The sequence below is a fragment of the Chenopodium album genome, chromosome 13 (assembly GCF_948465745.1).
Source record: "Chenopodium album chromosome 13, dcCheAlbu1.1, whole genome shotgun sequence".
Lineage (NCBI taxonomy): Eukaryota > Viridiplantae > Streptophyta > Magnoliopsida > Caryophyllales > Amaranthaceae > Chenopodium > Chenopodium album.
The window spans coordinates 23,889,222-24,033,400 of record NC_137846.1 but is presented as its reverse complement, the minus strand read 5'-3'; the positions used below and the strand labels follow the sequence as shown (position 1 = coordinate 24,033,400).

General features: G+C 36.6%; 4 protein-coding genes, 1 long non-coding RNA gene and 1 other non-coding gene across 7 annotated transcripts; 2 read left to right on the top strand and 4 right to left on the bottom strand.

Moving 5' to 3' along the window:
- Positions 1–1,352: 1,352 nt before the first annotated feature.
- On the bottom strand, positions 1,353–1,458 carry LOC145577308 (small nucleolar RNA R71). Its single transcript, XR_014098754.1, has one exon. It is a non-coding gene; the product is annotated as a small nucleolar RNA R71 (small nucleolar RNA).
- Positions 1,459–54,230: 52,772 nt separating this feature from the next.
- On the top strand, positions 54,231–63,036 carry LOC145576530 (uncharacterized). The gene is made up of 8 exons (XM_081634275.1): positions 54,231–54,658; positions 54,756–54,888; positions 55,971–56,094; positions 56,654–56,710; positions 56,788–56,884; positions 57,112–57,319; positions 61,710–61,770; positions 62,692–63,036. The coding sequence occupies exons 2-8, from the start codon at positions 54,878–54,880 to the stop codon at positions 62,749–62,751; spliced, it is 618 nt and encodes a 205-aa protein (XP_081490401.1). The 5' UTR covers positions 54,231–54,658; positions 54,756–54,877; the 3' UTR covers positions 62,752–63,036.
- Positions 63,037–64,749: 1,713 nt separating this feature from the next.
- Positions 64,750–69,209, bottom strand: LOC145574704 (uncharacterized). The gene is made up of 4 exons (XM_081632554.1): positions 68,643–69,209; positions 67,217–67,375; positions 66,454–67,113; positions 64,750–66,142 (listed from the first exon to the last, which is right to left on the bottom strand). Exons 1-4 carry the CDS (start codon positions 68,997–68,999, stop codon positions 64,967–64,969), a joined length of 2,352 nt encoding a protein of 783 aa, XP_081488680.1. The 5' UTR covers positions 69,000–69,209; the 3' UTR covers positions 64,750–64,966.
- Positions 69,210–96,134: 26,925 nt separating this feature from the next.
- Positions 96,135–118,337, top strand: LOC145574705 (uncharacterized). 2 transcript variants are annotated; one of them, XM_081632555.1, is made up of 8 exons: positions 96,145–96,389; positions 98,304–98,383; positions 99,300–99,341; positions 102,104–102,145; positions 102,349–102,432; positions 117,395–117,482; positions 117,774–117,871; positions 117,979–118,337. In XM_081632555.1, exons 1-8 carry the CDS (start codon positions 96,209–96,211, stop codon positions 118,003–118,005), a joined length of 642 nt encoding a protein of 213 aa, XP_081488681.1. In that variant the 5' UTR covers positions 96,145–96,208; the 3' UTR covers positions 118,006–118,337. The 2 variants fall into 2 exon arrangements, with proteins under 2 accessions (XP_081488682.1, XP_081488681.1); XM_081632556.1 differs by lacking the exons at positions 102,104–102,145; positions 102,349–102,432; positions 117,395–117,482; positions 117,774–117,871; positions 117,979–118,337 and adding an exon at positions 99,746–100,220 and having other exon boundaries at positions 96,135–96,389.
- Positions 118,338–122,924: 4,587 nt separating this feature from the next.
- Positions 122,925–129,021, bottom strand: LOC145574703 (calcium-dependent protein kinase 1-like). The gene is made up of 7 exons (XM_081632553.1): positions 127,424–129,021; positions 126,939–127,082; positions 126,697–126,849; positions 125,463–125,578; positions 125,151–125,318; positions 124,294–124,518; positions 122,925–123,307 (listed from the first exon to the last, which is right to left on the bottom strand). Exons 1-7 carry the CDS (start codon positions 128,286–128,288, stop codon positions 123,182–123,184), a joined length of 1,797 nt encoding a protein of 598 aa, XP_081488679.1. The 5' UTR covers positions 128,289–129,021; the 3' UTR covers positions 122,925–123,181.
- Positions 129,022–131,101: 2,080 nt separating this feature from the next.
- LOC145576529 (uncharacterized) lies at positions 131,102–133,247 on the bottom strand. Its single transcript, XR_014098422.1, has 3 exons — positions 133,025–133,247; positions 132,465–132,521; positions 131,102–131,384 (listed from the first exon to the last, which is right to left on the bottom strand). It is a non-coding gene; the product is annotated as an uncharacterized LOC145576529 (long non-coding RNA).
- Between the last annotated feature and the right edge of the window lie 10,932 nt (positions 133,248–144,179).

The window sequence follows — 144,179 nt, the reverse complement described above, 5'->3', positions numbered from 1 at the left end:
GTTGTAAGGATTCTTTACTCTTTAATGCAATTCAAAGTTTGATTTCATTAGTATTGTTGTTTGATTTGATTAATTGATAGTTGATTGATTTTGCTTGTTTCAATTTGATTTCAATTGATGAATTTGGGAATGATGATTAGTTTAGCTTTGATTTTGTTGTTCTTTATGGATTGTGAGTAGTTTATTTGCTAGGGTAGTGGTGAAGCATGTATTGATGATGAATTGAGGTAAATTTGGGGGAACATTGATTGAGTTGATGATGTGATTAAATTGGTTGATTGATTATGTGCATGTGTGTGTTTGATTTAGGCTTGATCACCCTAGTTATTCACACTAGATTGCATTGTAAGCTTGTTATGATACGGACCATTGATTAGTAAACTTGCAATTTCACGATTGAGGTGCTTTGTGACGTTCCCTAGGTAGTGTTTAGCGTAGTTGACGCTAGTTAGACCTCTAGGTGAACCATCTTAGTATGCTCTTTTGGATACATGATGATTTTCCTTCATATCGCTTGACTTAGTTGGTTTACCCTCCCAAATTACCGTTTCCATTATGATTGCATGTGGATCCATTGCTCTAGTGTCTTAGATTGATTTTATACAAGTTTGCATTACCTAGTTTAGCCTTATCTCTACCTCAAACCCCTTCTTGATTCCGAAATAGCTTGATTTAGACATCGTGCACTTGATATCCATTCCCTTGGGTTCGACCTTGACTTGCCACTACGCTAAATAGGGGTTAGTTAAGCTATAAATTTTGTTTGATTGGGTGGGGTGGTAGCCCAACGACCTACCGTTCTCCTTCCCATCAAAATGGCGCCGTTGCCGGGGAATGGTGCTTGAGTGCATGTTATTTTTGAGTCTATTTCATTTTGATAAAATACAAAAAGATTTTACACCTAGGCTACACTTGTAGCCGTGCTACTAATATTGTTTTTGAGTTTTGTGTGTGTAGATCCCAAGTCATGGGAGGTAGTTCAAGAGTTACCTTGAAGGAGCTTGGAGTGCCCGGGGCTTATAGGTATGAGAGCGCCATAGCTCCACCTATATCACCGGAGAATGACTTTGAAATAAAGCCGGCAATGATCACTCTTATTGAGAGGAGACAATATGGTGGGGCGAAGAACGAGAGCCCATTGAACCATCTTAAGGAGTTTGAAAAATATTGTAACACAATCAAGATTAATGGGGTGTCTCAAGAATTCATCCGCCTTAAGTTGTTCCCTTTCTCCCTCATAGGAAGATCTTTGGAATGGCTAGATAAAGAGATGAAGCCCAATTCATTGAAAACTTGGGATGATGTCACCAAAGCTTTCTTGTTCCGTTTCTATCCTCAAAAGAAAACGGCGGAGGCAAGAGCTTTGATTCAAGGGTTCAAGCAAAAGTCTAATGAAAGCCTTTATGAAGCATGGGAAAGATTCAAGGATTATCAAAGGGAGTGTCCACACCATGGGATTCCTACCTATCAAATCATACATATCTTTTATGGTGGGTTGAGTTCTCATGGGAGAGCAAGTTTGGATGCCGGAGTCGGAGGCCCAATCATGAACAAGACGGAAGAAGAAGTGGTTGATGCTATTGATGAAGTAGCTCGTCATTATATGAATTGGAAAGAAGTGGAAAGACAACCAACAAGCAAGGGTTACTCGATCGAACAACTTAGTGTCATTAATGATTTGACCACTTCGATTGCGGATTTAGGGAAAGAAGTTATGTCTCTCAAGGAAAAGCTTGAGAAGCCTCCTTCCCAAGCTCCAATTCTTCCCTCCCAAATTAAGGGGAGAGGTACATCTTCTCACTCTAACTCCAATCTTTCAACTTGTTGCATGATTGTGGAATGTTGGCCATGTCAATTATGTGGAATGAATGATCACAATGCTTCTATGTGCCCAAATGTTTCTTGTAGTGAATGTGATGGAAGTGAAATGGAACACATGAATTATGTCAATAATCATGCTTGTGAACCTAGAAATAATGTTCAAAGGAATATTGGAAATAGGAATTATCATATGAATCATGATGATTGTAACCAAAATGGAGGTTATAGAAATCATGATTGCCAAGAGATTCATGGTAACTATAACCATCATGGTTGTAATGGTCATGGTCATGGCTATAGACATGGGGATCATAACCAAGGTTATGATAACTATGGTCAACAAATGAGCCAAAATGAAACTAGGGGTAATTGGAATAATCAAGCTAGGGGATATTTTCAAGCAAGTTTCCAAGATGGTTCCCCAATTGATTTAGTTCCAAATGCTCAAAGTTTAAATGATAATTCCCATGACCAACCATTTCCTTCTAGAGAATTTTTGGAAAGTGTCATTGAGAAACAAGCCAAGACTTTGGAAATGTGTATGGTTTTGAATGAAGAGAAGTTTAATTACATGTTGGCTTATAACAAAGATTTGAGTGAAAAACTCTCTCAATTGACTAGTATATTCAAGGAATATGCACACTCTTCTTCTTTGATTCCACCTAGCTTAGATTCTAGGAACCCTATGGATGCCATTGTTACTAGAAGTGGTAAGGTCCTTGAGGGAGGTGTGCCTAAGAAGAGTGTTGCTAATGAGAGAACTAGTAAGAATTCCATTGAAATTGAAGGTAATGAATGCCCCTTGAGCGAAAATGTCGGTGAGGAACAAGTAGAGAAGGTGATAGAGAAAGAAAGAGAGGTTTGCAAACAAAGGCTCCCCTATCCTCAAAGATATAATAGATATAAGTTGGATGAGCAATTTGGGAAATTTGTAGAGATGCTTAAGCAACTTCATTTAACTCTTCCTTTCACCGATGTTGTTGAACAAATGCCAAATTATGCTAAGTTCCTTAAGGAGATTTTGAGCGGAAAAAGGACTTGTGATGTGGTGGAGACCATTAGCCGTACCGAGCATTGTAGTGCAATCATCATGAATAAGATGCCTCCTAAGTTGAAGGATCTCGGAAATTTTTCCATCCCTTGTGCTATCAACAAGACCCAAATTGATAATGCCTTATGTGATTTAGGAGCTAGTGTTAGCCTTATGCCATATTCGGTTTATCAAAAATTAGGTCTAGGAGAACTTCTACCTTCAAAGATTACCTTGCAATTAGCCGATAGGTCAATCAAGATTCCTAAGGGAAAGGTAGAAGATGTGCCTTTAAGGGTTGGAAAATTTGTTATTCCGGTTGATTTTGTAGTGTTGGACATGGATGAAGATGCTACAATACCTATCATCTTAGGTAGACCTTTCCTTGCTACATCGGGGGCTATGATAGATGTGAAAAGTGCTAAGATATCTCTTAAGATAGGAGAGGAAGTAATTGAATTTGATTTGAATGAAGGAATGAAATATCCTTCCTCTTCTTTAGAAAATTGCATGAGAGTTGAAGTGCTTGATAATATTGTGAATTCCATGCATGAGCACTTGCTCACATCTAATGATCCTCTTGAGTGTGTCTTGTTGAACAAGGAAAAGATAGGTATCTCAACCAAGGAAGAGCAATTGTATGAAAATTTGCTTAATGAAGGCGATATAGGGAGTGGAGAAGAAACTTGCATGGGGATATCAAGTCAAGATGCTTTGCAAGTGGCCTCAACCAAAGAAGGTAAAGGTGTTCCCATGGTAGAGCTAAAACCTCTACCATCACACCTTAGGTATGAATTCTTAGGCCCTAATTCTACATATCCCGTTATTGTTAGTGCATCCTTGAGTGAGAGCCAAGCTCAAGCGTTATGTGGTGTTTTGAGAAAGCACCAAGGTGCTTTGGGGTACACAATTGATGATCTTAAAGGTATAAGCCCCGCCTTGTGTACACACCACATAACACTTGAGGAAGGCACCCTCCCTTCTATTGAACGACAAAGGAAACTACATCCCTAAATGGGAGAAGTAGTCAAGAAAGAGATCACCAAGCTTTTGGATGCGGGAATTATATTCCCCATTTCAAGCTCGAGGTGGGTCTCTCCCGTGCATGTCGTTCCTAAAAAGGGGGGTATGACCGTAGTTGAGAATGAGAAAGGTGAGCTCATTCCAACTAGAACGGTCACCGGTTGGAGGATGTGTATAGACTATAGACGTCTAAACACATCAACTAAAAAGGATCATTTCCCTCTCCCTTTTATTGACCAAATGCTTGAGAGGTTGACTAGGCACAAATTCTACTGCTTTCTTGATGGATATTCGGGATTCTTTCAAATTCCTATTCACCCCGAGGATCAAGAAAAGACAACCTTCACATGCCCCTATGGTACCTTTGCATATAGAAGAATGCCCTTTGGATTGTGTAACGCTCCGGCGACCTTTCAAAGGTGTATGATGAGCATTTTTGGGGACATGCTTGAAGAGGAAATGGAAGTCTTCATGGATGATTTTTCCGTGGGAGGTGTTTCATTTGAGGATTGCCTCAAAAATCTTGAAAGATGCCTAGAGAGATGTGAAAAGGTCAACTTGGTGCTTAATTGGGAAAAATGCCACTTCATGGTGGAAGAAGGGATTTTTCTAGGCCATAAAATTTCCAATAAAGGCATCGAGGTTGACAAGGCTAAGATTGAGGTAATAGAGAAGTTGCCTCCCCCGGTCAATGTGAAAGGGGTAAGGTCATTTTTGGGTCATGCCGGATTTTATAGAAGGTTTATCAAAGATTTTTCTCTTATTGCTAAGCCCTTAAATGATCTTCTCCAAAAAGATGTTGATTTTGTCTTTAATGATGCTTGCTTGGAAGCTTTTAATAAATTGAAGAAAGCTTTGACTTCTACTCCTATTTTCCAAGCCCCTAGATGGGATTTGCCATTTGAGCTCATGTGTGATGCAAGTGATACGGCTATAGGAGGTGTGTTGGGTCAAAGAATTGACAAGAAGCTCCATGTCATCTATTATATGTCCAAGACTCTCAATGGTGCTCAAAGAAATTACACAACAACGGAAAAGGAATTCTTGGCTATTGTTCATTCTTTTGAGAAATTCCGTTGTTACTTGTTGGGGTCTAAGACTATAGTTTTCACCGATCATGCGGCTTTGAAGTATCTCTTTGGAAAAAAAGAATCCAAACCGAGGTTAATTCGTTGGGTCCTTGAGCTTCAATCTTTTGATCTTGAGATCCGAGATAAAAAAGGTGCTGAAAATGTTGTTGCGGATCATTTGTCTAGACTTGAAGATTTTCAAGTTCAAGACGATGGGTCTCCTATAGAGGACCGGATGTTGGATGATTCTTTGTATGTTATCAATATGAAGGAGCTCCCTTGGTTTGCCGATTTGGTGAATTTTCTTGCTTGTGGGGAGTTCCCTCTTTCTTTTTCCAACAATCAAAAGAGAAAGCTTAAGAGAGAAGCAAGGCACTATGTATGGGATGAACCAATCTTGTACAAAAGAGGTGTGGATGGATTGTTGCGCCGATGTGTGCCAAATGAGGAAATACCAAATTTTTTGAAGATGTGCCACTCGGATCCTAGTGGTGGTCATATGGGTGTTTCAAGAACGACCTCTAAGGTGCTTCAATGTGGATTATGGTGGCCTAACCTCTTTAAGAATGCTTGGGAATATGTCAAAAGTTGTGATCAATGCCAAAGGACCGGGAATATTTCAAGGAGGAATGAGATGCCCCAACAACCAATACTTGAATTGGAGATATTTGATGTTTGGGGTATAGATTTTATGGGTCCTTTTCCATCTTCTTATGGGAATCAATATATCCTTGTTGCCGTTGATTATGTATCAAAGTGGGTGGAAGCCATTGCTTCTCCCACTAATGATCATAAAGTGGTGATGAAATTGTTCAAAAAGATAATATTCCCTAGGTTTGGCATCCCCAAAGCGGTTATAAGTGACAATGGCTCGCATTTTGTGCACTATGCTTTCCGGAAGATGTTGAAGAAGCATGGAGTGAACCAACGATTTGGTCTTCCTTATCATCCTCAAACTAATGGGCAAGTTGAGGTATCTAATCGTCAAATTAAGTTAATTCTTGAGAAGACGGTTGCAAGGAGTAGGAAAGATTGGGCAAATAAGCTTGATGATGCTCTATGGGCATATAGAATGGCTTTCAAAACTCCTATTGGTACGACTCCTTATCGCTTGGTTTATGGGAAATCTTGTCACCTTCCGGTTGAGCTTGAGCACCGCACCTATTGGGCTATTAAAAAGATCAATTTTGATTTGGCTAGTGCGGGTGAGCAACGTTGGTTAGATCTTCATGAGTTAGAAGAGCTTCGGTTGGATGCTTATGATTGTGCTAGCTTGTATAAAGCTAGAACTAAGGAGGTGCATGATAAGCTCATTGAGAAGAAAGAGTTTGTTCCGGGGGATAAGGTGCTTCTTTTCAATTCCAAAATGAGGCTTTTCCCCGGAAAATTGATGTCTCGTTGGACCGGCCCTTTTGTTGTTCAAGAGGTGTTTTCAAATGGTTCTTCGAAATTTCTCCCTTGGATTTTTCAAGAACTTTTAAGGTTAACGGACATAGACTAAAGAGGTATTATGATGGAGTGTTCGTGGGGGTCATTCATGACATGGCTCTCTATGATCCGCCTTGAAAGAGGTGGAGGATGTCTAGCTTAAGACTCTAAATTAAGCGCTTCTCGGGAGGCAACCCGTGCTTTCTAACTTTTTCTTTCTTTTTCTTTTGGTTTTTCTTTGGGTTTTGATGATGTTTTTGTGATCTAATTTTGTTGTGTTTGATGTTGTAGAATGGTTTGAGTCGAATTCCAACAATTTTGATGCCAACTTTGAGGTAAACGTGTCCCAATTCTTAAGTTGGAAAGGTGGGTAAGAATGGAGAATGGTAAATACTTGTGTTTATTTTCATGGTTTCAAGTTTTTCTTTCTCCAATATGAAGTGTAGCTACTGCCTATGTGGTTCCTCATGACCATCATGGGGTGTGCGCACATGATGAGGGAGGAAGAAAATCGGGAAAAAAGAGCCCAGTTTTTGTGCGCTCGCACACCAGCACTGTGCGGCCGCACACGAGCACTGTGCGGGCGCACATCTCTCTTGTGCGGCCGCACATTGCTGGGTGTACGTGGGATGGTTTTCCCTTCTCTCTTAAGCCCGATTTTTCCTTCTCTCTCTCTCCTATTTCATTCTACTTCCTCCTTAAGTCTATTGTGGTTGCTCATAGTTGCTCTCCATTCTCCTCATAATATTTTTCATTTTTCCTCATCAACATTTTCCATAATTCTCATTACTTTGCTCCCCAAGTCTTCATTCTACATCCTTAAAGGTAATTTTCTCACTCCTAGTTTGAAAATTTTGGGTACTTCTTAATTGAAACTTGTTGGTATGATTGTTGGAGATGTTTATGTGTAGTGGTGTTTTTCTTGCTTAATTGTTGTGATTTTCAATCAATTGAAAGTATAATTGTATGTTTTATGTGATAAAGTTTCAATTTTCATATCTCATGAGAATTTAAGCATGACTAGTGCTACCCTCTTACTCTCCACCATTACTACCACTTGTTTTTATGATGATGATTATGGAATTGTTGATGATGGTTTTGTGAAATCTAATTATGATGATGATATTACTTGAGCATTTACGAATTTTGGCATGAACCTTGTTGGATTTTCATATGTTTAGTTGTAGGGTGTTTTGTTGATGTTGATGGTGATAATGGAGAAAGTGGTTGTTGGTAGTATGGTATATAGTTGCTTTTGTTAATTGTGAATTGGGGTAATACTTGTGTCAATTGTGATGCTTTGATTATGCATTATTCATCTCTATTGAACTTTTGCTTAACTCATGTCATATTGTCCTTTTATTTTTCCCCATGTACATGATTAATTTTTGGCACACCATTCCTACTATTGACATCATTTCCTTTGTGCTTTATCTTAGAGATGGGTGGTTCAAGACAAGCTAAGCGTGCAAAGGTTACAAATTCGAGGAAGACAATTGATCCACCTTCTTCCATCAAAGAAACTTATGGCATCAAGTTCACGGTTCAAGAGCATTGGGATAGATTTGAGAGTCTTTCTTCACGGAAATTGTATTCTACAAGATTCTATGATCTAGACACCACTACTCTTCTTGGGATAGACGACGATGTGCGGATGTTAGCTCGAAATTTGGGTCTTGAGCAATTCATTGACCTTAATGCTCCCTCCTATGCAAGGCTCACCTATGAATTCCTATCTTCGCTCGAAGTGCAAGAGGATGGTGACGATAATGAGTGTCCAACACTTACCTTCCAAGTATTCAATGAAGACTATTCTATTCCCCTTTCATTCCTAAACAAGATGTTTAACTTTCCGGAGCCTATTGATGGCAAGCCTTTGATTTACCGGCTTATGAAGCTCTCCATCGCAACCATAGGTATGATGAGAATGATTGGTGGGATGATATTTCTATTGAGGATACTTATTGTGCTCAAACTTCCAAATCGGCCTCTATAGTCCATGGAGCGATGCGCTACTTTAGCCGCATACTTACTTATGCATTTTTCTCCAAGGACTCTCTTGGAGCTATATCTCAAGAGCAATTAAGTTGGCTATGGTTGGCTCATCGATATAGGGATGATATGTTGGAGGACTTTGATGTAATTGATTTTGCTAGGCATTTGCTCGACCGCTTCATCGATATTCGTGACGGTTTCTTTCTCTCGGGAAGCATTCAAATTGGGGGTATGATCACCCTCATCGTGCTATCGCTTAACAAAAAATATGCTTCCATGATTGGAGATCTTGTGGAGATTAAGGATCCTAGAGAGAAGTCTCCGTCTTGTTTGTTGGGCACTTTTGCCTTAATCAATCAAAAGTTCATTGAGCGCACTATCATGGACGATTTGTTTATTTGGAAGGTGTCTCGGACAACCGATTGGTGCCTCATTCCCTACGAAGGGTCGATGGTGAGAGACAAGAGTTCGCCCTATCCTTGGAAGCCGCCCAAGAGAGATATTCCGGTTTCTTTTCGTCGGGTTTCCATGCCTTCTTCGGGTAATGCTCTTCCAAAGTCTAAGACCTCTTCATCTAAGGGAGGTATCCCTCAAACTTCTTCTCCTACTCCTCATCCTCCTTCATCCCCTCCCTTGCATGATTTATCTAGCTTGCATGCCAAGATTGATGCCCTTTCTATTGCATTGTCTTCTTCTTCTATGGGGAATACTTGTTTTGTGGGTGGTTATGATTATCATGCTAGGAGGGTGTATGACTTTCATGTTTCTAGAGGGGATATTGAGCCTTATGTGAATTATCCATATCTCCCGGTCCAAGAGGGCCCTGTCCCACAGTGGGAGCCTTTTGACAAGGCGGTGGGGCCCCGTCTTTGCTATCCCTACTGGGAGGGCCCGCATATGGCGCATAGTGCCATTCGTGGGACCTCTAAAGGGGATTACGATTACAGGAGGCCGGGAGGATGTGACTGGACTTATGATCCAGCAAACCCTGCTCCTTTCCCTTCCCCTAAGACTGAGGGGAGATGGGGTCGTTCAGGGCTCCCTGTCTTGGATGACTGGTCTGACTATTTTGCTGCTGATGCCCTTAGGAGGTTGGGTAAGGCTAAAGGGAAGGAAGTTGTTTCGTCAGGTAGGGGGAGTACTAGTTCTACCCCCTACTTTAGTGCCGAGTGAGCCATTCTGGTTACCCCCCCCCCCCCTCCGTATGCATGCTTTATGATTGTGCTTTGTGTTTGCCCTATGGTTGGGTTTAGCTTGGGGGAGGGGTGGCTCATTTCTAGCTTGGGGGAGTTGGTTTAGGTTAGTTATGGTTTGCATGGTTCTCCTCCTTGTTAGTGGTTTATTTCGCATTTTTCCTTCTTAGCCTCTATGTCCTTTGTCTGCTCTGATGTCTCTGTGATATTTTATCTGCTGTTTCTTTGATGATGACTCGCTTTGTTCTTTATCTATCTGCTCTGCTATTACTCTGATGATTCTTGTTGCTGATGATGTTTCCTGATGTTTCACTGTCTCTGATATATATTTTTCATTTCCTATCGTTATGCTGCCGAATTTTTGGTTGTTTTCATTTGGAAGTTACTAACAATTTTCTTTGTATATAGATTCTTTTATTCTTTTTTTTTCTCACTTGGTCTTTGGTCCAAGCTTTTATTTATGGAATGCAACGAGGTGGCTTCTACTTACTTCGTTTATTTTTGCTACGCTTGGAGCCGGTGAGATCTTTCTTATTTTTCTCTTTATTTTTCTTGGTTGCATAGAATAGGTTTAGTTTAGGGGATGTTGAATGGTTCGAGGATGAATGCTTGTTAACACGTAATGTGTTTGGGATCGATGACAATGATGTCATTCGATCACTTGTCTGTCGATTGGGATTCTTATGTGTTTAACTTGCATTCTAGTGCTTTCATGTTATCTCTCCTATTTTCCTTTTCTATGTTCCATTACTTCGCTTTTATTTTCTTCTATTTTCTCCTTCTTTTATTTCCTTTCTTTTTCTTTGTGGTATAATTTTGAGGCTTTAATTTTCACTTTTCTTTTGAATTGGACCTTGTACATTGGACTTTGTCTTTTGCATGATTTTCTTTCTAGGTTGTAAAGGTATGCGCGGTTTGAGACTATGTTTGGTTGACTCTAGGATAGTGTATGCTAGGGTAGTTGGTTTGAACTAGAGGGATCATGAAGCCGGATTCTACTTGTTTGTGGCACGTTGGTAGTTGCTTCCCATAGTTGATTTGACACCATTAGTGAGTTTTTGCCACATCCTTGTGAGGTTACTTGTTTTTCTAGCCTTCACCATTCTTTGATTGAGCGGCGTGGATCCTTGACTATGCATACCTAATCTAATAAAGCTTGATGTATGATTCTCAAACACGAGACCGAACTATCTAGGAAGGACAAAGGCACATTTTTCGGGGTGGTATCTTCATTTTTGTTATACTTTGTTATTTTCTCTATTTTTGGGTTTACATTTGCCTTCTTGCAACCATTTGAGCCTTATACCTTCTTTTCATGCCACATCTTTAGTTCTTTGGCCTTTTGTTTCATTTTTCTTTCTTTTCTTGGTTTTTGATGAAGCAGTTGATCATACTTGATGGAGTTTGTGGTGGAGAAGTTGATATGTTTGGTTCTTATGAAAGCATATATGTGTTTTGAATTCTTTGTGAATAATGGCAAATGAGTATTAGTAAAAGCCGTCCTACATTATAAAGGGCATGGACATATAATAAGTGCAAAAGTTGTAAAAGCCGTCCAAAGTTACACGAGGCGAGGACAAAGCACTATCTTAAAAAAAAAGTGAAAAATGAAAATTTAAAAATATTTTGATGTGAGTTTTCTCCCTTTTCGAGCATTGAGGACAATGCTCCATTTAAGCTTGGGGGGAAGTGTTCTCACACATTTTGTATATATTTTTGTGAGTATAGCTTCGAGTAAGCTTGGGGGTGTTGTTTTTGTTTGGTGACAACTTAGTCTTGGTGTAAAGATATGCGCAATCTTTGCTTCACTATTAGGAAAACCACCAAATTTTTAAATTTTAGCCTACCTTCACCCTTTATGCCTTACGTTACAACCTTGGTGAAAGACCTTTTGACCTAGATAGTTGAGTCACTATTCGAGGGAGGGCATCATGGGTCATTGCCTAAGGAAAGGGGACGCATAGTCAAGATGTCGAGTAGCCTTAAAATTTTTCTTTTCCGGTTCCTTCGAGGAATCATTGGGACACTCACTAAAGGGAGATTTGAGACTAGTGGGAAGAACGCGGTAAGATTGTTTGGGATGAAAGTGAATTGTGATAACTAGTTCTTATGCCTAGCATACCCTATGTTTCAATCAACCTTGGATATCTTGAAACGTGCATACCTTAACTACTTGAGAAAGATTGTCATTCATTTGCTCTATAGTCTTTATGTTGATTCATTTCGTAAAGGTTTGTTTTTCTTTCTTTTTCTTCTATGGTTTGCCTCATTGATGTTTGGTGGAGAGTTATGGGTCAAACTCTTAGGATACCCTTACGAGACCTCACTCGTCCTCATAGGCGACTTTGGGGTTTAAAGGGCTTGTTGTAGCTAAAAACAACCGTGATTCCTACGACAATGAGTTTTAGTGTACATTCTTATCTTAAGTCTTTCTTTTTCGTTTTCAATAAAATTTTCATCCTCTCTTTTTCTTGCTTTGTTTTGCTCGAGGACGAGCAAAAGTTTAGCTTGGGGGAATTTGATGAGTGACATTTTTGGCACTCATTTGGTTCCTTTTTGGATGATTTTTATTTCATTTTATCTCTCTTTTCTTTAGTTTTCCTTAGTTTTATTCTTGTTTTCTTCATTTTATGCTTTTTGTAGTTAGTTTCTCTATTTCGTGCTTTTTCTTGTTTACTTGCTATTTTTCCCTTTTACTTGCTTTTTATCCTTTGATTGTAGGTTGTGATTGATTGTCCAAGGATTCCCAGGCTTCCTTTCTATAGTTTTCCATTGATTTTCATGCCTAAAGCTTGTGCAAGAAGTTTCAAGTCAATGAGAGGTTCAAGGAGCATGCTTCAAAATCTCGTTTATGCCTTCCTCATGGCTCATTTTCTTCAAGAAATTTAAGGAAGTTGTTGCCTACCTTGTCCTCCATCATCATCATCTAGGATGCGTGCACCTCGTGAGCAAGGGCAAAGAAGAAAGGAGGAAGTTGCAGCTATGTGCGGCCGCACTTGAGGAGTGTGCGGCCGCACATCTGTCGTGTGCGGCCGCACATCAGGTATGTGCGGGCGCACATTCCTGGGTACACTCCTTCGAGCGCCCGCACCAACGTGGGTCTATTTTTGGACGTCTTTCCCAACTTCCTCTTGGGATTGTTAGTTATTTCATTCCTTTTATAGAGAGAAGTTTGGGGATCTTGGGGGAGAATTAGATTATATTAGATTTTAGAGGGAGAAAACATTAGTTCTTAGCATTTTTAGAGAGAGAAAGTGTGGGTTTGATGATTGATGATTGAAGATTGCTTCATTTGATTTGATTTCTATCAAGGTTGTAAGGATTCTTTACTCTTTAATGCAATTCAAAGTTTGATTTCATTAGTATTGTTGTTTGATTTGATTAATTGATAGTTGATTGATTTTGCTTGTTTCAATTTGATTTCAATTGATGAATTTGGGAATGATGATTAGTTTAGCTTTGATTTTGTTGTTCTTTATGGATTGTGAGTAGTTTATTTGCTAGGGTAGTGGTGAAGCATGTATTGATGATGAATTGAGGTAAATTTGGGGGAACATTGATTGAGTTGATGATGTGATTAAATTGGTTGATTGATTATGTGCATGTGTGTGTTTGATTTAGGCTTGATCACCCTAGTTATTCACACTAGATTGCATTGTAAGCTTGTTATGATACGGACCAATGATTAGTAAACTTGCAATTTCACGATTGAGGTGCTTTGTGACGTTCCCTAGGTAGTGTTTAGCGTAGTTGACGCTAGTTAGACCTCTAGGTGAACCATCTTAGTATGCTCTTTTGGATACATGATGATTTTCCTTCATATCGCTTGACTTAGTTGGTTTACCCTCCCAAATTACCGTTTCCATTATGATTGCATGTGGATCCATTGCTCTAGTGTCTTAGATTGATTTTATACAAGTTTGCATTACCTAGTTTAGCCTTAGCTCTACCTCAAACCCCTTCTTGATTCCGAAATAGCTTGATTTAGACATCGTGCACTTGATATCCATTCCCTTGGGTTCGACCTTGACTTGCCACTACGCTAAATAGGGGTTAGTTAAGCTATAAATTTTGTTTGATTGGGTGGGGTGGTAGCCCAACGACCTACCGTTCTCCTTCCCATCAAATAACGCTAAAGCATAATAATAGCAAGATCCTAGGCATGATACTAACAAGATTAATAACAAACCCTAGCATGTCATCAAAGATCAAAGCTTTAGCCCTAACATGATACTAACCTGATATTGATATGATATTAGAAAGCATAGAAAGCACCCTAAACATGATACTAGAAAGCAATAATAACATCCTAACATGATGCTAGGAATTAATAAATAACAAACATGCTTTCTACAAGAATAGAGCAATAAGACTACATACTTTGATGCCTCATATCTCTTTCTAATAACAAAATACACGCGTTAGTAACTTCAAGGAAAATATTAAACAAACAATTAAATTAAATAATTGAAATAGTGATTAGGGACCAAACCCTCAGAAATTATAACCTTGGCTAGGGCGAAGGCAACTTCAAACTTGGCTAGGTGTGTCTAGATCTTGTGAATGCAGAATTTTGTTTGTGAAAAGTTAGTTTAGAAAGAGAGAGAGAGTATCAAGAAATTTTTGATGAGAGTTGGTGATATTTTATAGATCATTAAAAACGGAGATTTAAGGAGCCTATTTATAACGAAAATCAACCAGAATATGATAAAAAAGAATCAGAGTTCAAAAAGGAATAAAACACGACGCTGTCGCCGCTGTTGCCGCGCGACAGCCTGCGGTGCAGCGCTGCAGAAAATTTTTCCACACGTTTTCCTATTTCTGATAAAATTTAGCGTGCGAGGGATAAAACTGTAATTTTATTTAAAACACTTTTTATTCCAAATAAAACTCAAAAAAAAACTCAATTATCAATACTAATCATATTAGGATTCAAAAGAACCTTTCTAGAAGATTCTAGAAGAGTATAAGCAATCCTAATTGCAATAGGAATCATAAATCACAATGGGCCCTCCTCTAGATCATTGGGCTGCATATAAAAGTCAAACCGGGCCCACTTCAGTGTTTTGGCCATAACTTCCTCGTTATTCATCGGAATTGGGCTTATAATGTATCGTTGGAAAGATCTTTTCGAGCCTAATCCAACTACACTATTATTGGACCCTTTCCATGGACCAAACTAAGCTGGATTGGATATTTTCATAAAACAGGTTTTCAAAAATAGAGAGAAAGAAAAGAAATAAAAACTAACCGCAACACCAGACTTTCCACACCTTCACTTCATTCGATTATGATTCGACGTGAAAAGTATTTATCACTGGGTTCGTTTTTGGGGAACACATTTGGGTGTCTACAGAAGCCCCCACTTTGACTAAGTTTGGAGAAACGCAAGTTTCGAAAATGAAAGTCAAAGTAGTGATAGGGACGGAGAATGATTCAGAACGTTCTGCGATCCTAAATCATTACTGTAATGCCGATACATGCAAACTAGCGTTAGTTAAAACAGATAAGAGAGTTAAGAAATGTGTATCTTGCACCGTCGAGCACACGTCTCTGGAGTAACCGGTTTGTGTTATTGCATTGTTGTTGTGACAACCTTCCACAAGCTAGGGAACTCCATCCTGCTGCTTTTGACGATCTCCCTCAAGCTAGGGGATACCGCCTGAAGACTGCTACGCTTGTAACTGCCTCCAATTTTCGTTGTGATAGTCTTCTGCAAGCTAGAGAATACTATCGAAAATTGCTTCGCTTGAAACGATCTTCTGCCGCTTTGTGACCATCTTCCGCAAGCCAGGGAACATGATCGAAGATAACTTTGCCTGAAATCACCTCCAGATGTTTGTGACAACCCTCCACAAGCTAGGGAACGCTATCGAAGATATCTTCGCCTGAAGTCATCCTCATTTGTTGCGATAATACTCCGAAGAACATCACCGAAGACCAACGCTTGTTGATCCTTTGAAGTTCGCTTGAACTTGCTTTTGCTATGCTAGTGCGTCGGCGTTTTTTCTTGCTTGTGAACCAGTGTGTCGGTGCCTTTGTTGTTTATGAACCATTATGTCGGTGCCTTCACTGCTTATGAACCATTATGTCGGTGCCTTTGCTGTGAGCCAATGTTTAGGCGCTTTAAGCTAAGTGAGACAATCATTTATCAAATCGATCACCTATTATGATTGTAATCAAGCCGATTACTTAATCATGTCAAATTGCTTATGGGGGCTAACTAGCGTACCAAGGAACCTGAAATTGCTGCATCAGGTTGAAATAACCGTTCTGAGAGACCTAGTGTTCTGTCGCCGCTGCAAAATCACTATCGCCGCATTTTCTTCATGTCGCTCGGCGTTGCACTCTATCGCGCGGCGACAGAGCTGTCGTGCGACACTACTGTCGGGATTTCTGAATAAATCCCCTTTCTTCCTCATTTCGCTGCTACTGCTTTTTTCATTCGAGTTTCGCCACGAAAATTTCGAATTACCCGTTCTTGCTCGTTTCTCAACCAAATTCGTTCAAATTTGTTGCAAATCGAAGCTTTGTTCATCTAGTTTGCTGATCCATGTAAATTTTTCCTAACTCACTCGATTTTTTAGTGAATTTTACACATTTTTATTCACGAATTTCTTAAAAATTCAAAACTTATATTGCTCAATTTACCTTGTTTATCAAATTTTATGCCATGAAATTGCTTGATTATGTTTGTATATTGCCTTAGGAGTATTTTGAGACTTGTTTGACTCAATTTGGTGAAGAAAAGAGCGATTCACCATTGTTGAACCTCTTAAGGTCGTGAGAACAATGTGGCTCGTTCTTGATGTTTTTGCTAGCAATTCTTGTCTAATTTGTCACAATAATTATCATAATATTGCAAGAAGTTGTTTGATTGCTTGAAAAATGCCATATATGCTTGAATTGAAATTGTGCTCTGTTTTAGTACTATGTACTCTGTCTTTTTTTTTTAATATAGTATCATGCGGCTAGGCAAACCTTAGATACTATAGAGCCTTAATTTTTATCAATTTTGCATAACATAGTATGGCTAGACAACGCGGTTCCGGTTCTCGGTCCCGAGACACACGACGAGAGCACGAGCCCGTTCAGGAGGACGCCAATCCATCCACCTCTCTCGGTTCTTTCCCTGAGTAGGACGAGCGGACATTGTTCTTTGCCCCCAAGCATCATATTTCTAAGAGGGTGCGTCGTGGGATTGTTGGTGGTAGGACCCGTAGCCACGGCTCTAGCAACGAGACCATTGGTTCATTGTACGACAAATATTTCCACAATGAAGAATTGCGACTGCTCTGGGAGTGTTGTGGGCTGACTGCCCTATTTCGGGCTACGCAGGCCATGTACTCATTCGTTGCGGGCCACCACGTGGTTCGCGCTTTGGTGGAGTTCTTTTGGGATACCCCCAACACTTTTCACTTTCCCTAGGGGGAGATGACTGTCACCCCAACCGACTTCAGTCTCATCTCGGGACTGGAGTTTCGCTCGACTGCGCTACCGTTCGACAGCTCTATTAGTGTTTTCTCTCCTGTGGTCGAGGAGCTGTTGGGTCCGATCGCTGTTCGGGCCCATGCTGAGGTGGAGCCCTCACGATTTAGCTTCAGGTGTATTCGTCGGTCGACTCTGGTAATGGCTTTTGAGGACGATGTGACCACCCGAGAGTAGCGGGTGCGCATCTTTGCACTCATTTTGCTGTCAGGGACCTTTTCTCCTAACAAGGGTAGTCGGGTGCTGCTTTACTACCTTCCTGCTCTCCGCGATCTTTAGCTGATCGGGACTTACGATTGGGCCAGCATGGCCTATGCTAACTTTTTGCGGGGGTTGCAAGACTCCTGTCGACACCGGTCTTATATAGGAAACATCGCTCTCTCTAGCTTCTGGAGAGTTGTGGAGGTACACTTTATCTCTTTAAAAGCTAGCTTTAAACTCTTATTAGCATCTGCTGATTTCCTTTTTGTTTTCGTAGATCTGGTTCTATGAGTACTTTCCTTCGCTTGCGCCGGTGAGACCATCTCCACGCGAGCTCCCTGTTGGCGCCTGTTGGGGAGGTCGCTTTAGTAACTAGGCGACTACTGCCCATGTTCAAGAGCTGATCCTCTCGGCATGTCCCATTTGAATAGTTGACATATTTGTATTGCTTTTGATAGAGCTTCATCTTATAGACATCCTTTGCTGGAACCTGAGGTATTATACCAGCCATGGGATGGTCTGGTTATTCCAGCGCTGATTGCGTAGTACACTGTTGAGCGTCGTTACTTTCAGGGGACGTATGAGGCGGTGGTGTACCTAGGAGAGAGAGTTGTTATCCAGCACTCCTTAGAGATTTTCGTCGTCCCTGCTCCTCCGCATCGCCACATGTTCCATGATGCGATGCTGCTTAATTTATCGGAGAGATCGCCTGCTGGTACCCCTTGGAGATCTCATGCTAGCTCGGGGCGATGCTAAGAGGAGGATTTATAGCCATTGTTAGCTCCGACCCCTGTCTTCTCTGAGGAGGCGGTGGTATGATTTTTGTTTATTATTTCTTTGCTAAGTAGCCCCCAAGTGGTATTTTATTCACTTTGGTTTGCTTTTTCTTCAGACCGAGCCTACTGAGTTCGTTCCCCCTAGTATGTCCATCCACTATCAGGGGACATACGGGCCTATTGAGGAGATGATCCCTCCGGCTCTCGAGGATCAGCATTTCGTTGAGCGATATATCCCTCGTCACCAGACTCGGTTAGTTATTTATCTGCTATTTGTTGATATCTGTCCTGTTTTGTTACTGATTTTATTTCTTTGACAGTTCTCGCGCGAGGTGGTTACGGCGATGGCGAGGTGTATAGACGCCTTTCGGAGCCAGCTAGTGCGAATGAGGAACGTGGCTTCCTGTCGTCGTGACGACGCTGCTCGGGAGGTAGCTTTTCCTCTTTATTTTTGCTTTGTTTATATTTCTATTTTGCTTTTCACCTGACTTGATCTCTTTTTTTTTTTTTTTTTTACAGGGACAGCCTATTCCTTCCCATACTCGGATGAGACCTGAGGCTCAGAGAGAGCCGGCTAGGTCTAGCTCGAGGCTTCGCCGCACTACTTCTGGTGGTCGAGGTGGCCGATCTGATGCTGCTTGGACCGAAGCGGTGGAGAGCTCGGGTTCTTCTTCTAAGGGTGCACATGATGGGCCAACGGGCTGAGGAGAGACGACATCGGCTCCAGGAGGTGGTGGGACGTACGAGTCGGCTCGTCGTCGCAGCAGCCTCCGCAGCCTCAGCCTTTGCTGATTCATCACCAGGGCAATCTTGGGTGGACTGGTCCTGAGTCGAGTTTCCCTACTCCTGGCGAGACCGGAGCTGGTGGGGATCATACACTTCGATCTGCGCAATTCTTTGATATGATGAACATTCCACATCATCTGCGTCCTCCAATGCCGTAGTTGTACCTGTGTTTATTTATTCTGACTTTTATAGGACTTTGCCTGACTGACTCGTTTATTAGCTATATTTGTTAGACATGTTTGTATATACAGACTATCATCTATTATGACTGTATTATCTTTGCATTTATTTTTCATTTTTATGTGCATATGTGTGTGTGCAAAAAATTTGTGATTAATTTTGCACAAAAAAAATTTCCGTCATTTTTATTACTAAGGGAGGGTACCCGACTTTCTCCCCCAAAAGAAGAAAAAAATGAAAAATAAATCAGACTTGAAACGAACCTAAATTTAATTAAGCTATAATAAATCAAAAGAGAAAGAAAGTATATTGATTAAAATGTATGGGTATTTGAACAAAGGGCGTAATTGTAAAGTCATCATACGAATTTGAATCATAGCCAGAAAAACGCGGTTTGCATAACACGTTGAGGAAGCGCTGCAGTGCTGCGTGTCGCCACGCGTTTTGCGATGTCGCCGAGCGCTGCTGCTGTCGCCAGGCGACAGGCTTGTCGTTCGGCGCTGCAGTGCGCTGCCTCCGAATCCTTTCCTTAGTCGAACTGCATCGATTTTGTAAATAAATAGCCCCCTAATCTGCTGATTTTCCGTATAATTCGAACAGATTAATTATAACCTTAGTTTCGCAACAAATAATCATGTCTTAAGTTAGCAATTTCACTCATGAGTGGTGTCGTTCTTTAACTGCTAAAGAGAGGAGAGAACTCGACTTTTTTCACATGGGAGGTATTTATGGTATTAAGGGGGTAGATCTTGACATGGATTTTATTCATACCGCCTTAGCATATAGCGACACAGATACACATTGCTTTAGACTCGGGTGTGATGAAGTTAGCCCTTTACTGGAAGAATTTGGTGCCATCCTAGGCTTCCCTTCATTGGATCTCGTGGTAATCCCTAGAATAAATGAATATTATTATAAATATTTTGAGCGCTTCTTTAATTTAAGAGACTAAGATCTAACCAATATTGTAGATGGTAGTGTAGTCAATCTAAAAGAATTTGCACGCCACTACTTTGATAGACCTTATTCTGAATCTTTTCATGTTTATAGAAGAAGGCCTTTTCTCTTTTGCATGCTTAACCAATATCTTCTCACTAGTGGTAGAACTAATGAGGGTCAAGCAATTATATTAACTGTTTTAGAGCAAATTGAATCTGGAAGAAACCCAATGCCATTAATTGTTGGAGAGATTATGCTTAGTCTTGATGAATTAAAGAAAAATCCAAAAGCACCTTTTCGGGGCTCTTCAATTTTATTAGAGGTAGAAAAATAATATTTTTAATTACAGAAATTAAAAACATATTTTTGTATAGTAATACTGATTTATCTGCATTGAATTTTGTTGGTTGCAGATATGGTTAATGGAGAGACTAGAATTACTTAGTCCTCCCGACAATATTGAAAAATATACTCCAAATTGTTTTGTGAGGCGAAAGAAACGCTTCTCTAAAATGGGGTTCCATGAGTGGAATGAAGTCTTTGCTTCTTGCAACTTTGCTATCAAGTGGGTCGTCCCATGGTGGAAAATAGAGAAGATGGTTGGTGTCAACAAGCAACCCTTCTGCCGTCTTCCAAGCTTAACCAAGATGACTTTTTATTATCCCTGCAGGGTAAAAAGGCAGTACGGTTGACTTCAAACAATTCCTTCCGGGGATCTCCGTCGTCCCTATGAATTCCCTGTCTCACAAGAAGTAGAGAATTTGACACATATTGGAGTGCTAGGCCTTTATGGGACGTGATTACCCAGAAGGTTCCTCCTTCCTTGCCCAATGATGTGAAAAGATGGCTTCTTAATAAGCCTACCAAGGATATGAAGAAAAGTCAGAGTAGAACCAATGTGAAGGAATGTTTGGGTGAGAAAATTGAGTTTAAAACACCTGTGATGCCTAAGAAGAAAAGTACTACAAAGGATAAAGGGAAAAGAAAAGCTGACACTTTAGAAAAGAAGGTTTGGGTAGAAAAGAAACATGGAGTCCTAGCTAAAGGAGAAACTATATACTCTAAAATTGAATGTAGGTTCCTCTAAAGGATGCCTACTAGCTAAAGCCATGGACGATGAAGAGGAGGCAGATAAAATTGGAAAAGGTCAAGGAAAGAGAAGAAAGATTGAAGCATTACTAAACTCCCAATTTATTAGACTATTTTAAAATTTAAAGTCAATTTTTAGAATTCCATCAATAATGTAATTTATTTATTAATGAAATTTCAGCATTTTTTATTAAATCAACTTTTAAATTAAATTTATAAAAGCAATTTTATTTTCCAGAAATTTTATCGAGTACAGACGGTCGAAAAGTTTTCGAAAAACACCAAAATTTGCCCAGATATTCCCAAAAAAGCGGCGCCGCTGTTTTGCGTCTGTCGCCAAGCATTGATGTCTGTCGCCGAGCGACAGGCTTTGTTGCTTTGCGCTGCAGTCTGTCGGCAGGCGACAGACCTCTTTCTGTGGCGCTGCTATTTGGTCGAATTTCTTCTTGTTTCTGTGATGCGAGGTTTGCAAAATTTAAAGTGGTCGCACCCTGTAAAGGGTTGCCTACGTATCCTCTCTTAAGGAATCAAGCCAAAAGTAGCTCTCTTGAGTGTCCTACTCAAGTAATTATGGGTAGTACTTTTTAAGTTGGTCAAGGTTCGTCGTGTTTGAGAACTCATTGCCATCTATGTCAGTTAGTTTTGCTGCACCTCCTGATAGGATGGTTTTGACGATATATGGGTCGGACCAATTAGGCGTGAATTTGCCTCTTGGGTCCAAAACGTTTTTCCTTAGTGCTTTTAATACCAAGTCTCCTACTTTGATGTTTCTTGTCTTGACCTTCTTATTAAAGTGCCTAGCCATACGGGTTTGATAACATTGGGTATGATGTAGAGCTTCTAGTCACTTTTCATCGAGTAGGGTTAGCTCTTCATATCTTGCTTTAGTCCATTCGACTTCATCAAGTTTACTTTCTGTGCAATGCGTAGAGACGATATCTCTAGCTCTACAGGTTGTACGACATCCATTCCATAAACCAAGGAGAATGGCGTATTTCCTGTTGATGTGCGGATGGACGTGCGATAACCCCAAAGTGAAAAATGGAGTTTGTTAGGCCAATCCTTGTAATTTTCTATCATTTTCTCGATAATAGTCTTTAGGTTTTTATTAGCTGCCTCAACTGCTCCATTTGCTTAAGGTCTATAGGGGGAAGAATGATGGTGTTGAACACCATATTTTTGTAATAATTCTTAACATTCAGCTTGAAAGTGAGTTCCATTGTCACTTATCATCTCATGTGGGACTCCGTATCGACAAATAATATTCCTTTCGATAAAGAGTGCTACATGTCTCGCAGTGAGTTTAGCATATGATTGTGCTTCAACCCACTTTGTGAAGTAATCAATTGCTACTAAGATGTATTATTCATGACCTCCTTTCCTAGGAGGGGTAATTTTACCGATAATATCAATTCCCCATGTAGAGAATGGCCATGGTGAAGTGTAGGTGTAAAGTAAAGACGGAGGAACGTGCTGTAAGTTAGCGTAAATTTGGCACTTAGGGTATCTTTTTACATATTGATGACAATCTCTATTCATGGTAGTCCAATAGTACCCTTCTCGCATTATCTTTTGGACTAGCATTTTGCCATTAACATGGGTTCCACAAATGCCTTCGTGGACTATCCTCATAGCTCTTTGGGCGTCTTTTTTCCCTACACATAAGAGAGCTCGTCCCTTAGGTACCCTTTTATGTAACTCGTTATCTATGAGTACGTATTGGGAAGCCAAGAGTCTTAATGCTCGTTTTGCTCTTTTGTCAGCATGAGAGGAATATTCTCCTTTGGTGACGTAATTGAGTATATCTGTATACCACGGTTCTTCTTCTTCATCTTGGACCACTTTGTCGTCTTCTATGGCTTGAATGTAAGTCGGTTTATGCGTTTTCTCTATGGTTAGAGGCATTTGTTCGATTTCCGCAGGAATCCTAACCATTGAGGCTAGTTTTGCCAAAGCATCAGCAAATTGATTTTCCTCTCTAGGTAGATAGGTGTATTATACCTTTTCCAGCTGGTTGGTGAGAGTTTCCAAATAAGTTTTGTAAGGGGCTAGACTTTCACTCCTTACTTTCCATCTTTTGGAAATTTGGTTGATGATCAACGAAGAGTCTTCGAATATTAGCAATTTCTTCACTGCCAATGCCAAAGTTGTTTCAAGGCCTACCACGCATGCTTCGTATTCGGCAGCGTTATTGGTAACGTCGAAATCTAGCTTTATAGAGATTAGAACATGCTCTTCTTTAGGTGATACTAATAGTACTCCAACACCACATCCCTTTTGGTTTGAGGCTCCATCGAAGTATAAAGTCCAAGTATCATCTTCTGTAACCATCAAGTCTTCATCTGGAAATTCGTTGTCATGTGTTGGCGTCAAATCTTCTATTGATAGCCTTTTGAGGCATGAATCTTACATCTAACTGGGCTAAGTTGACTATCCACCTTGATATGCGCCCATTGAGTGTAGTCTTTTCGAAGAGATACTTAAGTGGGTCCATTCGAGAAACCACAAATACTGTATGCACGAGCATGTAATGTCTTAACTTGGTTGTGGCCCACACCAATTTGAGGCACAATTTCTCAAGCGGTGTGTAGCGTAATTCATACTCGAGGATTTTCTTACTTGGATAGTAGATTGCGTTTTCTTTTCCTTCTACTTCTTGCGTAAGCATAGCCCCCATTGTCTCCTTGGTAACTGTTAAGGACAACCTAAGAGGGATCCCTGGAAGCCCTGGTGCTAATACGGGAGGGTTTACGAGATAGGCTTTGATCTTTTCAAAGGCTTTTTGACACTCGTCGTCCCATATTACCGGCACATTCTTTTTGAGCTTCTTGAATATTGGTCCGCATATCGTTGTTAATTTCGATATGAACCTACTTATGTATTGCAACCGGCCAATAAATCCTCGAATTTGTTTCTTGGTTTTGGGTGATGGTATTGACATGATCGCCTTGATCTTGGTTGGGTCTATCTCTATTCCTCTAGAGCTTATGACATATCCCAAGAGCTTGCCTGAGGTGACTCCGAAAGCACACTTAGATGGATTCAACCTCATGTTGTATTTTCTTAGCCTTTCAAAAAATTTCTTAAGGCTACTTGATGTCCTGGGCGATCTTTTGATTTCACAATCATATCGTCTACATACACTTCGACTTCTTTGTGCATCACATCATGGAGTAGGGCAGTTGTTGCTCGTTGGTAAGTAGCACCCACGGTTTTCAACCCGAATGGCATTACCATGTAACAATAAGTACCCCACGGTGTTATGAATGTTGTTTTCTCCATGTCTTCTTCTGCCATGAGAATTTGGTTGTACCCTGTGTACCCATTCATAAATGAGAGAAGTGCATGATTTGTTGTATTATCTACTAAAATATCGATGTGTGGTAAAGGGAAGTCGTACTTTGGACTTGCCTTATTTAAATCTCAATAGTCGACACACATTCTTACCCTTCCATCCTTCTTCGGAACTGGGACCACATTTGCTACCCATTCGGGGTATTTGGATACCCTAATAAAACCTGCAGTTATTTGTTTCTGAACTTCTTCATTTATTTTAAGAGCTACGTCGAGTTTCATTCGACGCAGCTTTTGTTTACAGGTTTCATTCCTGGAAAATTTTGATTATAACACCACACAAAAAAAACATAATAACTTTTATTATAACACCACAAAAAAAAACTCATAAATTTGATTTCACCACCACTTAACGGATTCTTGGATGGAATCCGTTAGTGGGGCCCATAATTTGACACGTGTCAATAGCCTATAGGTTTAAAAAATTGAATTAATAAAATGAAAAAAATTTAATTAAAAAAAAATCCCTTAACCCAGCTAGCCCCACCACCAGCGCCACCTTGCCTCAGCCGCCGACACCCCTCTCCCCCACCAAAACCGGCGAAACCACCCATGCCGTTGAATTTCGCCTTCCCCCTCCCTAAAAACCCGAAGCCGCCGAAGTCCTACCACCAAACCCGTAAACCAATACGCGCGCGCTGCCGAACCCCTACCGCCAACATCACGCCACCACCATCATCGTCGAACTCTGCTCCCCTACTCAAAGCCGTCGTCGAAACCCCAACCCACACCAACCCAAAAAGCGCCCTCACCTAAACCCTAACCCGTACCCAGAATTGAAACGATTGGGGCTGAGGCTAAGGTGGGTACAGTGTTTTAGGGTGGTGCGTCGTTCATGAGTTCGTCTGGGCTGGTTTCGTTGGTCAAAGATGGTCGGCAGAGAGCCAGCAGCGGCGATGGGGGCAGGAGGAACCGGCGCCGGTGGTGAGTGTGGTGGCTGGGTTAGGATTTTAGGGTTTTTACATTTTTTTAAAATTTTGTTTTTTTTCTAAATTTTCTTTTTTTTTAATCCAATATATAACTGACACGTGTACTATGTGGGGTCTACTAACGATTTTTTGGATGGTGTTAGCAATTGGTGGTGAAATATGATTTTTTTGGTTTTTTTGTTGTGTTATAATAAAAATTTTAAATTTTGTGGTGTTATAATCAAATTTTGAGTTTTTTTGTGGTGTTATTTTCTAAAAAACCTTAAATAAAATTCAACTTTTGTGCCTTTAAACTAAATTGTTTGCTTCATAATTGAAGGAGTTTGGTAATTATTTTTCATATAAATAGGAACTCAATTTTAAAAGTTGTATATTTCTCCATATTTTTAATTTTTTAATTCTTTAGAGAGAGAAAATTTTGAGAGAGAGAAATTCCATAGATTAAGGACGAAGGATGTGTGCATTCAGAATTTTTTCATGATTTTGATCGTTGTTTTGTTAATGATGTGATATGAATATGTATGTTGAATTTGAAATTAATATGACAAAGGTTGAAGATAACGTTCTTTATAAAATATTGTTATGTTCATTGTTAATAACTCTGAAATTAATGTTTAATTTTCATTTAATTCACATTCTGTTCAGTTTAAATATTACTTATGTTCTTTTACACACACACACACATATATATATATATATATATATATATATATAAAGCCGGTCTCCCAGCCAGGCCACGAGACATTGACACTTGATATTTTAGTTTTTTCCCAAGCGTTCGCTAAGTGTCGCGCCACGTAAGCGACAAATAGATTTAATTGTGACACATATGATGCTAAGTTAGCGAATTCTAGGTTTTTAGGGGTTTTCTTTAGAGAGGTTTAGGTTTTCTCTGTTTTTTGATATAACCTTCTTGTTTCCTCTTCTTCTCCTCTTCAAATGATATAGAGAGTACTCTATTTATTGAGAGAGGACTCCCTAGGGTTAGGGTTTAATATATATTAGTTTTGTGCCTCGTGCGATGCCTGTGTTATTGTAGGGAATATTTCAAGCATTATGATAACCCCAAACTTGAACCCCACTGTGATCATACACTAAAGTACGGTGGCGTTCCAAAGGGAAAGACAAAGAGCAAAAAGAGTCGCCAACAAGTTTTAGGAACTTGTAAACCCAAAAGACAATCCAAAAGGACCATCAACTACTCCATAAGGTCTTGAACCAAACAGGGTCCGGGGATGAGGGTACGAATCCAATCTACAAAAGAAAGGACCCGCCCTATAAAATAGGCCTCTACTTTGTTCTGCTCGTATTCATGTGCACTTTTCGAATAACATACAAACATTATATTAAACCTACCCTGTTTATCTATGTTGGTTGAATATTAATGCACAAATAAAACTATTATTAGCGATCACTTAAGTTAAAATCACATTAGCCTAAACCAAATTAATAATTATCTTATTAAGCGTGATTTCAAGTACAAATTCCCTTTAACAATCATAAAAGGTGTGATCAAGCAATAACAATAAAACATATCAAGCAACATAATAATAAATCAATAACAATAATCATAATAGCATGATAAGGCATAATAAAGCTCAAACATAATAGCAAGATCCTAGGCATGATACTAACAAGGTTAATAACAACTCCTAGCATGTCACTAAACAATAAAGATCGAAGCTTTAAACCTAACATGGTACTAACATGATATTAGAAAGGATTAAAGGCACCCTAAACATGATATTAGAAAGCAATAAATAACATCCTAACATGATACTAGAAAGCATTAAAAGCGTCCTAACATGATACTAGGAATATTAAACAATAATAAGCATGCTTTCTACATTAAAAGAGAGTAATAAGATTACATACTTTGAAGCCTCGTACCTCTTTCTAATAACAAAATACACAAGTTAGTAACTTCAATGAAAATCAATAAAGAATAATTAAAGAATTAAAGAATTAAATTAGAACCAAATTAAATAAAGTTTTGACTAGTTTTGGACCAAACCCTCAGAAATTATCAAACCTTGCACGTCTAGGGCGAAGGCAACTTCGAACTTGGCTAAGAGACTCTAAGTCTTGTGAATGCGGAATATTGTGTGTAAAAAGCTAGCTTAGAAATAGAGAGAAAGAAAATAAGAATTAAGGATAAGAGTTGATGATTGTGAATTGATTTCTGAAAACAGGGATTCGGACGCCATTTATAATGAAAATAGTCCAGAAAAATCATAGAATTTGATAAGGAATAAAACTCCACGCTGTCGCCAGGAATCAACTCTGTCGCGACGCGACAATGTCTGTCGCGAGGCGACAGGGTCTGTCGCGCGGCGACAGGGTCTGTCGCGCGGCGACAGACTTGTCGTTTGGCGACAACCTGTATTAGCGCATTTTTCTTCACGCGAAATCCGATCTTTAATCAACTTGATCTACGGAATCCGTACAGAAGATAAAATATATATTTTTAAGATAACAAAACGATATTTTTATTCCAAATAAAAATCTATTAAAGATAATTAATTATTAAATCTAATAATATTAGAATTAAAAGGAAATTTCTAGAAACTTCTAGAAAACTATAATTAATCCTAATAATTTTAGGAATAATAATTAATATTGGGTCATCCTCTAGATCATTGGGCCGTATTTAAATAATTAACCAGGCCCAGTTTAGTATTTTGGCCATAACTTCCTCAATATTCATCGGAATTGATCTTATAATATATCATTAGAAAGGTCTCTTCGAGCCCCACCCATCTACACTATTATTGGACCTTAATTATGGACCAAACTAAACTGGTTCGGCTATTTTCAAATAAATAAAGTCATTTTCAAAAATAGAGAGAAAAGAATTTAATTAAAACTAAACCGCAACACTTGACTTTCAAACCACTTTCACCTAATTCGATAATAACACAACGTGAAAGGCATTCATCACTGGGTTTGGTTTTGGGGAGACACAAATGGGTGTCTACAGAAGCTTCCACTTTGACTGAGTTTGAAGAATCTTATGTTTCGAAAACGAAAGTCAAAGTATCGATAGGGACGGAGAATGATTCAAAACGTTCTGCGATTCCAAATCATTCTTATAACGCCGATACCTGTAAAACAATCATTAGTTAAACAGATAAAAGAGTTAAGAAACGTGTATCTTGCACCGTCGAGTACACGTCTCTGAAAGTAACCATTTGCTGTTGCTTCATTTGTTGTTTGTGACAACCTCCACAGTGCCTCGTGAACGCCATCATTGAAGATAACTGTATGTCGTCGCCTTCAATATTCTTGGTGACAATCCTCCACAGTATTTCGGGAATATCGTCGAAAATAACTGTATGTCGTCATCTTCCAGGTTGTGGCCGTACATCGCCACGGCAGTGCGTCGCCGCTATAGACAATCTCTTCTTTACCTTGAGGGACCGTCGAAGTTGACCTTGCTTCGCCATCTCCGCTATTTTGTGACACTACCTCGCCACGACCGTGCTTCGCCACTAGACAACTCCTCTCTATGTTGAGACATTGCCAAAGAATCATTTTGCCTATTGACCCTTAATATATCGTTGTTTATCATCGCTTTTGTATATTTGTGCCAGTACTTTGGTGCTTTTGCCTTTGTAAACCATTACTTTGGTGCATCTATTGAACCAATATTTCGGTGTATCTGTTGAACCAATATTTCGGTGCCTTATTATGAGCCAATACTTAGGCACTTTAAGCTAAGTGAGACAATCTTTCATCAAGTCGATCACTTAGTGCATTTTTTATCAAGCTGACTGAATCATGTCAATTTGCTTAAAGGGGCTAACTGCCGTACCAAGGAACCTAAATCACTAAAAATAGGCCCACAAAACCATAAGGAGGGGCCCAGCACTCTGTCGCCGCTCCAGCGCTGGCCAGAGACACCTGTCGCGAGCATTTGCATCTGTCGCCAATTCACCAGACTCGAGTAAGTGATTTCTTACATATTATCTTCATGTTTGCTTCGTAATTGTTACTGACTTAGTTACTTTGACAGTTTTCTCGCAAGGTGGTGACGGCTATGGTTAGGTGCATAGACGCTTTTCGCAGCCAGCTTGTGAGGTTGCGGAACCGTGCTACCTGTCGTAGCAATGATGCTGAGGAGGTATTACTTTTGTTTTTATTATTTTTGACTTTATTTTTGTTGCATTTTCTAATTTGATTTACTTTTGCAGGGGCAGCCTATTCCTTCTCCACGCACTCGGTCGAGACCCGAGCCTAGGAGAGAGACTACTAGGTCCAACTCGAGGCGTCACCGGACTACTTCAGGTGGCCGGGGTGGTCGTTCTGAGGCCGCAGCGGTAGAGGACTCGGCGTCATCACCTGAGGAGGTTCCGACCGGGCCGACCGTTCGAGGTGGGATGGGTGGTGGGACGTTTGAGTTTGGCTCGTCGTCGCAGCAGCCTTTGCAGCCTTAGCCTCTTTCCGTCGGATTTCAGGGTGAGGTTAGGTGGCCTGGCCTTGAGTTGCAGTTCGCGCCGCCCGGTGGTTCAGGGGGCGATGATGGACATACTCCACGGAGTAGGACATTTTTCGATACATTCGGCATCCCTCGCGACTTGCGACCTCCGGCGCCATAGTTGTACCTGTGTTTATTTATTTTTGACTTTTGTAGGACTTTGTCTATTTTATTCATATGACTTATGTACTAGACATTTGTATATATATGCACTTTATTATTTATTAACATTTTATTTGCCTGATTTATTATTTTGTAACAAATGTGTTGTGCATGTAAGTGTGTGAGAAAGTGTAATTTTTGCGCGAAATTTCCGTCATTTTTAATATTAGTGGAGGGTACCGACTCTCTCCCCCAAAAAAAGGAAATGAAAAAGGAAAGCTGAATATGATATAATAATAATAATAATAATAATAATAATATAATAATAGTAATAATAATGATAAGAAAGGTGTATGAATAGGAATAGAACAGTAAGTCAAGTCAAGGTCGAAATCAAGTACGTAAAAACACGGTTTCCTACGCGTAATAGGTGTCGCTGCAAAGAAATAAACCGGTGTCGTGTAATTCATCCTGTCGCCACGCGACAGCCTTTGTCGCCACGCGACAATTTTGTCGCCTGGCGACAGACGCGCTTTCCTGTTTCCTACAGGAATTGAAGTCTGTCATGAAAAAAAAGTTATAAATAGCCCCTGAATTATCCGTTTACTGCATAATTTAACCAGTTTATTAATTAGCTAATTAACTAGAAATCATGCCTTTAGCTAAAAGAACTTTTTGTGGATACATGGATGAATGGTGTCGTCATTTAACTGCTAAAGATAAAAAAGCATTAGATATTTCTCATATGGGGGGTATGTTCGGAATCAAGGGGATGAGTCTTGACATTGATTTTATTTATTCTGTCATAGACTATTGGGATATTGATACTCACTATTTTAGATTTTTCCATGATGAAATATGTCCTTTACCGGAAGAATTTGGAGCCATTATAGGTTATTATTCCATAGATCTTGCGGTAATGCCTAGAATCAATGAATATTATTATAAAGATTTTGAATGCTTTTTTGATTTGAGGGGTACGGCTTTAAAACATATAGTGCATGGGAATATAGTTGATTTGACAGAATTTGCACATTATTTTTATGATAATCCTAATCCTGATTTTCGTGTCTATAAGAGAAGGGCTTTTCTTTATTGCTTTTTTAACCAATTACTTTTAGTTAGTGGTAAGGATAATGAAGGCCAATCAATGATTATATCTGTTATAGAACAAGTTGAATCTAGGAGAAATCCAATGCCGCTAATTGTTGGAGAGACTATGATGCATTAAGAAAGAATCCAAGAGCACCTTCTCGAGGTTCTCCAATTCTATTACAGGTATAAAATAATGCTATTTTTAATTTACCAAGAATTAAAGAATATTATTTTTACACTGTAATACTAATTAAATACATATTTTACAGATATGGCTCATGGAGAGGTTAAAGCTTATTAATCCTCCTGACGATATACATATGTTCCAAATTGCATAGTCCGGCGAAAGAAACGATTTTTGAAAATAGGTCGCCGTGAGTGGAGCAAGGTGTTTGCTGCCGGTGACTTTACCATAAGCTGGATTGTTCCTTGGTGGAAGATTGAGGTAATGGTTGGTTGCGGTAACCAAGCATATTGTCGTCTCCTGAGCTTGTCAAGATTAACCTTTTATTTTCCTTGTAGAGTTATGAGACAATATGGTCTTGCACAAACCATCCCAATAGGAGATCTCCGCCGTCCTTATGAATTTCCTGTGTCACAAGAGATTGAGCGTTTTGACGGATACTGGAGTGGTAGGCCCTTATGGGGAGTGATTACCCACAAGGAACCACCTTGTTTGTCAAATAAAGTGAAACAATGGCTTGATGGAAGATTTCAAAAATCTCAAGTCAAAATTGAGAAGACCAATGTGAAGGATCGTCTAGGTGACAAAAAGGTCCCTGCTAAAGAACGTCTAGGGGAAAGGATTGAATTCAAAACTCCTATTATGCCAGGAAAGAAAAGTTCTAAGAAAAATCAAGGAAAAAGAAAAATTGACTCTACAAAGAAGGAAGCTTGGGTAGAGAAGAAACATGGAGTTCTAGCGGAGGGAGAAACCATCTATACTAAGATAGAGTGTAGGTCTTCTAATGGTTGTCTCCTAGCAAAGGTTATGGATCAAGAGGAAGAAAATGAAGACACAAATTGGAAGAGAATCAAGAAAGAGAAAAAAGACTAGAGCATTGCTTTTCCTTTGATTTATTAGACAAAGTTAATTTGTTTTAGTTAATTTTTCAGCTTTTATTTTGTCAATAATGTACTTTCTTTATTAATTAATAAAATTTCAGCTTTTATTTTAATTAACTTTCAATTAAAGCAATGAAAACAATTACAACATTTATTTTTCGGAGGATTAATTCGAGTACGGAAGTCGAATAAATTTCCAGAACATGCGAAACTGGTCTAGACACTCGCAGAAAGCTGGTGCTGCTATCTGATTCACTGTCGCTGACAATTTGGCTCTGTCGCCTGGCGACAAAGTCTATTTTCTGGCGCCAGTCTTGAAATTTTGCAGACATGCGTTTTTTACTTCGGGGATACAGAATTTGAAGAGATTAAAGTGGCCGCACCCTGTCTGGGTTGCCTACGTATCCTTTGCTTAATGAATCAGGCCAAACGTAGCTCTCTTGAGTATTTCACTCAAGTACTTATGGGTAGTATTTCTTGAGTTGGTCAAGGTTTGTCATGTTTGAAAATTCATTGCCATCCATATCAGTTAATTTAGCCGCACCCCCTGACAGAATTGTTTTGACAATATATGGTCCAGACCAATTAGGCCTGAATTTGCCTCTTGGATCTAAAACATTTTTTCTTAATGATTTTAATACCAAGTCCCCAACCTTGACATTTCTAGTCTTGACCTTTTTATTGAAATGTCTAGCCATGCGGGTTTGATAACATTGAGTATGATGTAGAGCTTCTAGTCGCTTTTCATCGAGTAGGATTAGCTCTTCATATCGTGCTCTAGTCCATTCGACTTCATCAAGTTTACTTTCTAACGCAATGCGAAGAGAAGGTATTTCTAACTCTACAGGTTGTACGGCATCCATTCCATATACTAAGTTGAATGGCGTATTTCCTGTTGATGTTCGGATTGACGTGCGATAACCCCACAGTGCGAAGTGAAGTTTGTCAGGCCAATCCTTATAATTTTCAGTCATTTTTTCAATGATCGTTTTCAAATTTTTATTAGCGGCCTCAACTGCTCCATTTGCTTGAGGTCTATAAGGTGAAGAATGGTGATGTTGAATACCATATTTTTGTAGCGATTCTTCACATTCGGCTTGAAAGTGAGTTCCGTTGTCACTTATCATTTCATGTGGGACTCCGTATCGACAAATTATGTTTCTTTCGATAAAGAGTGCTACATGTTTGGCGGTGAGTTTGGCATATGATTGTGCTTCCACCCATTTTGTGAAGTAATCTATTGCAACCAAGATGTATTCATGACCTCCTGTTCCGGGAGGTGTAATCTTTCCAATTATGTCTATTCCCCATGTAGAGAAAGGCCATGGTGAAGTGTAGGTGTAGAGAAGAGAAGGTACGATATGTTGCAAATTTGACATTTTGGGCATCTTTTTACATATTGATGACAATCTCTATTCATAGTAGTCCAGTAATATCCTTCTCGCATTATCTTTTGGACTAGCATTTTGCCATTAACATGTGTTCCACATATACCTTCATGGATTACTCTCATAGCTCTTTGGGCATCCTTTTTGTCTACACATAATAGAGCTCGACCCTTAGGTACCCTTTTGTGTAGTTCATTTCCTATGAGTACAAACTGGGAAGCTAAAAGTCTTAATGCTCTTTTCGCTCTTTTGTCAGCATGAGGAGGATATTCTCCTTTGGTGACATAATTTAATATATCTGTGAACCATGGTTCTTCTTCAGGTTCCTCTTCTTGAATCACTTCATCATCTTCTATAGCTTGAATATATGCTGGTTTATGCCTTTTTTCTATGGTTAAAGGCATTTGCTCAATTTCCTTAGGTATTTTGACCATTGAGGCTAGTCTTGCCAAGGCATCGACGAATTGGTTTTCCTCTCTAGGTAGGTAAGTGTATTCCACTTTTTCCAATTGATCGGTGAGAGTTTCCAAATACGTTTGGTAAGGAGCTAAGCTTTCACTCCTAACCTTCCATATTTTGGAAATTTGATTAATAATTAGGGAGGAATCTCCAAATATCCGGAGTTTCCTTACGCCTAAGGCTAAAGTGGTTTCGAGGCCTACCACACATGCTTCATATTCGGCTGCGTTGTTAGTGACGTCGAAATCCAATTTAATGGATATAGGGACATGTTCTTCTTTAGGTGATACTAACAAGACTCCTACGCCGCATCCCTTTTGGTTTGAGGCTCCATCAAAATATAGAGTCCATGTATCATCCTCTGTCATCATTAAACTTTCATCTGGGAATTCATTCTCTTCTAAGGGTGTCGAATCTTCTATTGGGAAATCTGCTAGAAAATCCGAGACCACTGATCCCTTAATCGCCCTTTGAGGCATAAACCTTATATCGAACTGGGCCAAATTTACTATCCATCTTGAGATACGCCCGTTAAGTGTAGATCTTTCGAATAGGTATTTAAGGGGGTCCATTCGTGAGACTACGTAAACGGTATGCACAAGCATGTAATGTCTTAATTTAGTTGCAGCCCACACCAGCGCGAGGCACAGCTTTTCCAATGGTGTGTAGCGTGTTTCATACTCGAGCATTTTCTTACTTAGGTAGTAAATAGCATTTTCTTTGCTTTCTACCTCTAAGCATAGCTCCCATTGTTTCTTTTGTGACGGTTAAGTATAGTCTTAAGGGTATTCCGGGGAGTGCTGGAGCTAATACAGGAGGATTCGAGAGATAGGCTTTGATCTTTTCAAAGGCTTTTTGACACTCATCGTCCCATATGATTGGTACATTTTTCTTAAGCTTCTTGAATATTGGTTCGCATATCGTGGTTAACTTGGATATGAACTTACTTATGTATTGCAACCGGCCAATAAATCCTCGGATTTGCTTTTCGGTTTTGGGCGGTGGCATGGATATGATTGCTTTAATTTTGGTGGGATCTATCTATATTCCTCTAGAGCTTATGACATATCCCAAGAGTTTCCCTGAGGTAACTCCAAAAGCACATTTGGAGGGGTTTAATCTCATGTTGTATTTTCTTAGTCTTTCAAAGAACTTTTTTAAGGCTATTGAGTGTCCTTGGCAATCATGTCATCCACATAGACCTCCACTTCTTTATGCATCATGTCATGGAGTAGGGCAGTTGCTGCTCGTTGGTAAGTAGCACCCGCGTTTTTTAACCCGAATGGCATTACCGTGTAGCAATAAGTACCCCAAGGTGTTATGAATGTTGTCTTTTCCATATCTTCTTCGGCCATGAGGATTTGATTGTATCCTGCGTACCCATCCATAAATGAGAGAAGTGCATGGTTTGCTGTGTTATCTACCAAAATATCGATGTGTGGTAAAGGAAAGTCGTCCTTTGGACTTGCCTTATTTAGGTCTCGATAGTCGACACACATTCGAACTCTACCATCTTTTTTCGGAACCGGGACAACATTGGCGACCCATTCGGGGTATTTGGATACCCTGATAAATCCTGCAGTTATTTGTTTTTGTACTTCTTCTTTTATCTTAAGAGCCACGTCGGGTTTCATTCGACGTAACTTTTGTTTTACAGGTTTCATTCCTGGAATTAATGGTATTGTGTGTTGAGCTATTTCTCTATTAATGTCTGGCATATCTTCGTATGACCAAGCGAATACATCGATAAATTCTTTAAGTAGATTAATTAAATCGATTCTTTCTTCTTTCTTCTTTGTTTAATAGCTATTTCAATTATTGGTGTCTTATTTTCAAGTGTTTCCACTGCTTTAATTATTTCTTTATCATTTTCATCATTAGTTAAGCAATGCTCGTCATCTTTAGATAAAGAAGAACAAGAAGAATACGGGGAAGAAGACATATTATTAAATTCAGAAATCATTACATCAAATAAAAAAATGTCCGTCGGGACTTGATTGCTAACTATCCTAGGAGAAGAAATGGAAGATAAGGGTGCTACAGCTAAAGACTTAGAAGACTCGATGGGGGAAGACTCTAACTCAGACTCTGACTCAGAAGATTCTTCGAACATTGGTCCTTGTCCTGTAGTTATTGAAATCTTCTTTCCATTTGTAGTGGTTATCTTCACCGTCTTGCGCCATCCACGCTCTTGATCTTTTATTGGAGTGATAAATTCGGAGGGGTCAAAACTTTCACTTTGGAGAACCGCTTGGATAAGTGAAGAATCATCCTCCGTGTATCTTAATTCATTTTTTTCTCTTCCAAAGAGGAGTCCCATGACATTAAAGTCGAAACAAGGAGGTGCTTTCTCCTTATAAATTGGAGCTGGGATCTCGTCTAGGAAGCAACAATCCAAAAAGATTTCGAACCCAGGTTGTCTCATACCATTTACAACGAAGGGTTCGGGAAATTCATGACAAGGATAGTCCTCTCCTTCTCTTACAAATTGTCCATTTAAAGTGAGAGGATATTGGTCCATGGGTATCTCCTTTTTTTTTGTGCGGGCATTTCTTCGTGCTCTTGATTTTTCTTGGGCCCGCTTAAGGTCTTCACGAGTTGGCTCAAAACCAAGTCCGAAAGTATCCAATTTAGGGAGGCCAGGTACGCCCATGTGTTTAGCTATTCCTTTCTTCTTTCCTAGAGTCATTCCAGGAAAATGTCCTTGCTTTCTTAGGATAGCATTCGTTGTCATGTTTGAGTGGAGGTCGTAATGAAGAGGGGTCCTTTCATCTTCCTCTATTAAGGAGACCTCTTCGCTAAAGCCCCACAAATCTTCATCATTTTCATCATGTTCCACATTAATTAGTGGATTTTCTACTGTTTTGATTCTCATTGATGAAGCATCAATGGTAATTGGAATGCCTCCAACTATGGCCTTTACTTGTTGATGAAGAGATGAAGGGACGGCCTTTAAATCATGAAGCCAAGGGCGTCCCAATAGCAAGTTAAAAGATGCCTTGATATCTACTACTTGAAATGTAGTGGCATGCTCAATTGCACCCGCCGTTATATTCATGGTAATTGTCCCTAGTGCTTGACGACGTGAGTTATCATAAGCTCTTATGCCCTGGGTTGATGGGGATAAATCCTCATCTCTTATTCCCAACATTCTTGCGGTTCTAAGTGGGCACACATTAATTGCTGAGCCGTTATCCACAAGAGTCATGGGGACGTTCATTCTTTTGCATATGACTGTGAGGTTTAGAGATTTATTGTGTTTGTCACCTTCCGGTGGTAGATCTTTATCCGAAAAAATGACTAAATTGATTGGACTTGGAAGGTCACTCGTGAGGAAGTTAGCAAGTCCCTCAGGAGTAGTGTCCGAATCTATGCCTACTTTAGCCAACGCATCCATGACTGCAACTCTATGTTCTCGGGATGTGGCTAAAAGTTTCCATACATTCATTTCCACTTTAGTCTTTTTTAACTGTTTGACAACATCGTTGTCTTCTATAATAGGCACGGGAATTTGCTGAATAGAAGGTATAGGTTGTGTTGAAATGGGAGGTTGTATTCTCCCGGACCTAGTGAGGACATCTATGGGTGAATCCTCCTCGTCCCAAATGTCACTTACTGGGTATATTGTTGATAGAGGAGTTTCTTCAATGTCTTTAAGGTAAACATCCTCATCGTCACTGTCCCATACTCCATTAATCATGGCATCTTGTGGAAGTTGAACTAATTTCTTCTCATCAATCAAACGTTGAACCAAGTCCTTAAACTTGAAGCATTGCTCTATTGTATGTCCCCCTGATTGATGATATGAACAATAGTATTTGTCTATTTTTTTCAGTGATTCAAATGGTCTTGGTTCGAGAGGTTGAATTTTTCCATTCTCGAAGAGCATTTTGAACATGTTTGTGTATGACGTCCCAATTGGAGTATATTTTCTATTATTCTTTTTGGGAGTGTCAATTACTTGGAGAGAAAAGGGTTTCTTTTGTTTAGGTGGGGGTCTATTTCTAAGTAACTCATTTTTCTCTTTTATAGCCTCAAAGGTTTGTGAGATCAACTTTTTCAATTCTGTCAATATTGATGTCAATGCCAATACTTCTTGCTTAGTTGCAGGTTCCTGACCAAGGAGTTCGAGAGCATCTTCGAAGATTTCTTCTTCAATGGTCTCGATAGGCTCTATGAGGCTAGATGGATCCTCTTGGTTTTCTTCGTCAGAAATGGCCAAAGAATCTGATAGCGGTGCGGTATTGATACTTGGCTTCTTACTTGCAGGAGGCAATGGGAGCTTGTTACTATCGATCAAGTCTTGAATGGTTTCCTTTAGTCTCCAACAATTTTCTGTAGGATGACCCCTACCTTGGTGATATTTGCAATGTGCATTTGGGTTCCAGCTAGCCGTTCTCCTTTCGACAGGTGGGTCCCCAAATGGTCCAATAGGAGTTATAAGACCTTTTGCATGTAAGCGATCAAATGCGGTGTCATAACTCATACCAATAGGAGTATAATTCTTCCTAAATGATTTCTTTTGTCCTTGATTATTATTCATTGCCAAAACTTCGTTTAGAGGAAAAGTGCTAACATTATTTGAGTGGGTAGATTTGGATGAAGAAGGATTGTCGTTCTTCTTATTTTTCCAGCCACTGCTTGAGTTGTTATTAGCAGCTTTTTGTTTAGCAAGGTCATCTTCAATATTAATTCCAATATCATATACAGCTTTGAAAGTGTTTAAGTTGCTTTGGTACTTAAGGTGCTTAGAGTATTTTTCTTGGAGGTTCTTAATGAACATCCTAACGGATTCTTTTTCACTAGGCACTTCAACCATTTTTGCAGTAGTTTCCCTCCATTTATTAAAGAAGGAGGTGAAACCTTCATTTTCTTTTTGTTTTAGCATTTCTAATTCTCTATGATCGGTTTCAACTTATATATTGCATTTATACCTTTCAATGAAAGCGCTTACAATAGACTCCCAACTAGAGGTCTTTTCTTTATCAAGTGAAAAGTACCACTGTTGACATACAGCTTCTAAGGATAATGAAAATACAGAGTGAAATGCTTTTCTATCTATCTCCTTAATGTTCTTTACAGTTTCAAAAGCTCTTAAATGAAAATAAGGGTTATCCATAGCCTTAAATTTAGGGATGTCATTGGGATTGAACTTTTGTGGGAGAAGGTCCTTATCCACCGAGACCCCTTGGGAGCTAATTGACTTGACTTTATGGTTTAAAAATTAGAAAGAATAGGCAAAAAAAATGGGGTATATATTTTAATGGAGTTTTAAAATTGGAGGATTAATATTATCCGACTTACCCCCCTAAAAAAAATGACGGAAAACACGCATTCAAGACTCTAGACATGGTCATAATATGACAAACATGTTATGTGTGTGCTTTATGTGTATGTGAGTGACATGCTTTAACTGCTAGTGTATGACCATGGGACTTTAAGTGCCTAAACTCAATTTAAGACTTAAACATGGTTTGAACCATTAATAAATTGATTAACCGATTAGTAGACTGTTAATTAGACTCGTCGTGATGACTCAAGCAAGAAAACTGGACTGTCGCTAAAACAACAGGACTGTCACCACTGTTTAGAGCCTGTCGCCAGACGACAAAATTGTCGCTAGGCGACAGACACTAAACTGCAGCGCCACAGTCCAAATTCCTGTACCATTGCTGGAACATTAATCTGGACTGTTTCCAGTAATTTCACTCTAAATGGAAATGCCTAAAGTCGTACTAAGTCGAATTGATTAATTTATTAGCCTTTAATTAATTCAAAATTAATTAATTAATTAGACAAAGTCCTTTTAGCCATTAGTCAATTTATTTAGTTTTGAACACAAGTCAAACAAACGGTTAACACACATATAATAAATACAAGCAAGGGTGCACAAGTAGTTCACATAGTCACAAGATGAGTTTGCAACCTAACCATGGCTCTAGTTCTCTAAAGTTCGAGGATATGGGTTAAGTCAAAAAGGTCCATGGTTAAGAATCCATATGCATTGCACACAAGCCTACTGGGAGGGTTGGAGCGAATGGACAGGATTCCGCGAGTTCGTGATGAAATCGAACTCGACTCCATGGTTTGGTGGATTCACAAACATTACACGTACCCAAATCTGAACTTTGCACATGATAGTGGAATATTCCATTGGGCAGGTGAAGCAGGAACCCCCAGAGGGTTATATCCATATGTAGAACACATATGGGTTCAGAAAAGTGAGAAAATGACTCAATCAATAAGCAAAATCGAGCCAACAATGCTAGAAATGGTCAAAGCAAGAAGGCAGACCCCTGGCTCGGTATTGGAAGAACTTGGCGCCAGACTACAGGGACTGTCGCCGCAAAAAAGCTCCTGTCGCCAAGCGACAGAACTGTCGCCAGGCGACAGAAACTTTTTACAGGCGACAAGCCCTGTTTTCTAGACGCTAGTTCCTACATGCCTTGGCAAGTTTCTGTGTTCTTCGAATTTTCCATATTTCGCATCATCTTTTCGATTCTAGTCATGAAAGATATTTCTCAAATTTCCTACGTGTTAAAATTCCTATGGATTGACTAATGGGGTGCTCCCATGAGGACCTTTTAATGCATATGACAATAATGTTAATCAAATCACGCACATGAAATACTTAGAATTTTTCAAGTCTCATCCGCTCATTCTAAATAATTGCCAAAATTAAATAAATTTCAGGAATATAAATAGAAATCCTCCCCAGTGGAGTCGCCAAAAACTGTAGGGAATATTTCAAGCATTATGATAACCCCAAACTTGAACCCCACTGTGATCATACACTAAAGTACGGTGGCGTTCCAAAGGGAAAGACAAAGAGCAAAAAGAGTCGCCAACAAGTTTTAGGAACTTGTAAACCCAAAAGACAATCCAAAAGGACCATCAACTACTCCATAAGGTCTTGAACCAAACAGGGTCCGGGGATGAGGGTACGAATCCAATCTACAAAAGAAAGGACCCGCCCTATAAAATAGGCCTCTACTTTGTTCTGCTCGTATTCATGTGCACTTTTCGAATAACATACAAACATTATATTAAACCTACCCTGTTTATCTATGTTGGTTGAATATTAATGCACAAATAAAACTATTATTAGCGATCACTTAAGTTAAAATCACATTAGCCTAAACCAAATTAATAATTATCTTATTAAGCGTGATTTCAAGTACAAATTCCCTTTAACAATCATAAAAGGTGTGATCAAGCAATAACAATAAAACATATCAAGCAACATAATAATAAATCAATAACAATAATCATAATAGCATGATAAGGCATAATAAAGCTCAAACATAATAGCAAGATCCTAGGCATGATACTAACAAGGTTAATAACAACTCCTAGCATGTCACTAAACAATAAAGATCGAAGCTTTAAACCTAACATGGTACTAACATGATATTAGAAAGGATTAAAGGCACCCTAAACATGATATTAGAAAGCAATAAATAACATCCTAACATGATACTAGAAAGCATTAAAAGCGTCCTAACATGATACTAGGAATATTAAACAATAATAAGCATGCTTTCTACATTAAAAGAGAGTAATAAGATTACATACTTTGAAGCCTCGTACCTCTTTCTAATAACAAAATACACAAGTTAGTAACTTCAATGAAAATCAATAAAGAATAATTAAAGAATTAAAGAATTAAATTAGAACCAAATTAAATAAAGTTTTGACTAGTTTTGGACCAAACCCTCAGAAATTATCAAACCTTGCACGTCTAGGGCGAAGGCAACTTCGAACTTGGCTAAGAGACTCTAAGTCTTGTGAATGCGGAATATTGTGTGTAAAAAGCTAGCTTAGAAATAGAGAGAAAGAAAATAAGAATTAAGGATAAGAGTTGATGATTGTGAATTGATTTCTGAAAACAGGGATTCGGACGCCATTTATAATGAAAATAGTCCAGAAAAATCATAGAATTTGATAAGGAATAAAACTCCACGCTGTCGCCAGGAATCAACTCTGTCGCGACGCGACAATGTCTGTCGCGCGGCGACAGACTTGTCGTTTGGCGACAACCTGTATTAGCGCATTTTTCTTCACGCGGAATCCGATCTTTAATCAACTTGATCTACGGAATCCGTACAGAAGATAAAATATATATTTTTAAGATAACAAAACGATATTTTTATTCCAAATAAAAATCTATTAAAGATAATTAATTATTGAATCTAATAATATTAGAATTAAAAGGAACTTTCTAGAAACTTCTAGAAAACTATAATTAATCCTAATAATTTTAGGAATAATAATTAATATTGGGCCCTCCTCTAGATCATTGGGCCGTATTTAAATAATTAACCAGGCCCAGTTTAGTATTTTGGCCATAACTTCCTCAATATTCATCGGAATTGATCTTATAATATATCATTAGAAAGGTCTCTTCGAGCCCCACCCATCTACACTATTATTGGACCTTAATTATGGACCAAACTAAACTGGTTCGGCTATTTTCAAATAAATAAAGTCATTTTCAAAAACAGAGAGAAAAGAATTTAATTAAAACTAAACCGCAACACTTGACTTTCAAACCACTTTCACCTAATTCGATAATAACACAACGTGAAAGGCATTCATCACTGGGTTTGGTTTTGGGGAGACACAAATGGGTGTCTACAGTTATTTATTAAATTTTAAGATAAATTTTTAATCTATATGTCAAGTTTTAAAATATATCATTGATACAAAATTAGTTAATAATTGATGTGCTATTGTGACAAAGTAGGCATGTAATGACTAATTATAATATTGGTGAAAATGTTCGATTAAATACATAAAAAAAATTAAAAATTAGCAACAAAAAAAAAACAAATTAAATACAAAAAATGTTCAAAGCCCGTTGGGTTGACCCCGAACCCAAAACTTTGGGCAAGGCAAGGGTTGAACACTTCTTGGCCCGTAACCTAAAGTGACCCAATCCAAGATGACTCGTGACCCAACCCTGGTTGATAGGTGTACATAGTAATAAAAATTATATTAGATTGTGAAGTATATTATTTTAACTGATTAGTATATATATTATAAATGGATGTTTTACGTTTTGAACTACTTCTTTAGCTCCAAAAAATATTTTGATATAAAAATAAATTTATATGATAATTTTTTGAGAATTATAATCTAATTTTTTGTTTTTGAATAAAATTATACTCCCTCAGTTTTTTTTTTATTATTATTATTTGCATCACTTTCCTTTTTGAGGTATTTTTTTTTAAATGCATCACTTCTATTTTTGGTAACTTTATACTATAGTTTATTATTTCTCTCTCTTCCATGGTCCCCTCTAAAATAATAAAAATATCTATCCTCTCTCACATACTTTCTCTTTCATGGTCCCCATTTTACTTTTACTATAATAATTTATTCACCCACTTACAATATTATATTACTCTCCTAAAACTTTGTGCAATCCAAAGTGATGCAAATAAAAAAAACGGAGGGAGTAATTCAATTTGTACATCTAAAATATTGGTATTTTATTGAAAATAAAACTCTAAACTAACAATTTTATCCTAAAATGCTATCCAAATTTAATTGAAAATAAAATTCTAAACTAATTTTTTTATCAAAGTCTATATAATTCTAACCAACGTGGCGCGACACATGGCGAAAAGTTGGAACGCCAAGTGTCATTGTCTCACAGCCTGGCTAAAAGGTTAGTTTTATATACTAGTTATATGATATGATTGTATCTTAGACTCGACAATAATATAACACTAATTAAAATAAGCTAAAATTGTTACAAATAACAGCTAAGTCATAACTCTCTAGAGAGAGAAAGTCCTACTGAGAGAATTTACTCTCTGCTTTCGTTCATTTCTACTACCCTGCTATAACCTTGTTTCTTAGAATTTTAATTTCTTGCCTTGTCCTTTCAAATTCTTCTTTCAGTTTACAGTTCAAGATGAGTGATTATGAGTTTTCAAATACGTTTGTCTATCCTCATAGGGTAGGCGAATTTGGTGAACCCCTTCCTTTCCATGAGACTAGTTTTTTGGATTGGAGGTTTTGTATAATTGGTCGATTTAGGGACGACCGTGACTTTTCCCTATCGTTGGTTCAATGTTTAGTTTCGCGTTACTAGCATCTCCGTGCTCCGGTGATAGTTCAGCCTTATTGTTCTGATTTTATTTTCTTTTGTGGTACGGAGGAAGATGCACTGCAACTAGATATGAGGGGCTGGGTGCACTTCAAAGGAAGTCTCATGGTGTTGCAACGACTTCGGGGTTATTCGGTTCCTGATAATCTAAATCTACACTTACTAGATATGTGGGTAACAGTTGCAGGTCTTCCGATTCAACACTTAACTCCGATGGAGGCCGAGTCTGTGCTTGCTCGTGTTGGTGATGTAACTGACAGGGAGGAGCTTCAACGTCAGTTTCCTATACCCCGCCCACGAGTTAAATTACTTGTTGATCTTTCGGTTCCTATAATTCCTGGTTGTTATTTCCCTACCTATGGAAATCGAGTTACATGGGTTCGATTTAAATATGAAGGAATACTCAGATTCTGCAAAAAGTGTGGATTTATCGGACACGGTCGTACTACGTGTAATAAAGAGCAAGATGAAGTCAACTTTCATTTAGAACGTCGCTATCGTAAGCTCCACGAAAGCGGCACACGTGTTCTATTTGGTCCTACGGATGTTTCTTTAAATTTAAATGCAGTTCGAGGTTTTCGACCAACTCCAGACGTTTGGACTACGGAGTTATGGTTTGGTGGACATAATGATGACAATAATTCTGAAAATTCAGGGGACTCGCATTCATCGGATAAGGAATTTGGTGGTGATGATCTTGGTGATTCTCCTCCCCTCCATGGTATCCTGCTCGTTCTTTACCGGGTTTATTTCCTGATCCTCAACCTGGTGCTTTCTGTGGGGTGGAGAATGAAGTTGGCGGCGAAATCAAGATGTATTCCGAGCAAAACAACCGCCACTAAAGGTCCCTCTGCCTTGTCATCAATTGCCACGTGCCCCTCATAGATTCACCTTCTCTCATGAAGGCACCTGGCAAAATAATCCTTCTTCTAATCGACAGGTTCATTGTAATCATGTCGGTCACATGGGTCAATCTCATCCCTTAGCTCATGGAGCGGTGCTCCTACCTCATTAGAATTTTCAAGGTAATCTTTCTCAAAGGAATGAGGTCATGACACCTCAAGAGTCTGCTTTTGATACGTCACAGGTAATATGGACTCACTTTCTTCCTCAGCTAATTTCCCTGGTAGGCAAGCTCATCACGTGCATATTAATAGTTCTACTATTATGACCCAATATCCTATTTTATCCCAAGCTGGGCCAGCTCACCTAGTTAGCCCAGCAACTCAATTATACTTTACTATTAATGGTTTAGGCTTTCACACTATACAACACACATTGGATTCGCAGATTCCAAAAAGTCAAGGAGCCCAAATTTCCCAAAATTCTCATTCTACGGATTTCGAGCGGCTTCTCCTTCAACAATACAACCCGGATGGCAGCTTGCTCCGTCGGTATAACTTGGGTTCAGTTCAGTCGGACCCATATGCTCAGTTTGGCCAGAACTTTCAGCATCCATCTATTCCGGCTGATGTGCGCTTCTCTCCTCCGCCTTTAGGAGCGTCAGGTCCGGCTTTCCCCGACCCGTATGGTGCAGGTTGTAGCAATTGGATGGGTACATCGTCTCACAATAATCATCCTGCTCCTTCTCTGATTCCGTCCCCTGTTCTGGCTTCTGGAATGATAGAGGTTTCAAATCAACAATTATCAGGAAATCAAGAGTCTTTGGAGCACACTCTAACGGCCGAATCTGACATCCCGGTTCCCATGGACTGCTCTCCCCCGATTTCTTCTCGTCCCTCAGTTCCTCCCTCTCCAGTTTCAACTCCATTAGTCACGAATGGGAAGAGTAAGGGAAAGAAGCCTCTTTGTCTTAAATTGGAAAATAAGGGTGATAAAGTCTGGACATAGGTCAAAGACGGTTGCTCCCGCAAACGTCCTGCTTCCTCTCATGAACCTGTTACTCCTCCGTTGTCCGTCGCTAATGCAAATTCAGCTATTTTTGCTTGCCTCAAACCTTTTAAAAAACAAAGGGGTGATTCTATGAGCAGTACTTCTTCTTCTGATTCTGCTTCTTCTTAGGGTGAGGTGGCTCCCCGGTCTAGGCCACCACAGCCACCATGAATGTGGCTTCTTGGAACTGTAGGGGCCTAAGTGCGGCGGACTCCCCTAAAGTTCCGTATGTTTCCTCTTTAGTCCGCTCTTTTGGGATCGATCTCATGTTTATAATGGAAACCTTAGTATCTGTAAATGTTGCTGTAGATAAGTTATCTTGCTTAGCTTTTAATGGTCATTGTGGTTCGGATGCCATAGGCCTTAGTGGGGGTTTAGTTGTTTTTTGGTTTGCCCCTATCTCTGTAGTACCTATTTCGGTTTCTCCGCATGTTATCTTTTGTAAAGTGGTAATTCCTGGCCAAGCAATAAAATATGTAGTGTTTGTGTATGTGTAGGGAATATTTCAAGCCATTAACCCCAAGCTTGAACCCCACTGTGATCATACACTTAAGCATGGTGGCGTCCAAAGGGAAGGAAGTTAGAGCAAAAGAGTCGCCAACAAGTTTTAGGAACTTGTAAACCGTTCACAAGGTGAAGATTACACCCCTTAACGATCCAGGAGATCGTCAACTCCAAAAGGTCTTGAACCAAATAGGGTTCGGGGATGAAGGTACAAATCCAACCTAAAAGAGATTGAACCTGCCCTAAATAGGCCTCTACTTTATTCTTCTCGTATTCATGTGCGCTTTCTGACTAACATGCAATCAACAGATTAACCCTAAACCTGTTTATCTATGTTGGTTGAATTTAATGCACAAGCAAAACTATTATTAGCGATCACTTGAATTATAATCATATTAGCCTTAAACAAGATTATTAATTATCTTATTAAGCGTGATTACAAGTACAAATTCCCTTTAAACATGCATAAAAGGCGTGATCAAGCAATAACAATAATAATAAATATCAAGCAACATAATAATCATCATAATAATTATAATCATAATAACAATCATAATTGAAATAATCATGTTAACGCTAAAGCATAATAATAGCAAGATCCTAGGCATAATACTAACAAGATTAATAACAAACCCTAGCATGTCACTAAACAATAAAAATCAAAGCTTTAGCCCTAACATGATACTAACATGATATTGATATGATATTAGAAAGCATAGGAAGCACCCTAAACATGATACTAAAAAGCAATAAAGACATCCTAACATGATACTAGGAATTAAACAAATTTAAACATGCTTTCCACAAGAATAGATCAATAAGATTACATACTTTGATGCCTCGTATCTCTTTCTAATAACAAAATACACGCATTAGTAACTTCAAGGAAAATAATAAATCAAACGATTAAATTAAATAATTGAAATAGAGATTTGGGACCAAACCCTTAGAAATTATAACCTTTCGCGTCTAGGGCGAAGGCAACTTCGAACTTGACTAGGTGTGTCTAGTGCTAATGTATGAGGAATTTTGTGAGAGAAGGTTTAGAAAAAGAATAGAGAGAGAAAGCTTCTAGCTTTTTGAGAGAGAAAGATGATGATTGTAGATTGATAATTGTTGATTGTAGATGAATAAAAACGGAGGTTCAGGACCCTATTTATAAGAAAACAGTCCGCAAATAAGTAGAATTTGATAAGGAATAAAACTCCACTCTGTCGCTGCAAAACCGACCTTGTCGCCAGGCGACAGGGTCTGTCGCGTGGCGACAAGGCTTGTCCCGTGGCGACAGGCTTGTCGTTTGGCGACAGCCTGGATTTCTACGCGCTTTCAACACGGAGTCCACATATGAATCAAAATCGATTTGTAAAGTCCGTATGAAACTGAATCGTATCTTTCATAAAATAATATTTTATTCCAAATAAAACTTTATCAAACTATAATTATTAATTCTAATTCTATTAGGACTAAAAAGAACCTTCTAGAGAAATCTAGAAGAATATAATCAATTCTAATAAACTTTAGGAATAATAATTAACATTGGGCCCTCCCCTAGATCATTGGGCCGCATGTAAAGATCAAACCGGACCCAGTTTAGTATTTTGGCCATAACTTCCTCATTATTCATCGGAATTGGGCTTATAATATATCGTTGGAAAGCTCTTTGCAAGCCCCATCCAACTACACTATTATTGGACCCTTGTCGTGGACCAAACTAAACTGGATTGGCTATTTTCATAAAATAAAGTTATTTTCGAAAACAGAAAGAAAGAATTTAATAAAAACCAACCGCAACACTTGACCTTTCACACTTTCACCTCTTTCGATAATCATTCGACGCAAAAGGTATTCATCACTGGGTTTGGTTTTGGGGAGACACATTTGGGTGTATACAGTATGGTTCGCCTCAAGTTTCTTTACGTTCTTTTGTTTGGGATGAACTTCTAGAAATTTCGAACCACCACCCTGATGTTGTTCTTTTAGGTGATTTTAACCAAGTGGAGTATATAAATGATAAGATGGGAGGAGCTCATTCTATTCCAGGTCGTTCTGACTTTTTGGAATGGAAATTGGCTTCGGGTTTAGTTGACATTCATTTTACGGGTTCTCCCTTTACCTTGACTAATGGTCAATTGGGGAACCCCACTTTTGAAAGACTTGATAAAGGATATGCTTCTTGTTCATGGCTAGATTCTCACCCAGATGCTATGATAATGCACCAACCCATCCTTTTTTCGGATCATGCGGCTATTGTTTTCAAGGAACAGGTTTCTCACTCTTCTAGGAAATGCCCTTACCGAATTGAAAATTGGTGTTTAGATATTCGAGAAGTTTCTTTAATGATTAAATCCTCTTGGCATCATAACCTTTTAGGATCACAAATGTTTGTATTGTCCCAAAAGTTGGTGAACCTTAGACATATGTTACTACATTGGTGTGTGGAACATAAAAAAGCTTGGGATATTGATTGGAGAGATTTGCAGGACACTGTAGCTTCGCAAGCTTAGTTGTTAAATTCGTCTTCTACGGGTTTGCTTTTCCTTCAGACCAGGGATGAGGAAATTTCTCAGGCTAAAACTTTATTCACTTACTAGAAACAGAGGTCTAAAGTTCGATGGGATGCTTTTGGTGAAACTAGTTCGCGCCTTCTTTTCTCTTCAGTTCAGGAGCGTCGTCGTCGGAATAAAATTTTTAGCCTAAAGGATCTTCAAGGTAATTGGATTATAGATCCTGAAGGAATTGAGAATCTTTTGACTAATCATTTCTCGGATCTTTACAATTGCCAAAACTCTTCTTCTCCTACCATTCCTGGGTTTTGGTATGATTTACAGATTCCTTCGCTTTCTCCAATTCATCAACAGCAGCTTATGGCCCCGTTTACTTCTACCGAGATTAAGGATGCTATTTTCCATATTGGAAATGATAAATCTCCCGGGCTGGATGGATTTTCGGCAGCTTTCTTTAAATCTCAATGGTCGATTGTTGGTGACCAAGTTACTTCAGCAATTCAGTATTTCTTTGCCCGTGGTTATCTGCTTAAAGATTGGAACCGTACTTTTTTGGTTCTTTTACCCAAGGTGGACCATCCTGATTCTCCTTCCCAATTTCGACCTATAGGTTTGTGCAATGTTCTTTATAAATGTATTGCGAAATGCTTGACAGCCCGGTTGCGGAAATTCATGCCTCTGCTGATTTCGGAGACTCAATCTACTTTTGTTCCGGGCCGTCTAATGTCGGATAATAGTCTCATTGCTCATGAAATCCTCTCCTATATGAATTCCTCAGCTTTGAGATTATGCTCTGCAGCTTTGAAATTGGATATGAATAAAGCTTATGACAGGGTGAATTGGGCTTTTTTATAGGATGTGCTTCAGCCTTTTGGTTTTCCGCCTTATTGGATTCAACTTATTAAGCAATGTGTGTCTATAGTTTCCTTTCAGATCCTTGTTAACGGCAAGCCATCTTCTGTTCTTAGGCCGGTGTGTGGTTTACGTCAGGGAGATCCTTTGTCGCCTTATCTTTTCGTTCTTTGCATGGAAATTTTTTCGATAATGTTGCGGAAGGCCGAGGCAACTGGTTTATTTCAAGGTTTGCGCATTTCCAGACAAGCTCCATCTGTTTCCCATCTGTTCTTCGCAGATGATGCGCTCTTATTTTTCCGAGTTACTCCTGAGGCCTGCTCTCATCTTTTGGATGTGATTAATCGTTTTTGCACCATGTCTGGTCAGATGGTTAATGTTCAAAAGTCCTTTGTCAAATTTAGCTCGAATACTTCACAGGATTATCGTGAGTATTTAAGTTCTGCTTTGAATATGCAAGCTAAGAATTTGCTAGGTAATTACTTGGGTCTCTCGGTAGACTTAGGCCGTGCTAAATGTCATCAGTTTCAGTCCTTGATGGATAAAGTGTCGCAAAAGTTGTCAGCTTTTAGTTCCCGACACTTATCTGCAGCATCCAAGTTAGTGCTCATTAACACAGTGGTTGTAGCCTCTTTAAATCATGTGCTCTCTGTTTTTAAGTTGCCTTCGACCATCTCGGAGCACATTAACAGTCTTCTATCTCGGTTTTGGTGGAAGAAGAGTAATTCCACTAGAGGTGTGGCTTTAACTCCTCCTTCTGCCCTCCATTTCCCTCGAGGTTTAGGAGGCTTGGGCATTCGTCATGTGCCCTCTTTCAATTCTGCTTTGTTAGCCAAACAAATGTGGCGTTTAATTCATCATCCACGGCTTTTAGTTTCGAGGATTTATTGTGCTCGTTATCATCATCTTATAAACTACAAAGCTACTAGTTCTCCTCCTCGTACTTCTTGGGGATGTAGGAGTTTGTTAGAAGGGGTCTGGGTTCTTTCGCATGGTGCTATGTGGAAGGTGGGCTCTGGTTCTCAGATTAACATCGTGGACGAAAATTGGGTTCCTGGGGTTTCTTTTCTGTTTAAAGATTCCTTTCCTCAGTCCGACCTTCCCTCCATGGTGTCGCAGATAATTGATCCTATTTCTCATTCCTGGGATAGTACTCGTATCCGGAAGTTTTTCCCTCCTGCTACGGCAGATTCTATTCTTGGGATGGAAAGACCTCAAGAAGAAATGGATGATTTTGTTTACTGGAAATTTACTCGGGATGGTTCTTTTACTACTAAATCTGCTTACGCCCACTTACTGCTTCAAACTTGGTCGGACAGATCCTTGCCTTCTAACATTCTTCCAGGTTGGTGGAAGCGATTTTGGGGTCTTCCGATTTTACCAAAATGAAAGCTCTTCGTTTGGAAGATTTTACATAATGGTCTTCCCACGTCGGCTGTCTTGGTTTTAAAAGGTGTTCCAGTTGATGCTATTTGTGGGTTCTGTCATCATCATCTGGAAACAGTCTCTCACATCTTCCAACAATGTGAGTTTACTAGTTTGGTTTGAGCTTCTCATCCTTTAGATGTGCTTCGGACTTTGTCCCTAGATCGTGACTTTGGCTCTTGGTTAACTGAATCTATTACTGGCTTTGCCACTTCTAAGGATTGGAGCAGTTTGGATGGCCTGTTAGCTTTTTTTGTGGGCTATCTAGTTAACTAGGAACAACCTTCGTTTTCGGTCAGAGGTCTATTCTCCGGCAGGGATTTTTGCTATGGCTACTTCGTGGGTTGCTAGGAGTGAAAAGGCTAGAAATTTGTATGATCTTTCTCAACCCTCTTGTCCTCCTGGCTTCGGTTCCTCTCCTCCGCACTTTTCAGGGTTGGGTGGTCCTTCTGGTCAGTATGACATCTGTCTTACCTTTGATGGTTCTTGGAGTTCTATGGATCAACGTGCAGGTATGGGTTGGTTCTTCTCTTCTGGCCTTTTTTCTCCGTCTGTTGGGGGAGGGGCACAGGCAAGTTTTACTTCCTCAGCTCTTCATTCTGAACTGATAGCCTGTTTGCTTGGTTTACGCCATGTTCGAGATAAGGGCTATTCCAGCGTTAAAGTTTTTTCGGATTGCTGCTCAGTTTGCACTCTGATTCGGGGTCAAATCTCGGATCCTATTTCGATTATTTGGATTTTGCGTGAAATTCGACAGATTGTTGCAGGCTTTCATAGGTTTGACGTTCAGAAGGTTCCGAGACTACACATTGGTTATGCTCATCATCTGGCTGGTTTAGCTCCTCGTCGTCACTTTATTTGTTGTCGTTTTTAGTTTCTTAGTTCTCTTTGTCAAAAAAAAATCAAATAAAATTAAATTAAATTAAATTAAAATAAGCTAATTGAGAGAGGACTTCCTAGAGCTAGGGTTTAATATAATATTAGATGTTGGGCTCAACAATAATATAACACAAAGTAAAATAAGCTAATTTAACTTATTTCCCCACAATTGTACAACCTTAATCTACATCATTCACTAGACCCAGCCAACTCCAATCATGCCGGTGTTCAAAACCGCCTTCAAGGGCTGCTCCGTCAAATTCAGCCCCTTCTACAAACACCGCTTAGCCGTCGCCACCACCCAAAACTTCGGCAAGCACGGCAATGGCTGCCTCTACATCCTCGACCTCTCCCCTACCCCATCATATTCCACCCCCATCTCCGAACTCACCTTCTTCAATACCGCCGACGGCATCAACGACGTCGCCTGGTCCAAATCCGACGTCAACCTCCTCGTCGCCGCCTTTGCCGACGACTCCCTCAAATTGTACGACACCTCTTTCTCCCCTCAACAAGACCCTTATCGCCCTCTCTCTGGACACACCGGTGAAGCTTATTCCGTCGATTGGAGCCCAATTCGCAGTAATTCCATCATCTCCGGCTCTTTCGATCATACAATCAAGCTTTGGACTATTGATCGCCCCACCAGTGTGCGCACCTTCAAGGGACATGAGTATTGTGTTTATAATGTTGCTTGGAATCCCCGGCTTGCCAATGTTTTCGCCTCGGCTTCCGGGGATTACACGGTTCGGTGTTGGGATGTTCGAAACCCGCGCTATACTATGACCATACTGGTAGTAGTAATAATCGTGAGATTTCGTCTTGTGATTGGAATACATTTGATGATTGTTTGCTGGCTTCCGGGGCGGTGGATAATATGGTTCGGGTTTGGGATGTGAGGAGTATTAGGACTCCCATTGCTGTTCTTGCTGGTCATAAGTATGCTGTAATGAAGGTTAAGTTTTCGCCACATCGCCAGAACATGGTTATGAGTCTATCTTTAGATAGGACGGTTTGTATGTGGGATTTTACGGTGGAGGATGCTTTAATTGAGAAGTATGATCGTCATACTGATTCCCCAGCCGGGATCGATATGAGTTTTATAGAAGAAGGGTTGTTGGCTAGTACTGGTTGGGATGGGATGACTTATGTTTGGCAACATATAACTGATCCTAGAGCCGAAGGAGGTATGTTGTAGTTGCTCCTTGCTTGTGTTGAGAATTTTATGTCTAAATGTTGATATATTTAGTGTTTAATAACCCAACTTTTTTTTTTGGATGTAATTGGAATGAGTTGATCATGCATTCACCCCTTTTTTGGTTGTCCAATATCTTTATTTATAAAACATGCTGTGTATAATGTATATGGATGCAAATGGAAATGTAAGCTATGATTGTTACGAAAATGGTAGCGTAATAAATTGCTGATAGTGATGGCTAATTGTTTATGATATTAATGATCTTAATGATAGCTTAATAAATGTAAGCTGCGAAATTGATAGCTTAATGATCTTGATTTCTCCTCGAAAGCTTTGGGTTGATCTACTACGAAAGAGATGTGTCGATTCATTTGGAGTTTCGTGATGAATTGTGGAGGATAATGGGGGAGAAGTGTTTGCCTCCAAGGTTGTTTATTAGAGAAAGGTATATTGGAGGACCAGAGCAAGTTTTGACATTGAATGAACAGGGGAATTGAGGCCTTTGTTTAGAGATATACCAATTAATTTTAGTGAAGGGCCTTGTAATGTTTGTTGTGGGTTAAGATTTATCTTGTGTTACAATTGCAATGGAAGTAGGAAGATTTTTGAGAATAATGATCAAGAAGAAGGTAGTAGTAGTAGACTAGTAGTAATGGTCGATTATGGATGTAATGAAAATAGTTTGGTTGTTTGCCCAGTTTGTTGATGTCTATTTTTGTTGGGTTTGTTCTTTGGTTCTTTGTTTATTCCAATTATGCTTCTATGATTCAATTATTTTGTTATATAAATTACATATCATTAATTGTATAATAAACAATTAAAGATATTAATGGTCAAAGTTGCATCTCGGCAAATGTGTTGGTCAAACCGATGCAAATAAAAAATAAAACCAGAGGGAGTATTTGCAGTGGTTAGGTACTTGTTACACATTTTGTGCACTTTGTAGTGGTGAAGGCCATCTTATGCTAAGGTATAACTACAAAGTGTTACTCGGAGCCCATCACCGAAAGAATCAGATCAACATAAGTAAAGATCTGGTGCTGTAAACTTGTGATAGATTCCACTACCATATTTTTGTCTAATGGTGCTAATGAGATTCCACTCCTATGAGTTGACATGAGCTCCCAAATCCATATATTTTGCTAATTCCTGTTTTATTAATTTTTGTTCTGTTGCATCCAATTATGTACAAGTATATTTCTACTTGTGTAAGCTACCTAGATTTATCGAAACATGTATACATTCAGATTGCTAATTAGGATGGAATGAATGAAACAAATGCCTTATGTGAGAGAGCAATAATTCCTTACAGAAGCTTGACACATTTCACTTGTTAGGTGATTGCTGATTTTGATGCGACATTAACAAAATATAACATCAATGGCCAAAGGGGGCAAAGTAAGTCTGCCTCCAACCTTTTATTATATTAATATTCTTGGTCCTTGACTCTATAATACATAATGCTTCCATTACTGTTTACTAATATCATGCATAGCCAGTCATGGACTTCTACAGCAGGGGAATCCAGAGTATGATAGAAAGAGACAGGAGCTATATGACCATTACCGTCCAATAGAAATTTGTCCAGAAATTCCAATTGATGAGAAAACAAAGCTTATGGAAGAGTGGTAATTTTCTATATCATATAATGTAGACCTCCTTGATATCTACCTGCTAGAATTTATTGTTCCCTGCTTTGTCAGTCATGTAAATGATGTAATATTGACCCTAAAAAAAACCATGGCTTTACTAAGCAGTACAGTTATTTTTCAATAGGACATCAACCTTTTACTATCTTGTAGTTGTCGATAATGCTTTCTTATGTAAATACACTTTCCACCCCATTTAATTTGGTGTTATTTTCATTTGCTGATGTCCCATAATATATGAAGAAACACAACAATAACATCGTCCCAATGCTTTTAACAAAGCTAGAGTTCTAAGAAGGTTTGGGGGTTGAGTGTATGAAAAAGCCACAAACTTATACTTCCTCCGTTCTTTTTAATCGCGAGGTTGGAGACTTCACACTTGTCAATGAACATTTTATAACTTAAATATCGTAAGGGTAAAAATTATTAAAAAGTTTATATTATGAAAGTTTCGAGACAAATCTAATAAGATCCCACGTGACTATTTATTTATTTATTTATTTTCCAACGTATAAATCACAAAAGTCAATCAAAAGAGTGAGTGTGAATGTAAAATTCCAAATGTTCTGATTAAAAAAGAATGAGGAATTACTTCTTAAAAAGGATAAAATTATAAAGCGGTCATTGTTTACTACTGCCCAAATGGTGATTTTAATATTGGTTCCATGTTTAGTTGAAGTCTTTTTGAAAAAAATTAATATAATAAAGGATGTGTTCATAAGAAATCAAACATGCTTGTGCAAAAGTTTGTATCACAAAGTAGGACAATGGGAGCCATTTATTTTAGTTTGTCCACTATTAGCAAGCCAAGAATGAAATCTTGTTTGAATTATTAGCAAGAAGATATACCATTTGAATCAAAATCAGTGTGAATGATACAAGAACTAAGAAGAATTTAGATCATTCTATGACCACCCCCTTAAAGTCTTATTGAAGCATCCTAAGGGAATTGCCGGCTTTCTAATCATGCTACCTTTAAAGGCACTCTATTTGGCAAGGGGTCGGGTTAGTGAACCATGTCCTTGATTCTATTTCTGATTGTTATTTTTCCCAAAAAACAGGTGGGGAAAGACACATGGTCTTCTTGTTGAGGGAGGTCTCACATTTGATGATATAAGAAAGTCTGTTGCTAATGCCAGAATGGCATTTCGAGAGGGTGTAATTAAACTGTTTCAGATTTTAGAGGTGATTATTCTTCATCTTTTAATCCTTCACTTTTAAGATCTTGTTGTTTCTGTTACATGCTTATTTAAAAGTAAATTTTCTGCTTCACATTAGTTTGTTGAAGACGAACAACTGAACAAGTCCATTATAATGGGGCTAGAAAGTGATCCTGTTTCCTCACTCATTTTCTGTTTACTTGTTACCAGCTCTCATGCCAAAGCAAAGCGTTGTCTGCTCTAATTCATTAAGCCCATTATCTGTTTCCGTCTTATTAATATGCAAATAGTTCCTCGAGTCCATATGAGATGGCTCTTACCAATCTTGCTGCTCTAAAATGCTCTCATTTGAATCATAAATGCATATAACTGCCCACATTCATGAGCCATAGTCCTATGAAATCTTGGTTTGAGCGAAACTCATGTTGTGTTTTCTTCTTCATCCATGTAGTGTGTTACAAAGTGTTACCTGGAGCTCCTTATTTAACACTAGCACTTTTTTGTATATCAAGACATGTTAAAAAAATTTAATTGTTGAAGTTCCCTCTGTATATTTTACTAATTGTTTGTTGTTTCTGGTGCAGGAAAAAGATGTTCCTATCCTAATATTCTCTGCAGGACTTGCGGATATCATAGAGGAGGTAGGTGTGAGTTTTTGTTGTCTTTAAATAATTGTGGTTTTTTCGCTCCCTTACATTTTGTTCCATGAAATGAGCAGGTCCTCAGGCAGAGAATTCAGAGATCTTTTAAAAACATTGAGATTGTATCAAACCGGATGGTCTTTGATAACGAAGGGAACCTATCAGCTTTTAAAGGTATTTCTGTTATATATGAACCTCATTAACATGTGTATACTCTGTTCTCATGTAGTCATGTATTGACGATCCTCATTGAAAGAAATATTGTTACACTGTGATTCTACTAGGATTAATTTTTGTTTTGGCATCATACTTTCTGAGCTTTTCTTACTTGCTGAACTATCCTCAAAGAGTTTTAATTTGATCCATCATCTATATTTATTCTTCTATCTTGTCGTTTCCAGGAAAAACTATTCATGTCTTGAATAAGAATGAGCATGCCCTTGATATGGCAGAACCTTTACATGATAAAGTGGGAGCTGTGGATGCGCCTGTTATTGATTATGTTGCCATGAAACAGAGAACCAATGTTCTACTTCTTGGAGACCACATTGGGGACTTGGGAATGTCAGATGGTCTTGATTATGAAACACGAATATCAGTGGGTTTTTTGTAAGTTCATCTTTTCAATGCTATCTTCTATTAAAGCAATGGTATATTGGTATTGGTTTTTCTTTGTAAGTTGTTCTGTCATCTTCTGCCATGAGTTCATGATCATCTTTGGCTCTCTTGCATTTTATAGCTATGATTTGTCATTCTATCATTGCAACTCTTTTTTCCTTCTTATATTTTATAATTTTTTTTCTGAATATGCAAAGCAGGAACTAGATGGGGGGGGGGGGGGGGGGGAAGTGGGGTAAGATTTGTTTTGTTACTATAGATTTCAAATCCTGTAACAGAAATCCCTGATACTCCCTAGTTGAGTAATACAAATCTGCTCTTATAGAACCTGAGGAGATATTTCCTGTCGAGTAATGCAGAAGTGTTCTATATGAAACTTAAGGTATCAATCGTATCATCCTTCCTTCCCTTTTTAGCCATGGGATTAGCTTGCATGTTTAATCTCCTTGGGGAAAATTCAGCCATTCATGAAGTAATAATGGATATCAGGTCCGTGCAGTTAAAACACAAGATTGTTAATTGGATTTTGGATTCCATCCAAGCATGCAATTGGTTTCTTCGAAGTGAATTTAGGGAGTAATCTCCCCATCCCAACAGAAATTAGCTATAGCTGTCAAGGATTGTGGCTAATTCTCTATGGCTTTGCAAAGTTAGCCCTTTGCACATCAATGATGCCTCAAGCGAATAACAAGCACTTAATCATCTTGCTCAAATTTCCTTGCTCGGACTTCAAAATGGCTTGTGGTTCATCAATTTGGGCCTCAAACAATGATTGGTCATAGATATGCGTTCCAATCTCCAACATCTTGTAGCAGTCATAGAAGAGAGAAAAAAAAATGTTCACTCCTATTTCCTATATATTTAACTCATTCTCGAAGATCGAAAGATCGGCCTTGGAAGAGAGAAAAAAAAAAAAAAAAAATTGGGGTGACAGAGAAAAAAGCAAATCTTAAATCTTACTTTTTCTCTCCTCTCATTTCTAAAAGCAAATTTATCATGTATAATCAATTGTCATATTTGCTTATATTCCAAAATGAGCAAATTTTAACTTTTTCTCTATTCTATCTCTTTTCTTGAAGCAAATATATCATGCATAAATGCATAATCGTCATATTTGCTTATTTGCGCAAAATGTACAAAATGAGCAAATTTGTTTGCTTATTTGCATATAATGAGTAAAAAATTCCCAAACTCGTCTTCTTCATCTCCTTGCACCATTAATAGACAAATGGTAGCTTTAGCATCACCCTAACAACAATAACTATAACAATAATTCTGATCCACAACTCAAATAAAATAACAATAAAGTTATACTTCACATCTTCAATTAAAATTCCCAAACTATGTTTCTCACATCCTAGAATAGCACATTTAAACTCAAAATATATTGAACAATTGTGGGGAATAATTGTATGAAAAAGCAGGATTAACATTTGATTTCAAGATTCTCACAATTATATAGTTATTTAATTAGAATTATCAATCTGAGGAGGAGAGCGAAAATAAGCGAAGAAGATGAAGAAGAGGTGGAGAGAGAATCGAAATGGTTCAATAGTTGCATTCATTTATGAATTTAATTGTAAATTTGCATCTTTTGTATGTAATTCCACCGTGGTTGGATGATATAGAGGCCCCGTTTGGTTTGATGTAAAACATTTTCAATGAAAAACTAGTTTTCATGTAAAACATATTTTTAAGGAAAACCACACTTGCAAGATAATTTTCCTTTGTTTGGTTCTTATAAGAAAAGTAAAAGAGAAATTAAAAAAAAGAAGTGGAAATGTGGGGATGGATGAGAGGAAAATAAAAAAGAAATAAGGAGAAGGGGAGGAAAATGTGGCTTCCCTTGTTTAGTTAAGGAAAATGTTTTCCACCATTATGAATGCAATTTTCCACCATTACAAAAATTATTTCCCACTCCTTCACAAACCAAACAAAGGAAATGAAAAATAATGGGAAAATCATTTTCCATGAAAATTTTACATCACACCAAACGGGACCTTAAGGTCTTTTGGGGGAATATTGGGAAAATGATGGATGTAAAGGGGTTTTGATCAAGAGTTTGTATTGATCGGTACTACAATAAATGAGCTGATAAAAAAGAGTCCTTGGAATTACATAGACCTAATTACCTCCCCAGATTTGAGATCCTCTCGCTAAAGCTTTATACCTTACTGGATTGTGAAAATCGCTCTTAGCATCTGTAACTGGTGGACTTATATGATCTTTTTATTGAAGTTTGTAAAGGTTTACTAAGATGAATAACTAATACATAGTTAGCTCTATTATTTAGTTTATCTCTTACTGTTTTCTTTGGTGATGATTTCTAATGGTTTGTTAACTATTTGCTCATCTGGAATAGGCTATTACAATATTTACTGCCATGTACTTGTAATTGTTGGAAGATTTTAAATCAGAAAATAACCTCTTTGACATGTTGAGGATCAAGCCAGTGCTGATGATATTAAATGTAGAATTTGGGTTGTTGAAACTGTAGACTTGCTTTGACAGGGACAACATAATAAAATTAAAGGTGTCCTGGAACAAATAATGTATTGAAAGCAGCTGTTTGACACGGTCTAACAAAAACTGACAGTCTGGCCTCAACTCTTACTACCCTGTTAGCTGTGCTTCTTGTTCTGGTTTTGGAAGTTGGAATTGGAAATATTTTGGGTTTTAGATTAGTATATCCTCAATATTTGAATTTATGAGATGCTGTCTGGAAAGAACCTCATCATATTTATCCTATTTTACTCTAGTTATGTTACAATTTATTCACTGGCTACATCATTGTTGGTATCTGCAGTAATGATGGCAACGAGACTGAAAATAGAACATTGTTAATGAGATGTAGAATGATTTAGAAACACTGTTAAGCCATATAATGGAGAACAATGGCGACGATTTTGTTATCTGTAATATCCTCAAGCTCATTAAAACTCCCCTCTTGTCTGTTGCTTGTGGACATAGCTAACATATCGTTAGTGAACCATGTAAAATCTGTGTTCAGTGGTACCTTTTTTTTTTTGGTTGTTGTTCACTAATTGTGGCTATTGAAATTTCATGACAATCCTGCTTCATTGGCTCTTGGTTCCTGATACTCTTGCCTGGAATTTTTCTGTATTTGAAATGGGATATATTGGATGATGTGAAAGCATACTGCTGGCATAAAATTGAATCTGGATGAGTTTTTTTTATTAACAAAATGCTGAGAAACTAACTTAGCGTAGTGACCAAAACAGAGGATTAAGGACAGAAGAGATTCAGGAAGGAAGAAGAATGATAAGGGAAGCATAAGTAAAGATATGAGCATATGATTGTATATTTATGCTAATAAAATCACCAATTAAAGCCTCCCAGGCCTCTAAGTACTAATAACTTTCCACAATATTCAACTTAGATCTCATGTTTCCCATTTTTTTATTGATTGGTTTGTAAAGCATGGAAAACAAGTATGAAAGGTGGAAAATTTATTACTTAAGAGTTGAAAATTTCTCCTTTCGAAAGGAATGAATGCCACATATCTCTTCCATCTTCTGCCTTCTACTTCCATGTTTTCCTTCTTCCATTTGTTTTTCTTGTAAGGAAAAAAAACAAAGGACAACTGTTTTTACAAGTGTGTATTTCCTTTGAAAATTGTTTTCCATGGAAAATCATTTCCTTGGAATATAATTAGTGAATAAAAACATAGAATTAATGAAAAGATGAGGTGGTTATTAAGTAAACAGATTTCTACAAGGATTCTTACTATAATGTCAATATAATTAAATACAAATCTTGATTACTGAAGCACACAACACTTGGTTAAAATCATTGCTCAATCTGATGATCATAGCAGTAGCCTGGTCTCTAAGACAATGATTTCCAAGGTAGGTTGTATTTTAAATACACACAGATGGGTGACTTAAGGAATTGATGTGAAAAGAATACAAGCCACATAATTTGTTACATTAGATTTTGTTTGGAGCTTTATCCCATGTTTTTCAGTCTCTCTTGCCACCAATGACAAAATTAATATGTAGTATTGCTTCCACCCAAAATAATTGACCACATTACTTTAAGAAATTGAGTTAAAATATCATAAAAATCGTTCTTTATCATCTCATCCAAATTGATATTGCCCTGCTTTAGTTTAAGAATTATTAGTTAATGATGTAATTAAAGGGACAAGGAAAGGTTCAAATTTTAATTTACTGAATATTGAAATTGAAATATTATTTTAGGATTATCAAAAAGAAAGTTGGTTTATTAATTATTGATGGAGAATAGTACAAAGCTGTACCATTCATTTACTATGTTAAATTTTTTTCGTATAGTTGTAGCCTTGCACTATCATTTAAGTAGAATTTGTGACTGACCACTATCCATATGAATTATGCAGGAATGACAAGGTCAATGAATCTCTTGAGAGTTACAAAAAAGCCTTTGATGTTTTATTTTTGGTGAGTGGCCTGAATTGTGTGCTTCTTGTTTAATTTTGTTTAACTACTGATATTCTAATAAGGAGTAATTTTGTTTTGGTCAAAGGTTGTTGTAGTCGCTCTGTCCTTCTCTGCTTTATTCCTCCGTTTGATCTTTTACTTTGGGCCAGTAAATGAGGGGCTATGAGAGAGCGTTATTAGAAGTAGGGTATGTGATTATAGTATGTGGGATCATAGTTGTTAAGCTGTTGATGTCTACTTTATCCAATGTGCTTTGATTCTGTGGAAAAGACCTACAAAATGACTTTTTTTTTTTAGCTTTTTTCATTGGATCCAAGGGAGTCACAAGGGCATTATAAATTACAAATGGGAGAGAGGGGATTTGAACCTGTGATATACTGATCTATCGTATACAATCTCTCAATGTTTGTCATTAGGCCAAAACCTCATTGGTATGACCGACCTAATCATAGGTGTTGGCATGCTGCATACTGATCCTATTTTTTTCATACGGTCTGACTTGAGACCTAGGATCTTTGGGTGAATGCATTTTGGTGTGGATTGCACAAAAATTTAAACATAAACAATGTTTAGCCTGCCGATGAAATTGATTCTTTATACCAAGGATTGAACTTCCCATATATTTAAGAAAACAGAATGTGTCAGATCTATATGTGACAGGATGGGTTTTTTTTTTTTTTTTTTTTTTTTTTTTTTTTTTTTTTGGGGGGGGGGGGGGGGGGGAGTCAAGGTGTGTATCTATAATTTGCAAAAAAAAGTACTTTGTAAAAAAGAAAGTACTGTCTGAGAGGAGTTTGTCAACAGATGATTACGAAAATGGAGTATCTCACCGTTCATATTGCTTCTTGGAGTGAATTGGTATGTATCGAAGCTATCTTCTTAGAACTTATATGGAACTAAACATCTGTATTTTTGTTGCAGAATGATGCCCCGATGTCGGGAGTTGTCAACCTTCTTTCTCAGCTAATCAAAGATGGATGATATATTGACTACATGCCTTGTATTCTTTTCACATCAATTCCTTAAGTCAACAATCTGTGCGTATTGAAAAGACAACATACGTTGGGAATTATGGTTTTAGAGACTAATCAACTGCTAGCATTTTCAACTGGGTATATGATCGTCAGATTGAGCCATGATCTTAGCCAAGTATTTTACGCTTCGGTAATCATGATTATTGTTTATTCATGTTGACATAATTGTTAGAATAATTTATTGTTGTAGGAATTTGTCTTCTTAATCTTAATAACCACCACATCTTTTCATTATTAATTTTCTCTTTTCTTATTTTAATGTCTTACTCTATTAGTTTGCTTTCAGACATGGTGGTGATATTCTACTTAGCACTCATCACATATACCCTATTTCCTGTGGCATTTTGATGAATGTGCAATTGTGCACTGTCTCTTTCCTTGGTGTTACTATTGCCATACCTATAACTCTGAGCGATTTTCCTAAATAATGCTCGATAATGAAAAAAAAAAAAAATCTCAATGAAAATACTTCAAATTTTAAATTTAGCATGCTGCTCACAATTTTAAGATTTTTTTTTTCTCGCCTTAATTTATCCAAAATATTTCAAATAAGATCATTTTGAAACGGAAGAAGTATTTTCCAAATCTGAAAGTTTAAAATCATTTTCTTTACGAAATTGTATTCATATATATACATAGATAAACTAACACAAATAAAGCAAAGTGATCACATCAAATTAATTTCAAAATAAGCAATTACTTGAATAAGTTGAACCGAACATAGGCTTAAAAACGAGAAATTCATCCCTCCACACAAAATTACGCAAACGCGAAATGTCTCACATATTCAATGCGCACGATACCAAAAATAAGCAAGATTTTCCATGCAAGATATGGGTTGTGCGTAGAAGCAAGCACAGCAAAGTGGCAGACACATACATAATACACCACATAATTATAAAGTGGCAGACAACACACATACTTTTAGGCTTTATTATGACATCTCATTTAGATTGGTGCAACTTCAAAGTCAAAGTCATAATTTGCAAAATCATTATCAACTAAAGTTCATCAACATTAACATGTACCGTTAAACACATCTTCTCCCACCAAATTTGGGTGTGCTTGTTCCACGCCTGTAGGCTGTAGCATCTTGTGTGCAAGAAACATTAATTCGATAGGATATAAAATTCACTTTAAACTCTATTTAATGTAATCGCCCGTTGGAAAAATAGCTGTCACATTAGTTCAACCCATATTTAAGAATAAAAGTACATTGAAATTGTTATTTTAGAAATCATGAATGATGACAATCAAATTAGAATATCATAAATAGTATTTTGTATATGTGAATGTGACTATACAATCAGTAAATAGTTTAAGCTGTCACACCATTGCATTTCTGAAATACATGTACTACTTGTATAGTTATATACTATCTACGTTCTTTTTTTTTTTTACACGTTTCTTTTATCACGTGTGTCAATGCATAATGTTAACGATTAACATCTCTAATCATAAACATTGTAAATTTACAACAAGACGATTCAAACAAGATTCCACTTTATTATGTTTTATTGTAGCTATAAATCACAAAAACTAGTCAAATTGTAGTTTGCGAATAGTGCAAAAGTCAGCATGTCAACTAAAAAAACTGGTTGAATTATTATTACCACATATAATAAATGTCTTCTACACATTAATACATTATGTTTAATTAACTCAAGTAAAACATAAGTCAAATTTGCAAGTAGATAACTTTTACTACGTACGAAGTATTTGATATTGGATAACATTTGTCTTTTCATATATGTCAAATTATTACTCCATATAAGCAAATGGAATTGCATCACTTCAAAATTTCAAATTCACCAGAATGAAAGACCAGAAAGACAAAAGCCTCTACTTTTAACTTTTTAACTAAGCTCTAGCATCTGAAAATTTTCACTGAAACAAATAACTGAACTATATAAGAGAAGTGGAAACAAAATTAAAATAAAAACACTTTTATTATCATGTTATAATATGGCATAACAGTTTATCTCTATACTAAGTGCAAAAAATCACCCTGCACTTTTGAGGGCGAAATGCACTCATAATGCCTCCTGTAAGACCTTAAACGTCTGTTTCAAAAAAAGAAAACATGGAGAAAATAAAAAAAACCCTCCAAAAAATTATGAGTTAGAATGGACAATATGTATAATCCCTTCTCAATTTTTTTCCTAAGCAACAGCGACTGTCATCATTGATGCTGGTACGTCAACTGCTACTGGAGCCGGTAAATCGGCCACCATTATTGGTGCTGGTACTTGATCAACTGCCATTGATGCATGTACATCAGCCGCTGTCAAAATTGGAACAACACCTGCTATCTCCGAAGCTATATACTCAGCAGGTGCTGGGAAAAACTGCTGCTTAGTGAAGTTAAACTCTATCTGTAGTCGCTGGTGAATCGGGGCTGAAGACTTCAATCCCTTCTTCATATCAATCTGCAACTCCCTTATTGGAATGGCAGCCAAGAAACTCTTTATGTACTCCTTGCAGGAATCTTTACCTCTGCAATGCACCTTCTCTTCCTCCATCCCTTGTGCACTTTCTGATTCCTGGTCAGACGAAACTTGCTGTTGACCCCTTGATGAAGAAGCCTCCACTATTGCAGACTTTGTTTCAGTGGGCTTTGCATCCTCTGATGATGAAGTTTGACAAGGTAATGTTTCGATGGTAGTATCATGGTTGAATTTGAGAACAAAAGCTTGATTGCAGCCCTCGTAAAGCCTTTCTCCCAATGTGTCAATGATGTAAAAGGCATCCCAGTCAACCCTGAGGATGAAAAAATGGTCATTCCAGCTCACAACATACACCAAAGGTTCACTATTGCAGTTTAGCTCTGATGCAACCCGGAAAATCTCATCCCATATATTGTCAAATGACATGGCACCCTGAAGGAAGCCGAAACACTCCTCTTCTATCCCATCAGGATGAAAAAAACCAACGAAAGATCTCTCTGGGACGACAGAGAGGGGGCGGATTTTAGCTTGAATGACAGTCTCAAGATCAAAGTGCTTGTCAGGAAATTTCTCCCGGTAGTCCTCATTCTCACAGAGATTTCTCCACTGAAGGGAACCTTCTCGAATGAGGCTGTCAAATTCAGATTTTACAGGCATTTCCCTTTGGTTGGAGTGAAGCCAATCAGCAATGACAGCAACCAAAGCAGTGCATGCACTCTCACCAGCTGCCCTTTCACTTCTTTGATCGATTGAAGCAAAAAAGACTTGAGTTTGAAGCTTCAAGCTCCCGTCACGGCTCAGAACCTCCTTTTGCTCCCAGCTACCGACAGCAAAGTTGTCATCCCCAAATTCAGAAATGTATGATGCACTTCCCATCGAACCTTCAAATTGCTGCAATTAATCAAGGATTCACAACCATTATTGTATATTTATGCATTAGTCATGCCCTCCAACCATTTTTCTTGATTCCCCCAATCAGTTAGACTCACAAAGAATTGCAAATTTAGATGAATTGAAGCCACAAGTCCACAACAATACTCAAATCACATAACCATGCACTTAGCACAATTTTGAAAACTTAATGACAGACTTACATACCCAAACATCACAAATTTGTATGCAACTAAGCTAAAACAATAACCACAAAAAAAAAAAAAAAAAAAAAAAAAAAAAAAAAAGAGTGATTTTAGATGGATGCTTACCGCTAAGGATTCATCAGAAAGCTGTCGGCGATAAAAATCAATATCATCTCCGCCTTCTTCACCATAGTCCTTCTTCAGTAATGGCTCTCCTTTGACCTTACGAGATTTAAAGCTCAGCTTTCCTTTCGTCCACGAAATACCAAATTTTGAACTCGGCCTCTGCAATTGCTCTGAAATCGATGTGTCATAATATTGAGCAACAGAGCTGTCTACATGTGGTTTATGTCTGCCGTAATAAACCAAATCATCGTCCTCACAATTGACTCCTAGGTCAAGTGCTCCTCCAGCGAAGTTGGCATGGACTAAAGTGCCATAACTGCAGGATTTTTGAACATCCACATCCTCTTTACTTTCTTCTGATTCACCCTCATCAGTATCGCCAAATGAGTCTGTGTCGAAAGGGTCTGAATCCTCACTTCCAGTAGAGAACTTACTGTCACAACTGCCTTCTCCATTGTATGCCTTCTTCAATTTTCTAGATGAAACAAAATCTGTCAAGCTTTTAACTTTTCTTAGATTTGATTTAAAAGAAGAAGCTTCATCTTTCTTGATCAGATGAGAAGCACCAAAACAAGGCGATAATGGAGCAAACATTATTGGTCTCTGCCCTTCAACTGACAGTTCTCGCACAGATTTCAACTCCATCAAGCTAAGAGAAATCTGTATGCAGCAATAAAACTTGTGAGCATGGTTCACAAACATACCAAAGTACCAAATGCAGCCACATAATTCTAAACCAAGTATATAAAAGAGTGGGGCTTACACAAAGAGAGGGGCTGCAATTGAAACCGCCATGGAGGATAGAAAGAGGAACATTGATGTCAAAATCCTTCACATCTTCTTCCAAAGAAACAAACTCAGCAAGGTTTAATACAGCAGATGCTGTCAACAGAGCCATCTTCTTTGTTCGTTTCTCAGAACCCTAAATTTTAGAAACAGATCAGTAAATCCATTTTAAAAATAAAAATAAAAAAAATAAAAAAAAAATAAATAAATAAATAAAACACTTCTACATATCATTAACATAAAAGAGACAAAGGAAAAAGACAATTAAGCTAAACAACCAACAAAAAACAAGAATAAAAGTAATTCAAGCAACAAATGAATTCTTCAGCTCAAAAATCATACTTCCTCCGTTTTCTTTTACTTGCAACACACCTTTTAGGCACGTAGTTTTAGGAGATGATTAGTGAGGGTAAACGAGCGATTTTATCAATATAATTTTTACACGAAGATTAGAATAGGGTTAAGTATCATTTGTAAAAATTATAATGAATAATTTATCCGTTTACATTATATAAATCCGACTTCAAAACACGTGTCACAAGGCTGTGTTGCAAGTAAAAAGAAACGGAGGAAGTACTTTCTTAGAGTTGAACGAGAATGCCAAACAGGTTCCCACAATATTAACATGCTACGAGTTCAGATACAACCACGACAGCCAAGAAAAACCAATGACTTGAAAATTTAGTCGCCAAAACCTTGAAGAAAGTTATTAGCTTAGCTGAATCAAATAGATATACAACATGACAGCAAGATAACATAACAGTGCATCATCGATCACATTGTCGGAATAAAAACAATAACATCATGGGTCACGAAAGTGCAAAACATTGTAAAATTATAGATTTGTGTATCATCATTGTAAAACAAGTTCACTCAGAAATAAGATTCATGTGCTAAAAACCTTAGCTTAATCAGTCAGTCAGTTCAATCCAATATCCAACCAGTCATAAAACTCAAACCAAAAACATATCTTTTGAATATATCCCTAAAAATCAGCATATGCATTACCAAAAAAAATACCTAACAAAAACAGGATTATTTTTTTTAACGAGGTTTAGTCCAAGAATCAAGGCATATGGATAATTCTAACCCCAAAATTTTAAATTGATCAACAAAAATTCCGATTCTCAATGCAAAATCAACAACCGCACATGATAATCCCATGAAAATAGAAAATAAAAAATAAAAAATAAATAAACAAAAACAAAACATGCAGCTGTCACAAAATCAAACAAAATTTAAAGAATCTATGAAATTCAATACCCACATAATAATCCAAAAAGTCAACTTGAATATATGATCAACATCAACATTTAATCTCAAAGAAGTAATCTTTAAAATCAACATCCATAAATTAAAACAAAAACTAAATAAATAAATTAATATATTAATTGAAAACTTACATAAAAGACCACCAAAGAGACTTCACAAGGATGAAAAACACCCTCAATCTTATCTTTAGACCCACAAAATTGACAAACCCTCGTAAATTCTTCATCCCACTGAACGACACCGTTTTGACCCGATTTTTCTTCCCTTGAAATTAATTTCTTGACACCCTTGTTTTTCAATGATTTAAACCCATTTGATTTAGGGCTTTTCCACTTAATCTCCACCCTAAATTTATAATTTTCATCATCATCTTTCTCTTCTTGAATTAAATTTAACCCTTTAATTGAACCAACCACAATTTTAACCTCAAATTTTCTCGATTGAAGTGGTGGCAACCATGGCCTCCACTTGATCATATTCACAACCATTAACAAAGATTAAAACTTTTACACAAAAAAAATCAAAATTTGCACAATTGGTTCACTTTTCTCAAATGGGTATCTGGAATTTTTGGGAAATTTTTGGTCAAAAAAGAGGATGAGTAATTGGAATTTGAAGAAGTAGAGGGTTAAAGTAGAGTGGATTTTTTTCTTTTTTTTTTTTTTTAAATATAGAATTTATTTTGTTTTAATGTATTTGGGATATGAGGCAGAATATATATAATGGGGTTATGAGTTGACTTTTTAGGGGATTAGAGTGGGTGAAATTGTGAAAATAAAAAATAAAAAAAATTGATGAAAAAAATGTCTTTAAAAAAAAAAAAGTTGAAAGTGAGGGATGATGTGTTTTTGACAAGTAATGATGGTTGTATATTCACATACAAATTCCACTTCCACCACCGATTTGGATACAAATAGGTGGCAAGATTGAGATACAAGGCCGGCACTATTTTACTAAAGCTAAAACATAACGTCTCACTCTTCTTCTTTTTTTATTTTCCATTAACAAATTATTTAGGAAATTTGTGGATAGGATTGTGTGCGACAAGATTTTGAAACTATGTGGAAATTAGTTAGTAGTGTTGTACACATAGAGATTCATAAACACAATATAGAATAACAGATGGTAAAAAGCTGATGACACGATAACATAATAAAATTTTGATAAATTTATTGAATGTGGCTAATTTTTTTTTCATATAACACAACACGAACCGGACATGAAAAAAGCGAATTAGTGTCAAAGGTTTTCGACACGTTTAATTAAATGGGTTAACACAACATGATTGAAGGCATCAATCAAAGCGTCGCATGGTGTGAAATATGATTGACAAACATAAGAAGTGAGATTTGACATTATATGATTAGGGATAAGGGATGAAGTAGGGAGCCGTCAACAAATTTTTTTAAAGAACTTGTAAACCGTTCATAGATTCTACAAAAAGGGACAAAGGCAACCACGAATTTAATCCATGAAAGTTATACCCCATTCACAATCCATAACATTCATAACTGTACTCCATATGGTCACAAACTACAATTGGAGGATCGGGGATGATGGTATGAAGTTGAGTCATTGAGCCAACCTAACTCATATTGGCCTCAATTCGTATTGTGAAATGTACTTTTTTTGCGATTTTGATTGACATACAAACAATATTCAATTTGCTCCAAACTAATATTATTAAGAGGTAACCTAAATCAGTTGTCCAAATTATCATATTAGGCGTGATTTTCATTTACATATTCTTGTTTATTAAACACGCACAAAGCTGATCAAAACAAAATAAAATAAAACGACAAAAATATTAGAAACAACATCATATTATTATTCAAAACATTCAAATCAATATAATCATGACATAGCAAAATAATAATAATAATAATAATAATAATAATAAGCGATTAAATAACATAATCACTTACATTGCACGTGCTCCTTTAAATTGCTAGCTACATTATAAATAAATTGCTAGCTATATCATAAATAAATCGTTAGTAACTTCAAGGAATTATAAATGAAATCGAGAGAGAAGAATAAAGTTTTAAATTTGTCCAAACCCTCGGGAATTTATACTTTCATGCCTTGGTTTAGGTATAAAACCTCGAGTACAGTATGGACTCCTTGAAGCGCTTAGGAGGAAGTGTGTACGATGATCGTGCTTAATGCGTAGTAAAAAGAAATTGTGTTAGGAGGAATCGTGTAAGGATTGGCTGGGAATTGGTTGTCCCGAACTCCTAGAATGAGTCCGGTATTTATAGGCTGGGATGCTGGACAGATGCCCAAAATGGTAAAACAACGTTGTGCCACATTATAGGTGTGTGGTGCTTCGTCACAATGTGCCATGTTATGGTACAAAAGTATTGTGTCATGGTACAAATTTAATTTTTTGGTAAAGGAAAATAATTTTTTACGCGTGAAATATAGAAATGGAAAATATTTGAAATCATTGTACCGTGTTGCAGTACATATCAATTTTTGCTAATTTCCTTTAATTTAGATTTTAGCCCGATTTTCACAAAATACATAATCTTTAGACGACGCTTTATCGCTCAAGATTATTTTCAAGGCTTAGGGTTATGTTTTGGGTTTTGATTTCACGTTTTGGGCTTTGGAAAAATTAGGGTAAATGTTTAGTTGTGGTTTGGGTTAGGAATAAGGATAAGGAGAGGGATCAGTTATTTGCAACGGGGCAAAGAAAAATGGATGGAGGGAATAGTTATACATTAAACTTGTTATGAAACATCATATTAAGTGGTTATAACACCTTCTATATTTACACCTTGAATTACCATTATTGATTGATAAGCAATTTACTCTCACAATATAAGTATTGTAATACTTGTATATAAGACTAAATTGCTCAACAATATTGGTACTTCAAAATGTACATAGAAGGTGTTACATATATATTTTGAAGATTTGAAACAAATATAAGGAACGAGGCAATAAAATATGAACGGTGGCCCGAGGGAATAGTTATACATTAAACTTGTTATGAACCATCATATTTAGTGGTTATAACACCTTCTATATTTACACCTTGTATTACCATTATTGATAAGCAATTTACTCTCACAATTAAAGTATTGTAATACTTACAGATATGATTAAATTGCTCAACAGTATTGTTACTTCAAAATGTACATAAAAGGTGTTTTATGTATATATATATATTTTGAAATTTTGACACAAATATAAGCAACGAGACAAAAAAATATGAACGGAGGGAGTAGTTATACATTAAACTTGTTGTGAAACATCATATTAAGTGGTGATAACACCTTCTATATATATATACCTTGAATTACCATTATTAATAAGCAATTTACCCTCACAATTTAAATATTGTAATACTTGTAGATAAAACTAAATTGCTCAACAATATTGTTATTTCAAAAATGTACATAGAAGGTATTACATATAGATAGAGGTTCCTTAAATAATAATATAGTAAAGATTTTAAACATATGTTAGCTATTGAAATTGTAGATTAGAATTTTAGTAATGACAATTAATGTATATTTGTATGTTGTAACAAACAAATCTCGAAAAGCAAGTTAAAATCTATTATATTTACATTGATACTTTATAATGTTGTTTGAACTAATTAGTGTTCAGACATGGTGTCATAGTTCAAGTATTTTTACACCAAATTGTGCGGCGTGTTCTTGCCTTTCTGGCAACAAGGGCGCAAACCTTGTGCAAAGCAAGAATTGATATCTTAAAGGGGTAATCCTATCACAAGCCCCGATTACTCACACTCCCTCATCAATTACTAAAATATAGATATTCCCCTTGAAATTCCAATGCCCGCTTGTGCTACTTCATGAACACAAGCTTGATTTACGCACAAGGTCTGCGCCCTTGCTACCAAACGGTAAGATGTGTCGCACAATACGGTGTCAAAACACTTGGGCCGTAACATATAGTCGAAACACTAGAAGGGAAGCTATGGGAACAGTTTATCAAAATAAGGTATAATTTTTTTTTTTTTTTTTTGTACATGTAAATTAATGATTATTTCTCACATATTTCAAATCTTAGTTCTCTATTGTTTATAGATTATTTGATTGAGTTATTGTGGAAGACAATACGTTCAATTCTTGATATGATTACTTTTTATCTAATTTTGCTTATAAAATTTTTTAAATTAGACCCAATGCAATTACTTAAAAATATAGTATGTATAGGGTATATAATATGTCATCTTTCTTACTAATTCAATTGCATAATAATTAAATTATATAAAAGAGGTGAGAATAAATTATTAAATAATTAGGATCCAAATGACTTGCCTTTTACCATAATGTACTCCCTTTGATCCATGAAATTCTTCCCCTGCATTAATGACGTGCTATATATAAGTACTCTTATTATAGAAATTAATTAAAGAAATATATACTTCCTCTGTTTTTTTTTTAAGTTGCAACACTTCTCTTTTCACGCTTGCCAATACATGTTTTCAATTATTTGTATCTTTAAGTATTAATATGTAAAAATTATAAACATTTGATATTAATATTGTATAAATCGATACGAATCTAACAAGATCCCACATGACTATATTTTTACTTAAGCATAAATCGTTAAAGCTAGTCAAAGTGAAACAAGTAAATAGTGTAAAAGTCAAACTGTTGTAATATTAAAAAACGGAGGAAGTATAATTTAACCCATGTAAGTATTTACGAGGAAAGATATAGTGTAATACAGAAAGCAGACCTAAAAAATTAGGAAGAATTTCATGAAACAAAGGGAGTACACATATAACCAATATTGAAACTTTAAAAAGTATAATTAAGATTTCAATATAATAATATCAGTTAAAAATAAATTATATATATAATTGATAGTTAAGAATAAATCTAATATTCCGTGTAAAAAAAAAAAAAAAAAAAAAAAAAAAAAAACCTAATGTAAAACGCCTATGTTCTAAGGAGCAACAAAAGTGTACATGCATTTCTAAGTAATCATTTATTAAATTAGTATAATAATTACTCCCTCCGTTTTATAATGTTAGTGTTATATGGAATCAATCACATAAAATAAGAAAAGAAATATATTTGGAATATAACATTAAAGTACAATATAATTCATAATTAGCTTACCTTATTTAACTTTTTAAATTTTTTATTAGGAAAGCACAAGTTATAATTGCATAATTTAAGGTAAAGATTTCCTTACTTAGAGTAATGTCATCAATCCACAACTTATTAATTCCAAAAAAAATCAAGTTATAAATGAAATATATTCAATATGAGTATATCTTTTTGAAACGCCCAAAATAGTATATGGGACTAAGATTATGAAACGGAAGGAGTAATATATTTCCTTTGATTTCATTAAGATAATTTGCGCAACAAAAGGTGATATATAAAAAATAATACTCCGTATTAATAAGATTGAGTGAATATAAATCCTTGGCATTTTACATTGATTGAAGATGAGGCAACACTGAAACAACTTCAACGTATACATGCAAAACAACTAAAGCATACGAGTAATAAAAGACCAATGTGATAGAGGATAAAGGATGCCACTGGTCTTTTATTTGTATTATTATATTAAACTGCATATATGTAATATGATGAAAAATCAACAGGTAATAATTAGTATATTTCTATACTTGCATTGTTTTGTGGTTAAACTTACATTGAAAAAATTATACGGAGCAATGTTAGATATTTGAGGTAGGTTATTAGCCTTGAACCAACGTGTACTGGCCATATCAAAGTCGTGTTTTCTACAATTAGAGTGGAAAAAGATCAACAAGTTGGTCCTGTTAATGTCTCTTGAATTAGGGTTTATGAAAACCTAAATTAAAGTTGAGATGATACATAACAAAACTCTATAATAACATCTCATAAAAAATAAAATAAAAAAAAAATCAAAAATAATATAACTGTGTGCAAACTAAAGTTTATATTTAGTTTTTTTTTTAAAAAAAAAAAGCTTTTAAACCTCATTTACCTGATTTGTTTTTCTTAACAATAAGAGTATAAATCCAAGTCAAGATACGATTGCAAATTCATTAAAGAAGAGGCATACAATATGATGACGTAAACTTAATTTTTAAACGGATACATAATATTATGAGTATACACCTAATACGAAAGGCAACATAATCTAGGCTAGAGCAAAAATGTAGGCTAGAGCAAAAATGTTTGCCAACCCAAACATTAATTTATAAACTAAGTTTGGCATACCTTCAGAGAACATTGAAAATTGTGCTCTCATGTTGGATATGCTAAAATTAATTCTTTATGTGCCAAAATTAATCATTTATCGTTAATATTTTAATCATTAAAAAGTTGTCCAAAAATCTTATCCCACAACACACTTCCTTTTCGTCATCCTTGAGATTAGCTATGATTCGATAAATTTTAAAACTAAGATTGTACTTAATAAGGCGCGAAGTAATTTGTTTTACTGATTTGTTTATTTAACTACGGAGTATCATATAGAAGTCTTTGAAACATCATCTTACTAAACTTGCCCTCCTTAGCAAATGGGTATAATATCAAGTCATCCAAGATATAATTGCATTTTAACTAATTAAACAATCAGCTAGATGACATAAATTAGATGACAAAATATATTCATGAATTTGCATGCTTCTATATATATGTAAATACATAGGCTTATTATCATGAATTCATGACTATATATTGTTCTAAGGCAAGGTGTATCAACAAAACCTAACCAATGTACACCTTGTTGACTTGTAAATACATAGGCTTATTGACTTGTAAAACAGTCAGAGAGACGAGTCCCTAAAATGAATAGGGTTCAAGAAAATCAAATCCGAGATAAAAAAAATGATATATATTGGTTTAATCTTTTTTATTCAGTTGTCAAATACAAAGTAAAATAAATTCTATAAAATGTGTTTGACCTTATACTTCTATAGTTCTATGATAAATAAAAAAAAATAAAAAAATAAAAAAATTAATATATATATATATATATATAAACTCCCTAAAGAAACAACTAAATGACATAATAAATTAGATTTCATATATACATTATACATAATAAGTGCATTATTTTATAATTATACATGTACACCTAAATAAACGAATATCCTTAAAAACGACCAACAATGTAACACGTTTAATTCCTACATGTACGTGTAATTTTAGCTCAATTCTAGCGCTTAGCTAAAGCGCACCAAGCTTATCATGACTATATACAAGTCTCCAATATAAGTTGGCCTCAAAACACACTTTTTATTTATTTATTTATTTTTTTTTTTGTCATATATCCATTAAAGAAAATTGGGGTTCAAACAAATCTAAAAATGAGAGGAAAACTACATTACAAAAGCTTAAAATATTATGTTTATTCAATTACCAATTATAAAGAAAACTCTATTAAATTGTGTTTACCTAAAATTTTCTAATTAATTAGCAAATAATTATTGCATATTTCACTAAAAAGAACAACAAATTAAATAAAATGTAAATTAGATTTAAAAATGAATACATATTCACATACTTTTCATGTCGTAATAGAAAAAATAAAATCAAAAGACAAATAACATATGTAAATGACTTTTAATAGCGTTGAAGCATAGTCATACCAGATCAAGATTGATGAATGGTGAACTTGTAATCAAGATCAAAATCCCAAGAACAAAAACGGTTTCAGAGGTAATAAAAATATGGTCATAATCTCTTACAAGTAATTTTAATGCCACCAAACTGAATAAAATTGGTATGGCTCTTTGAAACCATATGTTTAATACTTTTATTTACTGGTGATGTAATACTTCATCTTCCCATCAAATAGTATTAAGACAAACTGGAAAAAAAAATTAGAGAAAGAAAATTTTCTAATAAGTAAATAAGAGCTGGATAGTCTAAGTTAGGAAAATTTGGAAACAAAAATAATATGAATCATAAATTATTTGTTTCCATATGGAAAATTTGTCAAACATAAGCAAATCTTTGCTCGGTCTTCTCAAAATAAGCAAACTTTTTTATTAACCCAAAGTAAGTTGACCTTTATTGGGTATTTTCTTTAAATAAGTCAGATGACCTACAACCTACCAAATAGGCCACTTTTTTTTTCCTAATTCTAATTAATTTTTTTCTTATTTTATATTTTGATGATTAATTAAATTGTATTAAGAAAAGAAAAAAAAAACCCCACCGCATACCAGCGCTCCACCCCCATCCCGGTGGCAACCACCGCACAAACCACATCCCTCGGAGGTATCTAAAAAATTAAAGTTTATATATATATATATATATATATATATATATATATATAATCTTGAAAAAGTTTTTTTTTTAAAAAAAAATTTACAAAATTTTAAAAATTAATTAAAGTAATACATTTTAATTAAATTTTTTAAAAATTGGCCAACCACACAATGACATGTGGCATAAGCAACCCAAACAATCGGTTATACTTAAAAGAAACCGGTCATGACTTATTTTGAGAAAATACCCCATAAAGGTCAACTTATTCTGGATTAATCAAAAGGTTTGCTTATTTTGAAAAGATCGAGCAAAGGTTTGCTTATTTTTGATAAATTTTCCTTTCCAAATTCAAGTGATTCACCCTAATAAATGGTAGTATTATAGAGTGCTAATACAATACGAATAATATGTTTCGTGGCAATCTTTAAGGAACCAAGCAAACATTTAAGGCCTTGTTTTCTTTAACTTATTTTTCCTGAATTGAATTTTTTTTAGAAGTTTAATTATTTTTGTCGAATTTAAATTATATTTATTAAACTTAAATTAAATTTACTGATTTTTTTGTTACATTTGTTCTTTAAAGTTATTGATTTATATTGACTAAAAATTTAGTTACTGAACTCAACTTATTCTTGCTAAACTTAAGGCCATGTTCTCTTCACCTTTTAAAAAAAAATAATATGTAGTTAAAATAATTTCAGTTTAGGAACAATAACTTTTAATTTGTAAAAAGCAGTAACTTTTAAGATCAAATAAAAATAATTTTTAATTGGTAAAACTTATTTCTTTAAGGAATAATAATTTTAGCTCAGCAAAATTAATTTCATTTATGTTAGTAAAATAATTTTAGTTCAGCAAAAAAACAAGCTAGGTGAAGATAATAGAGATTTACTAATTTTACTGGTTAAGTTTTTCATAGATTAAATTGATGTACATTACGTACATATTACTCGTATATTTTTTTAGTTGAAAAGCGCATTGTCTAATATGATATTGTCAATTGCCCTTCCCCCAAAGATAAACGAAATGTTGTGTCAAAAAAAATAAAAAAAGATAAACGAAATGCACGTTGTAATTTTTGTGCATTGTCATCGCTCATTAATGGATGAGAGTGCATCTAGGCGCATAGGGCCTATGTATTTGGCATGTACATAGGAGGGCAATCTGGGGTTCGGTGATACATTTTCTCTCTTATTTTGGTACAGTGGTACATTTTTGTGTAATACTATACATGTATAATGTACCATTAAAGTATAAGTTGTTTGAATAGTACTTTTTATGTACCATTATGCATGTAATGGTACTTTTTTCCATCATATTTTCCACCCTCAGGTTCCCATTATTTACACAAATGACATCCTATTTGCTTCCTTAATACATAGGGCCTATGCGCCAAGAGTTTTCCAATGGATGATACTACCGCCCTTTTATTAGTTGTGGCTATTGTCGCCGCATTTTTAATAGTTGTAAGTAATACCTGCTTATTCTTTATATAGTAGTAATAAATGTTATTTAGATTCTCACGCGTAGGCTAAGTATATAATTCTTATAGTAGCAATAAATGTATCTCTCTTTAATTTATTATTTTTTTTTTCATTTCTACTCATTTTTTTATTTCCTCAAAGTTTTCTCCTTAAGAGGGCTATTTTTTGGTTCCCTCTAGGGTTTCTTCCTTAGGAGGGTTTTCCTAGCCTCTATTTGCTAGGTTTTTCAATTTATTTTGAAGGTTTTCCTTCTCTCTTCTCCCTTTTCTCTCCATCTCTACCATCTCTTTTCCTCTCAATCTCATTAATGAATCTTTGTAGGGGCTTTCACTGGTATTCTTACTAGTGGTAAGCCCCAAAAATCTTTTAATTGTTTTCAATAAATAGATCTCATCCTTGAGATAATGATTTTTCACTTGAGTTTAATGTTTTTTTTTTTATGTTTGAATTGTATGACGAGAATTAAAAATCTGGGGTTTCATAATCTCTACAAGAATTTGGAGGACCACATGAGTATTTTCACTCAAACAACTATGCCTCAGTGGATTTCAAGCTGAATAAGTGCAAACTCAAAGATTGTATTACTTCAAATGAAGTTTTTAATTAAGGTGATTGTTGTGTTGGAATTCTAGATTACTTAGGAATACTTAGACCCGGCAATCCTGACCCAGACCCGATGACCCGACCCATAACCCGAAATCGACCCGAAATCAGTGACCCGAAATTGACCCAAAACCCGAATCAACCCGACCCGACCCATACCCAACCCAAAGTGGAACTGACCCGACCTTGACCCGAAACCCGAAATGACCCAACCCGAAACGACCCGACCCGAGATGATCCGACCCGAAGTTAACCCGAGACCCGAAACGACCTGACCCGAAGTTGACCCGAGACCCGAAGCGACCCGAGACCCGAAGTTGACCTGACCTTTAACTTGAATTAATTGACCCAAATAGACTCAAAACCCAGAGTGACCTAAACCAAAATTATCTTATACCTTAAATGACCAGAATCTATTTAAGTTAAAGACTTGACCTTAGCAAAACGAAATAGAAAAAAACTGCAATTAAATTGAATTAATTGACCCAAATCTATTTAAGCTCAAGGATTTTTTTTATCTTCCTATTTTTTTACTTTTATTTTTGTTTTTCTTTATTTTAGAATTTAGTCACTTTACCTTTTACTTATGGAAATTTGGAGGGAGTATTCCCGCTCATAATTTATCTCTTGTCCTCATAATGAAATACTTTTGGAGTTTTAGCCATTTAGGGGGAAGAATTTCCCACAATTTTAACCAACTTAAAAGTTTTATTTTGTTTCCCTCTTGAATTTTCACTTTTAAGTCCGTAATCTTACATCTGAATATGAGAATATTTCACTTAATTAATAATACCTCCGTTTTTTTAGTTGACACGTTTTGACTTTATTTACACACTTCTCTTTGACCGTATTTTGTATTTTATATGTAATGAAAAATATAGTCATGTAGGATCTTGAGTTCTTTAATTGGATAGTAGACTGGTAGATAGATACAAGCATAGTTGCATAACTACAATAATTCATAATTCATTAGTTCATTGTATACTAATAGTGATGAGACATCCTATGAAGTAATTTAAACTGGAGAGTCGGAGACTGAGCTATTAAGTAGCCCAGAAAAGGTTTAATCTAATCCTATCAAGTTTGAATTTGAGATCAAATTACCTTGAATAAGAAAAACCTTATTATGAGCTTCGTTTGAAAAAACTTGAACAAGAAAAACCTAATTATGAGGTATAAGTCGTATAACTCAATTATTTAGAGCATCTCTCTTAGTTTCAGGAGATCCTGAAATTGATTCTCAATCTAAACACAAAAAAAAAGGTCAATAAAAGTCAAACAATTACTATATTCCATGAAAAAAGTAGCCTTAATAAATGTAGTGAGTTTTTCGTTAAAAAATAAATAAATATATATACTGAGTTGAATTTAACCCAATGCATTGACCCGACTCGAAGTTGACCGACCCGAAGTTGACTTGAAAATTGGACCCGAAAATTGACCCGACCCGAACTGACCTGACCTGAAAATTGACCCGACCCAAATTGACCCGACCCAAACTCGACCCGAAGTGTTGACCTGATACCCGACCCGATTATCAGTCGACCCGAAATCAACCCGAAACCCGAAATGACCCGACCCGACCCGAACATGACCCGATAACTTTTTGACCCGACCCATACCCGACCCGAATGATCCATTTGCCAGGTCTAGGAATACTTATATATAAGTGTCGTTTGGCTATATTTTATTAATGAAATCCCTTTTCTTCCTGTAAAAAAAAATTAAAAAAAAAAAAAAGATATTACAAACAATGATGGTGATTATCAAATTTCAAAGATATCTATACAAGTTAAAATAAAGTATGAAAATGTAACCAATGTTTAACAAACAAGTGAAATTATAAAAAATAAAGTAAATTAAATTAAAGAGACATAAGAGCAAAAAAAATCTACACGAAGACGTCAAAGACGAATTTGGCATATAAACTTACAAAAAAAATCATAATCAATGGGTTAAGAATGCGAAAGCAACATATTTCAAAATTTTCCCGTCTCAACCACCTTCTTTTCGATGATCCGCCATCTTCAACTTCGCTTTGTTGCGAAGAATCCATTAACTAAGCTTATTTCTTCAACTCAAAGGTTGAAGAAGAAGAAATTTGAAATTGAATAATGGAAATTTTAGAAAGAGAAAGAGGAAAAGGAGGAGTAGGAATGGCAATGGATCGAACTTAGGTCGGACTATGTAGGATCGGACTCCGATCCACCACATAATCGGACCTTAAATTCGAGTCCGTAACCGAGTCCTAGTTCGAAAACTTAAGATCTAACTCCAGGTCCGAGAAAGTTTGCACCCTCCGACTCCAACCCGGGTCCGAAGCAAAATTAAACAAAAAACCTCAGTTTTTATTTATACATCCAAATTACAAAACACTCGACATTTTTATGTTACAGGAGATGAAATTTTAATAGCATTACATATGTAATTTGATTTAGTCTTTATATAAATTGACATTATCGAACTTAGATCTAGAAAATATACCAAGACTTTTAATTTTAAATTAGAGGGATAAAAATAGGAAGAATTTGGAGAAGAGGTAGTTTATGGAGTTGTTTTAGTGGAGAGAGAAAGAGGAGGAGATGAGGAGATGTTGTTTAGGCTGTACAGTGTTAGAGCATTAGAAGAGATGAAAGTGGCGTGTAGTAGTAAAAAGTTTTACTTATACCTTACAAAAAAATTTAGTACAAACCCTAAAAATATACTTGTATATATCGCAAATTGGAGTTGGAGTCGAACTCGGGTCGTCGGACTTCAAGCAGGATCCAAGTCCAATCCGACTCTGTTCAGACTCGGACATATTGAATCTGATTCGGGTTTGGATTTTTCTTTTTCGGATTTGGATCAGACTTTTTTTTATTCAGATCGGATCGAAATCGGATTAAATTGTCATCCCTAAGGAGGAGGAGGAGGAAGGTTTTTAGTAATGAGGGAGGAGAGGTTTGAAGGTGTGAAACATTTAGAAAGATGAATAATTAGAGTAAGTATAGCCCAGTACCAGGTAGGGACAACAAAGGTCCATACCTACGTTGAAATTTTTTTTTCGCTAAGTGTTGGAAAAACGTCATTTGTTATTTTAATACTGTTATTTTAAATTTGAACTTGTTATAATAAATTTAATACTATTATATGTTTCTTCAATATTGTTTTTGAGGTGTCATTTTGCTCTTTTCAGTAGTACTTATATATTAAAAGGTTAAGTATTTGTATTAGAAATAAAATGTTATATTTGTATACTGTTATTGCATAAGTGAAATCTATTTTTAAGAAAGACAATACTGTTATTATAAATTAGAAACTGTTAAGCTGCGAAGAATTGGTATCAGAGGCATACGGTTAAAATTTAAACTAAGTTGTTAAATATGAAGTAAAGCTGGAGAATAATAAACCTTCTATTGAGTGTAAGAAACCTGATTTTAAGCATTATTATCATATTTCTGAAAATACTAGTAATATGGTCTAGTCCTTAATTATATAGTAGATCAAATTGGTGAGTTAAGGTCAGAGGTTGATAACATACATGCTCGTTGTATTAATATTGAAAACAAAATATCAATAACCACAACCGATATAAATAAAAAAGTAAGTGATTTAAAAGAACAAATTAAACAAGTAGAACTTGCTTTAACAAACGAAGTTAGACATCAATCTATTAAAGAAGTGTCACCTAGTAAGAAAAATATTGGTCCTTATAAATATAAATATCCTTTTCCAAATCTAGATAAAAATAAGAAGTTTACGATATCACTCCTTAAAAGACCTACTAGTAATAACCAAGAAAATAACAAAGAAACTAAAGATGAGCCATTATTTTCAGGAGAAAACGATTGAAGAGTTGCAAATCTTGTTTAATAAAGAAGAAGACCCTGATAAGCTAAACGATATCATGAAAATAGTTTCTGAAAAAGGAATTGCTGGTGATAATGTAGTAGAGAAGAATAACTATGCTACTTTAGAGGAAGATTTATATCAACAAATGGGATTAATGAAATTAGATGATCTAGACTTTCTACCTATAGAAGTGGTTCAGCAAAAGATTGAAAACAAACTAGGTAAAAGAGTAATGGATAATAATGATGTTGGAGAAGAAATTATTCTTGAAAACATTGTAAACAATGTTATCCAAAGACGTAGGTATCAAGGAGAATGAAGTTGCACACGGCCCAGATACATACCATGGAAGACTACCCGATTTAGTGTCAAGGTCATGCTTAACCAAATACCTAAACAAGAAAAAGTGACTCTTGAACCTATAAGTCAAACTGATTATAAGCTTAAGTTAGATGGTGTAAGAGGTAGACAAGATGTTTTAGATCAGTGGAAAAAGAGCACGAGTAGTGTACTCAATTTAAACACTGAATGGACATCTACTCAATTTAAGCACTAAATGGACATCGAAAAATTTCTTAAACTATATTGAACATAGTTTTTATGACTATGTAGAAGACTGGTATGATAATATAAATGAAGAAGTCAAAACTACATTCAGAGCTAGTGAATGTTTAAACAGTTATGTCAATACATTGAGTTAGAATTCATTGGCCCTAGAGCTGATCCTAATGAAAAACGAATGGAATATCAAAGAAAGTTAAGTAATTTGTCCATCTGTAATATAAAATATGTAGAGAACTATATTACAGAATTTGAAACATATTACTATAAGATTGGTGAAAATGAAACAAAATTTTTAATGTTCTACGATAAATTACCAAGTCCTCTTAACGAAGAAATTAGTGAAAAATACCAAGAACGGAAAGAAAAGTTCTTAGCTAGAGATGCTTTAGGAAATAGAATTGCTTTCCTAAGAAAAATGGATTGAAAAGAAATGTAGAAAAGTTGTAGGAACTCAACAAATGAAGAGACAACTTCTCACTTTTTGGGACTTCCCAAATAATTATGGATGTGAAAGAAAGAACTATAATAAGAAAAGGAATTATAAGAACAATAAATTTGACAGATCAAGAGGAGAAACCTATAAAAAGAAGTACTATAAACACAAATATAGAAAACCAAGTAGGTTTTTTCAGAAAGGCAACATATTGTCCTGAGAGAAAGAAAACATGCAAGTGTTGGTCTTGTAGAGAATTAGGAAATTATGCTAATGAATGCAAGAAAGCTAATCACAAATTAATGGAAGCCTTAGGTAGTTGGGACTACGTAGAAATACCATAAGACGAGGCTTTAGAATTGGCTTTAAGTAATAATAAAGGAATAATAGAAATAATAGAAGAATAAAATGAGTATAATGAAGACCCTGAAGACAGTGAGTTTAATTTGAAGATGAAAATTATGAAGAAATAAATAACATGATGGAAGGGGAAGTGTTAGAAAACTCAGAATCAGACGATGAGGATAAAAGTAAAATGACTATAGAACAGTACAACTATAAAGAGCTGAGTATTCTATTGATGATAAAGACCTAGATCAAATGAACAAAGAAAGTTGGAATTTTCCCCAGATTACTAAAGATAAAATATTTAAAACTTCTTTCTTTAAAACTAGAACTAAATATGTATGTGAAGAAATGGAAGGAAATATAGTAATTGAGGATTGTGAAAAGAAAGCAACATAAATTAATATCATAAACTGGAAAAGCATTAAGAACTATAAAGAAAAAGGAAATTATAGTTATATTTGTATTGGTGCAGTGCAAGTATACATAACTCCTTTACAAGATTTTGGTAAAAATTTTAAATGTTTAAGCTTTGTTTGTGATATTAGACATAAAGAGTTCTATGAGCAGATTATTAGTGGCATCACTTGTAGCTTAATTCAAGGAACTGTAAGTTATATATGTGAACCTAGATACTATGTGAGCTTAGAAGATTCATATGCTCCGAAGTTTCTAGCAATCAAGTTATTAACTGATGGAGTAAACATGCATAAAGGAACTTGACCTATACAATTAAGATGGAAGGTAGTCTATAAGTTAGTTAACACTATAGATTCATCTTTCAAGAAACAAGTAGTAGATGCTCAGAAATATAAGCAAGGAAGAGGCCCTAAGAAGAAAATCACACCTATAAAAGTAAATCCTAATGAGATTGAAATTGAAAAAACTTGGGAAGAATTCTTCATGAATCCTGCAGTAAAAATAGGTCAAGTAAGATGTTAATTGATGAATCAGGATTAATTCATATTGTTTTAACTACTAATCCTAAAATGCAGAGAAGTATAAGTCTTAGAACACCAAGTCTAAGTAGACAAAATTCAACTATAATAAAGATGAAAAAACAATTCAATGAGAAACCCGAAGAAGATGAAGAAGAAATATTGGCTTTAATAAAAAAAGTTAAATGGAAAATATGAAGCTAAGAAAGCCTTAAAGCAACCAGCAAGACATAGTATAGATGTTGGTTCATGTTCTAATTTAGAAGTGCATGAAGATCCGAATAATTCTATTATTGATAAAAGAAAGGTAATTGGATATAAACCAAAACTGTGAGTTAACCAGTATATGATGATGAAGTAAATATGCAAATGGAAGACTGTAATGAAATATCCAATACTAATCCTAATAGCATTTATATTCCAATTGATATATGCATTAAAGATTATAATAAATATAAATTATGTGCATATATTGATAGTGGTTGTTCTCATGTTTTGGAAAAAGGTCATTATTCCCAAAATTCTTATGGAAAAAGGCTAAAAATCCTATGCAAGTTAGAATTTCTAATAATAGTGTCGTGATGCATACGAAAATAATTGAAGAATTATTAATAGAAATTGGAGGAGTTCAATGTGTTATTCTATTTTATGGGCTACTAATCAACCTAGTCATGATATGATAATATGAAATAACTTTCAAAGGTTATACTCTCCATGCACTCAAACCATTGATGAAATAATCTTTACTATTAATGGTCATTCTGTTCCTATACAAAAAAATAACAAAGGCTTATACTCATCTATGGAATTTGCGCGCAGCTAGCGTGGTGATAGGGTTACACCTAAACAACGAGAGGTTGCATTTAGAATTTCTGAGTGTGATTCATCATTAATAGATCAGATTAGTAAGCAGTAAGAAAAATTATGTGAAAAATTATATTCAACAAATCCATTAGAACATTGGGAAAAGGATAAGGCATTTGCTAAAATAACTCTAACAAATCCTAATAAGATTATTAAAGTAAGACAAATGGTTTATACCTACCAAGATATATTGGAATTTGATGAACAAATAAAAGAATTGTGTGAATAAAAAGTTGATTAGGAATAGCAAAAATCCTCATAATAGTCCAGCATTCATGGTAAAGAATCATGCAGAAGAAAAAAGAGGTAAAGCTAGAATGGTCATTAATTATAAGCAGCTGAATGATAATACTGTATTTGATGGCTATTACATTCCTAATAAAATTGTGTTATTCAATAGAATAGAAGGAGCCACATGGTTTTCTAAAATGGATTGTAAAAGTGGTTACTGGCAAATTAAAATGGAAGAAGAAAGCATTCCATTAACTGCATTTAGTGTCCCTCAAGGGCATTATGAATGGTTAGTGATGGCTTTTGGATTAAAAAATGCTCCACATATATTTCAGAGAAGAATGGATGATATTTTTAGGGAACTTAATCATTATTGTTTGGTTTACATATATGATATTTTAATATGCACAAAAGATATAGAACAACATAAGAATGATCTTAAAGCTGTAACCCAAAAATGTGCTGAGCATGGTATAATCCTTGGAAAAGATAAATGTGTTTATGCTAAACAAGAAATTGAGTTTCTAGGATTAGGGATTAAAGCAGGACTAATAATATTGCAAAAACATATTTTGGAAAAGATTGAAAAATTTCCAGATAAAATTGAAGATAGAAAACAACTAGAAAGATTTCTAGGATGTTTAACCTATGCTTCTGATTTCATAGAAAATCTTACTCTGTTAAGAAAACCATTACAACAAAAACTCAAGAAAGAAATAACTTGGAATTGGAAGGAAAGTGATTCCAAAATTGTTCAAGATTTAAAAGCTATGTGTAAAGATCTTTCTGTACTAACACTACCTACTAGTGAAGATGATTTAATCCTTGAAACAGATGCTAGTAATGAGCACTGGAGTGCTGTGAAAAATCAAAGAAGGAGAAAGACTCTGCAGATATAACAGTGGAAGTTTTAATAAAGCTAATTGAAGTTATCCCACCATGCAAAGAAAATCCTTACAATCATTAGAGGGATCGAGAAGTTCTTAATCTTCTTAGCCCCTAAACAGTTCTTAATAAGAACATATTTCAAAGGCATACTTGGTTTTAAAAGAATTTTCTAAAATACAAGCTCAAGGGAGAGTTCTGCGTTAGCAATTATGGCTTAATCAATTCTCTTTTACTGTTGAACATATACAGGGATCGAAGATTTCTTTGGCAGATAGTTTGACTAGAGAATTAGCCAATGGCGAAGAAGCACAAGACATCAGAAAAACCTCTTGCCCATCAACTAGAAAAGATGGAGGCAGAGAGAAAAACTCTTATTAAAGAAACTGATAAAGCAATGGAGCGGGTTTTACCCCTTCACTTAGGCCTTGATAGAGGCCGTAATTGTTTCATCAAAAAAGAGATCTCGAGATGGTTTTCTTAAAAGTTGTCATGTAGCAGTTCGAAGGTTCCTAATGTACGAAGTAATGGTCATTATCCCGCGACTCATTCCTGATATTCAGGATATAATACTAAATAAAATAAAAGATAACGATTTTAGATTCTGTTACAATTTAGTTGTATCAAGGTCATACAAGTTGTATGATGTTTATGATATTTGGGGAAGTAGAATAATGTTCAACATTAATTCCAGAGTGGGTATTGTGTCAATTCATCCACATTCTCTAGAATGGAGGGAACCATATGTGGCGGAGCACTACAGAGCTTGGGATTATGGAATGACTCATAGTATTGTACCATTTCCTGATAATAATACTACTTTCTTTGAGAAACTCACAAAATTCCAGAAGCATGTATTTAGGAGAATTTATCATGCAACAAAATACAAAGGAAGAGTTGAACAAGTCCAAGTGCAAAGTGAAAACATTTAAATGGTTAAAGGAAAAGTTAACTCTCCACAGTTTTTGATCATGTTTGAAGATGTTCATCGCAAAGTCAAAGATCTAATCTGTATCCAACAGAGATGAGTAAAAGATCCTATGGAGGCAAGAGCTTACGGTTTTTTGTATATTGATCAGTATCTTAACCAGTTCATAGCGATAAAGGAAGAACCACTTGTCATAATACATGTGGGAAATACTACAATAGTAGCGCCAGAATGGTTAAGAATTATTTAGAAGGAGTATTACATGGTGAATCAGTATATTATTATCTTAAACAAGTTGAAGTTGGGAGATATTTATCCTTAGAGGAAAAAGAGAACTTATTGGAGATCTTATGCTGCCAAATGTGTGATGGATCTTGTTATAAAAGAAGACAATTAACCAAATGTATGTCCATTATGAAGACAGTAAGGACAATAAAGGTGGTCTACAAGATATGATGGAGTCCTTAGCCCACAGCAGCAAAATGTATTCTACTTTTACTGTTGTAGCACGTTTTATTTGTTTTAAAGAATCTTTAGAAAAGTAGTGAACGATATTCACTTGTTGAGTCATGGTTTTCTGTAAACCATAGAAAGTGTCGGTGACCTTTGTGAGCCTTCCTCTATATAAAGGGCATTAGGCAAAGAAGTGAAGGCAGGCTTGAAGTGAGTTGGTTTGATTTTATTCTTTTTTTTTTCAAAAGTGAATTTGTGTGGGTTAGCTACTCACATAAATGTAGCTGTAGCTACAAATTTGGCAAAACAATAGCGTAAACCTATCAACCAACTAGTAATATATATATATATATAAATATATATATATATAAATATATATATATATATATATCATTATTGTAATAAAACACTACACAACAAACACCGTCTACCTTGAATGTAATGTTAAGTTAGCCGCAATAGTTGTGACTCAGCACCTCATGTTGCTAAGAATTGAGCTGGCATTTTTAATAGTTCTTCTCTATTACTGAAACGCCACTTGATTAACAAATTCGTTTGATCTAATAGATCAACCGGGGCTACCTCAAGATAGTAGAGGTTGTGATTTTTTGGATTAGAGGTAAGAAACGTGATTTGTTACTCCACTTTTTACACCAGAAACAATCTGGTAGGATAAGTTACCACCTAAAAATAATTGGAAAAATTGTCAAAAAGAAGTCAACCTTTGCACCATTCTCTCAAAATAAGTCAATCTTTTGATTAACTACAAATAAGTTGATCTTTATAAGGTATTTTCTTTAAATGAGCTTCAACCTGTTGAAAACCGGTTAAACAAGTTAATACGACACATGTTGCAATTTTATTAGTCTGACATTAAAAAATTTATTTTAATTTATTTGAATAAATTTTATGAAAAAACAATTTCAATTTTTTTTTAATTTTTTTAATCTTCTTTCTCTCTCCTCCTTCCACTGTCTTCTTTCTCCCCCACCTCCACACCAGTACACCACCCCCCATTCTCCCTCCTCCCTAAAATCACCATTAACAAAGGAGGCACTATTTAGCCATTGCAAGGTCTGCAACCTAACTCCTCCTCCTTATCCAAAGGAGACAACAAGTGGTGGCGAACTGGCGACTGTACCAACAACGACAACCACAAAAAGGTTTTGGTTTCGGGTCAGAGGAGAGAGAAAAATGAGGAGGCTGGTTTCTGATTTGGGGCTCAATTTAAGACAAGGTTTTGGTTGCGCGGCTTGCATTTATTGGGATTTAATTCACTGGCGGTGGCTGTTCTAGTTGGGATCTGACAGCGGCCCGCACTCGAGATCCGTGAAGACCCTATCGTCTAGTTAAGTACCTACACATGAAATGAGGATTAGCTAACCCCGGGGTGAATTCGGGGATAACCACTCCGATGATAAAGTTAGAAAGTATTTGAGAGAAAAGAAGAGAGAGAGAGAGAGAGAGAGAGAGAGAGAAAGAGAGAGAGAAAGAGAGAGAGAGTAATAAATGCCCCCTTTTAATTTGGATAATCTTACCTATTTATAATGATTTCAACTGCTAGGTGGTTGCATGCCATGCAAACCTCTTGATACTAAGTGTCGATTGATCAACGCCACGTGCTGAGTCTTAAGAGGTGCCGATATCAATGTCGTTATATGATGTCACCGATATGAGTTTTATGATTATAAACCCGAACCTGTTTAGACCGTGAACGAATAGATATCGGCACTATACCAGATATCATTTCTCTCTCTATCTTCTTTTCTCTCTTCATATCATTTCTTCTTTCTCTCAAACACTTTCTAACTTTATCATCGAAGTGGTTATCCCCGGATTCACCCTGGGGTTAGCTAATCCTCATTTCATGTGTAGGTACTTAACTGGACGATAGGGTCTTCACGGATCTCAAGTGCAGGCTATCGAATCCCAACTGGAATAATGGCAATTTTGGGTAACAGACCACATATTAAAGGTGAAAGAGGAAATTCAAATGAAGGTAATGGGGTTTGGAGGGAATTTTGGGTAGTAGAGAAGGAAGGTTGATTTTCGGTGAGGCAAGGCGGCAACCAGGGTGGCGCGGTGATCTCCGTGTTTAAAGGGTGGATAGGAACTGTCTTTCAGTACTGATTGGGTGAGTTGGTTAGTTGGTGGTGGCTGGCAGGTGGTAGTTCATAAGGGTGGAGGATTTTCAAAAAAAAAAAAAAAAAAAAAAGGAAAGTGACTTATTGGGCAGGTTTAAGGTCATTTGGCCTAATTAAAGATAATATCTTAAAAAGGTTAACCTACTCTTAGTTACGGAGTAATTAAAAGGTTGTCTTATTTTGAGCGAATGGTGTAAAAGTTGGCTTATTTTTGACAAATTTTTCAAAATAATTTTTATTACTTTACTCATTATCCAAGTTAAGATAATAATTAGGGACTAAAGTTTTATACTTTTCACCTTTTGGGACCCAAGCTTTTTTCTTTCACCATTTGGGACCTAAGAAAGAATTTTAAACAAATAAATTAACTATGGTTAAGCATTGGGACCCACTAATTATTTTAGGTTTTAATTTATTTGCAAAAGAGAAATTTTATTGGTTTATTTCTCCAAAAAAAAAAAGAGTAAGCCGTGTTTACCCCAAAACAAATAAAAAAAAAGGTGCATTTTCAACTCTCATTGTTCATCAGAGTACTCCTTCATCATCAACCTCCCTTTGAAGAAAAATTGAAGCTTTAAAGCTGATTTTAGTGCAGATAATTAGCGGTATACTCCCTCCGTCCCCAAATGATAGTCCCTTATGGCATATTTTTAGTCCCAAATTGATAGTCCCATTTGCTTTTTTCAAGTACCATTAATATCAATTTTTTTATCAAAATTCTCTCCAATTGCAACAATATTTGTGCAAATTTAACTTTTCAATGTAAAGTTTGTTTTTCAATGCACTTTTATTACTTTCTCTCTCTACTATTTTACATACCCAATGTAAATTTATATTTCCAATGTAATTTTACTACTTTTATTTAAGTTTCTTAATTCCCGTGATTTTTGTCCATAAGGGACTATCATTTGGGGACGGAGGGAGTATTAAGCATCTTAACACAAGTAAGTTGTTTAATCTTGTACAAATTTTTTAGTTCAACTTTTTTTTTTTTTTTTTTAAATCATAAGTTGTTGCTGGGTTTAGGGATTTTTGTAAAAAATAAAATTATGGATATTCATGAATTATGATGCTAAAATTGACGATTAGTGTTGCTATAGTGTTGAATTTATTTGTTTTTTTCTTGTATTTTAGAATGTATAATTTCAATTTGGGGTCAATTTATGCCTAGTCAAATTTATGCTCTGCAATTCTCGAACATGGTACTAGCAGAATTATCAATTATATAGTTTAGCAAGACAACACCCACACCACTAGTAGAATTACCAAGTACGTGGTATATAGTTTTGCTACGAAAGGTTGAAAGTTAGGCAGCTAGTGTACTACATTCTCATATTTAATAATTTCAATTATATAATTCATTGATCAAATGAAGAACTACTTAGTTCCACACTAAATCAAATGATCATACATCGATGCACGGTTTTAGTTACCGAACCATACTAACTAATGAGAAATAGAACAGAACTTTTGGAATTTTAATGTATCCCTTCGAAAAGGATAATGCTCACCATCTAATGAAGAGGAATGCTAATGTTGGAGATATTGTTGTGATATTTGTAGGCTAATGTAAGGTGTTGCTATGTAAGGTGGATCTTTTAGATGCTTGCATTTTTTTTTTTTTTTTTTTGGGGGGGGGGGGGATCAGTTAGTAGGTGAATGGCTAAATTTGAATCTAATTTAGTTTCACTTATTTTGCAATTGGTTTTTATTCTTATTGAACATCTGGTCAATTGATGAACTTTATAGTAATTTATTAGTTTCACTTATTTTGCAATTGGTTTTTATTCTTATTGAACACATGGTCAATTGAACTTTATAGGTATGGAGGTACCACTATGCATTATTCTTCACATGGTGGAAAGTGGGAGAACACTCCAGAGTTCAAATATGTTGGGGGAAGTATCAAGTTGATCAATGACATTCCTTCTGATTTTGATGCAAGTTATTTGAAGGCTTTCATTGCATCCTTAGGGTATAGTAACATAATTAAGCTACACTACAGTGATCCACTCAAGAGTTTGCGTAATGGTGTTATATTTTTGGGATATGAGGATGTAATATTCACCAAGTTCAAAAGCTTATTATGTGAGTGCGGAATGATAGATGTCTTTACAGAGCATGATGATGAGGGGTATGTTAAGAACTTGACTAAAGAAAATTATGGTAATGTCTCGAGCCCTGAGGACATAGTACAAGGTGAGTAAGAGAATTTTGGAATATTGCCAAAAGCACAACTGAAAATGACTTCAAAAGAAACATGGAGTTATTTGCTTCTATAAGTCTTCCGGCAGCAAAGGATTTATTGAAAAGAAACTACAAAAAATGGGTGAGAGCTTTTTTGACAACTACAAGTACTTGTGATAGCATAGACAACAATATGAATGAAGTTTTCAATGCATATATCTTATCATCAAGACAAAAACCTATAATCACCATGCTAGAAGACATTAGGGAAGGTTTGATTGAAAGATTGCATAAGAAGAGAGATTTCATTCTTAATAAAGATATTGAAATATGTCCAAGGATACAAGCTGGGTTGGAAAAGTCTAAGTTGGATGCAAGAGGTTGGTCTGCATTTTAGGATGGACATTTCACGTATGGTGTAAGGGAAGGTGCAACACAAGTTAGATATGTTGTAAGTTTGCTTGAGAAGACATGTAGTTGTAATGCTTGGCAACTAAGTGGAATCCCTTGCAAGTTGCAACCACGCTGTGACTGCAATTTGGAAAGCACATGAACACCCAGAGCACTATGTGTCTAAGTACTACAGCAAACAACGTATTTAAAAGCATATGCATTCCCATTAGAACCACTCAATGGACCTCAAGAGTGGCCTACATCAACAAAAACACCAATTCAAGCTCCTCCCTTTAAAAAGCTTCAAAATAGACCCACCACTAAAAGAAAGCCTTCATTAGGTGAAGTTGAGGCCACCAAATTGTCAAAAAAAAAAAGGCACATCACAGACACACAAGTGAAACAATTGTAGAGAACCTGGCCATAACAAAAAGAAGTGTCCTTGGCCACAACAAAATCCAACTATCAACTACAATGTATAAAAGCAACCAAAGAAAAATATGCACACTACTGCAACCCTAGCTGCTTCTAACACACAGCAATCCCAATCCCAGACAAGCAAAGACACTAACCCAAACGAGTATCAAAGACAATCAGTGGTAAGAAATCTTCCTGCAATGCTCTTTTATTTTTGTTCCTTTGAGAAATAATTAATTTGCAAATTTTCTTTTACAGAGTACAATTCCACCTCAATCAAGTCATGCATTTGTACCAAGTCAATCAAGTCATGGATTAAACACAAATCATTTAACACAACAAAGTTCATTGTATAATGGACCAACGAGATTGTTTTAATTTCATTAAAATGCAAGGTAAGAAAACCATCTTCTTAATTCAATTATGCAACGACAAATTAATGCCTAAAGAATAAATGCACGGAGTAGAGAAAAAATTGCAATTTGAAAGTTTTTAACTACATCTCCTGTTTGGCTGTTTCACCATTTCATACTCGTGATTGTAGGCTGAAACATTGGTTCTGGAAGAGCAAGACAAGGGAATTTGGGAAAAAAAAAAGCAAAGTAAATTGAAGATGATATGAAGAAGGCTTGCTACTATTTTTGGATGTTGGAAGCTGCGTGTTGTTGTGGATGTTGGATGCTGTTGTTTTTGTTTTGAAATTTTGGATTATGATTTGCTATTTTAGTTTAAGGTAAAAAACTGGAACATAGAAGGCTAATTTTTGAAGTAGATTTTTGTTTCTTTTTTTTTTGCTTAAAAAAATCTATAGCTGATGTTCATGATATTTTTTTGCTTTGGAATAATTATTTATTTATTTTTTTTAACTCCAATTAATACTCAAGTTGGTTAGTAAATTTTCCAGATGGGTTAAATGACTTGAAATTTAACCACAAGCCCCAAACGCTGAAAAAAAAAGTTTAGGTCCCAAAAAGTGAAAAATATAAAACTTTAATCCCTAATTATTACCTTAACTCCTCAATATCCAAACAAATTCTTATTCCCAAAAACAATACTCCGTAATATAATTTTTTTCCACCCATACAAAAACAAAATCTATACCACACACCCCCTAAATTGACAAAACTACAAATTATGTACTCATACGAATTTAGAAATTTGAAGGAAGATGTGATGTGAAGATGTTTAAGAATAGGGCCGACGCCTCAAATGCGTGGAGAGGAATTATTGAGAACATCGATGTGTTGAAGAAAGGGATTAGTAGAGCTGTTGGAAACGACAGAGCTACAGCATTCTGGCTTCATAATTGGTGCAAAGATTACCCTTTAATTGAGGATACAGGCCACACTCCACCTAATGATACTATCAATTATAAAGTTAGTGATATGCGGGATAGTGCACGAGGGTGGAAGTTTGAGCTCTTTGCGGATTACCTTCCTGGAGAGACGCTGAAGGAAATTCAGGCGTTTGAGCTAATGGATGATGAAGATGCGGTCGATAGCATATTTTGGAATGGCTCACTGTCTGGTGGGTTTACTATGAAGTCGGCTATATCTATTATTCGAAGGGAGGTTAATGATCAAGTCGTAGGAGGAGACCCGTGGCATTTAATTTGGAAAATTCAAGCTCCTCAAAGGATGAGATTCTTTTTTTGGCTTGCGTATTGAGAGCGTCTAATGACAAATTCAGCTAGATTTCTTCGGAACTTGACCACGGATCCAAGATGTTTGGTGTGTGGTTACGTTGAGGAGAGTGCTAACCACATTTTGAGGGATTGCCCAGCAGCCGTGTCTGTTTGGAGAAAACTTGGTGTGGATATGGACAGTCAGGAATTTCGATTGCCGTTCAAAGAGTGGATTATTAGAAATATTTCGACTAGGGGTTTTTATGATAAGGAAGACTGGAATTTGCTATTCACGGTGACTTATTGGTGGTTGTGGAGATGGCGCAATGCGAGAAGTTTTGAAAGGGAAGTCGATATTCCATTCGATCAAGCTTGCTTTATCCTAGCGCGAGTTGGAGACATTAGAAGGGCTTATAACAAGGGATTGGAAGCAAAGAACGGCAAGAGAAAAAGAGAGGAAGTTCTAGTAGGATGGGATGCGCCACCAGTTGGGTGGGTGAGGCTAAACACTGACGGAGCTTCAAAAGGAAACCCGGGGTTGGCTGGAGCTGGAGGCGTGATTAGAGATCACAAAGGTGAGGTGCGTGAAATATTTGCTATGAATTGTGGGGTGTGCACCTGCACTAGAGCTGAACTGTTAGCTGTGCTTCGAGGATTGGCCATTGCGTGGAACAAGGGGCACACAAGAGTCCAAGTAAGAGTTGATTCAGAGGTTGTGGTTCGACTGTTAGAGGACACTGATCCTGCTAACTCTCCTTTTATACATATTATCCGAAAATGTAAATCCCTCATGTCTAGGCAAGGTTGGGAGGTTACTATCGGACACTGCTACAGGGAGGCTAATAGAGTTGCTGATTGGTTGGCAAACTATGGAGTCCGAATGCAGCAGAAATTGGTTATCTTTGAGGCGGTCCCGGAGGATCTTCGTGCCGTTTTATTGGAGGACCTTATGGGAGTGGCATTTCCGAGGATGGTGCCACGGAACTAGTTCTTTAGTAGTTTTGTTTTGTTCCTTTTTTGCTTTTGGTTGTTTGTTTTTCCTTTTCTAGCTTGTTTAGCTTTCTATTTCTTTTGGGGCTTGCCCCTCGTCTACACCAAAAAAAAAAAAAAAAAACGAATTTAGAAATTTATTGTGGATAGAGCCCATAGAGGTGTGAAAGTTCCATATGGCTTCTGCTACAGTAAATGGACTGTCTCTGTCCATGAATGGGTTTGCCTCAAAGCTCAATTTTCCAACTTCATCTTTCCTTCCAAAATCTCACTCATTTCCTCAAATTTCACCTCCTCCTTCTTTCTCCTCTTCTGGGTTGAGCAAACTTCACCCTCTTTTGAGAGCTTCTTCTGAAGGTACAACCATTTTTATTAACCTTTGCATTTTTATTAATCTTTCACTTTCTTTTAATTGCCATTTCTGGGTTTCATCAATCATGTCTTAATTAGTTTTTGCTTCATTCTTTTGCCATCAACATTTTTGTTTTCTATTGTATTAAAGTGATTTGCATTTGGGTAGTTGAATTTGGGTTCGAAGTCCAATTTTATGCCCAGTATAAATACGGGCAGGTATATTAAGTAACAATTTCGTGATATAACCGTAGTCGAAATGATTGAATGTTGTTCATGTTGCAATCTCTAATAAACTCTACCAAGTTGATTTGTTATAAACTTAATCGAATCTATGTTCAGTAGCTGATTAATTTTAAAAAGATTTTTGTATGGAATTGTGAAATGCTTGTACGAAGTATGCCTGAAATCAGTGTAGGACACTTAGCTTGATGATTCAGCAACTAATTGGAATAATTAAGTTGGTTACTAATTGGAATAATGAAGTTAATTATACTAATTGGAATAAATTATGTTGGATAGCAAAACAAAAAAATGTCATTAGGAATTTTGTTTAATTTTGAACGAATAGTTGGATATCCCAGAAGTAATAAACATGTGTGGAAAGCTTTGATTGAAACACGGAGCCATTATTAGAAATCATCCCAATATTTTCAAGGTGAACATATCGCCTTGGATAATCATTAATTTCGTTGATGGGACAATCATAATATCATGCTCCTTCCGTCCCTTAATGTTCCCCCCCCCCCCCCCTTTTTTTTTTCCGCAGTCTCCATGAACACGCTTGACCATAATATCTTGAATTACGTGCGGGTAAATCAATCAAAGCGTTAATCCCATAAATGGGGTCGGCTAACATGAACCAAAAAGTAAAAAAGCAAACGGTGCAAACATAAAGGGATGGAGGAAGTATTAGATTATTAAGTATATTTGGAAGCTTGTGTTTTGAATCCATGTGGAAAAAATTCAGGTGGGAGGACAATGCTAAGGGAGTCTTGCCTTTAGATTATTGCTGCATTAATTGGGCTTACATGCTTCCTTGCGCACTTGAGAGAAAGTATTAGTGTATACCAGTATACCACTATGGGGCATTGGGGACGAATTTCAAGATAAACAAATAATTACTTACTCTGTTATCGGCCTTACATCAATGAACTGCTAACAGTGTTAGTTATTCACTGTTTAAGTGTCTTGGGGCTTGGAAAAGCGGTCTAATACATTACAGGTATACAGTCATTACTACTCACAAACATAATAGGAGCAACGTTTTCTACGGATAAGGAAATTGTAGTATTTACTTGAACTTTTTAATTTACAGTGTCTTTGAAGATGGTGTCTTTTGGGTGGATATGAACTAGCTTTTCTGGTTAAGTTGTCTGTATGATCATTTGATGTTCTGTGTACATATTACATCTGAATATCTTTTTGTTGGTTTTTGAAATGATATATCTGATGAAAAAGGAGAGTTATAAATGTGGTGTTGTAAAATAATTAATCAGCTGATCCATTTTTTCATTATAATGAAAAAACTCTTCCTCTTATGGCTTCATATCCTAATGTTTAGCTTGCCAGTACTTCAGCTTATCAAATTTGGTACCTATCTGTAAGCATGATGGCAAGTTTCACATTACTTGAAGAAACTGCCATGTAAGGCTAGCAAGAATTGAAGAAATGAAGAGTACAGTGAGGTTTTTTGGTCGAATAGTAGTGAGGATATGATCACTTTTTTCTACTTATCTTGAATAATAAATTAGGGAGATGCTATATACTGTATGGTGAGAAGTACTTAACATAAACCTTTCTTAAAATTTATATGTTAAATTGCAAAGTCTTTGTTTACGAATGATAAGAAACTGAATTACACATAGGCTGGTCTTTTACAGTTACTGCATTGATGAACATTTCAACTTAATCATATAGGACTTCAAGTTCCAAGTGAGCTAGATGAAGATTCAAAGTTTGTTCCTCTGGAAGCTGAAGAACCCAGCTATGGTCCCCCAGTAAGTTAAGATTAGTTAACTTTACAGAAAATTACTATGTTTACTGACTACTCATGTGAATTGCAGCAGCTTTCTGCTGATAAATGCTTGTACTATCAATGTGTCAAAGGATAGAACTTTGGCTATCTGAAACCCAATTAGCCAAAATGCATTTAAATTTAACAATTATTCAAGTGCTGCATCATTCTTGTAAAAAACTCATAAATCGATTTGAAGGAATATGTTTTTATTTTTTCAAAGATATTGCTAGAATATTGTCATCTTTGAGGGGGAGGGGGTATTTTCTTCACTTTGTTCCCATCCACCTCCAAATTCCTCCTTTTGTTTTTTTTTTTTAAACCTTCTCTCCTCTATTTCTTTTTATTTTTTTCTTTTCCCCAAATATGCTAGAGTCAAACACCATTCTTTGAATTGAAATTTCTACAATTCTGCAGTGTGAAAGTGAGAGATTTGAAGGAATTTAGAAATATACGGGGTGGGAGAACTTGGAAGGATGATGTAGAAAGGAAGCACCTCATGAAAATAATACGAGACAAATTTAAAAAGGTCTCTTAAGTTGAAATACTGAGTGGAAAAATGAGTTGGGTGCTCAAAAGTACCTTGAGATGGTACTTTGGGTATATATGAGGGAATTGGAAGTGCAGTTTTGTATATGAATATCCAGGGGACTAGAGGAGACTCTTATAAACACGCTCATATTGCCAGATTTTTAATTTTAAAAATATAAAAATAATATAAATATAAATATAAATGAAGTACATGAAAGCTATCACAAAGAAAAGTTAAAATTGTCTCATTTTGTATGTACTTTGATGTTAATTTAGTGATAAAACTGTCAATCTGAAGTATTCATTCGCAGAGTCTGTCTGTTGTTCTGTAACACTTGTACTTTGTATAATGTATATTCCTGTTACAGGCTTTACTGCTCGTGGGTTTTAAAGTGGAAGAGGCAGATAAGGTAATTTCCTTGGCTAATTGTACTTGGTGAGATTCACCGCTGCTCTTCTTTGTTTTATCCTTTCTTCTGGGTGGAAAGTAAGAAAGAAGTTCATGACCTACGGGGCTACATAATTTCATATGAATTTGGTAATTTAACATAAATCAAACTAAGCTGGAAATTTTCTTTTGGAGGTTATCAGTGAAAGAAATTAATAAAGAAACTTGATTAATCTTGAAAGATTTTAAAATATTGATCACAAATTCATCTAGAGAAAGCTAAAACTAAGTGTTTCTCTGTCTACAATGCTAAGTTAATCTAGGGGATTATCATCTAATTAAATGTACTTAATACAAAGACCAAGGTCCTATTTATAGAAAATAAGAGATATGAGTGACTAATGAGGCATGTGCCGGGAGCTGCAGGTGCGCCCAGCCACGGCTGCGAGGGTACGTCCTGGGGCAGACTCTCCCACGCTGGTGCCCGTGCTGCCTACGCTTCTGCTTGTGCTGCACGTGGTTTCCAATGCTTGGTCGACGTATAACAGCACGGACATCGGGTCCAACGGGTCCACGCTGCGCCAACCTGGCCGATGCAGTGATGCACCTCGGATCAAAAGTAGAGCACCGTGGGAGTGCAGGGTCTGCTTGCCCGAGCCGCTGTCCGCGCTGCGTTGGGTGCATGCCTTGACTGCAATGGCTGTTGCTTGTGAGGCTTGGTGAATGGCTGAAGGACAAGGGTGGATGAAGGATTGGCTGCTATCATCAATTAAGGGGTCGTTTGGTTGGATTATTTGGAATGGGTTCAAATGGAGTTAGAATCCATTCCATCTATTTTTTTTGTTTGGTTGAGCTTTATAGTAATGGAATCTCATACCCAAGGAGTCTTAATTCCACCTCATACCTATGGAATCCCATTCCCACCTCTCCCCCTAAGATTCACATTCCATTCTTTTAATGAAGTAAATAATCCATTCCAACATTAAAACCAAACAACTTTAGACTAGTATGGGTTTTAGAATCCATACCTTTCTAGTACGGGATTCCATACCAATCCATTCCAATATAATGAACCAAACACCCCCTAAGCTTGAATCAAGCTTGAATAGCGCCTTGTACTCCAACGCTCACCTACACACAAGACTAAAGACAAGTTGTGATCGAGAAATAAAAATAAAAAAAAATAGAAATAAAGCTATATTAAACTAATAACATTAACTATGAATCCAAGAAAATAAGAAATACTCCTAATATGAATAAAGTCAAGGAGTATAAAGGAATGAAACGAAAGTAAACTAAAAACAACTAAAAATAATGAAAAACTCAAATTTAAAATAAATAAAGAAAAAAAAAAGAAAAAGAAAAGGAGGAAGAGAAAATTATTAAAAAAATAAACTCGAAAATGACTCTAAAACTACCCTATATAAATGTCGCTTATCAGGATATCCAAGTTCTATTAACAACTGGTAGCTTTGTCATAGGTTCCAACAATTTTAGACTATTTTCATTTAGTTTCAATAAATTCTGATAGGTAAATGATGAAAAACGTAAAACCTAAGTGGATGAAAGGAATAGCTGCAACTGTAGTTTATTGTAATATCAGGTAAAATGGACCTAATGGATATCATTATAGAGATATTGACCCAACTGTTATGGGACATTTTGTACAACTGTTGACCGACATTGACATTCAAGACCAAGATATACAAGACCATGTCAAGATAGTTAGTAGTGGTCCCTAAAGTCAAGGGGAAATAATAGGTCAACAAGAATAATTCTTCAATGTTGTTATTACGTATCTACAATCTAAGCAAGTCCAAGTTCATTGGAGACCAAGTAAAAGGGATAACCGCTACTCCCACTATTTGAGGATGTGGTTGAGGAAATCATGCAACAACCACCCAAAGTATCTCACAACCACGGTGCTGCTACATTGAAGCTCTATAAATAGGAAAGCCCTCTTCCCATGAAGAAGACACATCCTACGTACATAACCTCCTGCTAAACATACTACTCCTTTATTCCCATGCAATTTCTCCAACCTCCATCCACATGGACCTTCCACTAAAAGTGTCATTGCTCAACTACTATATTTTAATCCCAATACCACTCTCCTAAAAGACCACTACTGCAATGCATTTCCACAATACTACTTAGCCTATTACGCCATATACACCCTGCCGTACTACATACAAAGTCCATACTCCCTGTTTACTTGTAATTAGCTCCGTATATTTCTATAATTATCGTATACATTGTAATTGTAATGTTTGGCTTCATGCCCATATTATAGTGGATTGGTGGCCTCATTGCCACCCGCGGTTTTTACCCACCTTCATTGGGGTTTTCCGCGTCACCATATTTGCCTCCCCTCTCTTTCTTTATTTCTTCCGTCATTTATTTTCCGCATCCAACATTCCTTATTTTAATCTAGTTGATCCGTAGCCCGTATCCCACATCAAATCCTACTTGACGAAATTTTGCATAAACACCAACTAAAATCCTTCTGCCAAGTCTCAGCTCCAAGAACTGCTTTCAAAGATGTCTTACTCAAACATAAAAAGTATTGTTGAATTTTTTTTTTTTTTAACTTCTTGTTTTCGATGTGCCTAAGTAGTATTTAATATGTAGAATTGTCATGCCTAGTACTACAATCCGTATGATAAATACATTCTCTTTAATCCTTAAATTTAAGCCTTCCACAATGTTTTGAAATTCCTTGTTTTGATGTGACTGACTGGAGATATAGGACACATGGTTCTGAAAAGATTCAACTTACTGCAGATACAGCAGCTGCTGAAGGAGTTGGAAGGGGAGTTTTTACAGGTATGATAAGAATTTTTCCTTTTCTTATTCGTAAGTTATCAACAGGGAAACATTCTTCTTGGGAGGAAATAATACACAACCTTGGAAAAATAGTGTTCATTTTTGCAAGATTTTTTACAATTTCTGTGTAGTTGTTGGGTGTAGCTCTCTGCTGTGTATTTTGTAAAAGTCGTTCTTTTTAATTGTTTTAACTATTATTGCAGGTTATCTACTGCACTGAAGACATGATTACTCGCTCACTTTGGGATGCAGTGAATACTAAACAGCATGATTTGGGGAATTTGAAGGTTAGAAATTAGCTTTGTTATCTACTGCTAATAGCATGCTCTTTGTAGAGAACGATAGAGAACACAGGATGACTCCTGTTGGAAGAAGGGTGGACTGGGGAGGGGGGGTAAATTAAGTTTTCTAATTATTTGGAGCCAAACTTCACTCAAATTATGTTCAAGTCCCCTATGGAATGGGCAAGTAAGTAGTTTTCCCAAATTGACATTTCAACTGTTCTTCATTGGTGTTGGTAAATGTTCGTCCGTGTTTTTGGAATGCGTTAAATATATCAAAGGAGAAATAATAGAAAAGGAAAGAAAAAATGATTTAGAGAAGTGGAATACCAGCAATTTTGAGGGGTGGTCTAGGATCAAATTCTATTTACATCATTTGTTTTTGTGGTTCTCTCTACAATACTATAAAAAAATTTATTACAAAAAAAAAAAAAAAAAAAAATAGAGGAAGACAGGGAGAGGAATAAGAGGTAGAACCGTAGAATTTATTTAATTTCAATCGCTCATTTTCTAGAAAAATTATATATTCTGTAATTAGGTAGTCTTAAAAACATATTCAGCAATATAAAAACATATTAACTTTTTAAGATTATCTATGATCTTTCCCAACAGTCTAGTACCAAAGCCGGATACATACTTACACGTGTAAAGCAAAATAAAAGATATGATTATAAGCCTATGGGGAATGATTAAGTTGACAGCGTCCAACTTTTTCATATGGAAGTCTTGAATGGAGGATAATCTTTATTGTAAGGATTTGTGTAAGCCCAACGAGGAAGACACTTAACCGGAAAATTGGATAATCATAAGGCTTTTAGGTTGATAAGACAACATATTGATCAAAGCTTTTTTAAACATGTTGCTAATACTGATGCTTCATTAGTCAATAATGTATGAGAGAAAGAAAACTTTGAATAAAGCTACATAGCTAGTTTGTCTTATATACTCCCTCCGTGTTTTCATAAGTGTTACATTTTGACCGGCACATAGTTTTAGGCAATTTAATTGACTTAAATAAAATAAGAGGTAAGTGGGGTAGTTGGAATAATAAAAAAAATTGTAAAAGAAAGATAGTGGGATTATTAATTTATTGAAAAGTAATGAATGTGAGAGAAAAAAATTAATAAAAAAAGTAGTAGTGGATTTGGGTGAAGACCATGAGAGGAGAGAGATATAATATTAAAATGTATCTTTTTTCCAAAAAAAAGGAAGTGTAACACTTATTAAAACACGACTGCATTTGGTAAGTGTAATACTTATTAAAACACGGAGGGAGTACAAAAAAAGTAAAAAAAAAAATAGCATGACACATGAATGAATTTGAAATTGTTATGAGAAAATATAGAAGGGAGGGAATTTGCAACGAACGTGGTGGCTCAATTTAAGATAGTTGGTCAGAAGGTTAATCTTGATTAAAAAGCATAAAGCTTGCGTACATAACAATGGCTTTAGGCCATGACTCTCCAAGGTTTCTCAATACAAATTTCTGGATTGCGTACATAATAATGGCTTTAGGCCATAATACTAGACTACTACTATTTATATTACTACTACATTGTAAGAATTGGCAAACAAAGCCTTAATTACTATGAGTACTATTCTTGTCTTCTTTCAACTTTAGCATAATAACAAACAAATTGTCTGCTTGCCTTAACGGTCCTCTACCTCCCCTTGTAGTGGCCACGACTTGTTGTGGGTTTGTCCTTGTTGCCTCTGACGTCTGCTATAGGTGAGTGTAACGGGAGGTGGAAGTGGGTTCGTTGCAACACTCCCCCCCCCCCCAAAAGCGCCACCTTGTCCTCAAGGTGGAAGTCCGGGAACTTCGCCTTGATGGCTTCGGTGTCCTCCCGGGTAGACTGGCACTCCTTGCCACTTAATTAAAACTTCCCTGCACTATGCCCAGCCTTGGACCTCATGTCCAACACGCTCTCAGGCTCGACTACAAGTTCCACCTCAGGTGTGATTTAGGTGTGGTTTTAGCTGGGAATGTCCCCAAGTGCTCTCTTAAGCTGTGACACGTGAAACAGGTAACAACAACTTATAAGCCACCTTCCCAATACGCTGCACTATCTCAAATGGTCCATAGAAGCGGGCAGCTAGCTTCTCAAAGGGCCGCTTGGCTAGTGATCTTTGGTGGTAATGTTGAAGCCTGAGGAAGACGTACTCTCCCACTTGAAATTCAACCTCTCGGCGCTTCTCATCTGCATTCCTCTTCATAATTTGCTGAGCCCGCACCAAGTTCAGTTTTAGTTCATCGAGCATCATGTCTCTTTCTTGCAAGACCTCTTCTACGGTGTCCACTGCCGTTTGTCCCACCCCAATTCACACTAATTTAGGGGGTTCCTGCCATACACCGCTTTGAACGGAGTCATGAGTGTAGAAGAGTGCGTCGTTGTATTGTAGGAATACTCAGCCAAGGCAACCAACGTGCCCACCCCTTTGGCTGCTCTCCGGCAAAACAACGCCAAGTATGTTTCCAGCCTCTTAGTCACCACCTCAGTTTGGCCATCGGTTTTAGGGTGATAAGAGGTGCTCTTCTTTAAGCCCGTCCCTTGCATTCGAAAGAGTTCCTTCCAAAACACGCTCACAAAGACTCGATCCCGATCAGTGACTATGCTCCCTGATATTCCGTGCAACCTCACAATCTCTTTGACAAACACTTCTGCACCGAGTAAGCTCTGAACGGGTGCCTAAGCCCGATGAAATGGGCATATTTAGTTAGCCGATCTACCACCACGGGGATAATATCTATTCCTTTTGATCCAGGTAGCGCCTCTATGAAATCCATGCTTATATCTTCCCATACTATCTCCGGGATCGGTAAGGGCTGGAGCAACCCCGCTGGGGACTACTGTGAGTGCTTGTTCCGTTGGCAAATCAAACAATTTCGAACATACTCGGCTACCTCTTTTCTTATACCAGGCCAAAACAGCTTTGCCCCCATTCTTAAATATGTTTTCGTGTCCCCTGTATGTCCACCCTCAGGGGAATTGTGATAGGCCTTAAGCAAAGCGGCCTTCAGAATTATGAGGGATCACCGAGATCGCTTCCCCTTTCCCTACTTCAGTCAGCAACCTTTGAATCTCCGCATCCCCTGCTATTTCTCGATTTAAGGAATTCCAATCCACCCTTTGTGCTGCAATAAGAGCCTTCAACTCCACCGCCCCATCATCCTCTCCCCTCCACGACAAGGCATCGACCACCTTGTTCGACACTCCGGGTTTGTATTGCAAATCGAAATCAAATTCGATTAATTTCCTCACCCACTTTTGATATTCCATCCCAATTTCTCGTTGTTGGGTGATATACTTTAAGCTCTGTTAATCGCTCCGGACAACGAACCTTCTTCCCAACAAGTAGTGTTTCCACTTTTGCACGGATAGACAAACGGCCATGAGCTCTTTTTCATAGATTGACTTGCTCCTACCATCGGGCCCTAAAAGACCTTGCTGTAGAAAGCCACCGGCCGTCCCTCTTGCATTAGCACGGCTCCGAGTCCGAAACCCGAAGCATCAGATTCCACCACAAAGGTTTTTGTGAAATCCGGCATAGTCGAACTCATAGCCTCCTTCAACTTTCGGAACGCCACCTCTGCCGCTTCAGACCACCCAAAATTGTCTTTTTTCAACTGGTGAGTTAGAGGGTAGGCTATTTGGGCATACTGGCTTATGAACTTACGATAATATCCAGTATGTCCCAAAAAACCTCTTAGGTCTTTTAATGACTTTGGGGTGGGCCAATCAATCATGGACTTGATTTTGTCCCGATGAACCGCCACTCCCTCTTTAGAAATGATAAGGCCTAAATAGGCCACAATCTCTTTACCAAACTCACATTTCTTTTGATTGGCAAACAAGGAGTGCTCCTTGAGTGTGGCCAAAACAATTCTCAAATGCTCAACATGCTCTTCACGACTAGCACTATAAATAAGAATGTCATCAAAAAATACAAGAACAAATTTACGTAAAAATGGACGGAATACCTCATTCATTAGTGATTGGAAAGTCGTCGGGGCATTAGTTAACTCGAATGGCATGACAAGGAATTCGTAGTGCCCTTCGTGTGTCCGGAATGCCGTCTTATGGGTATCTTCCGGTCGAACAAGTATTTGGTGATAACCGGCTTTGAGATCTAGCTTTGAAAACATTTAAGCACCATGTAACTTATCGAGCAACTCGTCAATTACCGGAATGGGGTATTTATCGGGAACAGTTTGCTGAGACCTCGATAATCGACGCATCTCCACGAACCATCCTTCTTCTTGACCAAGAGTACCGGGCTCGAGAATGGACTAGTAGAGGGCCGTATGATACCCGCTTGAAGCATTTCTCCGATGAGCTTTTCGATTTCATCTTTTTGGAATTGCGGATAGCGGTATGGTATAACGCTTATCAGGTTGCTGCCCTCTTTGAGGATTATCGAGTGCTCATGTCCCCTAACCGGAGGCAACCCTGTAGGACTTTCATACACCCCCTTATATTCCTTCATGACGAGTGCACTCTCTTTTGGACTCCTCTGCTCCTCCTCTAACCAATTCATTTCCACCAAAAGCCCCCCTTCTTCTTTTCTCAAGGTCCTAATCATGGCCTTAAGTGTGATCCCCGTCCTCCTCAAACTTGGGTCACCTCTAACAGTCACGGTCTGCCCATTTAAAGAGAAGCTTATCTCTTGAAGTTTCCAATTAGTAAGCACAACCCCTAGTTTTTCGAGCCATTGTATTCCCAATATCACATCCGAGTTTCCCAATTTGAGAGGTAAAAAATCCTCCTCTAGCTCAATTCCTTCTCCCAACTTCAAATGTACCCCTTTACATTGCCCCTTCCCTTTAATATTCTCATCGTTGCTAAGAGATACTCCAAAAACCGTGTCACCAGAAATGACTAGTCCGAGATTTTCGATGGCTTGTATGGAGATGAAGTTATGTGTGGCGCCGGAATCAATCATCACCACCACTGGCTGCCCTTTGATCATTCCCTTGAGTCTCATGGTCTTGGGATTGGATAGTCCCATAATTGAGTTTTGCAATGCACCAACCACCTCCAATCACTGTTGTGTACCGAAGAAGACAAAAGCAACAAAAGCAGCAGCAAGGACAGAGCACCCTCCCACTACCAACACAAGCAACGGCTCCTTAACGGCACAGCAGGGGTGTTGGCTTACTTTTACTATGGTAACTTAGCTAAAGACAAGTATTTATAAAGTAGAAATTAAGGCATTTGTCCACTTATGTAGTATTTGTAATAGTATAAATAGTAGTAGTCACAAGTAGAGAAGGTATCCATCCAGAAAATTGTATGAAGAACCATTGAGAGTAATGGCCTAAAGCCATTGAAGATTGTACGAAAGCTTTAAGTAATTTATGACAAAAACAACCTTCTGCTTGACTAATCCTCTGTTTGACATCCACGCTCGTTGCACTTGGTATTAGAGCAGCCATGGCCCTGACACCACTGACGGTGACCCCGGAGCGCGTGCTAGAAGAGAGGGTAGAAGAGGTTCTTGAAAAGATGAGAGACGGAGAGAACTCCTTGTAACAGATCTTGGTGAAGAACCAAGAAGAAGAAGCACGCAAAAAAAGGGCAGACGACGTGAGGAAGTGCTCGAAGGAAGAGTCGACCGCTTTCGCAACGAACAAAACCAGCAGAATTCTCTGATGACGAACAAACAAGACAAATTCTTTGATTAGATACGAGGAGTCCTGGCCACCATGAAAAATCTGGGCAAACACCCCAACACGGTGGAAGATGAAGTGGAGCAACCTCGGAACGCGGGTGGGTTCAATGAACCGCCGACGGGTGTGGGTGGCCTGAATGGAATTCGAATCGGCAGTTGGGAACTAGGAGTCGGAGGAGGTTTCCGCAACCACCACGATTCCTTCAACGACCACCACGACAACCGTGGAAATTGGCGATATCGCAAGCTGGACATGCCGGTCTTCGACAGCTCAGACCCAGATGGATGGGTATTGAGGGTGGAACAGTACTTCCAATTCTATCGGCTCACGGAAGTCGAGAAATTACAAGCGGCGGTAGTGGCTATGGACGGCGACAGGCTACGGTGGTACCAATGGGAGCACCGCCGACGTCCGATCATCAACTTGGAAGATATGAAGCTTCGAGTTCTCACACAATTCCGATCGGTGAATGCAAGGACCCTCCACGAATAGTGTGTTAGCGGTATCTCAGTCGAGTACGGTGGTAGAGTATCGGTGAAGAGAAGGCGTTGTCGTTAACCGACGTGCTGGAAAGTATAATGAAAGGACAATTTGTCAACGGGCTCAAGGAGGATATAAGGGCAGAGATCCGCATGTTGAACTTATTAACCCTAGAGGATGCGACGGATCTGGCCATCCGGGTTGAAGAGCGCAATCGGGTCAGCGGGTTAAAGAAGTCGAATGGAGCCTATGCTAAACCCGGTCCATATTCATACTTCAATCGTAGTCCAGCCACACCACTTCTAGGGACTCGCCAGCCCAAACACAAGCCCACACCACTTCTAACCCAACACCATGCCTACCAATTCTTACAGATTCAACCCACAAACAAACACCAACCCAAGCCACTCCAACACAAACACTTCCAGACTTCGAGTGCCTCTGTAAACCAACCATCCACCACCTACCAGAACCGTAGCAACCCGAATTCATCCCGATTTAACGGCGAAGTAAGGAGGTTGACGGAGAGGGAAATTCAGGAGAAGAAGGAAAAAGGGCTTTGTTTTAGGTGCGATGTTCGTTGGACCGGACCTACACATGTTTGCTCGGCAAAAGGGCTAAGTGTGTTACTAGTATAGGAAGAGGAGTGTGAGGAGAGTGGGGAATTTCAGGCCATGGAGACTCCAGCAACCGAGGAGGATGAAGGAACACCAGCCACCATTTCCATGAACTCCCTTGTAGGGATTACCAACTCCAAAACAATGATACTCACCGACACAATTCAAGGGAAACCCATGGTGGTGATGCTCGATCCCGGTGCCACCCACAATTTCATGTCCCTCCACACCATAGACCGCTTGGGGTTGACAGTCACCGGAATAGGGACTTTTGGCGTTTCCCTCGGTAATGGAGAAGCGATTAAGGGGCAAGGACAATGCATCGGGGTCCGGCTTAAATTGAACGAAGAGGTGGAGTTGAATGAGGATTTTTTGCCCCTACAATTGGGAAATTCTGACGTGATCTTAGGGATGCAATGGTTGGAAAAATTAGGGGTTGTTTTGACCAATTAGAAGCTTCAAGAAATGAGCTTTCAATGGGAAGGGAAGCAAGTCACCATTAAAGGGGTCCCGAGTCTGGCGCGCATCGGAATCATACTCAAGGCGATGATAAGAACCCTTAGGAAGGAAAAAGGGAGATTCTTATTGGAGTTGAACAGATTAGAGGGGAGGCAGGAGCAAGAAGGAAGTGACACCCCTGAATTTTTACAGGAAGTTTTGACAGAATATGGTGGAGTATTCGAGGAGCCGAAAGGGCTGCCCCCTTTGAGAGGTCATGAGCACGCCATTGTACTTAAGGAATGAAGCAACCCCGTGAGTGTGCGACCCTATAGGTATCCGCAATTTCAAAAGGATGAAATCGAGAAGCTAATCGGGGAGATGCTCACGGCCGGAATCATTCGCCCATCTAGTAGCCCCTTTTCAAGCCCGGTGCTTTTGGTGAAAAAGAAAGATGGCTCGTGGCGGTTTTGTGTGGACTATAGGGCTCTCAATAAGGAAACCAAACCGTCCCTGACAAGTACCCAATTATGGTGATCGACGAATTATTACATGAGTTGAACGGAGCACAAATATTCTCCAAGCTCGATCTCAAAGCCAGATACCACCAAATTCTAGTGAGTCCGGAGGACACTCACAAAACGGCATTTCGTACACACAAGGGCCACTATGAATTCTTAGTCATGCCATTCGGTTTGACTAACGCACCGGCTACCTTCCAATCTCTCATGAACGAGGTGTTCCGCCCCTTTCTACAAAATTTATACTCGTCTTTTTTGACGACATACTCGTGTATAGTTCAAGCAGGGAGGAACATATCAGTCTCTTACATAAAGTGTTGGTTACAATCAGGGCCCACTCTTTATTTGCCAATCTCAAAAAATGTGAATTTGGGAAGGAAATTGTTGCTTATTTGGGTCATATTATCTCCAAAGGAAAGCCAGTGGATCAAGATAAAATTGAGTCCATCAAGAGTTGGCCCACACCCAAGTCTCTAAGGGACTTAAGAGGCTTTTTAGGCCTAACAGGATATTATCGAAAATTCATCAAACATTATGCTCACATAGCCCAGCCTTTAATTGACCAACTCAAAAAGGATAATTTTGGTTAGTCGGGCAGAGACTTCCTTCAACAAATTAAAAGCCGCTATGACTGCTGCTCCAGTTCTTGTGATGCCTGATTTTCATAAGGTGTTCGTGGTGGAATCCGATGCTTCCGGATTCAGTCTGAGGGCGGTGCTAATGCAGGAGGGCCGTCTGGTGACGTTTTTTAGCAAGTTGTTAGGGCCCGGTGGCCGGAGCAAATCGATTTATGAGAAGGATCTTATGGCGGTGTGTTTAGCGGTGCAAAAATGGAAACACTACTTGTTGGGGCGGCGATTTATTGTCCGAAGTGACCAACAAAGCTTGAAATACATCGCCCAACAACGAGAGGTGGGGATGGAATACCAAAAGTGGGTGTGGAAGTTGATTGGTTTTGATTTCGATCTTAAATACAAACCGGGCGTATCAAATAGAGTAGTCGACGCCTTGTCTAGAAGGGGAGGAGAGGAAGATAAACCGGAATGTAGGGCGTTGATCACTTTGCAAGAGGTGAATTGGGAAGTGCTGGAGCAAGAAATACAGGGGGATGGGGAAATTCTGAAATTACGGGCAGCGGTGGAGAGAAGAGATAACATCTCTGGGTATTCGGTGGAGCAAGGCCACCTATATTGTACAAGGGTCGAAGAGTAATTCTGCGAAATTCAAGTCTAAAGTCCACTCTGTTTCGAGCCTACCATGATTCACCGGAAGGGGGACACGAAGGGGAAACGAAGACTTACTTAAGGTTGGCTAGGGAGTGGAGTTGGGCCGGAATGCGGCGGGATGTGTCAGATAACATCAGGGGGTGTGCGGTCTGCCAACGCAACAAACTTTCTCAACAATCTCCGGCGGGTCTACTACAAGCTTTACCTATTTTGGAGAAGGTTTGGGAAGATATAACGATGGACTTTTTTGAGGGGCTCCCACGTTCCAAAGGGGTGGACACGGTGCTAGTTGTGGTGGATCGTCTTTCGAAGTATGCCCATTTCATCGGGCTTAAACACCCTTTTACCGCATACACCGTGGCTGAGATTTTTGTGAAGGAGGTCGTGTGATTGCACGGAATTCCAGGCAGCATAGTACTGACAGAGACAGAATTTTTGTGAGCATCTTTTGGAAGGAGCTCTTTCGGCTCCAAGGGACAGACCTTAAGAGAAGTACATCGTACCACCCGCAAACAGATGGGCAGTCGGAGGTCGTGAACAAGAGACTAGAGACCTATCTTTGCTGTTTTGCCGGGGAACAACCCAAGACTTGGGCTCAATGGTTGCCATGGGCGGAGTATTCATATAATACCTCTACTCACTCATCGACCCACATGACCCCTTTCAAGGTGTAATACGGCAGGGACCCTCCAAAATTGATGAGGGTGGGAATGGGTCAGAACTCGGTGGACAAAGTGGAGGAGATGTTGCAAGAAAGGGATATGATGCTAGAGGAATTGAAGATGAACCTTTGTGCGCGTACAGAAAGTGATGAAAGGGAACGCTGATTCAAAGAAAAGAGAGGTGGAATATAAGGTGGGGGATCATTCTTTCTTAAGCTGCAACCTTATAGGCAGCGCTCTTTAGCCAGGTGACCCTTCGAGAAGCTCGCTGCACGCTTCTATGGGGCGTTTGAGATCATTCAACGAATAGGCAAGGTGGCTTACAAGTTGCTACTTCCAGAGTCTTGCCGCCTACACCCTGTGTTCCATGTATCACAGCTCAAACAAGCCGTGGGCAGTGTTCCTAGTTCACCTACAATTCCCACACAAATCACCCCGGAGTTGGAATTGGTGGTGGAACCCGAACACGTGTTGGACAGTAGGCCCAAGCTGGGGCGGAGCGAAGGATTAGAGGTGCTAATCAAATGGCAGGGTGTGCCAGAATTCGAGTCCACATGGAAAGATGCCGAGGCGATTAAGACCAAGTTCCCTAATTTCCACCTTAAGGACAAGGTGGCGCTTTTGGGGGGCGGTATCACAATGCACCAACCACCTCCAATCACTGTTGTGTACCGAAGAAGACGAAAGCAACAAAAGTAGTAGCAAGGACAGAGCACCCTCCCACTACCAACACAAGCAACGGCTCCTTAGTGGCAGAGCTGTTGGCCTACTTTTACTATGGTAACTTAGCTAGAGACAAGTATTAGTAAAGTAGCAATTAAGGCATTTGTCCACTTATATAGTAATTGTAGTAGTATAAATAGTAGTAGTCACAAGTACAGAAGGTATCCAGAAAATTGTATGAAGAACCATTGAGAGTAATGGCCTAAAGCCATTGACGATTGTATGAAAGCTTTAAGCTAATTTATCACAAAAACAACCTTCCGCTTGACTAATTCCTGTTTGATATCCACGCTCGTTGCAAGTTCATCGAGATCGCGGCTGGAGTCCCTTCTTCCTCCTCTTCTGGGTTCTCCAAGGCTACGAAATCCCCTCCATCTTCAAGTTCTTCCTCCTCCACTATAGCACACTAAGCCCTTTTGCCGAACAAACATAGGTAGGTCCGGTCCATCTTCCATCACACTTAAAGCATAGACCCTTAGCCCTCTTATCTTGCATCTCTCGCTCCGTTAGTCGCCTCACGCTGCCACTGAATTGGGAGGAGCTCGGGGTGTTTCGGTTTTGATAGGTGGTTGAGGGGTGATTTACTGAAGCTATAGAGCTGTGGGAATTCTGACTCGGTTGTGGATTATAGGTTGGGTTGGTTTTTGTGGAGTTAAAAGGTTGACAGGTGTGGTGTTATAAGGTTGGCTAGGTGTGAAGTGGGATTGGGCCGCCCCAGCTCCTAAGATAGTAGTGGCCGGACTCCTATTAAAATATGAGTATGGTCCAGGCTTAGAGAATACCCCCCCCCGTTTTCTTTAACCCGGTAACCCGATTATGCTCCTCGACCCGAACCGCTAGATCCATGGTCTCCTCGAGGGTTATCGAATTCGGCATCCGGATTTCGGCCTTCACCTCCTCTTTCAAACCATTAATAAACTGCCCCTTTATGATACTCTTAGGTATGTCAGGCAATGGAGATGCCTTCTCGATAAACACCCTGCGATATTCCACCACCGTGGTGGTCTGCTTGCTCGTGCAAGGATCCGACATTGACTAGTCGGAATTGGTTAAGGACGCGCAGCTTCATGTCCTCCCAGTTTATGACTGGTCGGCGGCGGTGTTCCCACCTCAACGTGTCACCGTCCATAGCCACCCCCTGTAGTTTCTCCACTTCTGAAAGCCGATAGAATTGAAAGTATTGTTCTCCCATTAAGATCCACCCATCTGGGTCGGACCCGTCAAACGTGGGCATGTCGAGCTTCCTATACTTGCAGTTGCCGCGGTTGTGGAACCCTCCTTCGGTTCCGAGGTCCCAATTGCCGAAACGAAGCCCGTTGAAGCCCCCAATACCCAACGGTGGTTCGTGAAAGCCCTCAGTATTCAACGGCTGCTCCACCTCATCCTCCACTGTCACCGGTTGCGCCGGCTGTTTGCCCAAGTCCTTAATGGTGGCCAAGACCCCTCGAATCTCATCGAAAAATTTATCCTGGTTGGTCTTCATTAAGGCTTTTTGCTGCGAAATCGATCGACACGACCCTCTAGCATCTGTCTCACATCGTCGATGGCTGCTCAATTTTTGCGTGCTTCTTCTTCTTGAATCCTCTTCAATACCTGTTGAAGAGAGTTTTTGCCATCTCCCATCTTATCAAAAATCTCCTCTACCCGCTCTTCGAGTGCAGCCATTCGCTTAACGGAAATCATCGGGGGCCGTAGGTGCCATGGTTGCTCTGATACCAAGTGCAACGAACGTGGTTGCTCAATTTAAGATAGTTGGTCAGAAGGTTAATTTTGATTAAAAAGCATAAAGCTTGTGTACATAACAATGGCTTTAGGCCATGACTCTCCAAGGTTTCTCAATACAAATTTCTGGATGCCTTCTCTCTACTAGACTACTACTATTTATATTACTACTACATTGTAAGAATTGGCAAACAAAGCCTTAAATACTACGAGTACTATTCATGTCTTCTTTCTACTTTAGCACAATAACAAATAAATTGTCTGCCTTGCCTTAATGGTCCTTTGCCTCCCCTTGTAGTGGCCACGGCTTGTTATTATTGTGGGTCTGTCCTTGCTTCCTCTTCTGACGTCTGCTGTAGGTGAGTGTTATGGGAGGTGGAAGTGGGTTCGTTGCAGAATTGTTGGGATAATCTCCCCAAATAGGTAAAATAATATTGATATTAAGAATGTAAATCCCTATTGTTACTGGCTTCATTGCCGACAGAGGATGGAAAACAATTTTTCAATATGTGGAAAGTTTTTTTTTTTTTTTTTTTTTTTTTTTTTTTTTTGAAACAGTAGAAAGTTATTTTTTAGACAAGGTTTCTTTTTTAATAAAGGTATACGGTATACCACATTTTCCTCTTTACTTCTCACTTCTCTATTTTTCTCCTTTATCCTTCTTCGCCTTTGGATGACTATACAGAATAATCACTTTTGGTTCATATAGCCGACCCCACTTATGGGATTAAGTCTTTGATTGATTGATATCCTTCCTCTCCCTATACTTCCATTATTCCTTTTCTTCATATGTATTTCTATAATCAAGCAAACAAAGGAAATCTTTTTTTATAATCATGTTTTCTATTGAAAATTGTTTTATTTTGGAAATGATTTTCTATGATATATGTTCTCCATCAAAACAAACGGAGCCTTTTTTTTTTTGTTATACTCTATTGCCACGGCACAGCAGTTATGTTCCTCTATTCCTTTTTTTTTTTTTTTTTGTTCTCAATTTTTCCTTGAAAACTCTTGTAATTTCAACATATTTCAGTTACTTTGAAACTCCAATACATTGCTGTTATTGGTACTTAGGTTGCACTGAATTCTCTTTTCAATGGAAATTGGATTTTAAACTTCATTTCCTTTGTTTGGTTCCCAGATAGAGTTGTTAGAGAGAAACAGAAAATGAAGCGTCGGAGAGGGAATGGATAGGAGGAGAAATAGGTAGGTAAGAAATAAAAAGGAAAGGCTTTCTATCATAGGGAAAACATTTTTCCAATCTTTACAAACCAAATGGAGGAAAATGGTAAAACCAGTTTCCTAAAAAAAGTCGTTTCCTCCCAACCTAACACAACCTCAAAGTTCAAGACCTCAATTACGATATATTGTAATCTATCCTTGAGAGCTGACTAGTTGATCCACACAAACCTGAACTTCCATAGCTCGAGTCTCTGAACAGCCCTCCAACTGTCCAAATTCACTTTCAATGACACTTACTTCTGAGCCCTCACTTTCCACTCAGAAACATGCTCCATATATTCTTCTGAAAAAGCCTGTCGGTGTTGTATATACAATGAGTTACCTCAATATGGGTTAAACACAATCGGAAGTTTGCTACTTCATCCGAGAATGTTGACAACATGCTATCGCTATTGCTAAGATCTACTCTAACCTAGGCTTCTAAGCTTAGAATTCTAACTCAGGAAACTAAAAAGCCTACAGAAATGTAAAGTGCAGTTGTTTGATTATGTGATTGATTGTCATCTCTTCTCACGATCCCTGCTGCTTATATAGAGTGATTTGATGGCAGTTATGCGTCGTGGTGTGGCAGTTATCTCCCACTCATAGCACTTTCCTTTATTCTGTTCTTCCTTGGCATCAAACTCAATCGACTTGAAAGTTGAATTTGTAATTAACACCGGGCTTAAAGCCATGTACAGTTTGGGTTAATGTGTCTCAATATTAAGCCCACTTGGTCAAAAGTCCAGTGTAGTTTGGGCTTGTTTCCTTAAAGTCGACATAAATCGAAAAATGGGTCTAACAGGGAGGGTGTGGAAAAACAGTGAGGGGAGAAAAAGAAACAGGAATTCGCTTATCAGAAGTGTCCACCCTTTTCTACAGCTAGCTGGTCTGATGAGAGAAAAGTGTATACTTCTGCAATTCCCTTCTACTCTTATTATTCTATTCTTCTGTTTAACCCATATTGAGTTGTATCTTATACTTTTGCATTGACATCACTAATAGATAGGCATCAGCCATCAAAATCCAAAATACACTTATGCATGAGCAACTAAGTAATAAACAAAAAAAAAATGTTTCTGCTGTGCTAATATCCATAATGACAATCTTCTTAAAAAAGAGTCAAGATATAATGTCAAAAGAGGTTTAGAATCAATAAAATCTTCTATGTCAATGCAGTTTTCTTACATAAAGAACATAAGTTAATTTGTGCAACAGGAGCATATTTTACATTGAGTCTTTGAAAACTTCATTGATGCATCAACATTACCCCTACATCCACTTTTTCTTTTAATTAGAAAAAGGGCAAAAAATAAAAATAAAATGATTGAATAAAGTATAAATCATTTGTTGTATGTGATGTGTCATACCTTATCTTTTAACTTGATCGTCATAGGACAATAATAAGGCGGTGTCAGTTGTTTGAAAAAATTGTATGATTTGAGATTTTAAATATTATGTTGACATGGAAGCAAAATAAGACTGAAGAGAAACCTAACTTTTATAGCTTAGTGATTAAAAGAAATCTCTTAAAGATATGTTGCTGACAAGGAGTGACCGGTGATTTTAGAATAAATTTTTTTCGATATCATTTGTAAATTTGTTCTTGTTCTGAATCTGTAGCTGCTGAACTGCTGAATGCAATTGGAAATTTCAGTACCTCATGAAGCTTAGTTTTCTACAGATTGCAAAATCAGTACAGCGGATATGCTTTCTTTCTGGACTTACTGGGGAGGAGATGATGATGTTCATAGATGCCTTTGAAGAATCTGGTATTGCACGACTCAAAAAGTATTCCTATATCTTGTCAGCTGGAAGATATACAGCCCATATTGTCAGCTTTCTTTCAGTTTTCAAGCTGTAGCAATAAATTGTTTCGTGATCTTAACTGTGATTATATGTCATAGGACCATATCCTGATAATGAAAATTAATGTATTGTGTATAAAGTATCTCTATAATCTATATCATGAGACAACTGATTTCACACCAAGGGCGAATGAGAGGCTAATGAAAATGTTTTGGTTTGTATATTTGAAAACTCTTTGTCCCATTTCCTTGCAGGTCTAGAGAATGCTGTATTCGCTGCCCATGTTCCCAACAGTTCCAATAAACCATTAGAGGAGCTGATCGGAGAGATTAAGGGAGATCATGAGATGCTGGTAAGCCTTGTGTCTACGACATTGTAACATCCTTCCTGTTTTCCATTTTCTCATTATGGTTATCATCTCTTGGCGTACACTCATGGGTGTGTGTTTTGTGTATGCAGTCTGCAAGGCAATCAGATTCTGAGTAGGCAAACGATTCACTGATTTGCTCCAAAAGATGTGAAAGATCATAATATTTGGATACGTATCATGCAAGATGCATCAGTATTATCCGCGTCCAAAAGATGTGAAAGATCATAATATTTGGATGCGTATTGAGTAATATATGAGCAAATCTTAGAAAGGGGTAAGTGAAACATAGGTAGTAACAATGATACAATGGATTTGTTCCTTTCCTCTGCTTTTCTCATGTATGTTAGTCGTCATTGAGTTTAACCAATTAAAACTAACATTTATTTATCAAGATTGATATTTTTGGATATTTTTTGTAAGTTAAAGCGAACAAGTTCTAAGTAATTCGCGATTGTAATTTTGTACTTAAGTAGTAATCACTACTTCACTATTAGTCTAAGTCTAAGTCTAAGTCTAAGTCAAGGTTACATTACATGGGATGAGATTTGATTCAAATGTGGTACGAAAACGGATACACAAAATGGTACTTTCTTCGTTTTAAAATGATCTTCTCACTTTTTATTTTGTGTGTTTCAAAATGATCTTCTCACCTTCTATTTTAATTCCTCATTTATTCTCATTATTTTCTCATATTACCCTCATTTTAATGGTCCCAATAATACATATTAAAAAAAGAAAGTCTTAATGCATTTTATTTCAAAATAATACGTAGTAAGTGGTCTGAATGTACTTGGTTTCAAAAAAAGATGGTCTCCTTGTATGTTAGTGGTTCAAATGTACTTTATTTCAAGATTCTTCACTTACCTTAATTTACACAAAAGATTCTTAGTGAGAATATCATTTTAAAACGAAGGGAGTACCTTTGGTGAAATCAGTATGATGGATTAATGACCCTAATTTCCCGAAAAGAAATTTTGTTATTTTTTCTTTGATAGTAACTCAAGTTATGGAGTGTAATCAAATATAATGGAAAATGAATAAAAATAGAAGAATAAAAAAATTAATAAGTTTCCTAATCTATTGTCACTTTTTTTTTTTTTTTTTGGGAAGACATTTATAGACTTTTGCATAGAGTATGCTTGAAAAAGGATATTGTATCATTTTTGCATAAGAAATTACAGGTGTCAAAAATCTGATTTGGTCGATCCAATCTGAAACCAAGCTGAACAAAAATCGATTTAGATTTTGACTTGACTGGACACAGTAATTAGTGCATCTAAAATTTATAGGTAAACAGACTTTTAATTCCGTTTTCTGTTTTCTAAGTAGCGGTTGAATTATACTCACAATACTTAATTCCTTTATAAGAAAACATTTCACCAATCTAAACAACTAATCATGCACACTTACAACGATCACACTTCGAAACACCTTTTTCTTGACTTGAATATATATATATATATATATATATATATATATATATATATATATATATATATATATATATATATATATATATATATGAGGGCTACAATACTTCAAGTACCTAGATAGCAATTACGGCAAATAGATAAGAATCATATGATAAAACAAAGCAAGCAGCAACTAGCTAAATTGTTTGTCAATTGTCATCACTTCAAAACTCAAGGAACCCAACAAATTCCCCCTTTTTTTTGGTGTTTAGAGAGCCACAAGGGCGGGGTGAGAATCGATCCCAAAATCCCCTGGAACTGGGAGGGAAGCTCTAACCATTTGAGCTATCCCTCACTCTCACAAATTCCCCCTTTTTAATTTGATGGTGACAAACATTTGAAGTTTTTTGCAAACAACACATTAGTTTACAAAAAACAACAAAAATATGAAAGACTCGTACCAAGGCATCAAGATCAAGGCTTTCATCAATTTTTAAGAACGGGACATCATTAATAGAAAGTTACGACTCAAGATACAAATTGTTAACTAAGGACATGTTTAGTTCCCCTTATGTTTTCTTATTTCATATCGCAATCAGGAAAACTAATTTTTGATGTACTTTATCATTTTATATATAAGTGGTTTTTTATCGCTAAATATCAGTAATTTTGTAATTAAAAAACTTATGAAAATTACATATTAATAAAACACTTTTGCTTTTGTCAAAAAAAAAAAAAAAAAAAAAAAAAAAAAAAAAAAAAATATTAATAAAACACACATTATTACGAATTTAATAAGAGTCAACTAAAATTATTGTACACATAACATTAAAGTTTAGTTAAATCAGACAATCAGATCATACTAGATAAATTCATATCAGATTAGATTAGCAAAAATAAGGTTAACTAAATAATCCCTAACTTAAGTCATTGAAAGGAAAAAATTACTAGAAGAAAAAGACTAAAGTAAAAATAGTAACTACTTCAACTGTTTCTGGAAAGTGAAAAAGGGACAAGCCCCAGTTTCTCTGACAAATGTGTTTGTATGTCAAATGGCATATCTGTAAAAAAAAAAAAAAAAAAAAAAAAAAAAAAAAAAAAAAAAACTGTTTGTACCGGTTCTCATCTTTTCATCCTCACTCCATCTTTTTCGTCCTCCTCCATACCCCTGTACTCCATTCCTTCACCCTCTATACTCCATGGAAGTGTTGTGAACATCTTCTTCGTCATCTATTATATTCGTTGCTCCTTATCTTCTTCACCCTCCTTAGTCTTTCCGGAATCAAACAAGATACCTTAAGAAAATTAGAGAAGTTAGGGCATGGGTAATCCTTAAGGATAAGGTTTATCTTTCTCTTCCATTAAAGATGTTAATACGTTTCGATTTCGTCATTAAAGGCTTTTGATTTCCATTGATGGAGGTGAGAGACTAGAGGAAGAAGAACAGTCTTGATGAGGAGGAGGAGGAGGAGGAGGCCAAATTAATACCAATTTACAGTATTAGCCCCACTTACTCAAATTGACATAAATACCCCTTTGAAAAACATACCATATTTATTAATATGAAAAATATGAATTTACCCGAGAAAAAGTGCTTGAAGGAAATAACTACTTTATTATACTTTAGGAATGTCAATGGAACAGGTAAAATAGGAGACCTTTCCTAACTTGACCTGTCCCATCCGCACCCTAGTGGGGTGGGAATGGATCCCAATTTGGTGGGTGGTGGGACAGAAATGGAGATAAAAATCATACTGCCAATCCATCATGGATGATGGGGAATTGAGGAGGGGTGGATTTTAGATTGTACCTGCCTCATCCCAGCCCCGTCCCACCCGACCCACTTTGTACATGCCCCCATACCCTCGTTCATATTTAAAACTATAAAAATTAATTAATTTTATATTTTTTAAAAAATTGATAAAATATAATAGTAAGTATAATAAATCATAATAGATTTATAGTGCAATAAAGAAAAAACAATTGTGTAATATCTATACTTCCCTACCTTTTAAAAAGTTTGAGAAAACACTTATGATTAGTGTGAGGACAATTATATATATCCGTGTTTACCTATGTGCCTCTATTAATATGATGTTAATTGCCTCTAAGCGTTTTCCTTGTGTGATTTAGTGATTTAACTCTTATGAATAATGTTTGGTCAATTATACCCTATAAAATGTTTATTTACTTATTTGCCTCATTAACGTTAATTGTCTTTTTTTTCAAAACTCTTAAGAATAGTGTATGGACCTTTATACACTTCGAAATATTTGTTTATACATTTTTCCTCATCATGAGGCCAAGAACTAATAACACTTTGGGAATAGCTAGCTATGATGCTAGCTATGGTGCACGCATCACGCGCGTTAGCCATCCAATTACTATATTATCTACAGTATATATTAAAAGGCATTCTTAAATAAGTTTAGGTGCGACGTGACATCTTCCTCAATTAATCAAGTATTTCATTTTATATGCTTAAAAATATGGATTGGACAACATTTGAACTCAAGACCTTAAGTTTCAAAACTATATTATCTGTCACTAAGCTATACCTATTATATGTCATTTTATTAAAATTAAATATAATTAAGGATTTTAATCATGAAATTTATGTAGTAATCCGAGGCATCGCCCAAGGCCTAAAACCTAATTGTTATTATTATTATTATTAAAAAGTGTTTTTAAAACAGAATATGTGCCGCGTGTCACCTTTATCAAGCAGTATAAACATGACATGTCAGCAATATACGCCACATGTCACACCTTTAAACAATAAGATGACATGTCACCTCCACAACATGTATTATTTGAAAATTAAAAATGCGTATAGCAAGACTTGAACTTAAGAGCAACAGTATTAAGTTACAAGTCTTACCATATTAGCTACTCATTTATTGTGCTTTTCTATACAAAAAATATAGTTAACTTGGATTAGATAATTATTGGTTACAAATATTTTTTCAAGTAATGAAATCTCAAGATAATTATCAAAACAATCGAACATGATTAGCAAACTAAACAAGTACACTAGCATTCTAGGGCATTGCCTAGACTATACACTAGGTAATATGTAATACTGTTGTATTTTGGAACTTTGGAGGTGGGGTGAGGTGAGGTGAGGTGGGGAGGGGATGTTTTGGATTTGTACCAGCCGTACACGGAAGGGGGGTAGATGTTGGACTCATCGCGGAGACAAGGATGAAGATGAGAATGTTAGGCGGGGATGGGAATGGTGTAACATCCACTCCGAATATATGGTTTGATTATGTAAGCTAATTAGTAATAGTTAATGGTTATGTAAGCACTAAACAAACCTACTCACACATCTAATTATATTAACTAGTCATGCCACTTAAATCAGCAAATGCTTCATATATCTCCAATAACTACCACCATTCTCATTACATTTTTAAAATTCAAGAATAAACTAAGGTTTTACAGCAAATCCAAAGTTATGTTCTGTGAATGATATACCACATTGTCAAACTAATTTACTCGATCACTATATTTTAGTGGTAACGCGCGCCGACCAACAACTAGTATTTAAAAATATCAGTTAAGAATTGGTTGTTGGTTGTTGCTATAACAAAGAATTAAAATGCACAACACATTAATCATTACATTTGACTTTTTTCCATCAACCTGTATATACTCGAGTTAAAATCCATTTCTTGATTGCAAAATTCATCAAAAAAATTGGAATCACATCTGCTGCTTACACTAAGAGCCATGATTTGAGAGCATGCTCCGCTATACAACCTCTTTTTTAACATAACCATAAATTACTAGAGATTAAAGAGTTTACCAAGAGGGGAGAAAGTCGATACGAACAAAACTAGAACAAAAATTTTCCTCAAATCCCATGAGAATGCAACTATAGCTTTAGTGCTTCTCTCAATCCGAAGTTAAAGTTGCTCTCTTGGCCTTTCTTGCCTGGAGCTCCTTTTGGATTCCCGCTTTGCATCATTGCAACAAATTCATTATAGTCGATACGTCCATCCTGCAAGTTGAATTGATACAATGTTTCCTGTTAGTCATGATCGACCACTTTTCTGTGTATGGAGTCTTTTTACATAGTTCGGACATTCAATGTTATGACTGTCATGACATGAATGCCCAGCTTAGAAGTCAACACAATATTAGGCTAGACAGCCCAACTACATAAGTAGTTGAGTCACATGATGTTTTCAATGTCAAGAAAAGATGCAAATATTATTCCATCCTCAATTTGTAGGCAAGAATTCTTTAGTTCAAAACTGTTTAAGAGCAACCGTTTTCAATCACTAATTTGCAACAGCTATCTTGTTTGGGGTAAATTTAGCTCAGGGTTGATATGGGGTAGCCTTAATCCATGACACATCACTTAAGAAAATTTTGGTCCAAGAGAATTCAAGAATATGACACTTGACTTGCATCGGGATTCAGAGTGGTGCTAGATTTCAAAAAACAGTGCACCGAAATATTAGAACTACATAAAATGATCAACCTCTAATAAGTGGTACATCATATCAAGGCTCTTAAGTTCAGTTGCACATCCAGAAGTCCGGGTCATATCATGTAAAACCTAAAACATCTTCAAAGGGTTGGACCTTCAATTATCTTCTGGTTCATGTTGTATCACTTTTAATGAACAAAGGCCAAAACCTAAGGGTATGCTCCAATTTCCAACACAAAGTCAAGGATTCAAAGCCTGTCAGTTTATTGGATCACTCACCCATCCCCCACCCTACCTTCTAAAGGTGGGACGGAAAAACCGAAAAATGAATGCTAACTTGTGTTTTCCGCTCCCCTTCACAGGTGATAGCCTGATTGGTTTTTACAACTGCTATATAATGTAATATACGCTCACATATATGAGTTATATTATGCATTGACCTATTCAAGCTTAAAATTGTAGCATCAAGTGAAGTGACTTATAATACTATTATGCTTGACTTATCAGGTTTCTATATTGACATTGAAATTGTGAGAATACAAATTACTTACGTTGTCTTGATCAGCTTCTCTAATCATTTCTTCCAACCGTGCATCTTCCATTCCAAACTCCTCACAGGCCTGCTGGAGCTCATCTGCAGTAATATAACCACTTCCATCCTTATCAAAGTAATTAAACGCTGCAAATAGATTATCATGTTTTTCAATTTTGTTCAGATGTAATGTTGCGGCTATGAATTCTCCATAATCGATTGTTCCACTGTTATCAACATCAGCCTGCAATATAAGATTATAAAAAAATAACAAAAAAGGCATTAGAAACAGAAGCTGATGTTGTATATTTATACTGCATAGTACTAATATTATACAAGGCACATCTTTCCAAATATATTCATAAAATACTAATGAATGGTGGATTGCCAGAATTCATGTTTAGTGGCTTGTCCTTCTTAAATTACAGAATGCACACAATCCCAAAAGCATTGTCCCTAACAAAGGTGCAGACTACACCTAAGAAATGGCGTTTACTTCAAAGTAAAAGGGACGCATAAACCTTAGGAATCTTAACTTGCCACTAAGAATACACTTATAGAGCATGCTATAGCACAATTTAAAATACAACAGAACTCTTTAGGATTCTCAGGCAGAAAAATAACCTGTACCAAGTTCATTAGTAAGTCTATGCAACACAATGTTTGTGGGTTGTGAACCAGAAGCAACAGTCCCAACATATGCTAGAAGACTACTCAGATTATAACTGGATGCAGCCACATCAAGACAAACAAATAAAGAATATGAAGGCCAGGGCTATTGATTTCACCAATGGTTGCTAATAAAATGAAACCTCATTGGCTTCTATCATCCTTCATCAAGCTCAAGATGTTCATATTTTTCAAGTTATTACTTACAGCTTGCATAAGATCGTAAATTTCAGACTCCATAAGGTTTGCACCAGCCTTCTCAAGTCCGACCTTGAGTTCTTCGTAAGTGATTTGGCCACTATTATCTGTGTCTATCATTTTGAACATCTCTTTAAGGCCTGCGATTTCTTCTTCAGATAGGCAATCTGCAATCACCTGAAATATACAACACAAGTTGTAAATCATTTAAGCATCAAACAAAATCCAAGTGAGCTGTATACTTAGCTTTGCAAAAATAATTGCTTTCACTTCCGATAGTCTTCATCTTAGTAAATTTATTTTCCGCATTAGGAAACTTACTCTGAGAGCCATTTTCTTGAGTTTATTCATGGCCCTGAACTGCTTCAAACGACTCAAAACAGCAGAATCAAGAGGTTTGTCAGGTGCCACACCATCAACCTGCACCCAAGGATGACCTGAAAGGAATTTGTATTATACATAAGCAAGAAAAGTAACAAAATAAAAAGTCAACATCTCGAGAAAGTGGTTGGATACTTGATGAAATGAGGAACGGATAATCAGAGATCATACTAAGAAGTAAGAACCCATTCATAAAAATTGTGAGAGTGGTAGAAAAGTTATACAAGACATATTCTTTGTTACCGTATATTAAGAAAACAAAATTTGGAGGACTTTCAACCAATGTTATGTGGAGTAAGGTATGGGTATCAAATATAGGTATGTATCTGCAATCTCTGCAAGACAAGCTAAGAATGCGACTTCAAAATCGTTCATAACATCATTTGTAATATTCTTTGCTTTTATTCTTTAGCTACATGTATACAAATACTAAAGCTGAAAGTCTGAAACTCATAGTTGAAAGACCTATTCTTCCCAACCTTTGCACTTTATAAGTTACTTTAAATGTAGGAAAAAGAGAGAGAGATAAAGGGAGAGAGTTGCACACAAACACACACACATCTTGCAATGTGTACAGGCATACAACAAGGTTATTATATAAGTATAGGTTTAAGCTGCTGGTTCATGTAAAATGTTTGAGCCTTTGAGGCATACAACATGCATCTTCAGCCATATATATGTATTCATCATCTTATTCCCCCTCATGAATGAATAGCCATGTCTAAGATTGATTACTTAACACAAATTTGTACTCCCATCAAAATTTTGTCATAGTACCTTAATACAGGTATGCCAACTGGAATAGACATGGGCTAGGAGTCGGTCGAGTCAGACACCTAAAGATTACCTGCCTAGGTAATGTATAACAAAGAAGCTTTATGTCTCTTTTGCACCATGCTATGGGCATGGAAGCATGCAGCCTTTGAGTATCTTTTAGACCAAAAAATCCATAGTAGAACTACAGTACAACAGAGTGTAGACTGTCAAACTTATTAATACAGGCGGAACGGGACCAATGTATAGCTTAAAGATCCTAGATTGATAGTTATAATATGAAACCAATTTCTCTAGCTTATGATCCATCATGTTTAGCCCACATTGACAATACAAATCAGGGTATTTAAACTAGTCTAAAAAAAATTGATAATAAAATCAAACATTTGTAACAACTCACATAGAACCTCATGCGCAGTCAGTCGCTTTTTAGGATCACGAACAAGCATTCCTCTCACCAGATCTTTTGCTTCATCTGAGATACTAGGCCAAGGATCTGAGGTAAAGTCAAGATCTCCATGCAGAACTTGTTCAAATATCCCTTGCTCGGTTTCTGCACATTTAGTTCCTCAGTAGTTAAGTAAATTTTAGAGTTTGGACTCAAACAAAAGCTTCAGATCAGAACAAAATTGAGATTCTCACCTCCCCAGAAAGGAGGTACTCCACTAAGTAGGATGTAGATTATGACTCCAGCACTCCAAACATCTGCTTCTTGACCATAACGTTTCCGTAGTACTTCTGGTGCAACATAGTACGGGCTCCCAACCACATCAGTAAACTTATCACCTGGACAAAATTCATGTGAATTGTACAAACTTGTCAAAAAGATTCAAAGTGCTAGGAAACAACAAGCAAGATACTTATCAAGAACAAAAAGGAAAACGAGAGGCGTGTAGACTTGACCAAAGATTAAGGGTATGTTTGACCAACTATATTATCTTATTTTGTCTTATTTCAAGCAAAATAAATTATGCAGCATGATATCAAGCATGGAATAGAAAGATGACAGCTGAAATATTCACTGAAAAAAAGTAGTTTAAGATAAAAGGTTCCCTTTCTAAACAGGTACAGCTATATAATAACAAGTTTGATGCCAAATGATACAAAAGTGAAATACAAGAATATACCTGGCTTGAAAAATATTGATAGTCCAAAATCAATTGTTTTAAGGGGTGAATCCTCATCCTGACTTACAAAAAGAAAATTTTCTGGTTTCAGATCACGATGCATAACCCCCAAAGAGTGGCAAGTTTCCACAACACCAACTATAACCCGCGTAAGTTCAGCTGCCTGTCGTTCTGTATAATGCCCACGCTGAATGATCCTATCGAAAAGTTCACCTCCTTTGCAGAGTTCCATCACAAGATGAACTGCAACAGCATCCTCATAAGCCCCTTTAATTGCAATAACATTAGGGTGACCAGCAAGATGATGCATTATCTGAATTTCCCTCCTCACATCCTCCACATCCTCATCAGTCAGCAGCTTCCTTTTCGCTATCGATTTACAGGCAAACTCCTTTCCACTAGCCTTCTCTATACACATAAAAGTAGTTCCAAATTGCCCTTGTCCTAATTTCCTGCCCAAACTGTAAAATTCCTTAATATTCCCTGTTTTCTTTAGCAATACAGACTCCACTCGGAGTCCTGCACTGGGTGCTCTTTTAAACTGAGGGGGTTTCTTAGGTTTAGCTTGCTCTACTGGTTCAGCTTCTGCTTTTGGTATCACCATTGGTTCAACTTCTGGTTTCGATACCGGGGTTTGCTCGGTTTCTGGCTTTGGCATTGTGATCTGCCTAGGGGGTTCACTTTGAGTTGGCAAAGGCGGTTCACCTGCATTCGGGGCCGGAGATGGGGATGTTGGGTCATGCTGGCTTCCTCCATTGGAAACAGAAGCCGTATCATCCGGTGACCGGCTTCTCCACACTACAGCTGAAACTGTTTGCAGAAACCCATCCCTAGAAATAGAAGGTCCAACACAAGTATTACCCATCTATTTCTCCCCAAATTAACTTCTTTTTATTACACCCTCTATCTTTAACATCAAGATCCAATGCTACCAAACTTCTAATCTCATAAATTACGATCTAATTTCAAGATCACAAATCCAATCAACCCCACAAAGTCAAACCCTTAAAATCCAACTCAAATCAACAACTAAACTTAATTGATCTAAAATCAACAAAACAATGACACCCAACTAAATTTAAATTACAGAAGCTTCCATTTGCTTAAAAAATTTGCTTAAACAAAACAATGGCTCAAACCCCATATACAAAAATAGCACAAAAAACTATAAAGATCAAAACTTTAAACCAATTTATACCACCAAAATTGGAATTTAAGTCAAGCACGCTCAAACCTTACAAACTGAAACTCCTCTGCTAAGTGCTTATTAAACAAATACCCAGAAAATGTCATATATCAAAGACAAGATCAAGTAAAAATAAGCAAGTAGTTTTACCAAATAACACTCTTGAAGATCAAATCAACCAATGCAGTCAAAGTGGTAGAAAAGACCCAGTTGAGAAATGCAATAAATAAACTCCTCTAAATGGGTAATTGGGTATGAGAAAACGGGTAAATGGGTATGAAAAAACGGAAGAAAAGCATTGAAATTTGCTAAAAAATTGAATTGGGAAAATGAGGTTGAGTTGTGGTGGACAATGTTTACCAAGTCAAGAAGTTTTTTGATTTATATATGGCGAGATTTTGGGGGGGGATTTGTCTGCTGTGGGGTCGAATTTGGAGCTTTTTAATCTTTGTTTCTGGCACTACTTTTACGCGTATTTAGATTTGGACAGACAATTAATCAATTGTGTATGCGAGAAAAGTTTGGCTTTTTTTTTTTTAATTTTCTTTTTACAACTTTATCTACTTTTTTAGAAAAATTAAGGGGGTGTTTGGTTCGCAGAGTGATATAGATTTGGAATCAGGAATAGGGTTAAGATGGTATCGGGTTGGAACTTGATACTTAATACCATGTGTTTGGTTCAATTCTGGAATGAAATATCATCTCCTTAATTTCATATATTTGATACCTAAGGGAATGGAATGAGTCAAAGTCACATTTCCCCCAAGGTTTCTAAACCCCATACCTCATGAGTTTGAGGTATGGGTTTAAAAATCATATTTTTGACAACCAAACATGTAGTATGGGTTTTGGTCATTCTAAACTCATACCTAATACCTATAATCCGCGAACCAAACGCCCCTAAAAGGATGGAAAAAAAGGTTTTAATTTAATTTGTCGTTCTATATTGATTGTATTTTAGAGCAAGTTTAGCCGAAAGTCTTAAGACTTGGAATGACATCATCATCTTGAGTCTTAATACTTATGTTTAAGACTTCCCCCATTTTTCTTCTTAAATCTCAAGCAAGTCTCAAGTTGAGTCTTAAAATTCCAATACTCAACGTAAGACTCGAGTTTGGGACCCACCTCAACCTTGTTTGTAATATCCTTTTTTTTTTACACTTTTCTACGTATAAAGAGATAAAAAAAAAATAATATGTCATATATTTGAGTGTTAGGGCTAAAATGATAAATTTGGACAAGTCTTAGAAAGTTTTAACAAGAATTTGATGACATCATTTTTAATGGGACCACAACAAATGATGTCACATCCAAGTCTTAAGACTTGGGGCTAAACTTGCTCTTACAACACGCAATTTCCCTTTGTGCGTTGATTTAGAAACTAATTTCCTAAATACCGTTCACTAGAGATGTACAAAAACTGGCCCGGACCTGAAAACTGTCCTGAACCTGACCTGTTTGGAACGGAATGGAACCAGACCAGTGAAGTCAGGTCCAGTCCCAATCCTTAAAAATCCATGATTTCGGATTTGAGGTCCAATGCAAGTAAAACCCGGAATTTTCATGTCCGAACCTGAAACCGATAAAGCTACCTTTTTTTAATTTAATAAGTCTAAATAGGTCTAAACAGGTCCATAAACAGGTCCAAACAAGTCCATAACAGGTTCAACACATGTCCATAACATGTCCAAACAGGTCTAAACAACAAGTTTATAAACAAGTCCAACAGTTTATTTATTTAAAAAAAAACGAAAAAAATCAATAATCAGGTCTATTTAGGTCCAAACCCGAACCATACCTAATTTTTCAGGTGAGGGCCAAAACCGGACCTGTTGATTCGGGTCCGGTCTCCGGTCCTTAAAAATCAATGATTCAGGTCCCGTCCGGTTTAGGACAGGTGTACAACCCTATCGTCCACGTAGGATCAATGTTGGGTGTATTTTTTTTTTATTTGGTTCATCTTAAAACCGCTAATGGCAATAGTAGTTATAGCTTTACAACCGCTATAGTTATTAGCGGTTTTAGAAAAGAAACCGTCTTTTACTATTAACAAGTCTCTTTTCCTCCTTTCTTTTTTTTTTAAAGTAAGGAGGCAAAGAGACCTGTTAATAAAAAGGCTGTATCTTTTATGAAACCAAGCCTTAGCAAAAAGCAAGAAAGAGAGCGCCCACAATAGTATTTTTAAGTTCAAAGAAACCTGATTTCAGTAATAACAGGTCTCTTTACTTTTTTTTTTTTAAAAAAAAATACAAAACCGCTAATGTTGCTAGCGGTTTTAACATAAAACCATTAACAAGCCAAACCAAACAACAATCCAACATGGACGGTACTTTAGAAATTTGTTTTTAAATGAGTGCATGTAACACCCTAGAAATTTCTTTCCTTTAAAGTACATGTTTTGCTCTTTTTAAAACTCAAAATAGGAAAATCTAAGATATTACTGCCACCGTGAAAACGGCTAAGGCAATTATCAAAGACATACAGCAGAAGACTACCTTTAAAAGCATTCAAAACAAGTCAACTATAAAGTCAACCAAAACGAAAGTAAAGTCAAACCAAAGTCAAACAAAGTCAACTTACAACTTGGAACCATTGTAGGCCCTTATTAAAACCAAACAAACTTAAAAACCTTTGCGTTAGTCTCACAAGCATAATATAATATAATAAATAAAGCAATAAATCACATCATAGTCTTATGCAAACTAAACATAATTCGCTCATGCCCCATCATGAATATGCTTCATCACCTGAAAAGCTCCTCTCTACTTGTCCCCACTACTCGCCATTAGAAATGGGTCGTCGTAGGGCCAAAGTACAGACAAGGCCAAACAAACATACAAACACACAATCAGCAATGTTGAGTACATAAGCGTAAATAAAACACACTAACATGCTTTCACCCTATCATCACACAACTTACCTTGCTGCACCTGATTACAAGCATACATCATACAACATGACTCTATAAATAAATAACTAAATAATTTATTTAGCTTGATTAAAGAGGTACTAATACGGGAGCTAACCATGCCAGTATAAAAGAACCACTCATAAGTGGCGGAATTCCTGCGCATAATAAAATAGAAAGTACAGCGTCCTGTACCCCCAATAGAAGTTATGGTCAAATATAAAGTCGCATAACTCCCCCCATATGTTCATACTCAGGGTGTATACATTCCAAGAGTTTTGGTACGTAATCTCTTTCACTTTACGTTACTTACATATTATTAGACTTGGTGATGACTCTCAACCATAATCATTCAATCATAATAATTATTCAAACAATCAAACATACCAATTTAATTCTTGAATAATTAGTGACCACATAATATTTAATGTTGAAACCTTTTTAAATCTACCTCGGTGTCAAATACACCTTAAACGCATAATGCGCTACAAATCCTATACCCCGGTGTTGAAAATACCCTAAGTGCACTAAGGCACCAAAAATATAATCTATTCCTCGTGTACAAAGACACTTAAATAGCTCCTTCCTCATGCTTATAGCATCAATAAAAATTATATGAACCATAATAAAATCCCTTTTTAATATTCCAAACCAAATTAAACATTTAGTTTAATTAAATAAACCTTTAAACATGCCAATAATAAAAATATGGTTCAATGACAATATTTCAATCTCATCAATTCCAATAAATAATTTATTTCAACCAATCATGCTTCACAAATATTTCACCAAAAACATTCTCAATTCAATCAATCCAATTCAAATCACCAATCTCATTTCAAATAAACCATTCCAACCAATTCCTAGCATGACACTAACTTGGATCAATTAAATTAATCCTAGCATGTTTCTACACGCTTAATAAATTTCTGAGTACGCATACGTACCTCAATTAAGCCCTTAAAGTAGCCGATTATACTACAACAATTCCCGAATCAAGTCTCCTACATAAAGGGACAATAATAATACTACATTAATTACCCTTGTATACACAATTTTCAACAACTTAAATTCACTTTAAACAACTTAAAATAATCTGAAAATTATAGTAAAACCCTTAATTAAACTCCTCTTTAATGGGTAATTAAACCCTTTTCATAAAACCATCAAAAGTAGCACTTGGGCAAAATTCCAGCATTATAATTTAATTAAAAACCCTTCAAAAACTTCATCTAACATCACTTTTATGCTTAATTAAGTCATAGAATCACTAGATATATAAAAGCCCCAATTCAATTTATGTAGGAACCCTAAAAATCAAGTTTTTAATAAATTAAAAACTCTAACTTTTAATCATATCAAAATCTGAAAATAAAATTAAAACTATTAAAACATGATTTTAATACTACTCAAACATACTTTAAACAATGAAAACCAAAACCCATACATATAATTGTCAAGATAATTAAAAATTAAGGAGAAGATAGAGAGAGAATGAAAGTGGTACGGTGGTGGCAAGCTGGTCGCGCAGGGTGGTCGCCGGCCGTCGGTGGTCCAGCGTCGGCGGCGAACTCCGGTGGGTGGGGCCGTGAGGAAGAAAGCCCCCAACTCCCCTTGTGTGAATCCCATGTGAAACAAGGGGAACCAAAAAAGAAAAAAAAATGAGAAAGAAAGAAGAAAAAGAAAAGAAGGAAAAAGGGGAAAAGAAAAGAAATAACTTACTTGGACCATTTGACTTTTGTGTGGGGAAAATTTTGTTGATTGAAGAGGTATTTATAGAGTAGGGTAGATTTGAGCTATTTGGGCCTCATAAGGGATAGCAAGAGGGAGAAATAATTGGCCTAAATAAAAGAGTGATTGGGCTTGTTGTAGACATAAATTGATTGTAATTTGGTAGAGTAATCATATTTGAAACTCATTATTTTAAACCCATATTTATGATTATTAGGCCCAAATATAAATTCTTTTTTTATTTATAATCCAATAATTAAAATAGTTATTTGACCTAAAATATATTTTATAATTAAATAAATAAAATATAAAATACATTAAAAATACGAGGTATTACAGTGCATAATGGATTTGTTTTTGTTTCAACATTACTGAGAAAAATCGCCTTTTTATTTTACAAACTGAATTGATTGTATTTAAAAATACTACTCCGTAGTAATAGCAATAATACAAACTTTTGGTTGTACATGTTATGTTTTGGAGTTTTAGTAGAGAACTCCAAATAAGTTGTGCTTTACAAGAGTTAATTTCTCCTTTGTCAAAATTTTTTTCAAGGCTCTCCAAATTAAGGCAATTCCTTGATTTAGGCTCAATTAATCAAATTACATTGGGCTTAATTGGAGGATTTAAATACTAGCCATTTTTTTTACTAATTGGTGACTAGATTTTTTGTATTTGGTTTACTCTCACAACTATATAAATCGTCCTCCTTCATCCTTGAAACACGAAAAAAAATTGAGATAATTATTTTCTCACAAAAATGATTATTCACTACCACTATTCTCTTGAGCGTTGTTCGAAGGTGTTCTCAATCTAACTCTTTGTCGTACACTAAAGAGTTGAAGTCGTGTATAGTCTAGGGCTGAGCAAAACTACCCGAAAAATCAAGAACCCAAAAACCCGATTCGTAACCGTTCGGAAATTAGGGTACCCGATTCAATAACCATATCAGTTCGGGTACCCGTTCCGATAATTTGTTATCGGGTATGGTTATTGGGAATCATTTTAAAATTAATGGTTATTCGATCCGATCCGATAAGCAATTTTTTGTTTTTTTTTCCTGCTTAAATCTGTTTTTTCAAAATCTTAACTCTTACTTTACTTCATAATCACTTTATAATATCAATGATTAATAATATCATTAATAATTTGGTCAAGATCATGTGGTATTGTTGTTAATTAGTGTTAAATGATATCATAATAACTACATATTAAGTTTAATTATTATTATAGGATAACTATTGGGTACCCGATAACCGATCCGAAAATCCAGGTACACAAAGTCCGGGTACCCGAACTTATTGGTTTGGTTTATAGATATCACTTTTCGTGGTATTGGTTATTGGGTACCCGAACCGTTAATACTAATGGTACGGGTTCCCGTCCTATGCTCACCCTTAGTGTATACCTAAAGGTCAATTTCTATGAGTCTGTGTGTACAGTACGGGGCAAATTCGACTTCAGGGCAGTGATGCTATGTCATGCCACAACATTAAATCAGATAAGTTTGTTATAATTTTATTGATATTAGTCATATTTCCAACATTATGTGCATAATAATTGTAAGAATAAGTAGGATAAGTTTGAGCTTAGAAGGGCTGAAGCGGTTTTTCTAGGATATTCTCCACATAGCAAAGTATACAAGGACTTCAATAAGATAACCTTGTATGTTGAGGAGAGCACCCATGTTGTATTTGATGAATTTAACATGTGTCGTGAGCACTTGTAGATAGATGATGATGAGGAGCTTGGATTACTAAGATTCACTTGAGCAACAAGCAACTGTTTCCAATGAGGTAGGCCCCGTTCTTTAAAGCTGCTCAACTCTGCTTTGCTCTTCTCTGCTCAAAAGAAATCTGCTCTGCTCTGCTCTATTTTAAAATAATAATTAATCATAACAATAATAATAATTAATATTCAATAATAATAATTAATATTTTATTGATGATAAAATTTTTTATTTTAAATAATTATAATAATTATTAATGTAAAAAATTATTATAATAATTATTAATATTAATAATAATTAGTATTTAATATTCATAATAATAATGAATAATAATAATTATCAATAATAATAATTAATAATTCAAAATATTTAGAATTAATATTTAATAATATTATTAATTAATAATTTCTAATAATTATAACAATTGTTTTAAAAAAAAATAATAATAACAAATAATAACAATTTCTACTATTTACCGAGAATAATAATAACAAATAATATTTTTTTAGGGAACAATAATAATTAATATTTTTTTTTTGAAAAGCAATACTTAATATTTATTAATAATACTAAATACATAATTTTATTTAATAATAATGACCAATGATATAAAAAGAATAAAAAAGCTGCAAAAAAATTATGTGCTTTAAAATATATGATTACAACGAAGATCAAAGCGACAATGAAGATAATAACAACGAAGATCAAAGCAACAATGAAGATGATGAAAATGACGATCATATGGAAGTAGATGGTTAATTCACCATGATGTTAAACTCTTATCTAATTATGTTCCTATTTTGATATGTGGTTGTTATAATTTGAAGATGTTAAACTATTGTCTTTTATCTTTCTACTATTAACATACGTTAAATATGGTACACATTTATTTATGTTTTCACTCACCTAAATCAATGGTATATGCACTTAATAATAATAATAATAATAATAATAATAATAATAATAATAATAATAATAATAATTGATTTAATTGTTTTTATTATTGCTTAAAATTGATTTAATTGTTTTGGGTTTTATTTTATTATTTGAAATTAGTTTATTTAGCATCAAAATCATGTTTTGATGATTTAAAAATATAATTTCAGATTATAATTGTTTTATAAATTTTCAGATTTTATAATTTTAAAACCTAGGGTTTTAATTTATTTAAATTGGGATTTTAGGGTTTTTATGATCAATTAATTTGGGGCTTTGTCTCTATTGAATTTCTATTAATTAATTAAACATAAAAGCATTTTTTTAAAGAAGTTTTAATGAATTTTAAATCAAGTTATATTGCAGGAAATTTGCTTGGGTATTAATTTTTTATTCTTGGTTGTTTTCTAGGAAGTGATTATTCCCTATGAGACGTTTAAGTGATTAAAAGTGACACAAAAAATTGTTTATACGAGGTACGTACATGTCTACTTTGTTGTAAGTAGTATCATGTTTAGGTACGTACCAAAAAGGAAAGAACTTAGTTTCATGTTTAAAGAACACTTGGATATATGGAAATTGTTTGGTTAAACATTGAATTAATTCATGTGCTTATGTTTATGAGACATGTTTTGGTGAATTGATTATGTTTGTATGGAATTATGGATGCAAACATGTTGAATTATATTTGATTAAATGTTTGTATGGAATATTGATACAAGCGTATTTTATTGGATTGGTTGGATAACCACATTTGGATTATTGAAGGATTGAAATTGAATGGTTTAAGTGGAATGAATTTACTAATTATTCCATGAGGTTATTATTATTTTATTTATTACTCAAGCATGACTTGTTAGTATGTTGAGTAAAAGAGGTTTAAGCCGAAATGGCTAGGTGGGTTGGCTATGTTCAACAATTTTGGATATTTTGGAATTTAATGGAGTTAAAAGTCAATTTGTGATGTGATCATCGTAGTCCTAAATAAGATTAAAAGTGAATTGTATATATGATTGTTATGTATGGTCTACTTGAATGAGTTGGCTATTAATTAAACTTGTAATCACGTAAAGTGAAACATGGATGAGCAATAAACTCTGAAAAGCGTGCACTTCTAGAGTATTGACAATTATGGGTTGGGGTACACGGTGGTAGCCCCTGGCTTTCCGAGGCTTGTTTGATCAACATGTCCTCTTTTCTTTTGGTATTTACATTTTTATTTTATAATGAAAGTTAGATGGGATCCTAGACTAACTTTGTGAGAATGTAGTCGCGCCCATTCTTGCATCGCGCTACAATTTTTATTTTAAATGGTCATTTGGGACCAAAATGATTTGGTGGGTTGGACAACCTCGTCTATTGCTTACTCCAAATTAAATTAATTAAATTAAATTAAATATAAAGAGTCAAGTGTTATGAATTGGTTAGTGAGTATATTGGGTTGGTCAAACTATTTTGGTGTGGAGTCTTGTTTAATGAATTTATGTTGAATGTTATTTACTTAAACTAGTTGATCATGTTAGGTTTGGTGCGTGGTAGCTTGTATGTACTCAGCTTTGCTGATTGCGTGCTTTTGTGTGTGTTTTCTTTTGGTCATGCCCTTCACCTTTCAATGACCCTGTGATGATCCAATTATTACACTTGTATTATTGGGGAGCAGTATTGCACAGGTTAGCTTGATGATGTGGAGTTCAGGGATTTGACAAACACATTATTAAGGGATTGATGTGATTGAGAGTATTTGTTCTTTGTGTTGAACTTATTTATGTTTTGTTATTCGTTCATGCTTTGGATTTTAAAAATATTAGTTTGGGTTTTAAATAAGAGCCTTTATGGTTCCAGTTTGTAAGGTTTGACTTATTGGTTTTCATTACTTTATTATTTTATGATTTAAGTTGGATTTTCCGCTGTAATACTTTGATAAAGCCTTAACATTTTAACACGTGGCGGTAACATGCCATGGTTCTCCTCTCACTACTAGAAAAAGGTCTATTTATGACCAAAGTTCACGACCATACGCATTTTTCGTCACAATTAATCAGTATCAACGTCCAGTTTATTAAGTGGTCGCGAATAGTATAGTTATTTACGACCAGATAGAAATCTCGTTGGACTTTGTCAAAATACTCGTCGCCAAAAATACCAAAATTTTGCCAAAAGTAAGGTGGGATTCTTCCCGGGTTTGCAATAACAATTACGACCATATCAAATTAAAGTACAACTAGTTAGTGGTTGTGTTTGTTTAAAAAAGAAAATTTTGATGTTTACCACCTCCAAAAAACGACTTATTTGCTTTTACCACCTACATAAAAAAAGTTTCATTTTACCACCACATAAAAAAAAGAAAGTTGGCTTTTACCACCAATCACCTCCAACTAACGGATTCCGTCCATAAATCTGTTAGTGGGGCCTACCATGTCCACGTGTCACCAAATAACCAAGCCTATAGCGACGACTAACGACCATACGCGTTTCTTGTCGTAAAAGCCCTTTTTCGACCAGATTAAGCTCATTTGCAACTGGAAAACTCGTTGTAGATGAGCTATTTTCTAGTAGTGTCTATTTTATTTAAATTAAGTGGTTTGGAAAAGGGAGAATTATTGGGGTGTTACATAAATTGCTTCCAATGTTGATGTTTATTCCATTGTTATTGTAGATCACCATATTGCATGTTAAAGGGAATATGTAATTGAATATAATGCTTAATAAGATAATTTGGACAACCGGTTTAGGTTCCTTTTTAATCTTGTTGTATAATCAAGTGATCACAAATATTATAGAATTATAGGTGCATTAATATTCAACCAATTTAGCCTAATTTAGTTGGGAAATTCTCAATGGTGACCCCCAACTTTTGCTACGCACCAATGGTAATCCTCTTGAAAATTAATTATACAAAATGACCTTTTTAAAGAATTTTATCTCAAATATGACATTAATGTGTGTTTTATTATTTAAAAAATTAAACTATAGTTGGATTTTTTTTTTTAAAAAAAAAAAAAAACTATAGTTGGATTTTTATTTTATTTTTTTTAAAAAGAAAAACCAAATAAAAAAAACCAACCAGGCACCTTCACACAGCCGTCGCCACCTCCTTCACCGTCAACCAGCCGGCGCCGCCCCCTTCACCATCAACCAGCCGACGATACTAGCCGCCGCAACCTTCACCTTCAACCAACGTCACCACCACCTCTACCCTCATTCTTACCCCAAACCGAAACCCCCACCAAACCAAGACCCGACACCTCGTTTAGATCTAGAACCAGACCATCACTCCCCCTCCCACCGTAATCCATAACCCTCCCTTTTTATCTCCTCTAAGTCTCCTCTCCGCCAACAACAAACTGAAACAACCCCACCTACCCAAATCTAAAAGTGATTTCGGTTCAGGTGGGGGTTACTGGGTTTGGGTTTCGGGCGAGGGTGGTTTTAGTTTAGCTAGTGGCGGGTGAGGGGGAGGGGGAGGGGAAGGGTGCGGAAACTGGTCGGGGTTTGGGGCGTTCAATGGTATAAAGTGGTCATGGGGTTTGGGTTCAATGATCAGGGGGTTTGGGTTCGACGTTTTGGGGGTCTGGGGTGGTCATCGTTTTGATCTCGGCATTCTAGAGGTGGTCAGGCAGTACGTCGCAAGTAGTGAAAGGGAAGGAGGATAGGGTGGCTGGTTGGTGGAGATGGTGGTGTGGGTGGATGGGTTAGTGGTTGTTATTTTTTAAAAGTATTATTTTTTTTAGAAAAATTAACCATAGTTAATTTTAATTAACTATTTAATGAAATAATGTTATTAGGAGGATAAAATTCTTAACTAAGGTTATTTTGTATAATAAAAAAAAGGGAGGTCACCATTGGTGTGTTGCAGAAGTTGGAGGTCACCATTTAGAATTTCCTAATTTAGTTTGGAGCAAATTATATCTTTGTTTTTATGCTTTTGAGATCGTAGGAAATACTTTTCACAATAAGAATCAAGTAGAGGCCAATACGGGAGAATGTGACTCCATGACTCACTTTGTACCATCATCCCCGATCCTCCTTTCGTGGTTCTGAACCATATGGAGTTAGTAATCTCATGGATTATGAATGGGGTGTAACCTTCCCGGGTTAATCGTTGTTGCCTATGGTTGTCCCTTATTAGTGGTTGCCTTAAATGATCCGTGAATGGTTTACAAGTTCCTTAAAAACATTTTGGCGGCTCCCCACTTTCCTTGTCCCTAATCGTATGTCAACTTCTGCTCATATGAGTACCAAACATATTCACAACATGCTTAAGTAGGCGCGCTTCAAACGACGCTTACAGGTACCAGGTTCACTCAATGGTCCACAAAATACTGATGGTGGAGAACTTGGACACAATGAAGAAGATCCTCAGCATGAAGATAACTAAGAGGACAGTTGATAATTAGGCAACACTCGCATGGGGAACCAATGCTCGACAGGTAGTAACCCTAATGAGAATCTGGTAATTAATTAATTCAGGGGGAACATCTCAACAAGATGGTACATCTGTACAAAACCAACTCGATGGTGCAAGCGTATCAAGCATGCAAACTGGTTTTAATAATGAAAGAAATCACAAATTGATCCTAAAAGTAGTACATTCAAATAGAATTCTTTTGATCACCCTACTGGACAAATCATAAATATGTTTCTTTATTACTGATATCATGTAAAGCGGCACAAACTATCAGGTAGTTTATGATATCATACACATATTTTATGATAAACTACCTGATACCTGATATCATACACATATTTCATTCATAAACTATCTGATATTAGTAAACTACCTGATATCACTAAGACTCTTCTAGTTTGTACCCCTTTACTGATATCATAAAAAATTATTTTCGGTAAGGTACCAGGTTCATCGTTTTAGGTTGCAACATATGTGTTGCATCAGGTAAGTACTTTCGAATTTAGCTCACATGAAACACATGCATTGTGAACCTTTTCTAGCTCATTGAACAAATCCAACTTGTATGCCACTTTTCCAACCTTCTGAATAATCTCATATGGCTCTAATAACATTTTGTAACACTCCTAATCTCCATCTATAGAAATACTAGTATAATTCATATAATTATACCGTAAAGATATACTTAGGTATATTACCGCCACGTGATAACGTAAGGCTTCTTTAAAACTCAACTCAACTATAACTTACAGCGGAAAACAACTCTTTCTTTATTAATACTAAATAATAAAACATAATTGTTATGAGTACCAAAAAAAAGCTGAAATCTAAAACACCATTTCTAAACTAGGTGAAGTAATCCCCACTCCTTGAGACACCCATATGGCATTTAAGACTCCACCCAAAAAATCATCACTACTCACTACTTCATTTGAGTTTCCGGTAATATAATTTCATCGCTATTTGTTTCACATATTACTCCAGTGGTTGTGGAGCTTATGACAATCAAAAGAATTACCACCATCGGCGACGCCCGAAAAAGATGAGGAGGGAGATCTAGTATATATACTTCACGCGCGCAGACCACTACATCACCACAAAATGATGCCACCAATAATACCGCCACATCTACTAGCCGACACCTTTATAACACAACGAACAATGTTAGAGGCAGGTTGGTATTTTGTTTTTCCTAAATTCCCAATTCCACTTTCGATTCTTTGAATTGTAATTTATGTATGGAAAATTTGAATTTTGGTACCTCAAAAATGATCCTAATTGAATTTTCACACCTATTTAAATTTTTTTTTTTTTTTTTATTTTGGTACCCATCAAAGTGTAAAATTATAAGTTTTGGTACCTCCATCCATGTTTCGTTAAGTTTTCCATTACTGGGGTCCTGCTACCTTCTAGTCACCCTTAGCCCCTCTCTCCTCCTCCCTATGCAACTGCGACAACCCTGAGAACAACCGCCTCCTCCCAGCCACCCTTAGCCCCCCTCCCCACTTTCTGTGCGGTTGCCGGCAACCCCAAGAACAACCTTCCAGCCACCAAAACACCAATTACCAGGTGCGCAACCCACCACTACAGCAGCTTGCTGCTACGACCAGGATGAAGCCCAGCCATGGTAGCCTGCCGCCGCGGCCAAGGACGCATTCGTCGAACACACTCCATCCGCCGCCACCACCACTCGAAACTCCTTAATTCACCTCCCCCACTCTCGAAAAACCCCAAACACTCATCCTCCACCATCGAAAACCCTAGTCTCTAGGGTTTTAGGGTGGAGGAAGGAGTGATTCGGGGTTTATGGGAGGGAGGAAAGGGTTTTTTCGGTGGTTTATGTGGTTGCGCTAAGGTTTCGAGGAAGGGGGAAACAGGGGTTATGGCTGTGATTGGAGGAGGGAAAAAGAGGGGGTGGGGTGTCCGGCGCCTGCGTCCGGGGAATTTGGCCACTAGCAGCCGGAAGCCGGCACGGGTAGGGGGAAGGGTGGCTGACAGGGAGGGGGGAGGGGTGGTAGTGGCTGGTGGTTTTTTTATTTTTTTATTTTTTAAGTTTTTTATTTTCTTTTTAAATTTTTTCTCTTATTTTTAATAAATTAAATTATTAAATAATTAGATAATGGGCCCCACTAACGGAAAACTTAATGGAACATGGATGGAGGTACCAAAACTTATAATTTTACATTTTATACCACAATAAAAAAAAAGTTTTAAACGGGTGCTAAAATTCAATTAGGGTCATTTTTGAGGTATCAAAATTCAAAATTTCCTTTATTTATTTACATTTTCTTAATTTCAAATTGTCTTTTGAAATTAAACTATATTTGGTTCATTATTGTTTTACATTATTTGATGTAGGACCAATGAAATATTTGATGGTTTGTCGTTTGAGAAACCGATTTCACTCCTTCGTTTTTAATTATTGTGAAAAAATTGTCCTTATGATTAAACATAAACTAAATTAAGAAATGCCGTCAAACACACAAAAAAAAAAACAAAAAAAAACAAATTTAAAGAAATACTTCTGCTGTTTCTTTATAGTTGCAACACTTCTTTAAAATGAAAATGTCACAATATTTGCAACACACTATTAAAAGAAAGCTTTTATGATGAAAATTGTACTATTACCTTTATTTAAAGCTTATGTCCCACGCGATTACACTTCTAATAACCTCTTAATTTTAAATGTAATATATAATGTGAGATCCACTTTTCTTAAATACAATGATAAAGTGTGGGTTGCAACTATACAGAATTGGAGGAATTAAGTATTAACAATTTATTATATATTGGGTATATGTAGTGTGAAAAAGATATTTATTGTCCTACAATGGATAGGGTGCAATAGTTAAGAAACCTCCTTTAAAGGTCAATTAATGTTTAATATTTAAGAAATAGATAAATTGTGTAAACTTATGTGTTAAAAATTAAAATAAAGTCAAAGAAAATCCCCTAATAACTATCAATTATTCAATCCGAAAGACTTCTTAATAACTTTTACAAGATGCACGGTTTTTTTATATATAAATCTCAAGAAAAGACATTTTTCTTAGTTAAACTATAAGTTTTTTTAATTATTTTATTTCGATCCTTTTACTATTTAATATTTTCAGGAAAAAAAAATCACATAATGATTTAATTAGACCGCTATTGCCTATCAGAAAATTTAATTTCTATTTTCTTCAAATGTAATTTATAATGCCATTTTAGTTTTTGTTGTTAGTTTTGTGGCAATTGATTTTATTAAAAATAAATAAATTATAAATAAGTTATCAGTCGTCAGAAATTAGGATAAAATTTTAAGTGTAAAAATGATAATTTTTTTTAAAAATAATTTAAATCCTAAATCACTGTACGTTCTTTTTACACTTGAAATTAAAATTTCAAATCTCATTCGTTTATTTGCTTACGTGATGATTAATAAAATACTAATTCCTTTTTATTGTTTGAAATAATTCCCTTTCTTATGTTGCCCCTGAATGATTCCGAAAAATGTTGTTTTTATATAGGAAAAATTGTAAATAATAATCCCAACTTTGCTCTATTTTATTTTAATAATCCCAACTTTGGATTATTATAGAATAATCCAAACTTTGAGGGTTGTTTACTTTCTTCAATCCCAAACCGGTCAACAAAAATCAATGACCTGTTATCACAAGTTATGTGACACGTGTCACATTGTGATTGGTCCAAAAAAATTAAAAAAAATAATCAAACCCCCGCCTAGCTCTTCTCGTTTCCCCACCGAAATCCCAAACCCCAGCCACCTTAATCCCCTTACCCCACCGGAAAACCCACCCCAATCTTCCCCTTGGCAAGCCACTCATTTTCCCGTCTGGTCGCCCTTCCCCTTCCCCC

Excerpts from the sequence above, each read along its gene's own strand:
- LOC145576530 (XM_081634275.1), top strand. Across the intron at positions 56,711-56,787 it reads TTGCGGATATCATAGAGGAG|GTCCTCAGGCAGAGAATTCA; the intron begins GTAGGTGTGAGT and ends TGAAATGAGCAG. Across the intron at positions 56,885-57,111 it reads GAACCTATCAGCTTTTAAAG|GAAAAACTATTCATGTCTTG; the intron begins GTATTTCTGTTA and ends TGTCGTTTCCAG.
- LOC145574704 (XM_081632554.1), bottom strand. The coding sequence starts at position 68,999 with ATGGTTGTGAATATGATCAAGTGGAGGCCATGGTTGCCACCACTTCAA. Across the intron at positions 67,376-68,642 it reads TCTCTTTGGTGGTCTTTTAT|GGTTCTGAGAAACGAACAAA; the intron begins GTAAGTTTTCAA and ends TCTAAAATTTAG. Across the intron at positions 67,114-67,216 it reads ATTGCAGCCCCTCTCTTTGT|ATTTCTCTTAGCTTGATGGA; the intron begins GTAAGCCCCACT and ends TGCTGCATACAG.
- LOC145574705 (XM_081632555.1), top strand. The coding sequence starts at position 96,209 with ATGGCTTCTGCTACAGTAAATGGACTGTCTCTGTCCATGAATGGGTTT. Across the intron at positions 98,384-99,299 it reads AACCCAGCTATGGTCCCCCA|GCTTTACTGCTCGTGGGTTT; the intron begins GTAAGTTAAGAT and ends TTCCTGTTACAG. Across the intron at positions 99,342-102,103 it reads AAGTGGAAGAGGCAGATAAG|ATACAGCAGCTGCTGAAGGA; the intron begins GTAATTTCCTTG and ends AACTTACTGCAG.
- LOC145574703 (XM_081632553.1), bottom strand. The coding sequence starts at position 128,288 with ATGGGTAATACTTGTGTTGGACCTTCTATTTCTAGGGATGGGTTTCTG. Across the intron at positions 126,850-126,938 it reads AGTACCTCCTTTCTGGGGAG|AAACCGAGCAAGGGATATTT; the intron begins GTGAGAATCTCA and ends CTAAATGTGCAG. Across the intron at positions 124,519-125,150 it reads TTTACGATCTTATGCAAGCT|GCTGATGTTGATAACAGTGG; the intron begins GTAAGTAATAAC and ends CTTATATTGCAG.